The following is a 144,179-nucleotide window of genomic DNA, read 5'->3' on the forward strand; positions in this document are numbered from 1 at the left end:
AAACCCTCTTCCCAACACGTCACTCTCCCTTCATTCTCACAACCTTTGTATATCACAATGCCTCTTGAAAAAAGAAAGACAAAAATAATTAATAAAAATAGAAATAACAATATCTTTTTTGGCAAGTCAGGAAGACAGCCTGGGTGCTGGTCTATCGTTTACATCTGGATCTCTTTGTCCTGTATTCAAACACTGCAGCACAAACAAGCCTGAAAAGACCTCATGGCACTGTCTGAGCAGCTCTTTCTTACAGAAACTAAGGGACAAGAGCGACAGTTCACCCCAAAATGAAGATTCAGCTTTTGTCTCTTTGTTAGCATGTCAGTAGAAACTCCATTGGTATTTGTGGGACCATCAGACACACAATAAGCCTAATCTTAGCTTTATCTCAGCCTTGTATTACAATGCTGAGGGCAGGATAGTAGTGGAATAAATTTGGAGAAACAAGTTGAAAAAAGTTAAAGAAACTGGTTTTGGTTTTTACACTTCCATTTTCAATTAGCTTTAAAGTCCCTTACAACAGTACTTTGGAAACAGCTGAGACTTTTAATTATTTCAGGAAGTTTAAATTTAATTATTTGCGGAGTCCGCCATTCCCGTGCTGGACTCCAATTGCCTACCTATGTTCGAGGGATTCAGAGGAAATGATGCATGCATGTAATGCAGTGCAATTTTACCTCATTCATATCAGCCTGTCTTAACATTGTGTCAGAGCTATATTAGCTTACATTGCTAACCCTTCCTACTGCCACTGCTTCAATGTTCAAACATGCCGAAACATGGGGCAGCTTTTACTGTGAAGCAGCCACAGGAAACACAGTGTGTTTGTCAACAACTTTCAGTGATTAGACAAAGTCTAAATTTTAATTTTGGGGTGAATCATTACTTTGACACTTATTTTACCACAAAATATTTTCTTTGCACTACAAAACTTTTCAGAATTCCTGCTTCTCCATGTGTTGATTATGCAATGTTTCCCTGTTGTGGCTAATGTAAAAATAAAAACACTGGCACCGTAAAACACTCTTGTGCCAAGAAACAATGGATCCCTTTTATAGAGCAGACTGGTACTAAGAGAGACTAGCATGCAGGCTGGTGAGATGTCAGGTTGGGGTGATATTCAGTGTGTTGCAGGGGTCCCATGTTGCATGATTCCCCTGAAGGCATGACAGCGGTGAAAATCCTCTTCCTCTGTGTTAGACGACTGGCGCTGATCTGTCATTCGTGACAGTTGGTCTCAGCTTGACCGTCGCGAACGGATTCCCTCCTCTGCAGGAAGGAAATGGGGAAAAAATCATAATGCTGGTCAAATATCTTTAAATCCATCATCATCTGGTTATCAACCAACCTTTAATTAATCACACAAATCTGTGAGTTTTTGTTAGTTGTGTTAGGTCACTCACCCTAGAAAGGGAGCCTTTGCAGTCCCATTGACTAAAGAAACCTGTTGTCAAAAAACACAGAAGAAAAGACCCTTAAAGATCCAGTGGACGAAGAGAAATAACACACAACATTGAACACACACACCACCACAGTTTACCACAGATCCACACCCTGCCTCCAGCTGTGAAGAAAGTCAGTGTTGCCGGACTGGTTTGATAAGATTTCTCATCAACAGTTACCCCCCACCCCTCCTTCCTAATCAGCACAGTGGAGCTTTGACAAGTAGTCAAGCTACAACCTCAGACCTCACAGAGTTTGGAATCTAAACAATCTAGAAAGGCTGGCGAGAGATACACTCCTCTTTTTCTCTCTTATCGCCTCCACAGAGCCAAGAGAGCATGGGGACGATAAAGCTGAGGAACATAAACACCTGAGCTATGAGCCCTGAGGGCTACTGTAGCACATACTTACTTATAAAGTGCTGTAAAGAAAGTTTATAGGGGCGCTGTAGTAGTTAATAATATATGTCAGAGGGACTCAACCCATGAGTTTGATGTTTAGTTGTTTTCAGTCTTAGAGAAGATAAGAACATGTAGCTAAACTAAGATTTTATCACTGGCTGGCTATTCAATAAAGATGTTCAGTTATGGTATGTTCTTTGTCTTGTCTTATTCTTATTGTACGACAAACAAAGTACATGCATGGAAGAAATTAGTTAACAAATAAAAGTCCCCAGAGCAATGGTGACAAGGTCCACCTTGGTCCCACATTCACAATAACAAACCTAAAGAGCACAGTCAGCCCTCTGAACAAACTGTCAAAGGGAGAACGAGGACTTTGGTGGTATTATTAAAGCTTTTGTACTTGCTGGGCTAAGTTATATAAAAAAGAAAAATTGAAAAGCACTGGGATTCCTCCTGTTGGGAAGGTATATCCCTCACTGTGGTTTATATCATGGTAAAACCCTGAGGCAGCAGATACAAAGGACACAGAGTACAGACAGAGCAGTGAGGAAGGTGATGATGAGGGAGAAAGAAGTGTGCCCGGGCTTGTCTGCTGGCCGGACAGCTAATTCTCAATCAGCTGACACAGTGCAGGCAGGGAATGCGATTGTGTCTCTACCCTCTGTAACTCTCTCCTTCTCCTCCAATCGCTCCAAACCTGGCAAAACCTGGCTGGGAGCATTTTTTCAGATGTCGTTGAGAAACTATTTGAGCCTGTTTTCCTCTTTTCCTCTTCGTCTTGATACAGTACTTACTGAGTTGCAAAATTACAAAGAGGCATAATGCAAACGTAACATCTTTCAGGCTCACACTTCCTTTTGGGAAATGACCGTCTACATTAATACATTTCCTCAAACTGGTTAGAGGAATTGAGGTGTGTTTATGGCTGCGTCTGTTTTAAGGGTGTGGAGGCGATGACTATGCAGCAAAGAGGTGTTGATAAGACGTGATTCGTCACACTAAAAGTTCAACACGTGTGATGGCATTTTGTGGTGTGACCGAGGAGTCTGGGATGACTTAGTTAAGGCAATTAAGATATGATGTCAGGAGCCATAAGATCTTGTCTAGAACGTGTGATGGCCCAATTCATAGACATTCAAATATATATATATATATATATATATATATATATATATATATCATAGGACAGCGTCTCACCTTGTAAAAAAGCTTGAAATAGTTGTTTGTTTAAAATGACAGCATGTCAGTATGTTACTGGACCAACCCCCCAACATTACAGCCATGTTAAGAGAAGTCTGTCTTAGTTCTTCTGTAGTTGGATTCTGTCTGTTTTGATTATCCCTTGTCGTTTTCCCTAAAGCACTTTTCCGCACTCCATTCGGTTAAAAGTTTTTTTGGTAACTTGGGAATTCCACGCCTAGAATTCCTGTAACATTACATGATCAAGCAAAGAGATCAAAGAGGCAAAACATGTAAGGTTACGCTGTTATAGACTTTTGTGCTTTGTTGGTACTCAGCATCATCATCAGAGGATTTAGTACTCTTCAGTGCCTCAGTGAACGGGGATGGCACATTCTTTCCTTCTGTAGAGTATTTCAAATGTAAAATGTTTTTCAAATTGAAAAAAAAAAAAAGATCTTGTACTGAAATACAACAGACGGTCTGTGGTTAGCGCATGCTTGGTCAGGTGCTGGTACTGACCCTGTTTTGCGGCGAGGGCGTTGAGGGGACCATTGGGCTAGAGGGGGCGTCGTCGCTGTAGTCCGGTGGCGGCAGCAACACCGGCTCCTCTTCCTCCTGTTCTGGCAGACTGGCCACACTCAGACTACGCACGGGCGTGCCCAGATTGCTGCTTAGACATATGACATGAAGGCTCAGCCATCGAACATCAGCTGTAAAACAAATCATTGATTCACTTCCCGGCACGCTGTAATGCTCTCTTACCTATTTGATATCAGTGGCTCAGCATAAGGTCTGCAGTAAGATGAAGGAAACCAGCCCCGCCTAATAAGAGAGACAAACACACCACCAGATCAGAAATATCATAAAAACATTTTATGTAAACAGTCACATAACATTTTTATTGTTCATTGCTTATTTGGATTAGTTAGTTATCTTCTATTAGCTACAAACATTTACATTACATAATACTTTCACAAGAAATAATGCCCACTCCTTAAAGGATTGGTTTGACATTTTAGCTTTCTTGCCCAGAGTCAGAAGCACAAAGACTGGAAACAGCTAGTCTGGCTCCGTCCAAAAGTAACAAAACCTTCCTACCAGCACCTCTAAAGCTCACCAATTAACACTTTATATCGTAAAACTGAAGTGTAAAAACGACACGTTGCGAACACTTTCTTTAGTAAGAATTAGGTCAATACAGGTTGCTGAACTCTGTCCTGCACAATTACAGGAGAATGCACCCAGGTAGGTTTGGCAAGTAGGACGTTTTATATTTAGGTAACCCAAATAATAAATCTCTCTGAGAGATGGTCAGTGCTTTTTAGCCTGAGTGGGTTGCACGATATTAATAATAAACAATATGTCTGAAAATCAATTCTGCTAAAATGATGAATGAAATATGTGCAGCTGCTGGACTTCATTCAATAATAAGTCACATAAAAGAGTCAAGCATGAAAACTGACACCATTCTGTGTGCATACAAGAAACTGCAAGGAGATCTGTTTTTTAGGCTTTGTGACTTAGAACAGTTGAGAATTGCTGCTTGAATCAGATGCACATATCAGACACAGAATATATGACAGACAGACGGATTTTGTTCACTAAGACTCAGAAATGGTCTCCAAGTCACGCCTAGAGGAGGAGATGGCTTATCAGACCAATGCACTGGATTTGTTGCTAAGAAACAGAATGTACTGTAATGTGATTTATCCCAACACTTCCTCGTCTTGACAAACCGCCACTGACTGCATTAAAACCACTTCAATCCAAGAGGCCTCTTAATGACACACACACACACACACACACACACACACACACACACAGGGAGCAGATAAGGCTTGCGCTAATTTGTTTCAAAGTGGGAATGAAGAAATATTCGACACGAGCTCTGTATGCACTCCGTGATCCTTTCGCCTGCATTATGAGTCCTAATTGATCTAGTGAGGAGCTGAAGATAACTGTAATTACACAGGCAACTCGGAGGCTACTTTATGGATTTGTGCCGCGGAAGCAACATATACAAACATAATTAGTTGTACATAAACATTTTCCAACCTGATCATTTGGGCAAACACACAAAGCTAACAGGCGCGATGTGTGTTTGTATAGGAGAATATGAAACAGGGAAGAACATTTTTCCCTCTCTGCCGTCTGGAAGTGACACCAGGGAGTCACAGCTGCTGTGCAAAGGTGTGACTTCACCTTCATTGCTTTTAAAGTTGACAAATTAATCTCATTCGCTCATCATCACATGTCAGGGCGAAGAAAAAAAGAATCATTTGTTCATTGCTGAGTGAAATATAAAAGACCAGATGTCTCTTGCTTGTGTGTGTGTGTGTGTGTGTGTGTGTGTGTGTGTGTGTGTGTGTGTGTGTGCACCTGGATTTTTTTGTGTGTGTTGTTGCTGGGCAGGGCAACTGTGATTGAGCTAGAGAGAGAGAGCGAGAACTTTACGACTGTCGTGTTGAACATACCTGACATAGTCTGTGTTTCTAGGCATGATGTATTAGCACAGCAAAATATTCACAAACACAAAGCACAAACTAATACTGCTAAATTGAGTTATGAGAAAAACGTGTGTGTGCGTGTTACTGCAGCTGCCTATTTGTTTGAATGAAAGTGCATTTCCTCTTGTGGGTGTGTCACAGCTTGTATTTAGATTGCATTTAAATCAAATATGTGAGGGAGGGATTTCACAATAAAACGCACACATCCACATTTATTCAGATATGAAAATAGTAAAAAAAAAAAAAAAAACGTACTGCTGTGTCTTCTCCAGCTCTCCGTAGAGCCAGCCGTCCTTCTCTTCGTGGATGAGCAGGGTGATGATGTCGCCGTCGTCGAAGCTGAGGAGTGTGGGGTTGTTGCCCGCCGTGTGGGGAAAGATGGTCCTAACTCGGGGCTTCCTGCCCACGTTGAGACCGGACGACTGGGATGTCGACCGGGACAGACTGCCCTCTCCGAGACTGCCCTGGTCTGGAGTCAGCGGAGGATCACAAGAACAGAGATTAGAGATATGATGATATCAATTATCTGTCAAAACTTAAAATCAAAGCTCAGGGCCACACAGAAGTAACAGTCAACAAACGAGTATATATAATATATATATATATATAACGTGTTAATTAGTGAGCTTTAGAGGTGCTGGCAGGTGGATTATGTTACCTTTGGACAGAGCCATGCTAGCTCTTTCCCTCTGTTTCCAGTCTTTGTGCTAAGCTAAGCTAATGGGCTGCTAACTTCACATTTACTTTACATATATGAGAAGCCATCCGCACCTGAGTTGTGGTCTGAAGAGGAGGTCAGCGGAGATCTGGGCTCTGGGTTGAACATGTTGGCTAGCGGACTGATCTGTGCCTTTAGTGGCGGTGCTGGAGGAGGCACCATTGACTCCACGTTGTTCTGAAGAGAAGAGTTTGATTAGCAGGTCCAATATGTGACAAAATATGAGCTGGCAATAATGAAATTATAACAAGCATTTTGTCTGAATGACCAGGGTAAAGTCCTTTTCACGGCAGGGATTTTTAAACAGTCATTACTGTAATTGAGGCTTATTGTCTCCCTCCTACGCAGCAGTAAACAGCCGTGGCTAAAAAACATTCAGTGGACTTTGAAAGAAACAACGAGAGCATATGCAGGATTTCCCATGGCTGATAGCCAGATAATGATAACCAGCCACTTTACACACAACAGCCTCTATCAGATATCAGCACCTTTGCAAGATAAACTACAAGCAAGAAGACAAGATAAAACACTCCAGGGCCAGTCTTTGCGACATGATTTGCTCTACTTATGTACTATGTGGAAAGCTTTTATCCACAGCTTTTTATCTGAAGCACCTTACAGTGAGATGAGTATCAAAGTTGGTGATGAGAAGGAACACGTAGTAATAGACGAGTGAATAAAGCTCATAATATAATATTCTGAAATGTAGCCTCATCTCACAGAGCACATGTGTCATTTTGTTTATGGTTTAATACAAATCAGCATGAAAACACTCACCCTGTTGTAGCGTTCAACCAGCGGCGACTGTTCTGGAGTGGTGGACAGCTCCTCTATCATGGTCATCACCGTGTCCGGCACCTTGGTGATGTCGCTGCACTTGTCCTGCCAGCTGGGGAGCTTCACGGCCAGCATCTCTTTGGCCTGGAAGAAAGAAAGAGCGGCGGTGTTAAACAGTCCGTGAAGCAGAGGTTCTGACCGGCGCAGGATCGCCTCTCCGCCCACGCTTACTTTCTCATGGAAGCTGCTGGTCTGATAGGAGAACATGCAGTGTTTGTCCGCCAGGAAACAGAAGCGCCTCTTTTCCTCCAGCAAGGCCTCTCGGCAGCCGTCAGCGATGAACTTCTGCATGTCCATCTGGCGCGATGAGATGGTCTCCATGTACTGCAGACAGGGTCATAGGACAGCAAGAGGGTCGTGGTGCGGGATTAATAACTCGTCAGGTTTCAAATGAGCAATAAAAGTGATAGGTTGTATTTTATTATATTGTATGGAGCAGATTTTCCACAACTTCATTCTTTCTTTCTTTCGTATTTTTATCTTCTTTCTATTTCATTTTTTATTTATTTTCTAATTATTATTTTTTCTAATTTTCAAATTTTCTTTATTTCTGTGTGCCGTCACTAACTACGACACAAATTGCTGTTTTCGTGCATTTACTGTAAGACCTTTGGTGAGCCCATGGTACCTTTTCATAAGCCCGATGAAGCTCTTATCGGTGTAAATAAAACATCCATGCTGAGTGTGCAGTCACTGCCACACACACTTGTTGTTAGTTTTCTTTTGACTGTATGTCAGCAGCACAGGCTGCGTCACAGCACCGACCTGAGAGGGAATCTGAGTAAAAGTCACTCGGTGGCCACAACTCAAATGTTTGCGTGCTCAGGCACCTATTCACAAATTGAGGCACTAATGAGCTTTGCAATCAAAGCCTCCGCACTTAGCGTCAAGCTTATTTGGGTCTCCTGCTGTTCACGGATCGATTTTGGCGCAGTGGGGAACCAAATCAGTGTGCTGACGGACACACCCTCCCCACAGAGAGGCTGAGAACGATTCTGCCTGTCAAGCAGAGCAAACAGGCGACTGGACCTCACATGAGGCATATCACACTCTTTAAAATGACTTCTCAACCCACCCCTCCACACACCCACAACCCCTATCTCTCCCTTTCTCACCCAGGTTGTCATGGTGACGGTAAAGCAGCCTGTCTCTGAGGGCTCTGTCGAAGACCCTCCTCTACTGTCTTGTCTCGTTTTCTCTCTCTCTGCGATAGCCTGTCAGACGCTGAATCAAGGCTCTTCATTTCCCATTTTCACAGCAAACAACCGTCCAGACTCTCCGAGAGAGGTGGGAGAGCAGACACACGGGGCCCAGCTCATCATTGGCAGCGCCATGAGAAAGAGGGGCGGTTAGCCTCGTCTCCCTTGTAGTCCACTCATTTTTATCAGATAATGAGAAAGCCACTTCCCGAGAGAGGAGGGGGCCCCAGTCTCAGCTCAGACTCAGAGAGCCAGGCTCAGGCTATTAAGCTCACCCACCCAGATAAGACCAAGTATTGTGCCAGTGTCTTTTAAAAGGTGCCATTCAAGTGCAAGGATAAATAGGGGGATTTACAACTGTAAATCATGACTTTTCAATTAAAGGTTTTGTTTAATGATTCTCTCGAAAAACAAGCCAGACATCCATCATCAAAGTGAGGCCATGAAAACAGTTGATACATTCAAACGAGAGGCAGACAGGAGCTATTACTCAGGCTTTGCAGTCCCTCCTTCATCTCGCCACATTGATTTACAAAGCAAGCAGGCGTTAAGTCTGTCTTGTTGGTGGTGGACAGAAGGACATGAACACTCGACAACGTGCAAGACACTTCAACTAATATACACAGGGTCAACTGAACACCGCACGACGAACCTACGCAAGCGAGGCGATGTCAACACTGACTATTGAAACTTCAAAGCTGCGCCTGTGTGTGTGTGTTCGCTCAGCAGTGACACTTGTTTTAGCTCTGTTTGTCATTTCAATGGGATTTTTTGAGATGCAACAGATTAGGTTTTCTGAGACCACGCTGCTGTTAGTCCACATCTGCTTATAAGACTTTCTGGATGGAGAGCCTTACTTTCCGCTGTTAGTTTAAGATGTTGCTCTTAAGTTTCAATCTCGTCCTCTGTGGGCAGAGAGGTGTACAAGCCTAACACCTAAACTAATTTTGAGCAAGGTCTCAATTTTGGGGAATTCTCTGTCTTGCAGCCCTACCAGCTCTATTTTGGCATTCAATACATGCTCAGTGCACCTTCCATACTGAGTGTCCTTGGACAATAAAGCTATCTAGTTACACTGGAAATCAACTTTTTGGTTTCCAGGAATGAAACCCTGAGGTAACCGTTTGGTAAATATGATGGATCTCAGCATGGTGTGAGACGGTGTGTGTGTGTGCATACATGTGAGCATTCATGCATACGTCTATGCAAATTTGGGTGTGTACGCCTTCAATAAAAACACAATCCTCTGTCTGTAGCTGAACGCAGTGAGCCGAGGCATAATGGTCTCATTCTACTGCATGTAAAAACACTTTGATGGTTATAGTCCCTTGCCCTATCTAAAAAAAAAAGTGCTTTTTTAAGTCATTCGGTGTCATCAATGACCCCACGCCCTAAAGTAATACTAAAGTACAACCGGAAAGCAAAACCTGGAATTTCAGTCCCATGAAGTGTCTTCATCCACAGTGCTCCACACCTCCTCTTTACTCCTTTGCACTGGTATGTGATTATCATGAGAACTATCTCTCCACCCCGTCACATAAATTGTACACTTGTCATACTCTTTTCACGGGCATCAGAGCATAAGCATGCAACAGCACCATGCTTGAAAACGCCATTCAAAGTATTAGTCACAGCAACGTATTGAAGGGAAGGAAAGGTTGGGGTCGGTTTGGTTTTTCGGTCTCACCTCGTTCTCTTTGATCTCATACTTGGATGAGTGCTTTCCCTGGCTCTTCCTCCTGAGCTTCTTCAGGTCTGTCTGAGAGCGCTCCAGGGAGTCCTGTTTCAGCTTGTGCTCCGACTGATAGCGCTTGAAGGTGGCCTACAGGAGATGTTTGATAAGAGAGCAGTTTTCATCAGACAAACGCTCCTCAGATGCACAGAAGTTGAAATAATCTCTCTGAAATAAACCTCTATGCACATAACTTCCTGTAAAAGCCAGTTGTCTAGAGTCTAACTGGCAAATCAGAGTTTTGCATTCATGAAATAGGTTTGTATTAAAACTTTTATAAGCGGGGGGAAGATAGGTTGGTGGATGATGATTATGATTACACTTACATTCATGTATTTAACGTCCATCTCTGTCTTCTTCTCCAGCTCGATAATAACCTCTCTGTGAAACCTCTTGAACTGCAGAAAAAGAAAACACGCCTCAAATGTATTGCAACATGCATCATACTGTTCTAAACACAGCGTACAGTTCAGTCACGTGGCTCAATAGCAACGTTAGGATAAGAGTGGAGTGACCTGATGGAATGTATGATAATGGGTTTCTGAGAGGATGAGATTCCACCCACCAAGGATAGTTTATCAGCCTGGCGAGGTTAAATATTTCCAACTTTCCCCTCTCGTAGAGAAATTACAGTCAGTCCAGGATAGTCACAAGGAAACTCAGAGAGTGCTTGTGCTTATTACTCACTTTTCTCGCATCAGACTGAGCGTTGTGTTTCAGTTGTTGCCATATTTAAACTGGCGACACTTGACTTCAATTTACTTCTCGTCACTTGCAGGTATCTGAAGCATTTTGCCCCAGAGGCCGCGGGGCCAGGAATGACTCAGTGGCTTTTCCACTCTTGCCAAACTTTCTTTCACCTTTTGCTACAACAATTTCAAACTCTCTAAAATGAAAAGAATGAGCTCAAAAGGTTGCAGATGTCACGTGTCCAGAGGACAGCGTAACAAATGGAAAATCTCTGTCTATTATGTGAGTATGAGAGTGTTGGTAACCATGGAGTACTTCTAGGAATGGCAATTTTTCACTCCTAGGGACTCAACAGGTGAGCACAGAATGATTTTAATGACATAATTGCAACACAGAAAAGACTTTGTCTCTTTTCATCCTTCAGATCCATTATGTTCTTCTCTTCTCATTATGTTGCTTTCATTCTTCTGATTCAGGACCAGACAGAATGGAGCAAAGATGAAGGGAACAACTTAACGAGCTGTGGGCTTTACAGAGAGAAGACAGGCGTCCAGTCTTTTGTACTGTCAACAGAACCCATGAAAAGACCAAAACCTACAATGTGTTAGTCTCTCAATACTTTCTGACTTCCCTACCACGTGGCTCTCAGCCCCAAGCCCTTTCATTCCTACTGAAGACATTTTCCCGAAACAGCTGGGCACTGTAGTTTTTTACCAAAGGTTACTCAAACATTTGTAAATTGTGCATTTGTTGGGGACTATTTTCAATATTTGGTACGTTACTGAGTATTTACAGCAGCAGAATGTGTGGGATGTGGGATTGAACTACAATGCTCATGTTCATAGTAATGAAAGCACACGTCACCCAGTACAACAGTGTGGCTCATATATGTGTTTTTGACAACAAAGGAGGATGATGGCTCAAAGGAATAAGATACAGTATATCAGGCTTTGGCGACACAGAATATACTTGTTTGTAGGATCAACTCATTGTTGGTTTTGGTCTTTTTGTGGGATTTGTAGACAGTAAGTAAAATATAGAATATCACCAGGCACTCACGTTCTCTTCCAGTTCATTTTGGACCTTCTTGTGGGCCTCCGCGATCTCCATCAGAACCACACCTGGGAAGACATCAGGAACAACTTTTAGTATTACAAAGAAATCATTACAAAGAAAGAGAAACTCGTTTTGAATGTATGGCCCTGTGGTTTTTGGTCAAGAGGAGGTCAAAGTAATACTTAAATACAATAATTGCTTCCTTGCTGGGAGTTAGAGAGTGATATCACGACAGGAAGTTAGTGCGTCCAGTAACTTATACTTTGGTTTTTCAACGGATTAAACAAACAAGATATAACGTGTTAATTAGTGAGTGTTAGGGGTGCTGAGACAGAGCCAGGCTAGCTGTTTCCCCCTGTTTCCAGTCTTTGTGCTATGCTAAGCTAACTGGCTGCAGGCAGTAGCTTCATATTTACAAACGAAAGAGAACCATCAACAATAAACACTTTCCTAATTTCCTGTATAAACGTGACCTGTTTTCATCGATCCTTGCATATGTCTTCACAGCCCGTATTTTACAGATGACTTATCTCCTTTCAATATTTGAACAGCTGTCAATAAGTAATCTCTACGTAACATTCTGGTATTGTGCGGCCAGATACAGAACAGTCTCCATTCACAGACAGGCTACAGTGTAGATAGAGCAGCATATGACATGAGACAATGGGAGTGAGTCAATACTGTCAACAGAAGTGGACAAACGTAGCTAAGCAGTTTATAGTGCTACCTCTATCACAATGGGGTGAAATCTAGACTCAAGGTTTACTATAGGACATGGTGTACTGGTGAAACCTATAAAAACAGTATGGGACTTCATATATGGACACGTGATGGTGAGGGAAAAGAGCAAAAGTGAACAACCTGCAAGAAGAAAGTAAAGAAAGCACAGGTGTTGGGTTCACTCTGTGATTTTTTAGCTAAAATAGTTGCCCATGTCAGCACCCTCCACCTAAACACATTTGCCCGAACACCTGACATTCCTCCCTGCACGCCTCCACTCAAAGCAAACAAACGTAATGATCCGCTGATACAGAGCTGTACTTCTGTGATCCAGCGGGCAGCGTCCAGCTACAACAACATTGCCCTCTGAAGGTCACCAGAACGTACTGGTAAATGCTGCCTTTGTGCTTCTACGGGGAGGGGTGGCGCCGGGCTCGGTGGGCTGTTTGTACAGCCCCAACAACAGAGCGCGCGGGGTGGAAGGGGGAGGCTGAGAAAGGCCGGGAGGGGGTTCAAAGAGGCCGTTGTACACCTGCAGGGTTTCACCTTTGGGGTTAACAAGGTGTGAAAGTAAATGCTACAGAAAGTGATCACAACTCGGTATATATAGACTGCACGGTGAATCACGAATCTGTCACATGAACCACTGAAGAGGGTGAATTGGAGTTGAGAGGGAGTACAGTGTTGTAAAGGAGTTTGTAGGCTTTCTCTCCATGGGAATAAGGCGTGAGAGCTGAGGTGTAAAAGTAAAAGTAAAAATGGATTCTCTCTAGCTAACGTGTGAATAAAAAAGTACGGAAAAAGAAGTACCTCAGCGTCTAAAGGGCTGAACTGGACTGCTATTCAAGTTCATCACCTTAAAAGAACAACATCACAGTTCTCAGTTTATCTTATCTCCTATCTCTGACCGTTCCTGGAGATTTGTTCTCTTTTGAGGATTTTAAGGGCCAAGATAACCTAATCTCACCTCTAACAATGTCAAATATACGTGTTCACATGGGTTTCTACGCAGGTTGGCGCAGGGTTGATAAACGTTCCCTGTGGAAAACGACACCCTCCGTGATTCACTCATATGGCTTGTGATTCATCGTTATGACCGCTTTGCCTACTCTCTCCTCCACTTCCTCATCCAACGCTCAAATTTACCGTAGTGTATAGTGAGTCAGATACTGTAGCTCGCAACTACATAAAATGAACTTTGACGTTTTAATCCAACACATGTAGTTTGGTAGACTGAGCTTTAAGCCTGGCTGAGGACCAGGGGTTAAAACATTCGTGACCCTGTCGACCATAGGTCACAGTGACGGCTGAAAATTTGTTTTGGTGTTGTATAACTAAGTAAGGGAACATCTGTATCAAATGCCTGTTTTACAAGACTGCTGATAGGACGCAGAGCAACGCCTCTGACATTCTCAACAGGTGATGCCATTTATGAGCTGGGAGTGCCCTATGCGAACACAACCCCTGCCTATTTGGTGTTAAGATAAGGAAGCTGCACGATATGAGATGACGTTGGCAGGGCAAACACTGGCAGCTGACCTGTTGGCACCTTTTCTCTGGCTCACCTTTATTTTACCACCTAATCTAACTGGCAATCCGTCCTCTATTGTGTTTATTCCCGTATCCAAGTGCAAGCAACGCCTGAGTCGGCGCTGAACTCGGCAGTGGTCATTGGTCATCATCTTGCAACAGTGTTTCATCTCTGAGACGCATCACTGGGCTTGTCCACGCAGGCTTACAGTGTGTGTGTGTGTGTGTGTGTTTGTATGTGTGTGTGTGTGTGTGTGTGTGTGTGATAAAATCCGGCCACCTCCTATGTGACTCAGGATCGAATGGCATCTCAATTAGAAACATTCCAGTGTGGGTGGGGAGGGACAGAGTTTGGAGGTTGCCATAGATGAGCCACTCTTATCTACCTCTTATCATGATGATGTCACTGTGATCAGTCCACTGAGGTAGAAACACCTGGAGGAGGTGACTGTGGTTAAACTCCCTCTGTGGGGTAAATTAATATCCTGTCATCTGATGGGGACTTCATTATGACATCATCATAAAAACTTCACAACTCCTTTTTTCTTTCCTTTTCATCATTTTCACCTTGTTGAACCAAACCAACTAAATCTCACAACTCCTAGGACGTAGGACACATTTGCAGAACATATTATATAAAAAAGCGATCAACAACCACTGCATAGATCATGATATGACGGAAAGCTCCACAACAGCTAACAAATTAACCTTGAGGCGAGACTGTTTTGTAAACTGCTGCTTTCAAGCTCAACGTTGAAGCCAACATGGACGAGACAATTTAATGACAACCGGGCAAACTCCTGCTGTTGAAGATCATGTGATATGATCGAAAGCTTAGGAATGGATAATTAATGGACCTTAAGGTGAGTATGTTTTGTCAAAAACAGCTGCATAAACTAAAACATGCAAACTATAGACAAGGCTGCATTGCTTACTTCCTCAAGTTGACATTTGGGAGATACACATCCGTAACAATGTAGAGTGAATACTGCGGCTACAGCTAAATACTTTCATTATCTTTTATTCTGCCAATTATTTTCTCAATGAATCCATTCATCACCTAGTCTATGTAACGTCAATGTGACATCTTCAAATGTCTTTTTCAGTTCAACCAAAAGTCCAATATCATATTTACAATGATAAATGACAAAGAAAAGCAGAAAATCATCATCTTTGAAAAGCTGGAACCAGAGAATATTTGGCATTTTATCACAACTTTTGCTTTAAAAATGACCTAAATGATTATTAATGATCAAACTAGACTATTTTTCTGTCAATCGACTTCAGCTGTGCTGTATACACTCAATTCACACACAAACACTAAAACACTTACAGAGGAGTGTATGTGCTGAGAGCACTTTGAACAGCACTCTGCAGTCATTACTACCCATCAAATTTGCCACCTTGAATACTGATCATCAGTTTATTACACTAATGATGATCTAAAGCGACCTTTTTTGGTTTGTATTAATTCATTATTGTTTAGTGATTTGAGCATCTACTGTCATTCAGCATGTCTACTGTGTTTGCTGCAGATCAATAGCTGTGACCGCCTCCTTAACACAGAGCGATGACCTGCCATCACACACAGCACATAACATCCTTTATTACCAGAACACATAAAACTAACTGCGGCATCAACAATAAATCCCTATTTACGTAATATAACAAACTTAAGGCAAACTTGAAATAAACTTAAAAACTGCACATGTGCTTCGTATGTTCTTTATGTGTAGAGAAAATAAAGAACAAGTTGGTCCAAAGGTTTTATAGACAGTGATTGCCACTAAATACTGGCTGAAATCTATAATAGCTGATAAATGACTTCAGAGCAAGCAAGCAAAGAAGGGGTCACAAAGAATCATGGGATATTTCTGTGGAAGGACTGAAGTGTGACAAGGTTTTAGATGCTCCAACATCACGGTTTATTGAGCAGTAAGTGAGTCTCTGGTCTCTTTAGAGGTCCCTTGGAGGAAACTCCCAGTGTACTGGAGCGCCTTTAGTTTAATGGTGGATGCAGGACGAGGGTGTTTGAGGTCTGGGATCATTAGCAAGCTGTGGAGTGTGACGAGAGGAGTCATAACTGACTGAACAATGAGTGGACTCTTTGAAAACAACCTCCACCCTCCTCTGTTTTGCTTGTTTTCAACAGTCTGTGTAACTGACCCTGATATTTTAGTGGCCCAGATACATTTGTGCCATACGGTCGAGCTAATTGACCATAACGATGGTCCATACTTCTATCATGAGCAGTATAGCTGATACCACTTATCAGGTTTTAAAGAAATAAATAGAGAAAACATGTCACATACATCATCTGGGATTTGTTTTTTTAAATGTACAGAAATGATGCATCTCACTGATTTGAACAAAAGCGCTGTTGAACACAACTGGCCCGGGGGTCCACCATTACAGATCTAGACAAGGAGACGTATTCTAAAGATATAAACTTCATTATTCATGATGGAGACATGCATTATTATTAATGGCGAGCCTATTTTTCTCCATCATGTGAACTAACCACTCTTGCAAAGAAGAAGTCTTCAGAAGCTCTAAAACTAATTCTGCACCAGACATGTTGTTTTGAGGCAGGACAGATGAGTCCGCTCCAGGTGTCCTCAGACACAAAACATAATGCTGGGAGAAAAATGTAGCGAGGTGGACCTGCACTGACTTTTGGGAACAATTTACGGTTCCCTGATGCTTCTGGTGACGTTGTGTCTGCAATGAAAGACAAATTGCCCCTCATGTACTGATGATACAGAGAGTCTTGAGAGAAAAACAGTCCTGTGAAATGGCTCTAAGCCAGATATTTGAAATGTCACAAACTCTTATTAACCATAACATCGCCTCCCTTCAGAAGAAATGGCTCCTCTCAAAAGCCAAAAACCTGTTACAGAAGCTATCGGCAGGAAACACTCAGTGCTCTCGCCGTTCTGAATCCTCATTGTCTGGGGAGAAAAAAAAAACGCTCTGGCTGACATTACCATTTTTCTCATGCTGACTGTACTCCAATATTTCAAAAAACAATTTCAACTGAGGCCTGACAAACAGAGCAGAGAAAAGGTGGAAGGGGTGGGGACCGTGCTATTATAGTCCCTCACTACCTGCCGCTTTTCAGAGTGGAGTGGCAACTCCCTGTGGAGTCCAGTCACACGCTAATGCACAGGAAGTTTCTAATTGTATACCCACTGAAAAGTATGACTTAAATATACACAGTGATCTATGGGACACCAGCCACACTGCCAGGGCACTGTATTATAGCTGACGGACAATATAAAGAAATCTAGAGCTGGGACAAGATGATTGTTTGATGAAACAGAAATTCTGCAAGCAACTACCTGATAAAGTGACAATTTTTCTTATGAAGTATGCTATTGGTTTTTTAAGTCAAGAAAAAGGTGACCAAACAGCAGAGGAACGCTGACACAGGTCACAGGCGTTCACTCATCTGTGCATTCGTTCTCCTTCAGGCAGTTGTGACATTTGACTAAAAGTCTCTCCTTATTACGAGTACACTTTCACCTCCACTATAGCATCAATCTGAAAGAAAAAATGTGGACAAACTGTCGTCCAGGAACAGCGGGGTATGAAGTAAAAGCCTCGGGTAACTTTTTGCAAATACCTGCCAACCACTGTGACGCAAATGCTTTTTACACCAAACCATTCACCGAAGGAGGAAAAAACAACAATCTGTCACTTCAGAGAAAAAGATCTGTACGTGTGTCTGCAGTGGAGAGCTAGTCATCATAACAACACAGCAACGTGTTTGGTCTGTCAATCTCGACAGTGGTGCAGTGTAGAGGAAATTATGCCCAATTCTTTGACTCCTTGACTCTTATGCCGGAATCAGGCATCCTACTGTCAGATATGCAGTGAAGGATTAAAGATTCACTTGAGGCAATAACAAATGAATTATGTAGAAGCATTTGCAAAGAAGGAAGGGAGAGAGCTGTCTGTACGTTGACACGTCCACCGTTGTTTAACTCTGTCTTATGTCTTTTGTTTTGTTATATTGCACTACATTGCCTGGCCTCCACAAACAGACAGTAAAGACTGGCGGTGGGTTTGGTGAGGCAGATGGAGGAACAGGGGATGAGGAGGATCAGTGGTGGGAAGACTGTCTCCTCTGTCTTGTCTGTTTGTTCAGCGTGTTTGCTGCGCTGCTCGCAGCAGTGTGTGAGAGAATTCACACCGTTGTCGTCTATTCCAGGCAGTCAACCAGCGACTGCCGAGTTCAAGACTCCATGTGCCTTTTTACTACAAGCCATTTTAATGTTGGGAAGGATTCTTATGATTGGCGTCCCATTCTCTGACTCCCTTTGTTATTGTTTTAGCAATAAGGTAAGATTGCAACGAGTTCAAGTTGAATGACCAGAGAGGATTCACTTTGGAAATGCAGCAATCAAACGTTAAAGCTGCAAACTTTCCAAATATACAAAAATTTAAATGGCGGAGCCTCTCGCGTGGCATTTGTGAGGTAGTGTCAACACATTGTTTTTGGTATGCAGTGAAAATGTCACAGACCAACCATACAACATGAACATATTATTTAATGAAGCGATGAAGTGTTGGCATTGTTAACTGACAGGCGCGGCCCGACAAACTCGATCAACGTTGCGTAACAGCAGAGATTGTCTCCAGTCAGGGTAAATGTTTCACTGCACTCTTCCAGACAGATACAAATAATATCTTCAATTCAAAATACTTTCCTCCTGCAGAGATACTAGTATCATAATAGCTTTATCACTGTGTATCTATATATGAAAGCCTGCTCGGTTTACGTTTTATTCCGGTACGTTTTAGAAGGACAAGAAAAGGGGAATGGCTGTCCATTTAGTACTATGAAATGTAATTCTTCATGGTTTCATTTTCAGACACTGACGCCGCTGTGATGTTCAGCTATTCTGCCTTGGTGTTTTGCTAGCTTCCTTATTTCTTTATTTGCATTTTCACCAAACATGACAGACACACCTAATCTTGTCTCTTTCACTCCGTGACAGCTCTGTGAAAATCACCTCGCCTGCTGTGACATGTCATCAAATTTTGTTTCAACTGGAAGTATCTGCATTACTTTTTGCCATCTAAAAGAAGAGAACCACAGCTGTTTTTCAAAGACGTGTATGATGATGTACATCAACATAATATTTACTGTAGTCAGAATTTTCCTTTGAAAGACCGTGGGCTAAATGACAGAGCATTATCTTTCCATTTTTTTCTGCCCTACTCTGATTCCCTGCCTTTCACATCAACCTGAGCTTACATGAGGCCAATTTATAAACCCCTGCAGGAGTGACGCAACAGAATACCAAAGAAACAACCTGATGAATCGTAATAGCGTGGAATTAGGACCCCTGGACAAAGTAGGTCAGCTCCAAATTTTAGCAGTAATTGAATAATTGGAGATGAGTCATAGGATGGATGAAAAGCAACTTGTGCAAGCTTGATGGCGACGTCAGAGAAGAGATAGAGGAGAGGAAGCACTTCAATCATAGCGAGAGGTAGACAATAATTAATCTGCTGCTACTGTGCCAAGAGAGTTCAATCGATGTTATTTCCAGATGTTTGCATCATTGACTCGCATTTGGACTGATGGTTGCATTCAGGCAAAATATGTCACCATGTTGAAGTTTCATAGAAACAGCATTTTGATGGTGTCCAGTGTCCGTTATTCAACAGGATGTTTGGGTGAAACAACAATGGTGATGTAAGTCATTTCATGGTGACTTTAAAGAATTAGTTTGACATTTTGGGAAAAACACTTATTTACTTTCTTGCCAAGAGTTAGGTGAGAAGGTCAATACCACTCTCATGTCTGTATGTTACATATAAGGCTACAGCCGAGCATCATATAAGGCTACAGCCTTGCTTAGCTTAGCATAAAGACTGGAAACAGGGGAAAACAGCTAGCCTGACTCTGCCCAATAGTAACAGTCTGCCTACCTCACTAATTAACACATTATATTGCATTTGTTTAATTCGTACAGAACAACACATTGTGGTTTTGCAGGGGATTATTTCTTGGCCTGGAACAGTGACTTTCATCAGTCTTGTCATCACTGCGAGGTTGCCAGGTAACCTTCAGGAAGTCACTGCTCCCGGGCCAAGAAACATGTCGAGCACATAACCCATGTGAAACCACAACATGTTTTTACACTTTGGTTTTTGAGGTATAACATGTTAATTAGCGAGCTTTGGAAGGGGTGGTAGGTGGATTTTGTTACCTAGCAACCTCCGCTGATTTCCACTCTTTGTGCTAAACTAACTAGCTGCTAACTCTAGCTTCATATTTACTGTACAGATATGAGAATGGTATCAATCTTCTCATCTAACTTTCAAAGTGAAAAAGTGTATTTCCCAAAATGTCAGATTACTCCTGTAGATACGGTGAGGAATCTTTATCTTTTTCGAGCTCTATAGCTTCACCACAGAGACACTCGAACATGGATACCAGGCAGAACCCCTTGAGATTTCACTCACTGTAGGCAGATGCAACCTGGACTCGCATGAAACTCACCAAGCTCTCTGGAGACTGGAGACACAATAGCATTCTCTCCGACCTTAGAGACGGCATCAAAATAGGCCTTTCCAGCAAGAGTCATCGCTGCGTGGGGAGACAGACAAACACCATCAAGTTACTGGCTGGGAAAAGAGGACTTGCTGGATCATTTTGCATTCGGGTGAAACTTAATTCAAACCAAACTCTTGGATTAGTGCAGATACTGTTGACACTGACGCCAAATTCAAAGTTCACATTACGAACCACTTTTGTCCTGCGTGGGGGTGAAAGCTGTGTTTACCTGTGACTGATTTCTCATAGCTCTTCCCGAGGTTGACCAGGTTCCTCAGACCTGGGTTGAACTGATCCATCACAATCTGGGACAAAGAGGAGAGATTAAAGGTTGTGGTGAAAAGCAGCAAGCACAGCTGCTCCTTTCCCCAATCTAATTGTACAGTTTCACACAGTTTTGGTAAGTCACTTTCTCTTTCGCTCACTCACAAGCATCTCCAATTACTTCTTCTTCTTTTTGTTTTTTTTTAAAGGGCTTGCGGAGAGTAATAAAACTCATGAGGCTATTTTTGTGGGAGTGGGTGGAGAAGAGAAATACATGAAAACAAGCGCGAGTGTTTGTTGCTTTTTGCTCTATAAATATCACCGTGTGAGAACAATAAAACTTTCAATCTTTAACTTGACCCCTCATGTATGCTTTACAACTCCCTCAAAAGAGCGAAGTCCCACACAATTGCCACACAAGTCGCAGCTATTTGCGGCATGAACCTCATCAGGCTGCCCTCCCACCCCCAGCCCCCCTTCTCTCTCTCTCTCTCTCTCTCTCTCTCTCTCTCTATTGAAATGCCACAACAATCAAGCGCTGTTCACCTCCCTGTCTCTATTCCCCTGGCACGCCCTCAATAGAACAATGAAGGGGCAGGTATGACTTTACATGAAGAAAAGAACAGAGCAGAGGAGAGAGAAAAAGGGAAACAGGTTCCTTGTTTTCATTTCTCTCTCTCCCTCCCAGCTGAAACTGTGGCACACTGTAAACTGCAGGTATGACTCTCTCTCTCTCTCTTTCTCTCACAAATTATATTTAATCGCACTGTAAACAACCTTTTAACCTCCACTCTCTTCTTTTACATTATGAAGACATGAAATACAGCCCCACACACCCATAGACGATCTCGCCTGCTTATCACATGTGAGAGGCATTAGTGTGAACTTGATTAGATTAATCTAGGCTGACTAAACGAGATCAATCCTATGATCAGATGACTATTGATCAAATCACTTCTGGTCCATTGACAATCTACAGCAGGTTGATTGACGGGAGGGCTTTGACTGCACTGTGGTTGGCTGTGATTTATGCATCTTCTAATAATGTAATAGCAGGGTGTGTCCCTCTTTTGACTTTTTCTTTGTGTTGTTGTTGGACTTTACAGGCTGTTGTGGGAGTAGAAACATGCTTTACTTCTCTTGTAAACAGCAACAGAAAGTTTCAGTTGCTCAATCAGGTGTTTTTTCTTACAATGTGAAAGTAAAATAATGGGTCCTTCATACCAAAGGTGGTAAATGGGAAGCAAACTCCCATAAAACGTGACGAAGTCCCAATAAAATAAAGCTCATGCACACTATACCTCTCTCTAACAATTGTATTGTGTTGTTATCTCTGTGTTTTATGGTCAGGGTTAAAATACAAACAAACCTGGTGCACAACCCAACTCTGAAAAGATGAAAAGATGATCCCCCCCCCCCCTTAGACTTGATCAGAAACCAGAAACAATGTCTATCAATTATCCACCAGTAATTTCCTTATTTGCTGTATGACTTCACTCACCTTGTATGTGCTCTCAGTAAGCTTGCTCACATCATCTGGAGCCCGAGACATGATGGCAGGTTTGTTTCTCAAGGCCAAAAATAACAAACAAACAGAGAAATAAAGATGGTGTTTGGTAATCCAGGTGCTCCCTCACTCCCAATAGTAAATCCCAAAGCCGTTCCTGCTCCTCACTCCGTGCATGTGGGCAGGGAGACGCTCGGCAGCCGGCGGCGGACGCACTGACTGACCGGGACACCGGGAGAGACTTCCCCCGTGCGTTCAGGGCTGATGAGGAGGGCGGAGGAGCGCGAGGGAGGGCGCCGTGACGTCACGAGAGGTGTTACACAAATTGAAATTTATCCTGTGGTGTAATACAAAAGTTATGAGACAGTGTGAATCTACACGTCTGTCATGAAAAATAAACTAGAAGGCATGACGCATACTGGCACTGTGTTCTGGCGTTCAGATCAAATGCTGTGATTGGCCTACAGATGGCGCTGTAATACAGACGTTTGTGCGGTAGTGTAGTCCCGGCAGTGGGGGAAGTTATAGCCTACAGATCCTTTATTGAAATTACAATTACAAGTCTTGCGTTTAAAGTAAATATATTTTTATACTACTTGAAAGATGAGATGTTTACTGTAAAACATTACCGTGCATGGCCTGATGGGGGCGATATACCCCTGCAATTTGGAAAGCCATGAGTGCATTATCACCAGCCTGTTTGCTGAGGGTTAGGGTTGCTGAGACATATCACATGTCATGATTGGGGTAAACTGCAAAACTCTTCTCAATGTGAAGTATCATCATTCATAGGCATGTTGTGTACATTTTACAGGCATGGCCAAACAATTATCAACATATTATGTGCCAACATGGCTGGTTAACCCGCTTTGGGGTCCCTAAGGCAACTAATAGTCACTACTAGTTTCAGACAAAGGACCTTTTTTTCCCCAAATTCCGATTCTGATACCTCAACTCAGGGTATATGACAATACAGAGTACCAATCAGATACTAGTGCTCTCTTTTTTTTTTTAAATGTTACATCTGTACACCTCATTGTGTGGAACTGGAAGCACTTTTTATGTAAGGCAGCATGAGGCCAGCCACAAACACGTTGTCAGCAGCCCACTATGACTGAATGATAGCCGCAAACAATGCATTTTATCTTGACAATGAAGAAATTGTACTTATAGTGGATCCGTTAGTATCAGCAGCGATACTGAGCCGGCATATCGGATTGGTGGATATCGGCACAGGACCCTTCCCTAAGGCCTCAAGAATAATTGATTATGCAAGACCCTTGTCATTTCAGTTGATAGTGTCATTTAGTGGCACATATTCACAAACAAATTTGAAGTTTGCATCCATTATATGTATATTTAGAATGCCTCTATGTATCTTGAATATATTTTTCTTTACTGTATATGTAAGCGGGAGACTTTTACAATCAAATCTGAATAAAGGCCTGCAAGAAATGTTAATAATATTTCTATTATGCATATTTATCTGTGCAGCCTGCCAGCGCTGCTTTTGACAGTGACCTTGTATTTCAATCTGGTAACTTCATCTCAACATAATTCAATTGGAAATTTAGGAGTAGTCCAAGTAACCACTCACTTTGAATAACCCGCTTTTTGGGTCATTCTTGAGTTGTTAGCGCCACCATGTGGATATTCCCAGCAGCAAAGTGAGGCTTATCAAATTACCCCCAGTGTCCATTTAAAATTTTTGACTTAGGTATTATTTCTGTCTTCAGAGAAAAACACAGATGCAACTCTAACCACTTCTTAGAAAGATGTCCCACATCCCTGACAGAAATGTGACCGAAGCCGATTGTTGTTTTCCGGAGCCACATGATTGAAACGCATGGAGACAATTTCAAGCCTCGACAGCTCTCATCTGCATGCTCTGAATCTCACAGCCAGTCAGAGGGAGCCACATCACCCCCTTTCCTCCCCATGTCCAATCACTCTGCCTTCAGCATTAACTTTATTTCTACTTGAGGTCCTCCCATCAGCTCCTGTGAGAGGACCAGCAGATATGGACAGGTAAATCTAACATCTATTACATTTAACGCTTTCAAGATTTCTTGATCCCTTTTCAAACTGTGGGATGTGTGCTTACAGACAAAATGTTGTGTGGATCGTGATGCCCCTTCTCCTGGCCGCCTTGGGTGTGGCAGAGACCACAGACCCTTTGACAGATTTGGGTAGGTCATCCAGCATTTCTCATTTATTCTGTTCTCGCGGTCATCATAACTAAGTTTATCTTTTCTTTTAAACAGAAAATATTGCTGGGAAGCTGGTTTTCTATCAGATGGAGGGAAATGCCACCTACGTGAGGGACACAGGAGAACTGGCTTCAGACGTTCCCACTGAGACCATGTTTGAACTCTTCGATCCCCAAAAGAACTTCAGCAAGGCAAAGTTCACCTACACGTGGGACTTAGGGAACGGGTACGAGGACTTTTCCATATTTGAAATATGAATGAAGGTTTGGGACACTTTTCTTTACCTTTCATACTTCTTTTGTTCTCTGGTGCAGAGAGGTGATCCAAGGGACTGAGCCAGTTGTCCGCTATCATTATGCAGAATCAGGGAACTACACACTGCGCCTGAAAGTTGGAGTGAATGTCACCAAATATGCACCTCTACTCACTGACGTCTACTCCATGGATGTCAAAGTGCTCGGTTTGTAGTTTTACATCAACACATGGGCAACTAGCTGTTCTTAGTTGAGTCAAAATATGTTCATTTCAAAGTCTCATATTCAACCATACAACATTATTTCCTTGAAACAAATAGGCCTCCATAATCCTGGAAAATCTCTCAAACGATTACATTTGAATTGTGAAATGATCTCACGTAACTTTCATTAGATGCTCAGCACTGAATGAGCAGTCAAAATGGATTTATCTGAAAGTACATGCTGTATTTTGTGAACTTGTGCCTAAACTAATCCCAGGAAGTGATGAAATGACTAATAACTAATGAAATTAATTTGTAGATGCCATTAAAAACATCGAGCTGAAGGGGCCTTCAGATTATGAGGTGTCTCAGAACTCCAGTCTGGCTTTTCATGTCGATGGAAGGTGAGCTGCATTTTGTTAGAGAGAAGCAAACATTCACGATTAAATTTGACATATTTGATCAATGCAAGTTTGAAAATTATGAACATTTATAATTATCTCCTTTCTTCTGTTTCATGTTTAAGATTTTGATTTGAAATGAAATTTAATATGCTTGACCAAAGCAGGTAAAACATGTGTGTGTGTTTAGTCCTCCCATGTGGGTGTGCTGGCGTTTCCTGCCCAACTGTGTGCCGGACGCGATGGGGGGCTGCACGCTGACCATGCTGTATGAAAACACCCTGCGACTGAACCACACCTTCACCTCTGCCGGCGTCCACTGCTTGGACATCAGCGTCCGCAATGACATCAGCAAGCTGCAGAGCTCCTTCAGCCTCTACGTCAAGGGAAGCAGTGAGTGGCCCCACACAAATACCTGCAGGCTGACAGGCTACTTTCCATAACAAAAAGATGCAAAGAGACAAGGAAGGAGAGACGGAAACTACGGAAGGCGAGAAAAGAAACAGGCAGAGAAGGAGTTGAAAGGCAGAGCATTGCTTGTTGAGTGGTGGCAAGTTTTGATGGTGTATGTTAGTGATTTTCTGTGGGTTTAGGAAAGTCTTTAGATAATGCCAAAAGTGCAATGTCATGAAGTTACACAACAAGGCCGAGCCCCTGTGTTTGTGTTGATTCTTCTTGTTCATTCACTTTATTAGACTGCCTTTATAGAGTTTAAGATGCTTCACCACTCATCCAAGAGGCTTCATCAGGTCTGCTGAGTGGTGGGGAGGCCCGGGTATTTGCTGTGAAGGCCTTACACTGGCAGTACCAAACTCCCTCCCCATAAATAACACAGAGGAGTTCAGGATTCAGCAGCGTTATTCAGTGTTTTGAGGGTCCAAATGTATAAAGAGGATGGATGGTTTGAATGGTGTGTGAAAGAGGCCAAAATGTCAGACTGGAGAAACACTTATTGAACAGGGGAGGTGACCTGTCTGCTGCTCACAACACTACTGTAATACAACCTAAAGGCTCAGCCTGGGGGGGACATCACATTTAAGGCAACTTACCTTTGGTGCCTTCAGAATAGGGATTTACTGCCATTGTCATTCACTGCCGTTATCAGTTTGTTTTACACCTATTTACACTCTTGATCCGTGTCACCGTGCCATGTGACCTTAACACTCCCTCAACGACTCATCGCGTTGTGAACGACCCTGAGAGGATTAAGATTAAGAGGCTTTAAAGTCCTGGGACTCCCCATTGGTCAAGAGGTCTTCAACTCCTCATCTACAGACAGTACTTTCAGTTTTACTGACGAGAGTAAACAGTGTCAGGATACAAGGTTAATGCCTGGTGACAGTGATGACACATACGTCACACCAAAGTCTCATGACGGTCAATATTATAAAAACATGATTAAGAACAAGCTGTCATTGGACTTTACATGGGAAAGGTCTACACATTGGAGGTTGTTCCCAGTGTGGACAACTGTATATCATTTATTTTCACACTTAGTAGCAGCTTATATGGAGGACCTGCAGAACGTTGCAAAGGCTTTTAAAATGACTGAATTAATTGGTGATTCTTCAAAATATTAAAAGACGGATTAGAGGATACAAATGGAAAATTAAATAGGAAAAGTATTGGCTTAATTTAATTCAATTAATTATTTATCTTTGTTTTTTGTTATTTTTTGTTGTTTCCTTTTTGAAAACTATATAGTAAAATTATATATATATATATGTATCAATATGTATATGTAAGTTTGTTTGTTTGTGTTATTTTATTTGTAATGTTATTTGTATTAATCCATCTTGTTATTATCCAATGAACCCAAATTATAATTTTTTTCATATATGTCATATATATATTTATTATTTTTACTTTCCAACTAAATATAAATCCATTAGCAACTTATTTGCAAGGCTCTCTTCGCTCTCCATATATTTCAGCGATCCTTTGATCTCCTAAAAGAGGAGCTGTGTCATGTGATAAAACTTATACCATGCGCCTTTTAGCTGCGTTAGTTCCGTGGACAGTGAAAATGGAGGAATCCAGACATAGAGGGATCGGACTGCTCAGCACCTGACTGCTGTGTTCAATTGATTCCCTGCTGCTGTGATCCAGTGAAAGCTCATAAGAACCAGCTTTTCATGTCAGATTCTTACTAGCTGGTTGGCAGCTGGACTTGGTATTGAAAGCTTTGACCTCTGTTGCTGTGCTATTGACAGTGTGGTTACGTACTTAACAGGAGTCATACATCCATACAGAAAACTAATACACTCATAGGCTTTCACCTCCCATCCAGGGACTGCATCTGTCCTATAGCTTCTATTGTGTGGCTTATAGGTGGAGCAGCAGCTGGATCAGATCAAAGATACTACATGAGACTTTAACATGGTTATTAACGTGATGCACTTTAATTCAGATTCTGCACTTTCATGCCTTACATGTAAGACAAGTTGAGTGTTCTAATACATCCTGATACCAATATGAATAATTTGGGTATTCAAACGTGATTGTCTCCTTAACTCAAAACATTAAATTCACAAAAACAAGTACATCAAATTAAGAAACAAATGGAACTACATCAAAATAAGACGTTAAAATGTTGTTTTGCTTTGATTCCAAAAGGACTGACAAGTAACATGTTGTCTTCTGTGTTAACTGCAGGTAACATCCACTTGTTCTTCATCCTGTCGTGTGCTGCCATTCTCGTAGCAACCTTCTCCTTCATCACGGTCATCGCCTGCCGCCCTCGACATTTCAGCAGATCACAGGTGCAGAACTGAACTTGCTCTTGCAGTCTCACAATGACAACTTATTTGTATAACTTTCTTTTCTTATATATTTGAATATTGAAAGTCTTTATTACCACAGGTTCAAGGGGGTAAGAAGTGGTGAATAATGAAATGTGTTTGTTTTCATTAGCTCTGATGAATAGAATCCAAACCCTCATAAAGTGATTGGACTTGAGTGCATTTTATGACCACAAGGAGGCTGTATGTGCCCAGAAATAAAGCACACCTGAGCAACAAATAGTGTGTGGCACAGAAACTCCCAGAAATGTCAACATAAGTTGTTGTCGGACTGACTGATCATTCTTCATAGTTTGTGGAACTGTGTTTAATCTGGAAGAAACTTTAAAAATATACATACATAAAATATATGTTTTATACCTGACTGACACTTGCATGGACATTTGTGTTTTGTGCAGATTGCTGCTTCCAGTAACGCTGTGTTCCTGAAGAACCAAGACTCTGAAGGTCAAAGCTCGATTCTTTTTAACTTCTCTAATGTGGAGAGAGGAGAGAAAGAGCCGCTCCTGCAGTATGGGAATCAATAGCCTACTCCTCTCAACTGTCTGTGCTCCAGCACACTGTGGCGACATGTACATGGAGGCAGCAGAACATTACAGAAGTAATAACAATTCTCCTCTTGCTTAGATGTATATAGCTAAATCTGTGAATGATCAAGTTGCATAAGCAGTGCCTGTATGTATTTAGGACTATAGTGTAAGCTGTGTTAATTGATGGTTTAGTCATTGTAATGTTTGGTAAACTAGAGGGTCAAAGGCCTTCTGTATTTTCCATAAACTAGGTAATGGGGATCACTTAATGAGTCACAGAGCTGAGGCTGACATTCAAATGAACTCATAATAAATTAATAGCACAAGTGCAGTTAATTTAAGCATGCTGTGAATGAATCAGACTACTCATTTATTTATGCTTTTTTTCCCTTCTTATTGATGCATAAATGTGCGCCTTGCTTTGCTTTGCTCTTTGCTCTACTTTCCAGAAAAAGAATAAAACATGTGTGTCCTTTTTAGAACCTGTTTTCCCGCAGTGCTCAAATAATTTACAAACTGTATAATCAATTTTGAAGTGAGCTCAGTTTTGATCTCTATCAATTGTACATTCTTGAATATACTTGCATGTACTACATACTAATAGTCATAGTATGCACCGTATTAGCAGGTAGAATATAAACATATTTTACCATTTTACACAAACAGACGATACAGATTATACAAAACGTCTGACACAAAGAGAAGGCAAAATGTTTTCCAAAGATTTAATACTTATATTTTTGTTTTCCAAGATTTCTTTGGAGCGGTTTCACCCACAATATAGTGCAAAGTCAGGGGATCACCAAGGTCATTAGGATTCATCCTCTGGACACCATGAATGTCTGAACCAAATTTCAGTAGGTTTTGAAATATTTCAGCCTGGACCAAAGTGGTGCACCAGTATTGCCGCCCCTAGAACCACCCCTTTACCAAAACACGCTTTCTCAAACACTCAGAGATGTACGTCATGATTCGTACTGCACTCTAAATACAAAATGTAATCCTTATTTGGCACAAGGTAGAAGTTGCTGATTAGAGAGAGAAAGGGTTGAATAAAATGTTACTAAAAACGAGGGATTAGTAGACGATTACCTCACACAATACAAAAACCTTGAATCTTTTCCAACTGCGCTGACATCAGTCAGATTATTTTTATGCCGTTTATGGTGTTTAGTGACAGCTTGTACTCTGTTAGAGATGTCACAACATTATTAATTGCGAGTCTCTTGATGAATGCCTGCTGTCTGCGGGCAGATGCAGGTGCTTAGATGAATACCGCATAAGAGGATCGACCTTGACCTAAAACACTGCTGTGGCTGAAGTTTGCAGCTGCTTTTGGAAGAAAAGCATCTCATGAACCTGTCTTTTAACTCAAAATACTAAAATACTAAAACATAACCCCTGTAATTAAAGAAGCATTAGGTCTTTTTTTTCTATTTGGGGGCAGCTGAACAAGCAATTTGGTTCAGACATTCATGATGTCCAGAGGATGAATCCTAAGTTAGCATTCATTTAAAGTCGTGTTTCTGGCCACCTGATGAATGTAAAACCAATATTCATTCTCGTTGTTGCTTTTTTGGTCTCCACCAACTCCTGAGAAAAATAGCCAGAGTTGCTAACTTTGTCTGTCTGCTGTTTGGTGCTGAGCAGGTAGTGGACAGTCAGTTTTTATTTTTCTCTATCTTTCTCAGTCTCTGCTGCCGCAGCAAACAACACCTTGAGAGCGGTGAGAGTGAACCAAAACAGTGAAGTTGTGGTCCAGAAAATCAAAACAATGAGCTGAAGGGTGCTAAAACGCTTCATGGAGCTGAGAGGAACTGTAGAGTTGGGTGGTGATTCTCAGTGGGTTTGTCACTATGAGCGACCCCTTCCACGTAACACACAGTGACTTCTTTATGGACCAAAGTGGTGGACCGATATTGTCACTCCTAGAGCCACAACTTTAAACGCTTTTTATGTGTATGTTTTTTGTGTTTGTGTGCTGTTTTAGGTTCAAGGTAATTTGCTTGCAATGAGAGTTTTCATTAAAGCTCTTTTTTATGTTTCTTGTATCAACTAACCAACCAACTATTTACCAACCAACCTTTTATCCACTTGTCCAGCTTGTAAAATCAGACATAAAACACAAGCTAATAAAGTATGAGCAGACACAGACTAGCCTTGGACATCTTATTTTCCATTTCCATGATCGTTATTGATTGAATGCTGCTCTGAATGGTCGGATGGAGACTTTTATGTTTTTGCTTTTTTTTTGCTTTTTTCTTTCAGCCCAGATAAAAGGTTGTAACATACAGAGCATCCTGTGTCATTTGAAAATGACATGTTGTGAAGAAAGGAACAAAGAAGTGCCTCACACAGACATGAACATTCAGACAAGGCCACCTGAAAAACAGCCTGTATGAGTTATACAAATTAATCAGATGACTTCACAGAAGATCACAGTCTCCAAAGACCCATACAGTATAATGTTTTATTTTTTGATATATCAGGTCAGTGTCACCATTTCTTTAGCTTTTATTATTTAAAATATCAAAGAGGTGCATTTTACAGTCATATATAAAACTGTCTTTGCACATTTGATTTAACTGATTTCTCAGTTTTGCTCATTTTGCATTTCAAAGGGCTGGTGAACCACAGGATTTTATTTGTCTGTGTTCTATAAAGCTTGTACGGCCTATGTGGCCTTCAAAAAACATGTAGTTTCATCCCCGCGTGGAAGGAGCTGCTTTGTCTGAGGGAGTGTGTCTGTGACGTCACCCCCAACCTTTTGACCTCTCTCACCTGTTAAGCGTTGCTAATGCCACCCAGGACACCTGTTGTGTTGTCTTGACCCAAGCCATCTGAGGCTAATGATCCGGCTCAGCCTGTGTAATTAACTGCTCCTGTCACTCCTGTGTCACCTCCCCAGCTTGACAGATACAGCGGCCCTAACAAGAGATAAGGTAATTTTAAATTGCTGTGGATCTGCCACATGTTTAAACAAACACTGCCACAGGTTCGCTAATCTGATGGCCCTGATTTATTACACAGGGCTCTTAAATGCCAAATGTATGTCAAACAGATTATAGGAAATATACTGATGCAGCAGGAAACTTTCAATGTGATGGCTGACAGATAAAACACAGACATTTGTAAATCAATTTTGCAGCATTGCCATTTTCTTTATTTCCCACATTTTCATTCATTGGCAAAGTAAATCATTTTCAACACACAGGAAACATTTAATGGCACTTAAGTCTCCACAAGAAGGCCACAAGACAAGATGGAAAATGCCTGAAACATGTGCTAAAATTACATTTAAACAACTACAATCTGTCTGGATAGAGATGCTAAATAATGGGAAAGTACACATAGAAATAGAAATGTTATACAGGTGTAATATACAACAAGTACATTCAAAATACATTCTTGAGAGTTTTGACAGGTCTGATCTGTTACATTTTCTGCCGAATGCTTGCTCAGACAATCCACTGCAACGATATTACAAATCACTGACGCTATGAATATATTTTCAACACGATTCGCCATTTAAACAGGTTCAGTTCAAATGGAAAAAGGCAAGGAAAAAAGCACTGTGATAGATTCACTAGTATCACTGGTATCAGTCATGCATGCCAAGAATAAAGCTTCATAGCTTCTCCAACAAGGTGAAGTTTTCGCTAACTCAAACGTAAGCCAGAAAACTAAATCAACAGTAGTATTTCTATCAGAGAAATGAGCCGATTGCACACATGATCCAACTACCAGCTAGTACCACATAACAGATAAAGTGCCAAATTGTACTTTTCCAGCTATATTCCCCTTAAAAATGACTGAACTTGTCAGGATCAGAGGTTTGATTGATGCTGACTCTAAGCCCTTTCCCCAGTTAAGGAATAGACATAACAGTAGCCAGACCTTTAATCTTTCCTGCTACTCAATCCCACACAGCACGCAATACCAACTCACATGTCACCGCCGACCTGTCAGCTGGTCCGGACCTCAGTGTGTTTGTGTTAGTGGCAGCACATGCGTGCCGGACCAGAGCGGATTTTAATTAGCTCCAAGCTTTTGAGTGTGGAGGGAAAGGTGTGTGGGAGACAGGGGATGTGTATTATGTCTGAGCACTGATACCTGAGGGGACCTTTTACCCTGGTGGTGGGTGCACTGAAGGACTGAAGTACCTTAATCATGGTAAAGAAAGAAATGTAGGTACGTAGCTCACTGATTGCCACCAGTAGAAGATGGTGTTCAGCCTTCACATAACAATTTGAACTTTGATGTGTGCCAATGCTACTGATCAAAACGTTACAACCGTCATGTGAGTCACAAATCTGAAATGTCTTTCTGTGCAAAGCAGATGAAACAAAATTGTTACATATCAATGTCTAACATTAAGTCCATAAACTGCCGAAATGCTGAATGGATGGAAACAGCAGCTAATCTAAAGAGAGGCATACAGACGAGTTTTAAGCATTGGGCAGTCGCTCCTGACACATCTCCAAGGGCCGCTTGAACGCTCCCCTCCCAAACACTTCAACAGTGCTCGCTAGCCAGGAGATCACATTCCCGGGGATGTAAGAATTGCAGTTAGCCATAGACTGGACCTCGACCGGCTTCAGAACGCGGTCCCAAATGTTCACCTGACTCAGCTCGCCCACGAAAGCCTGTCCGGCATCAAAGCGCCCGCCCACCACATCCTGTAGGGGCCATAAACAGCAGGATGTAAATTTAAACAGCATCAACAACAATATAATTAAAGGTAATTATCTCTCTGAGGTGGGGGGGGGGGGGGGGGGGCAGTCTGTGGGACTATGGATGGACTAGTCATTAAACTTTTTGGGTTTAATGTGTGTTTTATTCCTTGTTCTGTTCAGTGCTACACATGTTGGCGCACCTAAAATGGCGCCACATTTGTGTAAATGTAAATATCTGGGATGCCACTGACTGTGTTTTGATTACGCTTATGGAAGTTAAATGTATTTCATCATTTTTCAAATTATATTAAGAAGACTAAAGAGGCCACTACAGTACACTACAGCACACACTATTAACGCATACGATCAATGTGTAGGATGCAGCATGCAGTGTGTATTATGTACATTTGACTTTCAAGTAAAAATAACATCCTCTGAACAACTTTGTCACCAGTGTAGTTCTTCTACTTAGCAGATGTAATGTCTACCATGTTCACCATTTTAGTTTTTGTGTCATTCTTCACTGTCACTATCCAATAAAGACAAAAAAAAAAAATACATTTAAAACATTAAATTGTATTTGCTGTATGCTGCTTTTCACACTTCGCTGTCAGTATGCTGTTGCTCTAGAGGAAGACCTCAGGTGAGAGGTTTACTGTTAATTGCTTTGCCATGATAACCTGCCACCATCTTATTACTGCTGCTCCAGGCCGCATTTTTCTTGTTTCCATCTGCAGTCTGCAAAGATGCTCCATAAATAACACTGCTTATTAGTACAACTATTTGACATTGCGCTGTTTGTGTTCGTGTGAACATGCTGCACTAGACAGTTGATGATACATAGCTAGTGTTCTTCACTGACTGTTCTGTGTTAAAAAAAAACAAAAAAAAAACAATGTCACTTTATCTGGAAGAGAAGCCATTGGTGATGTGATTCCAGGTAAGTGGCTGCTCTCTTTGGTCACGACAAAGGAGCTACAGTGACGATGACTAAATCTACAGATGCAGACATGCATCGAACACCAAGGAGCTCTGGACTTCCTCACCTGCTCCTGCCCCAGGATGATGACTCCCCCGGGTTTGATGGGGTGCCAGGCCGCCAGGTTGTCGCCAGTTCCCAGCTTCTCTCCATCTTGGAAAGCCTCCCATTGGCCGTCCCGTGTGGTCCAGGAGATGCAGATGTGGTGCCACCTTCCATCACGCACGTCCAAAGGCAACTGGGCGACCTGTGGTTAAAATGCAAGGTACTTAGTTGTGGTTTGCTTACCTGAAAGCACGTGTTTAGTATGGTTGTTGGATGAAAACTGGGCAAGTTATAGCAAGAGACAGTTTATGATGGTGAGGTTGGGGGTAGGGAACATTTTGAGGTTTCCTTTTACGAGGAATGTTTGAAGGTTTAGAAGAAACCAGAAACTTCTTGCCTTGTCATTGATGAGCAGCTCTATTGGGTTATTGCCCCATTCGATCAGCACTATCTCATTCGCTTGCCCCGGTACCCCGTAAGAGAAGGGCGTCCCTATGCCCGGACTGGCGCTGGACTTGATCCACATGCAGAGTGTGAAGGCGTACATCTCTGGCAGGCTCTTGGTAATGCGGCCGTACAGGTAGTTGGTCCGCTGGGGGAGGGACAGCTTGAACTGCTCTGGGGACTTGAAGTCTCCTCCCCCTTTAATGGGACAGGCAGAGAGAGAGAGAGAGAGAGAGAGAGGAGGAGAAGAGTAAGGGGGATGAAAGCGAGGAAACAACAGCATCAGCTCCCTATTTAATATGCAGACATTTGTGACTCAAAACAGCCTCAAAAAAATGTGCATCACTTTCACCCTTATTTCACAGATTCATCAGACCCCCTCAGCTCTTTCATTCCCCTGAGTGCCTTCATCTGCCCCCTCTCCATTAGTGTAGTAGATGGACAGTAGGTTGCATGCTTTATGTACTCTTGTATGGATGTACCTTCTGTGCACCATGTACCACTTTCCTCTCCACACAGTGTTCTTCATTCATCCTCAGACCCCGTTACCTTTCTCCAGCTCGCTGATCCTCTCCACCAGGGCGTTCAGCGTGCTCTCTGTCTTCAGCCTGTAGGCGGCCGTGGCGTTGGACAGCATGCTCTTCTCCTCCTCCAGGTTGCTGACTTTCTTCAGGAGCTGCTTCTCCAGCTCCCCGAGCCGCCGCTGCAGCAGGTTGCGGAGCTCACTGGGGAACGAGGTGCCGGACGCGTTGGCCCGCATCTGCTGTTGCTGAGGAGGGATGGACAGGACGACATGAGCAGGAAGTGCACAGAGATGATCAGAGACAATGAGCCCCCTGAGGGCTGCAAGTGATGCTTTATGTGCTTTACATCACCGCTCTAGAAACTGTCACTCTTCACTATGACTGACTGACAGGCCTGCTAATATTGTTCCAGGGTTGGGGGTAAGTTTGCATTATTGATCTGCTGTTTAAGCTTTTGCTCAGTTCTCTATAGTCTTGTTATTTGATGAGCTTATTTGGACATTTATTGCAAATCGTCATTTTAAGACTGCGAGGAAGACATTGTTAGGAGACAAGTATAACAAACACACGTCACATGAGGCCAAGTACACAATTAATCTCTTTGCCACAGATACCTGTGTTTGATAAGTACTCCAGTGATTCTCAGTGGCGTTAGTCTAGTGCTGAGCAGTGAATCAACGTGTCCTAATCCAGTAAATCCTTACCGAGAATCAAACGGTGCTTTTACGCATGGCTTTGGCACAGGGGGGGTATATGCTTTTACGGAATTGATGCTCACCTCCAAGTTCTCCAACCGGTCCTTGAGCCCCTGCATGGTTTTTCCCAGACTGTCGATGGTGTCATTGGGATCTCTGGGAACATCCCCCATTGTGTTTTGCTTTTCTTTGCCCCAGGAACCCTTGTCGTACTTCTTATCGTCGGTGGCCGAGGCGCAGAGGGACAGCTTGGTGGTTAGCTCGTTGATGGTGCCCAGCTGTTTGGAAATGTTTTCTTTCTGCTGTAAAATTGTCTCTCGCAGCTGCATGACAGTATTGCGGAGCTCCTCCTCCTGGCTGCCGGCGTTCAGCTCGGGTAACAGTGTCACAGGGCAGCTGGCGTCGCCGCTGAGGGGCACTGCCCGGCAGATGTACCGCTTCCCATCGTCCCGCTGGCCGCTCGCTAGTTGCCCACAGCTCAGCGCACAAAAACACAACAATCCGCAGAAGAGAGAAAACATACCGGCGGAGTCTACCGTGAAGGAGAGCCGAGGGGGAAATGAAAAGCCACACACTCTCTAACGAAATCCACTCTCAGGTCTGCGCGTAAAAGTCAACCCCAAACAGGTCGACCCAAAAAAAAAACAGCACGCACAAAGTGAGAGCCAAAGCAGCAAAAGTAAGAAAATAGTGAGAAAATCCGGTCAGGGCTGACTCGTAAGCCCGGTTATGCGGCTTGTGTCAACGGAACTATTCCTGGCACACACCAGAGCGCACCGTGTGGTGCTGATCGGACAGCTCCTGTTAGGAAAGAGGATTACCAAAAAAGGTGTCTGTGGAAGGTCCTGGATTGGTTGTAGTAGGCTGACGTCACAGACCAGCTGGGTCAGACATTTGCTTATTTATTTCTTTGTTTATTTATTTATGTATTTATTTGGAAAGTTAAGGGTTAATTATCTCACAACAATTAAGCTGACACGGACTGGAAAGGTGGGAACAATTTTTGCTGCATCTCAGTGTCATTTCATGTCCCCATTTATTCTCACCGTTTATTCTGATTTCTTTTCTGGTTCCCAAATTAATTTATTCCTTGAAGTCATTTATATTTGAAATTAGAATAGAATTAAAAATAAAAACAAAAACAATCTATACACTAACTTATATATATATATACATATATGTTATACAAGGCAGTGGTATGGTGATGTGCAAACTTCACAACAGAGTTCTCCCCATGTCAGGGATTGCAGTCATGGGTGTACAGCGTGAACAGGAGGCGGCTGAGCACACAGCCCTGGGGGGCTCCAGTGTTGAGCACTAGAGGGGAGGAGGTGTGACCGCCAATCAGAATTGTCTGGGGTCTGTTTGTGAGAAAGTCCAATAAAGAGTGTAGCCTAGTACTCAAGCCTAGAGTGCTAAGTTTGCCAATCAGTGTCATGGGGAGATCGTGTTGAATGCTGAGCTGAAATCAGCCAACAGCATTCTGATGTAGGTATTTTCAAGATGAGGGAGGGCTGAGTGGAGGACAGATAACATCCTCTGCGGATCTGTGGGTTCTGTAATCTGTAATCTGCAATCTGGTCAGGGTCAAGGCTGGCTGGGATGTTGTTTTTGATGCGCTTGAGAACCAGTTTCTCAAAGTACTTCAGAATCAGAATGGAGGCCACAGGGCGGTAGGTCACACCCCACGGTCCCCTACCACACCCTGCAAAATGGTACGTCGTGGGTATGACTAGGCCCCATACACAGTCACCTTTTTCACCTACTTGATACTTGGGAGAAAGCACTACTCTATCAGAGTTACTGTGTTAGAATTCATTTTGAGGCCTCAACAACTGCAACCCAAGTACACAACATGTTGGACAGATGTTACTCTCTGCTCACCCCCTCAGTCACTCCAAACAACCACCATCTCTCTCTGATCTGTCAAGGTTGGACTTCCAAGGTGATCTACAGAAAATTTCCACCTCTACAAAAAGACCACTGTTGGGCAGACAAGAGGCCCTTCAAGGAAACAGAGACGAAAGACTGCATGTTATGTTAGTTTGGACCACAATAAACAATGGATAATGTGAATTTAGTGCCCACTTTCAGCCCCATTACAATACATTATGAGATATTATATATTATATTATATTAGGTTTTGTTAAATGATCTGGTTTCACATTCGTTAGAAAGCAGAACATAATTCATACTCTCAGCAATATACGCCATATAGTGACTGTATTCAGTGTTACCTGTGTGTTGACCATTAAGAAACTGAACAGTGCTCTCTGATTTCATGTTTTGAATACTGACTAAACTGTCCCGGCCTTGAAGGTTTTTAAAATGTAAAACAACAAACAAACAAACATAAAAAGACACTTTGGAAATGAAGAATATGCATAAAAGATCACCTCAGTTCATGTATAATTAGAGTGGGACAGTTTTCATGTCCGGGTGCACCATAAGAGAAGGATTCATGGATTATAAATTCACAATAAATACAGAACACAATCATTCGGTAAGATCAGTGAAGTGACATTTACTCTGATAAAATTCAGAACATTATCAGATGTGCAAGCAATAATCATACTATATATGCTTGTATAAAGTTACACCCAGATACAGAGGTTTTAAAGCCAGAATTACACGTTTTCCCGGTCGTCAAAAACATGATAACTCATTCTAAATGCAGGAGAGTCTCTTCAATAAACCAAGCAGTGAAGAAACAGGATGCGGTGGTAAACAATTAGCAACAGCTGCCTGCCTGGCAGTGAAAGGTCAATAAAGCCTGGTGTGCAGACTGGAAGACATACCACTGTGCTTTGAGCATGGCGTCCAACCATGCTCCAAATCACGCAGTCAATCAGGGACTTCTTTATGACACTAGGGGACGACAGTAGAAGCAGTTTGGTTTTATTCACTGAGTACACGTTGTTCAATTATGGGCTTTTAAACAGCAGGATACTCAGTTGGGATTGTTATTTGCTTTGAATAAATGATCGAATAAAGACATGTCAATAGAAACACTGTTATTCAAGGGATCACATGCAAAGTTGTTACTTTTTATTTTTCTTACAGGTAGTTTCACACTGACTAATGTCAATGCATCACACCAGCAGACTGTCAGGAGGGACTCAGTGAGTAGGTTCTCCTCACTTAGTGTAGATTAAAGGAGCTGTGATTGTCAGCCAATCAGTGTCCTACATTGTGACTATTCTGCCCTTATTCACTCAGCACCCTTTTAACTAAAGTACCTCAAGTACAGTATCTGACTAAATGTACTTATTTACTATCCACCGCTGTTAGTTTTGGTAGATTACAAAGGCAAAATTAAACAAAACAATATGAAACCTTTAAGACTGCGGGTGATTTCACTGATGAATTATAAATTCTATAACTTGGATGTGGATTATACAACAAGACAACTGCTGCACAACTGTACATAAATGTGATTAAATGCATTTTTTTAAAAACACAATACATGAAAAATGTGTGTATATTTTTTAGAACATTACAGTGGAGATTTTGGGTGAGTAGAGGTAGAAGAAAGAAAGAAAGAAAGAAAGAAAGAAAGAAAGAAAGGAAGAAACTGAGAGAATCAGGATATGGCAGCATTGATTGACCATCAACACCTTCAGCTTACACTGGGTTTTGGTAGCTTTTCTGTGCAAATCAATTACCATCATCGGTGACAGGCTCTGCCTCCCTCGGTTAAACGCGGGATATTTTACTCTGGCTTCACACCTATTTTCTGGTTAACAGGTGACAAGACTAAAGGTACCTGTCAGTCCAACGTAAACTCCAGCTGATTAAAAACAGCTCCTGGAAATGAAGAAATCAACTTTGAGTACAGCAGGGACAACACTCATTACGTAATTAAGCTCGCCAACAGCAACCATATTCACAAAGCCAGGTTCTGCCAGGTTCACAGAGAACATGCGCTCTCATTTGGCAGACCTCAGGAGTGCATGTAGGTGAAAAAGAGCTAATGTGCATGGGAGCTCTAGATGCATGAATAGATGTTCAGGGCATTGTTGATGATTCAGACTCAGTCTCAAGGAAAGTGCACTTCTTTCTATATGAGAAAAATTGCAGGGGTGATCCGGCTTCATCATAAGGGCATCAGCAGCTGCAGCAGTGCGCTGAGAAAACACAAATCTAATGGACAGATGAGTGGTTTTGGAAAGACAGGGAACCAGTGTGTCATCCACTCTCCCCTCTCAGGATAAAGCCCCTGTCAGAAAAAAACCCCTCCACTAATGAAAAGAACAGGACAGCGCAATAAGCCCGAGACAAACATCTTTTAGCAGATCATTATTACTTAGGGAACAGAGAGACAGAAAGAGAATGAGAATGTCACATTATATGTCAAATTACCTCTCACATTATATACGACATTCACTGAAAGGGAATATCTCATTCTGCAGTCTTTTGCCAGTGGGTTCACTACACGGAAGGAGGAGGCAGCGAAGGAGAGAATTATGAATTAAAACCCATTAGCGCAGCAAGTGGGCAGGAGACAGGCTTGATAGATTAGCCAAGATAAATAATGAGCATCTTTCAAACCAGACTTCATTATTTCCAAAGCTATTAAAACAAGCATTATATAATCTCAAGCCTTGTTGCCATATATATATACACTTTCATTTGAGGACCACCGGAGTGTGCATGACAGCAACTTAATATGGTGACAATGAAACTGGGGACCAATCTTTCAAATCATCATGAAATGTAATATACTCTGATTTTAGAGGACGAGTGATTTGCCCTGTATGACAGGCCAACTCAGTGCAAGAAAGAAGAGACAACAACAGGCTGGAGGATCAATGAAAACCAGAACAGCCATTGAAAGATCTGCCTTTTGTTGGCACCCATCCTCTTAAATATTTAAACATTATCAAAAAAAGAACAAACACAAAATACAAATCAATAAAACACAGTGTAATATTGACGATATGACTAATATTTGACCACTGCAAAAAAAAAGACGCTCTCCAAGCTGGTTTTCTTAATCATCTGATAAACTTGTTGTTTCTTGAGCCATATCCCCACAAAAATGAAATGCAGTCTCTGCTGTTTTATTTATTCATACACAGTTGGCATTATGCTTGTTTTGCTTTGAGCTCTGAGAATGTCAGAAGGTGGAGAGTGGACAGACCCACTGCCTCCGTCACTGGGCTGCCATCTTGTGGTAAAAAACAAACCATGCTAACTAAAGCAAGTGTAGGAAGAAATTAATCAAAACAAAGAATAAATTAAGTTCATTCTGTTCCAGTGTTATTCCATCTCGTGGTCCAGCTCTCATTATTCTTCATTCTTCATGATGTTAATTCTCCTCCAGCAAGACTTGCATTGTATTTTTTAGCCCCTTAATTCATTAGGAAGACCCCATTAAACCAGTTGACCTCTGACCTTCTGTAAAATAACTACACAGCACCAGGACCTAAATGAATTTAACAACATGTATAATTACAGACAAAAACACTCTGCAGACATATTGGCTTACTAAAAAGTGTGAAACCCATGACCCATTATTAATGACTTTATTAACATTGCAACTGCAGAATTAATGACTCTTTTAAAAGATTATACCCAGTACGAACTATTAATGAGGACCAGAAACAACAGTAAAGGGGATTTTCCACAACCTGGCATCCCAAAAGTTGTTAATTTATAACTGATCTAAAAACCATAAGCCAAATGTTTTATTAACTATTAATAAAGCCATTACTTAGAATTTATACTCTTAAACCAAAATGATAATAATACAACTGCAAGCCAGTGTATAGGCCTGTGTGGTAATGTTGCCGCTGCTACTGCTGGTTAAGTTTATAATTCAACAAATGTATTTACAGTCTACATATATATATTATGTATATTTACAGTCTTGAAATGCTTTACATGCTCTAATGCACTTAGAAAAGATGCAGGCCACCTCTCCCAGAGGGTACTACCAATGGAGGCATACTACCGCCACCGCCAGCGACCATGCGCAGTTATCCGCAAATTTATTTCCTCTGCTAATAATCATTGAAGCCAGAAGACCATCGAAAACGATGGTCTTATATCCCTTGGTTTTCACAGTGTATCGTTCCGATGGTACTAGAATAAAACGTTTTGACCAATAAAACCTCTTTTCACAGAACTGAACATTGATTGTATCTGATTGTAGCTTCTCTGCATATACCTATGTCACTCGAACATTTTAACACTGAATTTATAGATAAATAGGGAAAATACGATACGCTATACGCGGAGGGATATTACACATCTTTGCTGGTCTCAAGCACTGAGCAGCCGCGCGAGCAGAGCGACAGTTTCCTGTCCGTGCTGGGTAAGTGAAAACGGTTCCCTTTTTCTTATAAACTTGGCTAAATATTAGGTGTTTTTCACTGCGTCCTGTATATGAGTAGCTTTTGAACCGATTTTTGTCTGAGAAAAGGTGCTTTCTCCCTGTGGGGTGGGTTTATTTTCTCTTTAACAGAGTTCAACGTTAGGGGATGGGCGAGCGCTTTCTTTCTTTGGGGAAGCTAGCTTATTAGCGAACGGTTGCTAACGTATTCTGCAAATGTAAAATTATATATGCCTTTGTGACTATATTGAGCGAATGCATAAGCGTGTATGGATCCTAAAAATAAAATACTTTCAACTTTGACTCTGAAAAACAGTTTTTAATTCACAAACACTATCGGAGTGTACAAAAATTATGCTAGCTGATGCTTATAATGATGTCATCACTGTGCGCCCGTTAGGAGGCATGTTTGTGTCTTTTACCGGCTTGTTTGTAAAACGCTGTGAATTTCCCGTAACAACGCAGGGTTTTGCCTAAATGTACAGCAAATATAACGTTAGTTTAATCACTCGGATGAACGTTTATAGATCTCGTGTTTCCTCTCATTTCTGCAGTGTACATGAGTTCACACTGAGATCTGTGTAGACTGCTGTCTGCCCCCTTTCCCCCCAGCAGCCCAGTCTGTCCCAGCTGCCACCATGGCCTTTGTGCCCGCGCCCAGCCCCACTGTGGTCGACCAGACTACACTTATGAAGAAGTACCTGCAGTTTGTGGCAGCACTCACAGACACTAACACACGTAAGTTCACAGACCTCAAAGTGTATTCAGTAGTCAGTGATCTAGGCAGAGTTAGAGCCATCCTTATGTCAGATGTCTGAAAAATGGCAGATGACAGCCCCTAAGTGATCCGCTTTACTTGCAGTGATTTTGAGCCAGAGGTTTTCCATTTCATCATGTTATTTTTGCATCCTTTATGCTAACGTTTGGGCTGGTGTCCTTCTTTAGAGTATGAGCAGGTGATCAGATACATTATGGGTTAGTGTAAATGCAACTTTAGGTGTCAGTTATTTTAAATCAAGTGTTTAAATATTTGGCAATAATTAATAGTAGTAAAAATATGTTTCTATAATAAGAGTTGGTGTAAGAATTTATGTAAAATTCCCATAAAAATAGGTTCTTGTAATATTTCTCATACATATGAATTCATTGCATGCACCTTGTCATTGCAGTGAACTTTCTGCAACCCAGAAAGTTCACTGCCACTTTAGTGTCAGCAAAATAATTAATGGTTTAGATGAGGCACTTGTGCTTAGCATGGGCAATGTGATGAGAGCGATATGCTTTAGTCCAGTCAAAGGTACGTGTGTCTGGGAGAGTGCTTGTCTGTGTGAGCGTGTTGAAGTGTGAGTGTGTTTCTTGATGTACCTTTTGATCAAGCTGGACGTTGAAAGTAAAACTGATAAGATCTGAGAGTCCCTGCTGAGCACATGGAGATGGCCATGAGGAGTGGAACTGTATCATTAGCAAGTCTGATTAATGGCGGCATTCTGTCCTTCAACTTCCAGCTGATGAAACTAAGCTGAAGATGATGCAGGAGGTCAGCGAGAACTTTGAGGTAAGTTTGATGAATGCTCTCAGTGTGGGATGGAGAGGATTCATTTTCTTTGTCTCTGCTGATGGATTATGATGGATTTTAAGAAATTTTATAGATTACACAAAAGTATAATGTAATTTGCCAAGGATTTTTAATTTGAAACTGATCCCAGGAAAAATACAGTAAGTTTTTGATGCAGTGAACAAAGCCTGCAGCAATAAAGACGAAACTTTGATTTGCACAGCACTGAAACATGACTACAGGATATACTACAGTTTTACAGAGATACTACATGACATAAAATGTCTTTGGCTTGTCAATTGCAGAATGTGACATCTTCGCCTCAGTACTCTACCTTCTTGGAACACATCATCCCTCGCTTCCTCACGTTTCTTCAGGATGGAGAGGTGCAATTCCTTCAAGAAAAACCCACACAGGTATGTGGCTAAAGACAAGGGCTTGGGCTTCGTCCTGCACTCACCAATTTTATTCTATTCATCAATGTTCAACGACTGTACAGACTAGTGTACAGACTCTAGTGTAGCAGAAATACTGATTTGGTTGCTGACACTAGTCTCCACAGGACTAACTAGCTGACCTGCTTGCTATGATTATAATCCCACACACCCACTTTTCTAAAGTAAGGAGGTAATTCTCCAAAGTGATTTTGGTAAATAAGTCACTAAACTTGGCTTTAACATATTAACCATTCTTTCAGCAATTGAGGAAGCTGGTGCTGGAAATCATCCACCGCATTCCAACAAATGAACACCTTCGTCCACACACCAAGAACGTCCTGTCTGTGATGTTCCGCTTCCTGGAGGTATGAGTCCTATTCTCTTACAACAGAACATTTTACATTTCATTATGTTGCATCTTCCAGTTACTTTAAAACTGTATTGGGAGTATTTTACTGATATTAGTTGATTTTGCCTTATTTTCTGAGAGCTAAGAAGTTTTCAAAGCTTAGTAAATGCACATAAAGTGCAAATATTCGTTATATATGCAGTTCCATACTTTCCATACATATAGGAGCTATTGTGTAGTCATGTCACCTTCATGTTTTTTTCACAGATTGAAAGTGAGGAAAATGTGCTGATATGTCTTCGCATCATTATTGAGCTGCACAAACAGTTCCGGCCTCCAATCTCCCAGGAGGTGAGATGCCTTATTGCTTGTAAATGTTTCTTAGTTTGTAAAAGTTCTTCTTTCCCGTTAAAGTATGTATATGTTTTTTTTTGGCTTGCCAGAGGTGTGATAATCATTAAACCATCACAACTAATGACTAATACCTCATAGAACCAAATGGAACCAAGACATTAAAGAATAATTAGTTTCCTCTCATTCTTTATGAAAAAGAAAAGGAACATTTCAACCAATTATTGAAGTCTTTGATTAACACGTTTCCCATGATCCTCTCTTCTCAGATTCATCACTTTCTGGACTTCGTGAAGCAGATATACAAAGACCTTCCGAAAGTTGTCGTAAGTACAACCCCTGCAGCAGGTGGCTGTGCTTTCAGTGAAGAAGTGTTTGGTTCTGATTTTACTGGAAGTACAGAATAACGTGCCATTGCCATCTCCTCTCTGCCATTCTTCCTTCTCACTTGTGCCTGTGTTTCCTCTAAACACTGTCTCTTTCTGCTCCCACCAGGCCCGGTACTTTGAGAACCCGCAGGTGATAGCAGAGAACACGGTTCCCTCTCCAGAAATGGTAGGGATGATCACATCGGTGTTGGTTAAGACTGCACCTGAGAGGGAAGACAGCGAAACGCGAACAGTAAGTTAACCAACAGTTTGTAAGCGTTTTATATCTCCACTGTTAGTTCTCCATACTGCATACTTTTACAGTACTGTCTCTAACCACCGGATGGTAGTAGTGCACTGCGTTGGCACACGAGACTGCCTTCTTATTTATCCTCAAATAGAAAATACATAAAAAGTACATTATGTTCTCTTTCAGCATGTATTTAAAGTATATTTAAGTAAAAGTTGTATAACACGTGCACTCTGTCAGTTAAACATGATGCTGCACTGAATTTGTCTCATTGAGGAACTCAGTCCTTTAATGACTGCCCGTTTCTTGAATCTTACAGAAGGAACAATGTACAGTATCTGCCAAGGTTTCAATCCAGTCTACCTTTTGTTTACTGAGGAAGTGGTCTATCTTCTGAATCACTTTATTTGATATGGTTTCAGTTGTACATGGGTGTGTCCAGCATTTTCGTCATTCAGTAATTTCAGTCGTCCTCAATGTGTTTCTGTCTTTTTTTTTTTTTTTCTGCCTCTAGCACACCATCATCCCACGGGGGTCTTTGTCTCTCAAGGTGCTGGCAGAGCTGCCTATCATAGTGGTGCTGATGTATCAGGTTAGTGACACACTCCCGGACTTCTCTAAATATACCCGTCACACGGTCCCCTTTTAGTGATGACAGGAAAAAGGAATAAGTGAAATGAGTTATTGCAAAATGTGTAATCTGCTTTTTGCTTTACAAAATTGCAATTTAAATGCAAAGGAAACATAATGACAAAATTACAGTTTGGGGTAAAATATACTTACTTTTTAGGGGTAGAAATTAAGTTGCCATTCATTTCAAAGATTTTGACACCGCTAACTGAATTTACTCATCTGCATTTTTAGATAATTGGAGTCATGGACGTTTTAGCATATTTCCCCCCAAAAATACATATGAAAATGTGGAGTTTTGGAATGAATCACTCCTTCTGTAGTAATGTGTTTTTATTAAAATGAGGTTAGTTCTTCATTAACTGAGATTGTGTTTCCTCTGTCCCCTCAGCTGTATAAGCTGAACATTCACAATGTGGTGTCAGAGTTTGTGCCTCTCATCATGAACACCATCATGCTGCAGGTGTCTCCGCAGGCCAGGTGAGATGTGTGTGTGTGTGTGTGTGTGTGTGTGTGTGTGTGTGTGTGTGTGTGTGTGTGTGTGTGTGTCACTCATGTATGCAGGCTGTGCAAGCGTGTCTCAGATGGGAGTTTGAGTGTGCCTTTTGTCATGTTTACTTCAGAGCCTTTAAAATGAGTTTGGGCACGTTTAAGAGAATTGATTTTTTCATTTTTTATTATTTCTCCCCCTCTTGCAGTAATTTTGTTGATGGTGTTTCTTGGCACTTTGCCTGCCATAGCCAAAGTTAAAATCCATTTGAGGAAGTTAAAATTGTAGAAATTGGCTTAGCAGGAGGTGAAACCTCTCAGGGTAGGAAGAGAGTTGTGTTAAGCATTCCGAACAGGAAGGAAATGGAGCAGAGTTAATTTAGAGAAAAATACCTTAGCACTGTCTGGCAGGTATAGAGAAAGTTTCCTGACATGCAGCAACAGCTGTGATGCAAACAAAGCAGTCACCCATGTAGAATTGAGTCCCATATGTAGACCCACAATTTCAACCTCTATAATTGCCACCTACTGCAGGTATACAACATCATTAATGTGTCCGATAAACGGCTTTTGTATGTAAATCGTGCGGCTTCCTTTGCAGGCAACACAAGCTTTATAACAAGGAGTTGTATGCAGACTTCATCGCTGCGCAGATCAAGACTCTGTCATTTCTGGCCTACATCATCCGAATCTATCAGGTACACTTGTTTGATGGCTGTGTGTTGCATCAGTCTCCACTATCAGTGAAGAGGTCCAATGAGACATCTTGCCTTAAAGGAAAATAGTTGTCATTTATAGTTGAAGCCATTTCACTTCCATCATCGTAAATATTTTTTTCGGCAGTACTTGTACTTGTGCAATGTGTAATATACATGCTGTACTAATTTTGAAATGCTTTTTTTTTTGTTGTTTTTGAAATGCATTCTGTTGTCAGACCTGGCATAACATGAACTACTAGCTAAGATCCCTACAATATAGAGATGTTGATGTAGTAAATCAAGCAGGTGTGTTTTGAAGGATTGTTTTCTGAATATCATTTCTTCTTGTGGGCGTCAGGTGATTGGCAGGAAGCAGAGCGTAACATAATGGGCTCACTGATATGAAGACACAGAAGCCGGGGAGAATAAAGATAGAACACACACTTTGAAAAATTAAATTACGACTTAACATTTGCTTTAGTCTTTTCACACTGAGCAAGAATGAATGGCACAAATAGCTTCCTCTGGAGCTGTCTCCTGCTACACTGACTGTGTGCAGACATTATCAGAAACAGTGTAAAAGACAATAAAAACTCAAGACAATTGGTACAAACATCAAAATACACTGATAATACCGTAAAAAGGACTTCTAACCCACCGACATGATTTATTGTACTGTTGTGTGTGCTGTTACAGACACCCTGACTGTCCAAATTCAATCAAAAGATATTAAATTGCCTCTGTACACATAAAAAATGAATTGTGCTTTTAATCATGTGTGTGTGTGTGTGTGTCTGCTCTATCAGGACCTGGTAGGGAAGTACTCTCAGCAGATGGTAAAGGGCATGCTGCAGCTGCTATCCAACTGCCCCTCTGAGACTGCTCACCTCCGCAAGGAACTGCTCATTGCAGCCAAGCACATCCTCACAACTGACCTACGTAGCCGTAAGTACACACACACACAAATGCATCTAAACCAGTGTAAATGGGAAAGTGAGAAGGCTTTTTTTTTTTTTTTTTTTTTTTTACAATGCAGATACATTTCAACACTCTTTTTCCTCTTCAGTGAAAGTTGAAGAAACGTTAAGGCTAATTGCAGTTTAATGTGTTCTTCCTGGTCAAAACATTAGCAGTCTAGACTCTTTCCAAGTCACACTTCATTTTTCACGTTTCACACTTCTGAAATAACAGTTTTATTAGCTGTCAAACCGTGGCTGTAGAACCTCAGTCTGATTTGGTCACTGAGCGCTGAAAAGTGAGGCTGAATGAAATGGAATAAAAGCTCAACCGTCCGTCAGTGAAATCTTGAGACAACGGTACACATTTTGGATGATTTTCCTACATTATACTTCTGTGAGTTACTTCTTCTGTGGCTCAAACCATTTTCAGTGATTCGTCTCTTTTTCTGCAAGAGATTTGACATCATGGAGTTGCAGAAAACTGAGGAAATAATTGTGACAGTTCTCTTCTCGACAAAGCAGGGAGAGGGGCAGTGATACAGTTATTAAAACATTTCTATTATTTTATGTATGTTTATTATTCTCTTTTCTTGTAAAAAAAAAAATGTTATTTAACACCATATATCGCATGGGGCACACCTAATATCTTTGAATCAGGCCATGAAAATGTATCTCGTGTTTCAGAGTTTATACCTTGCATGGACAAACTTTTCGATGAATCCATCCTGATCGGCTCTGGTTACACCGCTCGAGAGACTCTTAGGTGAGTTTTGTGTGCGTTCACGATCATTTGATCTCCTTGATGTCAGTACCCTCTCTCTCTCCCCCTCCCTGCCTTTCGTGGTTGATTGCTCAGCCAGGTGCATGTTAAGTGTCCTCGCATATTAATCAGGCAGTTCTCAGTGCTGCCGAAATTCTCAGTGAAGCTGACTCCAACACTGCAGCGCAGATCGCACTGTCAAGTTGTCATGTACGGCCGCTTCTGTAGAGGGCAGGCTGCTCGCATATCATCCCTTAGGTCGATTTCTAAACCTCATTGACCCTCTTCAGATGCCGAACCAGCTCACCTCATCAACAGAATAGCTGTCATTTCACATTAGTACTACATGGGAAACAAGGCAGTTGGCTGAGACCTGGCAGGACTATCAGTGTCACTCATTATCTCACCTCCTCTCTCTCTTTCTCTCTCACATCTTCCTCACAAGCTACTTTCCATATCTGTCAAGCTTTTCCTGACTTCTGTTTTCCTGATTACTTAGTAAATGTCAGTTTACTGGAGCACAGCCTTTTTCACTACTATGTCATAAAATATGATAATAATTCTGCTCCAGATGTCATAGTTACATGTGTCTCTTTCTCTCCAGACCCTTGGCCTACAGCACACTAGCAGACCTGGTGCACCACGTTCGCCAGAACTTGCCCCTGACAGATTTATCCCTAGCCGTGCAGCTATTTGCCAAGAACATTGATGACGAGTCACTTCCCAGTAACATCCAGACCATGTCCTGCAAGCTGCTGCTCAACCTGGTGGACTGCATCCGCTCAAAGTCAGAGCAGGAGAACGGCAATGGACGGGACATCCTGATGAGGATGCTGGAGGTAGGCAGCGCAGAGCCTGGATCAATAGAAAAGACACTGATGTATATTTCAAACACATTGATAAAGAAACAAATTTCCCCTCTTTCTCCTATAACTCAGGTGTTTGTGCTCAAGTTTCACACCATTGCACGCTACCAGCTTGTCTCCATCTTCAAGAAGTGCAAGCCCCAGTCAGAGATGGGTGTGGTTGATCCTGGGGCGTTGCCCGGGGTACCAGCCACACCCACTCCATCCACCACCCCTGCCATTCAACCTCCCGCTCCTCCCACGCCAGTTACACCGGCGCCTCCACCCCCAGCAACGCCCTTTGACCGACCTGGAGAGAAGGAAGACAAGCAGACGTTTCAGGTGTCGGACTGCCGCAGCTTAGTCAAGACTCTGGTGTGCGGAGTGAAGACAATTACTTGGGGCATCACTTCTTGCAAGGCCCCAGGAGGTGAGAGGACACAGATCCATCCTCAACAACCATGATGGCTTTAGGCACTTTATTTGAAAAGCATCTAGCTAAGTGTGCAGCATATAAACGCATATTTATCAATGATTGTGTTTTTGGGGACTTTTCCAGAGGCTCAATTCATTCCTAACAAGCAGCTTCAGCCAAAGGAGACACAAATCTACATTAAGCTGGTAAAATACGCCATGCAGGCCTTGGACATCTACCAGGTACAGCCAAAGATCTTATCTATACCATCAGTATTTTTATTTGTGCAATGGTGATTAAAGTAAAAATGTAAAGGTCTGTGGAGGTGCAAGTGCATATAAAATGCCAAACAACTAAGTAAACAGCTCATGTTTCTCCTGACCAGGTACAGGTTGCCAATAACCAGCAGACGTACATCAGGGTGGCCAACTGTCAGACTGTACGCATGAAGGAGGAGAAAGAGGTTCTCGAGCACTTTGCTGGGGTCTTCACCATGATGAACCCCCTCACATTCAAGGAGATCTTTCAAACAACTGTGCCATACATGGTGGAGAGGATCTCCAAGAACTATGCACTGCAGGTACATGCTGTCCCACATATAAACAAGAAATGCTGTAAGTTTTGTATTAAGGGAGATATATTCTTCTCACAATTATAGTAATTGCATAACAATTCAGTCTGAATGAATTCTTGTTTTCTGTTGTTTCTCAGATTGTGGCAAATTCTTTCCTGGCCAACCTGTCAACGTCTGCTCTATTTGCCACCATCCTGGTGGAGTATCTTCTTGAGAGACTGCCAGAGATGGGCTCCAATGTTGAGCTCTCAAACCTTTACCTCAAGCTCTTCAAACTAGTCTTTGGCTCAGTGTCACTGTTTGCTGCTGAGAATGAGCAGATGCTCAAGGTAAGCAGGTTTTTTGTGAGGTTAGTTTTTCTTTATCTTTGTCACTCTTTACTAATATGACTGTTTCCTCAGCCACACCTCCACAAGATAGTGAACAGCTCCATGGAGCTGGCCCAATCAGCTAAGGAACCCTACAACTACTTCCTGCTTCTCCGGGCTCTCTTCCGCTCCATTGGTGGAGGCAGCCATGACCTGCTGTACCAGGAGTTCCTGCCCCTTCTACCCAACCTGCTGCAAGGTAGCCTCACACACCGTTACTCTGAATTCAAGACAAGTGTGAAAAAGTATACCCCTCTGTAACACTTCTCTTTCTCCCCTCTCCATGCTGTCAGGTCTGAACATGCTGCAGAGTGGCCTTCACAAGCAGCACATGAAGGATCTATTCGTGGAGTTGTGTTTGACGGTGCCCGTGCGTTTGAGCTCCCTGCTGCCCTACTTACCCATGCTAATGGATCCACTGGTGTCTGCCCTCAATGGCTCTCAGACTCTGGTCAGCCAGGGCCTTCGCACCCTGGAGCTGTGCGTGGACAACCTACAGCCTGACTTCCTCTATGACCACATTCAGCCTGTCAGGGCGGAGCTCATGCAGGTGGGCAGGGAGTTGCATTTTTTACTGAGCTGCCTGGCAGGACACGTTTAGATTCAAAAAGCAACTTGTTCATATCCATTCATTAGATCATTCTCTCAATATCACTTAGCATATCTGCCCTCTAGTGGTCAACAGTGGACACGACAATATCTGCAGACAACACACTGAACCAGGATCACTCGCACACCTCTTCACCACAATACTACTGTTGTTTTTTTATACAACTAGCTCAGCATTGTTACAAACTGTATACCTTTCCCTAACCAAATAGACAGTTGTGATTATAATTAAATGCAACCTACTGTAGCTAGTAACCTACAGCGACTCATTAGCTCTCCCAGCATCTTGTTTATGTTTAATGTAGTGTAGCAGTAATGATTGTAATCTGTCATCACAGTTTTGACAGTGATCAGCTGTTTTAAGTGATTCAGTTTATTTCCCTGCTTGTCTTATTTCCTATCAAAACTGAAGCTTATAATTGCTCCCCTCCTTTTCCTGTGCTGCAGGCCTTGTGGCGTACCCTCCGTAACCCAGCTGAGAGCATCTCTCACGTAGCATACCGGGTGTTGGGAAAGTTCGGTGGCAGCAACAGGAAGATGCTGAAGGAGTCTCAGAGGCTGCATTATGTGGTGACTGAGGTCCAGGGACCCAGCATCAAGGCTGAATTCACTGACTGCAGGACGTACATACAGCTACCCATGGAGAAGGTGAGACCACACAGTTTGTTACATTTCCTGAAACCAGTCTGAAGACCCTTTCTCTCCCTTTTTACCTTTTTGTATCTCAGTTTCAGAAAGAAATAATTAAACGTAAAAGAGCTTGATATTCCTCGTTATTGTTCCCCACTGAGAGCAATATATCCTTGTCAGGGTTTGTGTGTGTGTGTGTGTGAGAGAGAAAGAGAGTGAGGGATGAGATGTGTGTGTCCTCCAGGTAATTAAATTCATCTCCTGTTTCTCCTCCTCATCCCCAGTCAGTAATCATCAATCTAGTGTGGGCCACCATGACGGCATTATTTACTCTCACTAATGGCTGCTCCTTCTTTCTGGCTATCCATCTGTGTGTTTGCCATCATCATGGGCGCAGGCAGCACGCACAGACTCACACACTCTCGCATGCTGCACACCCACATGCACAGGCTGAAGGCATGAATCTCTAGCAGGCTCATGGTACAGCCATACGGTTAGTTGGCATATTGACGGAGAGACTGTTTAAAGTGCTGCAAGGTAGACAGAGAGTTCAAATAACAGTGATCTGAATAACTTGAATCTCTTCAAGGTAGTACAACATGTAAAAACACTCATTTAAGCCGCACATCTCTGGATTTCTTCTGCTTCATTTACTTTTCAAGTTCTTATCCAATTCCATCTCATCTCTTAAATCTAATTTTTTCAATTAGAAAGCTGTGTTTTCTCAGAAGTTTGCATCTTCCTTTTCCCTTAAATTTCATAAATACTAGTAATGGAGTACTTGTCAGTACTTGATATCCTAATACACAGACAGATCTACAATTCAATTCTGCTGTGCCCTCATCTCTCCTCTCATCCTCCCTCTGTTCTTGCATCCTTTTCATCTTCTCCCCTCTGTTCTGAGTGGCATTAATTAGTTCATTTTCTCCCTTTTTAAGTGCGTGGCTGCTGTGGCTTGTCAGCTCATAATGTAGATATCATAATGACCTTTGCTTGGCCAGATGGCGCCCTGTGTTACTTCCTGCAAATTAATCACATATATAGTCATATATCACAATTTAATGATTTAGGAATATTGGTATTTTGCAACATAGGAACTTGTCATTTCACAATACAAAATGGTGAAGATTTTGAAGTAAGATTTGTCTGGTGTATTCCTTCCTAGGCGATAGAGACAGCTCTAGACTGTCTGAAGAGTGCCAACACGGAGCCCTACTACAGACGACAGGCCTGGGAGGTCATTAAGTGTTTCCTGGTGGCCATGACCAGTCTGGATGACAACAAGCACGCTCTCTACCAGCTTCTGTCTCATCCCAAGTAAGTAAACATTCTGGGTTTGATTTGGACTGTGGCATACGCCTTGATATTGTGGCCTTTTTTTCTTTTTACAATTAATTGAGGAGAAAAAAAGGTTGATGTCCTCACCATCTGCACTAATTTCTCTCTCTCCACTCTGTTTCTGTTGTTGTGTCACATGACGATGGTGCAACTGAACAACACACCTGTTAAATGATTGGCTGTTTGCATATCACTCATAGCAGCAGGATATAATAATCTGTTTTTGAGCCAGGGCGTATTTGTTATATGCTTTCATAGCAGTATGCAGTTAATGCACTTAAGTGAAACTATCGACAACTAGCTGTTGGTGAAGTGTCTGTTGGCGGTACATATCTCTATCGTTTTAACGCCCAGGCCCAGTATGTATATGTTTCGTGTTGCTGTGTTAAGTTAGTTAAGTCGACACAAATGGCAGGGGTTTTACAATGACATATCCCACGCTTGATGTTGAGTCCATACACAGCCAGGTCTCCAATCAATCATCCCCCTCTTTAACTTTTACTTGACTCAACATGACCTTGACCTCTGCCCATGCCCACTGCTTACCCCCCCCCCCCCCCCCCATTCTTGTCTGATCTCTCACAAGCCCACCCAATCACACCAGCTCGTCCCACCTCCCCATTACCTCCACCCCTGTCCCGCCACCTGCTGACATGCCCTGCTTTCTCAAGTCTCGTCTTCACCCCTCTCCCCGCCACACACTGCCTCATCAATTCCATCTCAAGAGCGGGAGTTGCTAATTACACACTCACAGGCCCCCCACCCCTCTGGCAGACTTCACTGCGAGGCGGAGACACATACATGAACAGACAAACAAGAAGGGGGGTTGGACATCGGGTGGGTTAGTCACATTACCATCATTGATCCCCGGGCAGGGGCTAATTGACTTTCCCCTGTCTGTTTACGCTGCACCATGCCCCTTACACTCTCCTGTCATTACGCACTAACACACACATGCACACGAGTACGTCTGTGTGCACATTTCTGCCGGGATAATGAAGTGTGTCAGTTATGATCTGGGGCCCTGCACCTGCCGCCGCCTCTTGTCAGATGTCTCGATTTGCAGTGTCCTCTCTCTCTTGAAAGATTTAGTCTCCTTTTCTCTCTCTCTCTCTCTCTCTCTCTCTACCTCCCCCTCACTTCATCTTCACACCATCTCTCTTTGCCTCAGTATTTGGTCACTGTATATCCTTCCAGTTTTAAAAGGGAAAAAAGATACATGGAGCGGAACGGAGCAGTGTTGGAGTGGCAGGCCGCCGAATAAGTGAAGGGCAATTGATCTGACATTCTGTCAACCACGCCACCCTCCACTTTTTCCATCCGCCATGTTCCTTGCTCGCCTCTGTCCTTTCCTCTCAGCCCCCCCCCCCCCCCCTCCACCCCCCTTCCCCTTCTCTCTCCTCCTCCAAAGAGTAGTCTTTTAAATGGCAATAATGAAATGAAGCGATCCATCAGGTCTGCCCCTGGCGTGTGGCATTATAAAACACAAGCTCAAGCATGGAGAAAACAGCTGCTCAATCACACCACAGCCCAGTTGCCGTTAGCAGCTGTAAATAACAAAAATACCAACAGGGGACAAAGAGGGAGGCAGAGGAATAGAAAGGCAGGAGCGAAGAGGAGAGAGAGAATTTAAGGACAAAGAGAATCAGAGTTACAGGTTTGGGGACTGCAGAGAGGCAGCGGACGTGGATCTTTATTTTGAAACATTGGACGAAAAGGCTGAACACAAACCATTAAATGATTTTTGGGCTTTCAGCTTAAAGAAAGTTTCTGTGCCACTGCCACGTGTTGTTATATTGTCCTTGTTGATATGTAATCCTCTAACTCATTGTGTGGATGTTCTCCCCCATTAGCTTTGCTGAGAAGTGGATCCCCAATGTCATCATCTCTCACCGCTACAAAGCACAAGACACGCCTGCCCGCAGAACTTTTGAACAGGCCCTGACTGGGGCATTCATGTCTGCTGTGATAAAGGACCTGAGGCCCAGCGCGCTGCCCTTCGTAGCCAGCCTGATTCGCCATTACACCATGGTCGCTGTGGCTCAGCAGTGTGGTGAGGGACTGCTGGTGCTCTTCGTACTCTCTACATCTAATATTAGCTTTCTGTTTTGCCCTGGCATTGGCATTTATTCCCATCTGCACAAGAAAATCAGTCACTTTCCAATTTTGTCCTTTCTCTGGTGTTATTAGAATTCTGGCTTTTTCATTTGACACAACATAAAAAAGTAATAGATATTTAAAAGTTACATGTACTGTAGTTGTAACATTTAATCTATATAAAAATTCATACATACATATACGTATAATTACATACATATAATCATAATTCCTGTTGTCCTCTCCCTTTTTCCCAGGTCCGTTCCTGCTGCCGTGCTACCAGCTGGGCAGCCAGCCAAGCACAGCCATGTTCCACAGTGAGGAGAACGGCTCAAAGGGCATGGATCCGCTGGTTCTGATTGATGCCATAGCTATCTGCATGGCCTACGAGGAGAAAGAGCTGTGTAAGATTGGAGAAGTTGCCCTGGCTGTTATCTTCGACGTGGCCAGCATCATCCTTGGCTCCAAGGAGAGGGTAAGTCACTGGGAGGAGGGTTCAGTTGTTTGTGAATGCAATAAAGACATTGACACTTTTGCTCATCGTGCCAATTGTTTTGTTTCTGTGGTATAGTTTTTAAATGGGAATCAGTTAATCATCCTGGCCTCTTGTCTACACCTTCAGGCATGCCAGCTGCCCTTATTCTCCTACATTGTGGAGCGTCTGTGCGCCTGCTGCTATGAGCAGGCCTGGTATGCCAAGCTTGGCGGTGTGGTGTCCATCAAGTTCCTGATGGAAAGACTGCCTCTGATCTGGGTCCTACAGAACCAGCTCACCTTTCTCAAGGCCCTGCTTTTTGTCATGATGGACCTCACAGGAGAGGTGAGAGGAGATGACTGAATATCTATCAAATCTAATATTTAGCAAATCATTTCAGGAGGAGTAGATTTACCTTCTTTCGACTTGTTGTCAGCTTTTGTCCTCACATGATGTTTCACAAAGACTTGCAGCAGGTGCAATGTAACAACTTTGCTCTCGGTCACACCACTGTTCTCTCACTGCAGTGGCCTTGTACTTACTACCCTATTGATTTTCACAATAAGGTGTCAAATGGAGCAGTAGCCATGGCGAAGACCACCCTGGAGCAGTTGCTTGTGCGCTGTGCCACTCCACTGAAAGATGAAGAAAAGACGGAGGAGCTGCTGGCTGCACAGGACAAGTCTTTCCACATGGTCACGCATGACCTGGTCCGAGAGGTCACCTCCCCAAACTCAACCGTCAGAAAGCAGGCCATGCACTCCCTGCAGGTGCTCGCCCAGGTCACCGGCAAGAGTGTTACCGTCATCATGGAGCCACACAAAGAGGTGAAACCAAGGACCATGAAGTTTTTGACCATTCTGGGCTGACACCACCTGAGAGTCTCTCAATTTTGAAACAGAACTTGAGAGTGAAATACAAAATGTCCTTTAATCCACAATTATTGATTGTTTTTCTCTTCAGGTGTTGCAAGATATGGTTCCCCCCAAGAAACACCTGCTCCGCCACCAGCCTGCCAACGCCCAGATCGGCCTTATGGAGGGCAACACCTTCTGCACCACCCTGCAGCCCCGCCTCTTCACAATGGATCTCAATGTCATGGAGCACAAGGTCTTCTACACAGAGGTATGCAAGATGCAGAAGTCACTGACATTAATCAGTTGTTTTATTAGTTTTGATCATATTCTTTTTGTTGTTCTTGTTTTTATTTATACAAACACATTCAAGCACATTGTAAACTCTTTTTTTCCATATTAAAACATATATTTAAATGACATTTTGCACAATGTTATGGTGCAAAAGCATCTCAAGCACTCAGGATCTTGCATATTTTTCACAAAAGAGGAGAACGGAGAACATTTTACAGACGGTGGACTCTTGCAAACATAAATATGTTAAATCACCACTTTAGCACGCTGATCATTGACCTCTGACCTTTTTGTGTGTGTATTTTCTCCCCTTCTCTTTGTAGCTGTTGAATCTGTGTGAGGCAGAGGATGCTGCTCTGATGAAGCTGCCCTGTTACAAGAGCCTCCCCTCCCTGGTTCCCCTTCGCATCGCTGCTCTCAGTGAGTCTCTGCTGAATCTGTTACTCGTCTTTTGTGTTCATTGCAAGTTGTTCTAGATGAAGCTAAATACCTGAAATTTGCAAACTATTCACAATTCATTATAATTTGATGGTCTAACTATTGTTGTCATGTGAGCAGAGATTGTTTTGATAATTAACGTTGACCATATTTTGTGCCTTTATCTTTTTACCACTATGAATTGGAAATAATCTGACTTGTTATGTTTGCCTTATTGTATTGATTTGATCATCTCTTGTCTGTTTCTTGTCAGAAAGGAAGACTTTAATGTCACTGATGTTCTTTCTTTCCTGTTTAGATGCCCTGGCAGCCTGTAATTACTTGCCACAGTCCAGAGAGAAGATCATTGCTGCCCTGTTTAAAGCCCTCAACTCCACCAACAATGAACTGCAGGAAGCGGGCGAGGCATGTATGAGGAAGGTCAGTGCCCCCTCAAACCCATCATCTTTACCAAGTATAACCAGTCCATTTCTGTTTGTAGAATAGCTACTTTTAAAAAGTGAATGATTTCTCATATTTCATCACTTATTAGACTTAGCATATACAATGTCATGATGCCCAACTGGCTTTTTATGGTCTACTTTTACGATTACTTACAACGCTCAGACCTGTGTTATATCACTCACTTCAGCTGCAACTCCTTTTGAGCAAAAACACTGCCTGAGACCCACAGACATGACCTTTCTAAATCTGGATTAAAGACTGTGCCCTTAAGATATGAAGCGGTCTACCCAAGATCAAACTGTTGAATTTGGTGACAGCCCTTAAATCTTTTCTAAAATCACATTTTCTGCACTTTTTGAAATGGCCTTCTACTGTGTTACCCATATGCTTTTCCCTCTTGATTTATCTATTTGTATCATTTGCTCTTATGTTACGTTATACTGTGCTTGTTTTGTATTTTTTGTTTTCTATGTATAATTTATTATCTTGTTTTCCGTTGTTCTTCCTGCTTCATTAGTCTTTTATCTGTATCACTCATATCATTTGCCATCTTAAAAGTCCTTTCTTAATCCTCCCCTCATACCATTTCCCCACCCAGTTATCTTCATATGGACCTCCCTCTGCTTTATCACACTGTCCCTGAACCAGTCCTGCCTCTATTCATCAAAGTATCCATACCATCTTAGCCTCTATCAATCTAGCCTGAGCTCTTTGTCCCCTTTCCCTTCCATTTCTGTGTCCTTCATTTTCTTTCTTTACCACCGTCACTCCTTTTCACTATCCTGGGATTTTTTTTTTGCCTAGCCGTTCTCTGCTCTCTCCATTCTTTCATCTCTGCCCTGCTAGCACTAATGAGCGTTGCCATGGCCCGATCGATACAGGATGGAGTGTTTGTTCTCAGCACTGAGAGGAAAATGAATGTGGCTGCCATGCATCATTCCCTCCCCTCTGTGTGAGGGTGTGGGTGTGCGTCATCAGTGTTTTCGTGTTGGCATGTGTGCTTGTTTATGGCTGGTCATGCCCTCATTTGAGTGGCCTTAGTTCCTTAATGGAGATGCAAGGGGTAGTGAGCAGAACACGGGGCTAGAAAGACTGACAAGGCCAGGTCTAATGTAGGGAAAAATGATTTGGTTAACGCATTGGAGGAAAAAGATCTGGCCGCAGACCTGAATAATACTTTAAAGCTCTAACAGATTTGTTTATATAACATAGGAAATTCTGCAGAGGCATATATTTACAAAGTACAGTGCAGATCTTTCAGCGCAACCTTGTTTCTTTTACAATACTCATTTTACAGCTGTTTGCCTGTACTGTGTTTTAGTTCCTGGAAGGTGCAACCATTGAGGTGGACCAGATCCACACTCACATGCGCCCCCTACTGATGATGCTGGGTGACTACCGCAGCCTGACGCTCAACGTGGTGAACCGCCTAACCTCTGTCACGCGTCTTTTCCCCAACTCCTTCAACGACAAGTTCTGTGATCAGATGATGGTGAGAAGCTTCAACCTCTGTCCTCCTCCTCATCCTCCTCAGACGACACCTTCTATTCAAAACACCTGACAGCACAGAATGTAGTTCATCATGGCATCAACATGGCAGACATGGCAACCAAACCTTGCAACTGTGGTAGTGTATAGATTCTTTTAGAGTATCTAAATAGGATTATTTAAAAATTATTTTAATGTTCAATTCCTAGTTTCTATTAAAATTTATAGTATTATTTAAAAAATGTATTAATATTGTTTAAAACCGCAATAAGCAGTAGTAAATGTAATGTAACCTACAAGAGTGTGGCTCAAAACTTGGTTAGTACAAGGTGTCGGGTCATGGTGCAGCAGTGATTATTGTCGGCACACGTGTCTGCGGTATAATAGTTTCATGATTTAACAAAGCTTTGCAGCAGATGTTTTGTTTATTAGGTGAAACTGTGTTATTTATTACTTGAATCTCTTAAGTAAATATTCTGTCCTTATTGGTGCCATGTTCTGCTATTGAGCTAGATACACACACACACACACACACACACACACGTACATGTACTTCACCAACACACAGTCTCAATGTTGTCTCTCTGTCTTTCTTAGCAACACCTGAGGAAGTGGATGGAGGTGGTTGTAATAACACACAAGGGAGGCCAGCGCAGTGATGGCAGTGTAAGTATATACAGTTCAGACAGACCAGAGACAGACACACACACACACACACAGAAACAAACAGTCATAGCCCATAGGAGCAGGTCAATACAGCTGTCTACTGCCACCATGTTTTGTTCAGTTGATCTGTCCTGCCTAAACCAAACAGCCCTCACTGTAGGGGCAGAGAAATTGCCCCTTATACACACAAAGCCATAGTCACATGTAGTCAACACCTCCTCAGTGTGGCCTCCTCCCTGATGAGTTGTGAGTGGCCATATTACAATCAATGATTAATTAGGCGCCAGGCAGGCGGTGGTGGGCCCAGCGCTGCGTCTCCTCATTATCTCCCCGACAGATAACCTTGTAAAAGCAGAGAAAAGGTGAGAGAGAAGGAGGGGGAAAAACAGCTGCCTCTCCCTCATAGAAATAATGCCCTTTTTTCCCCTCGCTTCTCTTTATGCGAGTTCTTCCTACCGCATTTCAAAATGGTGTGCTTAATTAGATGCAAATTGGCCCGTTGTCTTTCCCTCCCTCTAACCCGTGGTCTTTGTGCATGTTGACAGCAAGGCTGGCAGTGACAACAAAGCCAGGGTCAGGGGGTCAATTAGCTAAGCCTGATAAAGACAATAAAAGGAGAAAGAGTAGATTGAGCAGGCCTGAGGAGGATAGTCTGAGGCCATGTAGGCATGAAAGAGGGGTTTTGACAGAGAGGAGGAGAATATGGAGTGGTGTAACGAGGTGTGAGGAGGAGTAAAGAACTTGTATGAAAGAAAAAGACTATTTTACTTTACAAAAACAAAATGTCAGTACTCATGGCCTGATATCTGTCAGAATAGTGTTTTTCCTCCAAATACTACGGATTCTGTGTTGCTCCTCTAACACTCCAGTATGGCCCCTGCCTTGTTATTCACCCAGTGCTGAGAAAAGTTGTTCCCGAGGTCCCTCGCAAAGGTTGCTGCTGTCTCCCCGTTCATTTCATTATCACCCTGTCTTATCTGCTCACCTTCCATATGGAACAAAGACAGACAACACACACAGCCACACAAAAATGCACACATACTGCTCTGCTGACTCTGATCATTGTCTCCCGTTCCGGTACAGCCTGCGTTGGAGGGCGTTGAGGTGAGATGTGACCTGGTGTTGCGCCCTCTGTTGGTGACTCTCTGTCAGTGATTTTAACTTAGTTGAACCAGTGTCGTGGTAGTGGTGCTGGTGGAGTTGCCCTGTATTTCTGTGTCCTTGTGTCTGTTGTCGTCTTTAGAAATGTTACTGTCATCTCAGCCTCGCTCTAACCTCACATTTTGACTGTTTTAGAAATGTCTGATTCTCCCCCTTTCCCTTTGACTTTTGCACTTCTAAGATATCAATATTACAAGGTTTATTATGAAACATTTTTTTTGTTTCTACCCTGTGCGAATGTAATCCAAGAACTCCTGTGGGAAATTAACTACCCAATGAGCACAGATTGCATTTTCAGTCGTCTGACTAAGATTCATCCTCGTGTTTCCACAGTGGCTGTCCATCAAGACTGTCTGTTAGAAACTATGTCCGTGTCTAATTCCATCATCTCTCCAAGACGTTTCATCCACTCCCCTCTTTTCTCCGCTCTTTTTCTCCGACTCTTTCTCCAGGAGATGAAGATCTGCTCTGCCATCATTAACCTTTTCCACCTGATCCCAGCTGCTCCTCAGACTCTGGTCAAACCTCTGCTGGAGGTGGTCATGAAGACAGAGAGGGCCATGCTCATAGAGGTAGGACACCAACTCCACTCTTTAGAGTTGTAGGGATTGTCCGGTCCTACTTAACAAGTAGTGTAAAAATACATCGTAGATATGCAGTGAACGAAGGCTGCTGGAGGAGATTCTAGAGCACTTCTCAAACAGCAGTTCAAGCAGTGCATGATAGATTTGCAGTAAATACTTGAAAACTCTGATAATCTCATGATATAATTTTTTCCACCCTGGGATAAGCTCCCTAATCCTATTTGATCTATATCTGATGTATAGTGTTACATTAAACTCTGCTATTAAGCATAGATCTTCACAAGAAAGTAATAGAATCTAAATCTGCATTTTTCTTTCTGCTCCCATTTTTCTCTGTTTCTCTTTTCCTCCCTCTCACTCTTCCCTCCTGTGCCAGGCCGGCAGTCCATTCAGGGAGCCTTTGATCAAGTTCCTGACACGTCACCCATCTCAGACAGTGGAGCTGTTCATGATGGAGGCTACGCTGAACGACCCCCAGTGGAGCCGCATGTTCATGGTCAGCCACCGGCAGCTCTAAGTAGCAGTCCCTTCAGTCTTTTCATTGACACATTTGCCATTTAAACTGCATTTTGCCTCCTCAGTAATGGGCTATAATCAGGGATATATTGTGTGTTTTGGCTCAGTGGTCCTGTTGACACCAAATTTAGATGGATCACTCCCAGGAAAAATGTTTAATTTTCAGAGTCATTTTTTAAATGTGCGTATGTGTTCATATACAGAGTTTTCTGAAACACAAAGATGCCAAGCCACTAAGAGACGTGCTGGCCTCTAATCCCAACCGCTTCGTCCCCCTGCTGGTTCCCGCTGGCACTGCAGCAACAGTTCGACCTGGATCTCCCTCCACCACCACAGCCAGATTGGACCTACAGTTTCAGGCTATCAAGGTATACATATTTTCATTACAAGTGTATCTATTTATGCATCCAGCAGACACACGCTAACCATGCTAATCTGAATACTACATAACAATCGGTAATTCCATCATATGACCTCTAACCTTTCTTCATCATCCCCTTTCCCCAGATTATCAGCATCATAGTGAAGAATGATGAGGGTTGGCTGGCGGGGCAGCACTCCCTGGTTAGCCAGCTAAGGCGAGTCTGGGTCAGTGAAGCCTTCCAGGAGAGACATCGCAAAGACAACATGGCTGCCACCAACTGGAAGGAGCCCAAGCTGCTGGCCTTCTGCCTGCTTAGTTACTGCAAGTACGTAGATTTATTCCAGTTGTAAATGGGATGAAAATTGTCTAAATGTTGTACAAAGTTGTTGCATAACCTGGAAATGGACAAACAATATGCCGTCTCTCAACAGCTACTGCGAATGAGCCTTTGGGCCAAGCGTTACTCTGAAATTAACAATTCAACCAACAGAGTGATGACTTAAGTGATTCTTTGAGTACCATATTCGAGTTATTAGCTTATGTTAGCTTAATTCTTTTTAAAAGTTAGTGCAGTCTCTAACTTTCACTAACTCAGTGGCATTCCTATAATAAATGACCTTCTCATTCCTCCTCTCTGTCTGAGCACAGAGAAAGTGCTAAAACACTTGGTGCACCAGGCACTTAGCAGATGTTTATTTCAGACCCTGCAATTAACCCCCAACCACTCCAGCCAGGAATTTTAAAGTGTTCAGTTGACCTTCTTTTGATAAACACATTTTCTATGAGTGTATAACTGGCTAATTACCCGAGTCACACTGGTATCTAATATTATTTGAACGTTCTGTTGTACAATATCACTGTTTCTGACATTAGCCGTATCTGTATATGTGCAGTGAACTTATTGACCCCCTGTCTCCTCAACAGGCGTAACTACTCAGAGATCGAGCTGCTGTTCCAGCTGCTGCGGGCCTTTACAGGTCGCTTCTTATGCAACATGACCTTCCTGAAGGAGTATATGGAGGAGGAGATTCCCAGGAACTACTCCATTGCGCAGAAACGGGCCCTCTTCTTCCGCTTCGTTGAGTTCAATGACCCACACTTCAACGATGAGCTTAAAGCTAAGGTACGTACACAGGCAATCAGAGCAGGAAAGTCAATTTACGTCTTCATGCTACAGGGACCTAAAACTCCCAATGACTTTTACAATTTTACAAACCATCTTTTGGAATTGACATTCAAGTGATGGTCGGAGGTATGATACACAGTCTTACTAACCACATGGGGGAAAAAATGTAACCTACTTGTGGACAACACCAAAACCTGCCCACCATTCATGAGTCCACCAGTTGAAATAAGGAGAGAATGAGATTCAATTTGTTTTTGTGTAAAATGTCTAAATTTGGAAATGGAGTTGTTACAACATGTCATAATTGTTTATTTTCAGTGAAAGACAAATGATTCAAGGCAGGGATTAAGGACTCTGCAGCTTTGCTGTTATGTTTCTCTTTTCTTCTGGCACAGCAGTTATTACTCATTGTTGGTCTTATAAAACCTGCTAAAGAAAAAAAATATTTAAATTAATATGCTAATTTAAAACCAGAGGGCCCACGTAGGCCTTAATTGAAAGGGAAAAAAAGAAATATATGTTTTGGACTTTTTGCATTTTGCTGAAAAATAGATTAAAATCTTGGCTTGCCCATGAGTTTGCAAAAATATTGAGAATTATTTTTTTGGCCACATTACCCAGTCCCAGACTGAATGATGCATTATTAATCATGTTGCAAAATGCCTTGAGCAGCTCCTCAGCTTACTTACTTTGCTTCCTCAGTGTGGGACCTGATCTATGTGACTTTTATGGTTGGTGTGTTTTGTACCAGAAGTTCTTTGATGGAGTCAGGAAGGTCATTTTGTCTGGTTTGAGACCCTCAGAGGCTCACAGATGAGTGCGTCTGTCCTCTCTACCTGACCTGCTGCTGCAAGCATTACAATCATTTGGGCTGCTTTTTAATTAAGCTCACTCTCCCGCATGCATGCCCTCACTCATACACACACATATATTTTGCACAGCTGTAACACGCACACAACCTGGCACAGAGGAGCAACAGCACTGCTGTTAAGTAGAAACGGGTCAGTGGGGAAGGCCTGCCCTGGCGCACTATATAGCCAGTTGGCTGTGTGGCATGGACACACAACTGTACACACACAGACACACACTAGAAGCTAGCAAGTATGCCAAGGCCTCCAAATCCAAGGACACACTCTTGTGTTTATGATGCTGCTCACCCCTCCTTGCCCTTTTTGCTCATGTTCAGTGGCATATGGACTGAGAAAAAAAAGACAGAATAAAAGCAGGGGGAAGAGTTCAGCCAACTCACTGTGTCTTTTCAGGGCGAAATGCTATGTTTGAATTTTTAGCAGAGCAGAGTTTAGTTGTTCAACACCCCCACCCCTTCATCAGAATATTGCTCATATTGTTGTTTTTCCCTTAATTGTCAACCTCTGGTGAGCAGCAGATGCTAGCTGTGTGTGTGAGGCGGAGAGACAGACAGACAGAGAGAGGACGTGTTTGTGTTGATTGGTGTATGAGTCGTGAGCAAGAGAATGAGTGTGGGTGTTACCTCCATTGACATTTGAATAATTGCCTTTAGCATTTTCCTGGAAGCATAATATCACAGAAGTGTGTGTGCGCATGTTCTCAGTATGCCTGGGAGTTAGATAGTGGCTGAGCTTCTTTTTGTAGCATCACAAGGGTCTGGGAGAATATTTCATTTTGAGCGAGACAGAGAGAGGAGTGAGACAGTGTGAGACAGCAGCAATGAATCATCTATGATGGCACAGACTGACCTCATGCTGCTTCTTTTGTTTTATCCAAACCGTTGTCAGAAAACCGCTTTTGTGCTGCTTTTTTTGCTCAAAAGCGTTTCAAGACAGACAAGCAAACAAACAAGTGTATGAAATGTATGAAGCACAGCGCGTCTGTTTCGTATTCTGCTACTTTTTATTTTTATTTTTTTGTTCCCGGCATGTCATACAGTGTAGCAGCATTTTCTACAACACCAGAATGTGTCTACATGCCGCGCTAGTATCATCTCCTCCGTGGAGATGGAAATCAAACTGCAGTGTTAAGTTGAAACAACAAAAACATATTTTTTGTTAGTACCTCTACCTGTTATATCCCTCTCTATGCCTTCTGTCATGTGTATGTGAACAAGTGGATTAAGATTATAGGAGAGATCCAAATTTACAAGCGAACACATTTCCCTGCAAGAAAGCAACAGCTGTGTGTTTTAGCTGTGGGTGGAGAGGCAAAAATATATCAGTTTTTCACTCACAGTTAATTGAAACTGTTGATTTTAATTTCATGTTTACAAGTGATACAATATACATGAAACATATATTATATGCCAGATTAACAGGTGTTAATCTATTTAAACGCTCTACTTATTATTAAAACAATAAATTCATTAACTGTATTATCAACACAGATTCATTGATTGAATAAAATAAGTATTAAAGCAGAGTTCTTAAAATCATTGGCTTACCTTGATTATGTGAGGTTTGAGGTTTGCCTTCACCTAACCATGTGTAAAACTGATCCACTGATTTATCATTCAAGGCTTCCTGTGGCTACTTCACAATAAAAGCCATGTATTATTTGCTCATTACTGTTGTGTATGGGGGTATAGTATCTGGGCCTCCCTTGACACTATCTCCCTCCTATTGTATTTGGAGCAACACACGCACTTATTTGTTTAAGGGTATGGAAATGGGATTTAAGATGATTAAGACACCTGCAGAACGAGGTCTAGACTACTCGCCCAAAGGTACTGTGTATGCACACATGCACACACAGCATGCAGGAGCACAACATCGAATGGCATTACAGAAATTTGCTGTGATCTTACAGTGATTGATGTCAGAGAAGCTTAGTATTAATAGGGACAGATGAGACTAAAGAACAGACTGATGCTCCATGCATTTTCTTGGTGTCTTTATTTGGGCTGCGTGTGTTTCTGCATGCTGGTGTGAGTCTATCAGCCGTACATTGTGCAGAGCGTGTGTGAATAATGTGCTAATGGAGGAGCTCGAACATATGCTGCCGCAGCTCGTTCTCCACTGAGCGATGCCCTGTCCTCCCCAGTGATGGATTGAATAGGGTGGTTCATTAACAGATAGCAGCTTCTTTAATAAATGCAGTCGTTAGCTATATTGTGGTTGGGTTATTCTGCATTTTACCAGCTAATCAAGCCTTTGTCTTAATTCGCAGATCCCTGGTAACAATCCCTGCAGGTTTCTGGGTGTTAGGAAATTGCATTTTAAGCTTTTCCTCAGTGATAGTTTAGACTTTTTTTTTTTTGCTTTCAACGCTTATGGATTAATTATTGTTTTTACATTGTGTTGGACATTTAACATTGCTGTGCTTCAAGTCTCTTGATGTTCTAAGTTTTTGTTCTCTCCATTGAAAGTTTTTTTCCCCTGTTTGTTATTATCAATCTGAAAAGGACCTGTGTCCCTCTGATTTTAGAGTAGATTACTTTTTCGTCACTTAATTATGTGCCATGGAGAGCTGAGAGTGTGCAGATTTTTCTTTCATGCAGTTTTTGAAAGGCCACACCAGGTGATTTCACTGATTAATTTCTCCTTTCTTGAAGGGTTATCATCCTTTGTAGTCTTTGAAAACCTGAGTGAAGGTTGCATATTCCCCTAAGTAAGTTGAAAAAGTAAAATTATTTCAGCGTGGGTTTTTCCTGTTTTGTAGGTGCTGCAGCACATCCTGAATCCAGCCTTCCTGTACAGCTTTGAGAAGGGGGAAGGCGAGCAGCTGCTTGGACCGCCCAACCCTGAAGGCGACAATCCTGAAAGCATTACCAGTGTCTTCATCACTAAGGTACACAGGCACACATACGCTTGCAAGTATTATTTATCCTGCTCTCATCGTCTGTCTTCACATTTAGCCTGCTCTCTTCTCCCCCCTTCTTCCTTTTTGCTCATTACTCAACAGCTTTGTCTCTCCATCGGTCTCTCTGATTTCATTACCTGCTGCATTTCCTCTCATAATGTCTTATCAGTCCAGTACATCTCCATACTCTCAGTCATCATCAACTACATCCCACTTAATCTGATTCTTCTTCTCTCATGGCCTCCACACATTACTCGATCGCTTAATTGCTGTCATTCCATCTCTCCCTTCTTCCTTTTCATCTCGTCCATCTGTCTTTGTTTTTCTCTCTTCCTCCCACCATCCCACGGTTCCCTCTTTCCATCACGTTTCATTCATCAGGCCAGACTATAATTCCTGGTGTAAATGTCACGGTGTGACCATGCTAAAGGTCAGCATGTTTGTTTGTGCTGTGGCAGATCCCATCACTGACTAACACCAGTCCTAATGGCTGCTAATGGCTTCTCTACGGTCTGGTTAAAACTCATTTCCTCACTCACCTCCTTCCCTCTCTCCAGCGAATTCAGATGGTGATGGGTATTTTGAAGAAGGAGCTGTCTTTTTGTAAAAGGTTTTCAAAAAGTGGTGCAATGTCAAATGTAAACATTAGTCAGAACTGAAGTATACTTAGGCAATTCAGGCAAACAGTATATCCAATAGACTGCATTTTTCTTTTTTTCTTTATGCACAAAAGATGCATTAAGTAATCTTAAGACTTCTCTCTGTCGGCACCTGGTAAGAATTACAGCCGCACCAACAGGTCTCACACATTTTAGTTCTATACACAACATTTTTTTTATTTGTTTTATGCACAAAACATGGAACTACTGAGAAATATAATAGTTTATTCATGCTATTGATCAACTCCCCTTTAACTCCACATCTTTCCCATCCCTCTCCAAGGTTTTGGACCCAGAGAAGCAGGCTGACCTGCTGGACTCTCTGCGAATCTGCCTGCTGCAGTTCTCCACCCTGCTGGTGGAGCACGCACCCCACCACATCCATGACAACAACAAGTCACGCAACAGCAAACTGCGGCGCCTCATGACCTTCGCCTGGCCATGCCTGCTGCCCAAAGCCTGTGTGGACCCTGCCTGTAAATACAGTGGGCACTTACTTCTGGCCCACATCATTGCAAAGTTCGCCATTCACAAGAAAATTGTCCTGCAGGTGAGGAGGAATTTTTGTGTAGCAGATGTGTGTGTGTGAGAGAAAGAAAGACAGTGAGTATGTGCTTACCTAAGAGCGTATTTGTATTCCATCTCATATTCTACATCCAATGTAATATGAATGTATTGGAAGAGAAATGCACTGGCCATTAAAAAGAAATAAGAATTAGTACACGTCAATGGTACAGGAAAAGGTTTATTAAAGTGTATTTCCTTTCCTTTCAGGTCTTCCACAGCCTGCTGAAGGCCCACACCATGGAGGCCCGGGCCATCGTAAGGCAGGCCATGGCCATCCTGACCCCAGCTGTGCCTGCCCGCATGGAAGACGGCCACCAGATGTTGACCCACTGGACTCGCAAAATCATTGTGGAGGAGGGACACACAGTACCGCAGCTGGTCCACATCCTGCATCTCATTGTGCAGCACTTCAGGGTGAGCCAATATAAAAGAACACACACACACACACAGAAATTAAGTGTTGCTCAATCGTGCACTTCCTTCTGTCAGCCACTGTTGAATTTATTGACTAATTTATTGACTCCCAGCGTATTCCACCGGACTGGGTGGGGCAGACAGAACAGTAAAAAGAAATCAGATTTCTGTCCCTGTAATGTACAATAATCACAAGGGACTTGTCTGAACAGTTTGTGGTCATTTACGTTCTGTGGTGTTCTATCGAATATCAGCATCTTATGCCTTTCACATGGAACGAGAGGGCAACTGGCACTCTCATGAACATCCACAGCAATTTGTTCCTGTGCCAGCTCCCTGCTCAGTGTGGCTTCAGCAACTGCAGGGAGCTGCATGGAGGGAAAACAGTTGAGAAGCTATTTTTACTGATTATCTGAGTGCCCTGAATTAGTCCTGATGGGAATGGAGCATCATCATTAAAAGTTGGATTATCTTGTATGTCCCAATTAATAGTTTTTATGATATTAGTTAGTTAGCAAAATTTTAGTTTTATATTGACAGTTGCCATGACAATGTTGTTGTGCCCTGTTTCTTCCTAGTCAAAAGCTGGGTTATTCATCACTGGACAGAGCTACTGGTAACCAGAGCCTGCCTGTAATCACCTTAACGCAGATACATTCCCAGACACACCCTTATTTGTGATGATCAGCAGAGTCAAAGAGTGCCTCGTTTGTTCACAAGTCAACACCAGCGAAGAATCATTGGCCTTTATGTTCGCATTCCTCCTTAAACTTCAGAGACGCTTTCTGCCCTCTCGCTCCTTCAGCTGATGTTCACCGCCTCGTCGGTCAGAAAGCGACAGTCTCTTAGCAGAAGACTGACATTTTCCTCAGCTCTCCTCTCTATCTCACTGACAGGCTGCTCTCACTGGGCCACATGACTAATCTAATGTAATCACATCAGCATAATTACACTGGGGAGAAGATAATGACAGACAGATGAGAGACTTTGTGCGTGTGTGTGTTTGATAAAGAAATGGAGAGATTGCGTGCGTGTTTGTCTGTGTGCACACGTGATGGACAGGGCTTAGCCGCTCTGTCATTAAGGGGCTGTGAAGCCCTGCTCTATCGACTATAATTACCCTCAAAGTGAGAAGCTTTAATATTCTTTGACACTGGCAACAGCCCTCAGATAGACATCTCATCTCTAGCCCTTTTGTCTGCGCGTGTCTGCGTGTTTGAGAGTCCCAGTTCAGTTTGCGATGAAGCTAAGTGACTCTTGAGTGTGACGCTTGAGAGTGTGAATTCTCTGGGCTAAGTGTGTGTCATCATGTCCTTGAGACTAAGCGGGAATACGACTTCAGAGTTTGCCTCTTCTGACTCTGTCTCAAAGTGATTGAGCACCCTGTTTTAACTTTTCGTGTATTATCACCCCCAAAATCTCGAGCAAAGTATCGGCAGTGTAGAAGAAATGACATTACATGTAGTTGCCTTTGATTCACTTTTTATTTTTGTCAGCATTCATGATAATGATGCTCAGCGGGCGCGCTGACTGCAGCAAGATGGGCCTGACACAAGGCAGGGTTGTAGTCAGTTCACGGGGCTCTCAGTTGTCCGGAACATTGGTTTTTAGCAGCGTCTTCATGGGAAACCTTAAGTTTGGTTCTGGGGGAAGAACTGCACAATAATATGGATGCAGTGGCTTTTTGAGATACATAGACTGGCAACAGGTTGTTTTGGATGTTTGGTAAGGCAATGGAAGACCGTCTCATTTATATGTGATTATACTGGATGCTCTGAGAACAAGGTTGCCAAACCAGTCATAAACTTAAATATCAAAATCTTTGTGTCTAACTGAAATTCATGGAGCAGAGTGTCTATGTGTTTAGGTTCACCATCTGGTAGGCATGCAGGCAGGAAGGAGTGTTTTACTGTGAGGAATGTTGTTTGATGAACCCACAAAGTGGGGTTGTTTCCTCTCATGCAAAACAGGATTGTTTGTAAGGTTATAATCCTGCAAAATGTATCACTATTTTCCCACTCTTGGATTCTGCATCGGGTGATTGCAAAGAGTAGAGGCTCAAGTTGGGAGATAATAAATAAAAGTAAAGAATGCAAAAAAAACAGGCCCCAAGCTACGATTGCATTTTATGTTGAAGTTTGGGTTCTTTACAAACTGCTGTCATCTGCTCATCATTGCTCATGTGTACTTCTGAGTTTCTTTTAAACTCTTCCATTAGCATCAGTGACCGTCTGCCACTGATGAAAATGCAGCAAAGTCCTACCTGACACTTTGTGAACTAGCTATACAATATGCAGAATTGCTACTTAATTTTGTATTATTCTATTATGTTAACATATTATTACTTAAATGTTTACTTACTGCGGTCTCTTTCCAGGTGTACTACCCTGTACGCCACCACCTGGTGCAGCACATGATCAGTGCAATGCAGCGTTTGGGCTTCACCCCCAGTGTGACCATAGAGCAAAGGAAACTGGCTGTGGACCTGGCCGAGGTGGTCATCAAATGGGAGTTGCAGAGGATCAAAGACCAGCAGGTATGTTCATCGATTGTCATACACACACACACACACACACACACACACACACACACACACACACACACACACACACACACACACACACACACACACACAATTGCAACAAAAACAGTGCCCATGTAAGACACCCTGTTGACATAACTGTGCCACCAAATTATGTACTTCTCTTCGCACAGTGTTTTAAACATTGCTAATGGAGCTCTGCCCACTGGAGATGCTTATTATTTCACAAGAAAGAGCCATTTATCATAGAGATGAAAAAATATTCTTAGTCCTATTCCATAAATATCATCATGACTCATAATCCTGTAGGAGCTGATCAGAAACCTTGACAAGATTTACACGTTTCATTCTGTAAAGTATAATTATATCAACTCATGGACTCATCTCCCCCCCCATCCTGCCTGTCCCTCTCTTCGATGTGGCAGCCGGAGTCCGAGGCTGAAGTAGGGGCTGGCGGTGAAGGGACTAGTGCTGCTGCTGTGAAAAGGGGACTGTCTCTGGAGGCTGCTGCTGCTGCTGCTGCTGCCGCTGGACAAGACGTCAAGAGGTTCCGCACGGCAACCGGAGCCGCCTCCACGGTGAGCTCAATCCACCGTCACTCAGTGGCCAGTAGAATGTATGGCTGTGAGTGACAGGACCATGTGCCCAGGGATTGGATATACAGTACTTCATTATCTGTGATGTCTGTTACACCCTCCAAAATGAACATTTGCATCCTCTTACCTTCAAAGTTCTTGCTGGCTCCCTGTGTCCCACGCTTCTCTGAATGATTGCAGTTTGAAAGCTACTTTGATCAAACAGGCTTTTTTTTTTTTTTTTACATCCGTCTGAGACAAAACTTGCCAACAGGAGATTTCGGCACGATTGTTGTTGCCTTAATCTATTTTTCAGTATTGCAGCCTCTCATCTGTTTCATCTGGAATCCCACTGTGATCTGTTGCTTTTGCAATCTCAAAACTGGAAGCGAAAAATCTAAGTTGTTAAATTACACTATGGCCAATCTCAATAACACACATACATACAAAAACTAATCTGTCAAAATATGGTCTTTTTTTTCCCCCATACGTCAAAGTACATAAGATGAATCACTACAGTATACATGATCTCAACGTCTATAGAATTAGTACTCCCATACAGAAACTGACATATTAACCAACATACAGCATGCATACAGTATCCTGCAGAGCAACTCAAATCGCAGATTTTAAGATGGATTGTTTTTTTGTTTTGCGTTAAAAAATCACTTGTATTAAGCACTAGCACACGTCTCAGTAAGTGCAGTCTTAATGACGGTGTAATTCCCAGCTTCTTGTACTTGCTGTCAGGAGAAAAATGCAACAGCAGGGCTTGTTTCTGCTTGAGCCGAGGAAATGTTAATTGCTCAGAAAGTTACCAGGATGATTATCGGAAAATCATAGTTGTAGCCTACTTTTTATTATAAGCAATGCAGGCAAAAACCTGACTTTGATATTCCCTCATAACTAAGGACTCTATGCAGCGTTTGCACTGCTGTCACAGAGTTTATCGATGAAATCTGTTTAGTTTCGTAGCTGCTGAACATTTAAAATCGTCTTTGTTTATAGAATCTTTCTTTTATCTCTATTAAAACAAAAACGATCTGACATTAATAATGGTTGTTTGTTTGTTTTTAGGTGTTTGGCCGTAGCCAGTCCATGCCAGGTACAGAGACCATGCTCACCAAGCCTGTCGAGAAACAACATACGGACACAGTGGTCAACTTCCTCATCAGGATTGCATGCCAGGTAACACCCCCACCGTAGCCGCCACACACACACACACACACACACACACACACACACACACACCAGGTACTGTTCTGCCATCCATAGCGCCTGCCAGGTAGGACAGAACTATCCTAACCTCTCAGTGGTGAAGGTAGGACACACCTGGTGGCTGTCCTAAACGCAACTCCACACACACACACACAGCTGTACCTCGGTCTAGTGGCAGTGATGACCTTGGTTACAAGCCTGAAATAGACTGTTGAGATTTCACTCACCTTGACTTTTCCTACTTTCTTTTTTGGGCCAAGCTCCATTCTCACTGTTCATCCAACCATCTCTGTTGGATATAACCTTCTGTATAACAGCTAGGGATCACTCACTGCTCACAGAACAGACTAAAGAAACAATCTTCTCATTGTATTCCACTCGATAGTTCTGAATTGATCCCTGTAGAAAAATTGTATCTTTTCACTGGTCCCAGGGATTACCATCCACCAAATATCACCACACATAGAGCTGATAGGGATTCATTGTTTTGCTCAAGGATGTTTCTGCAGGGCGGATGCTTGTCAACACAAGTGCACAAGCTGCACGAATGAAATTACAGCATGTGGTGACAGTCCTTGTCTCTTCCTGCCGTGTGTGTGATGTCACACCTCGTCAGGACACCGTTGTGATATTGAAGATGAAGACCCATAGTCATTGATAATGATAATGATACCAACCTTCCTCCTTCCTCCCTCTCTAGGTGAACGACAGCACCAATGTGGCTGGGTCTCCGGGGGAACTGCTGTCCCGTCGCTGTGTAAGCCTGATGAAGTCTGCCCTCAGGCCTGACATGTGGCCTCGCGCCGAGCTCAAGCTACAGTGGTTTGACAAGCTGCTCATGACAGTGGTAAGATGGCACATGCCTCTACAATGACTCAGTCAGTCATTATGAACCGTGTTAGGCTGCCTTTATGTTTCATATAGCCACATTCATACTTGTGTTGGATTTCTCAGAGATCACTGTGTCCCGACCTGTAATCGCTTTTCCTTGGATTTTCCATTGCTGAATATTAACTTTCTGAAAGTGTCTGGCTTATCTTTTCTACTTTTTGATGGGGACTATTGCTGTTCCTCTGAGTCTTCTGAGCCTGAGTTACAGATTATTTGAAGTTGCTAGTGTAAGTGTATGTCATCAGCAGTGTTTTAGGCAAACAAGTTTGAATACAATTCAAAATATTCAGGCTTGTTGTTACAGCTCCAAGCAATAAGCAACAAACAGTAAAGGATAAGGGATGCGTTTCTGCCGTTTGCCTTCCTAGAGACTGCAGAAGTTTCCCTGTCCCTGCTTAAGCTCTGTCTTAGTGTTTGCTCTAACGTCTCCCAGTCCTTTGTCTGTTATCAGTAATACTTGAAGTGAGGCGCCAACCACCATAATGGCAAAATAATGACAGTGGTGAGATAACAGGAGTCTATCCGGGTTGGCCTGTGCCTTCCCGTTCAACCCCCCCACCCCTCTTCATCCTATACTCCTCATCCTTGCCTTCTGTATCGCCCCGCTGTGCCTCTCAGCGTCTATCCTCGCCTTTCCCTCTGTCTCTTGCCACCACTTCCTCCTCTCATCTCTTCTTCTCTTTTCAGCCTCTTATCACAGCCTCTCTTCTTTCTCTGTCTTTTTATCTGTTGCTCCTCTCCTTCTCCACTCATCTCTCTGGTCTGATTCAGCGCCACTGTTCAGACAAGGTTATCGCCATGCGCAGGCAATTGTCACGTACTTCCCTTGTTCCCTTTTGGGGATCACTGCATCGGCCACTCCTTTCTCTGTGCCTACACACACACGCACACACGCACACACGCACACACGCACACACACACACACACACACACACACACACCCCAAAACCCAATCAGCCCCTGCAGATCCCATGGGGATGGTCTGACAAACAAGGCTTTCTGTAGGTCTTATGCAGATGCACATACACGGGCCCTTTCCCCTTGGGAGCATGCTCTACCTGCCTAGCTGTCTTACTCTCACTAATGAACAATGCTCTAAATCCGATTACCTTTTATCATCTCATTGTACTGGCATGGCAGTGATTAAGAGTCAGGAGGAGTGGCGTGAGAGGGTAAACGAGGAGAGGCAGGATACACAAACACAAAACAGGCACACAATCACGCACATACATGCATATGCCCTATCTGCATGACTCCAGAGACACGGTCCCATTCTGTTAATACAGTGCCAAATCAATACTACCCTAATATCTACCAGGAGCCTTATCACAAGAGTCACCTTGTTCATTAGCCAAGATTAGTGCCATGGATTTGTCCCAGATTATCCTCTTGGCTCTGCCATCGTTGTAAACCTTGATTGCAATTTAGACAATATTACGACCCGATGTAGGCCATTGATATTTCGTTTAGCAGCGATCACATTCCCTTGGTTCTTTTGTGTGAGAAATACCTCTGTGTGTAGAATATTGATTTCTGAGTTGTATGGAATTTGTATGGAATAAAAACTTGAATAATTACAGTGTTTCCCACAGTTTGAGAATTTACTTGTGGTGGTGGGTGGTTCAGTAATATACTACCCATAGTCCAACTACCCTCATAAGTTAAAATAAGATGTGTAACGTTAATATTAACACATCAAATACAACAAGGCATTCTTTTTTAGGCATCCAAAACTAGAGGTGTAATGGTACACTAAATTCACGGTTCGGTCTGTTCCTCGGTTTTGGGGTCACGGTTTGTTATATTTTCAGTACAGCATGGGGAAAAAATGCCATGTCATTTATTTAAAAAAATGTAAACATTCAACAGTGGCTCATTGGCCATAATTCTTACTGTAACAGTTAATGCACTCAAATAGTGACATATTGTCGCTTAAGAAAATAATAATAACACAAATGTCAGTAATGCTCCATCCAAGATTCTGACCTGTTGATAACTGCTGAACAACTGCAGCTTGTGCTGGTTTATACAGGGCAGGAACAGCGGACTGAAGACTGAACATGGACACTGAAGGCACATTGTAGCGGGGCTCAAGCACTTTGACCAGATGCTCAAATTTTGTGTTCTCTACGACCGAGTACGGTCACATGTCTGCCGTCGTAAATGTCATGTTTTGTTTCCACAGACAGGCCCGACTTCAGTTGAGTGATGTAGGCATACAGTTTGACAGTAATTGTTGCCCATTTTTGCCGAAACTAGCTGTGAAACGGTTGCTACAGCTGCCAAAATGTCCCGGGTTAAACTTGCGCTGTAGTGTTTCGCAGGACTGAAGTCCCTGTGTGCCCTCTGTGTGCATTATGAAATGACAATTGTGCGTCTTGATCGAAAAAAAAAAAAAAATGGTATTCAGATTTTATCTACCTGAGAGGGTCTTAATCTACCTGGGCGGGCCGAGGAATGAATTTACAATATGGTTTTTCTCGCTTTGTTTTAGGGTTGTATACTTGCGTCTAAAAAGCTAAGCCTGGATATTTTCCTTGATATGGGGATCATATTTAATTAAGAAGCATAATAGGTGATAAATATTTCTGTCTTTTGTAGCAAAAACCTAAAGTGACACTTATACACGACTATTTGATTCATGTACACACGTCTGTTACCCCACTGACCTCTTTCACTGTTATCCCCCCCCAGGAGCAGCCAGCACAGGCTAACATCTCGAACATCTGCACCGGACTGGAGATTCTCTGCTTCCTTCTGACAGTGCTGCAGTCGCCGGCTATCCTGGCCCATTTTAAACCCCTCCAGCGGGGCATCGCTGCGTGCATGACCTGCGGCAACACCAAAGTCCTGCGGGCTGTCCACTCCCTCCTTTCTCGCCTCATGAGCATCTTCCCCACTGAACCGAGTAAGTTGCCACTGCTTAATGCCTAATTTCTAACTGGAACTTAGTCAGGCAAACTATACTCACAAACTAAGGAAAGCACTATGTCTGAGTTGTCTGAGATGACTGCTAACTCTCTTCAGTGTTAATTGAAGACGTGCCGAAATATTTCGACCATTGCTCTGTTGATTGATGCTTAAATTCTTAAGTTTGCTTTTGCCATGTGCTAAAAGCAAGGGATTCATTTAGATTCTCAGCTTTTCTTTGTTTGAAGTAAACACTGCTTTCTCCCTCTAGGCACATCAACAGTGGCATCTAAGTATGAGGAATTGGAGTGTTTGTATGCTGCCGTGGGTAAAGTCATCTATGAGGGACTTACCAACTATGAAAAAGCCACAAGCAACACTAACCCCACACAGCTCTTTGGTAAGATCTTCACCTCTCCAGCTCTGCCTTTCTACCTCCTCATGCTCAGTTACTCTCAGTTTGTTGCTTATAAACCCTATAATTTCTTTTATATATTTTTCACACTCCCACTCTTTTACCTACAAAAGTCAAGCTACCTCAGTCACTTTTAGCAATTAAGTCAGTGAGTGGGTCGTTAAAATGCAAGCCGGTGGGCCCCGCCGCTCGGGCTAACATCTGGTCTGTTTAAACCAAGGCCACAGTCCAGCGGTTTGGGAAAGGTGGTCTCGGGAAGGATTGCTGCTTTCGGCCACCCTCCCTGTACGAACATTACTGTTATCCTCCTAGATGCTGGAGAGTATTTATGGAAAAAGCTTACATTAAACCTTATTCCAAGGAGACGGTTACTTCTGTTTTTTCTTTCTTTTATTTGAAACATACAGTAGCTTTCCAAATAAAGGGCCCTCAAGGTGACAAATGGCTATTGGAGAGCAGTCTAAAGGTAACGCTATTTGATACGATTTCCCAAAATGGCAGTTGTGGTCAATAAAAAGCTTTTGGTATCCTGCTGTCGCAGAGAGGTAGCGCTGATAGGATTGGAGGGGAGGTGGGGTGTGACATTTTAACATTTGTCTTCCCTCCAGGGAGCAGCAACAGAGAGGGACATTACTCACACCTATCCCTGCCTCTGTGACACTCTGCAGCTTTTGTTACAGTCCCTCAAATAAAAATATAAAAAGTCTTTGTCATGCTGTGTGAATGAACACAAGCTGACTGCAGGTCAGGTGTGTGTGTGAGGTTGGGTTTCTTGTCATATTATTGTATTTCCCATTTTTGTCCCTCCTTTCATCCTTGTCCCTTCCTGTTCACTTGTCTTCCAGGAACACTGATGATCCTGAAGTCAGCCTGCAGTTACAATGCCAGCTACATCGACCGCCTCATCTCGGTGTTCATGCGCTCGCTACAGAAGATGGTGCGGGAACACCTGAGCCCCCAGCAGGCAAACCCAGGGGTCACTGAAACCAGCACAGGTACATGCATGGACGTGAATTCCCCACTATCCCCACGTCTCCCAGTGTCTCTCCCTGTTCAATTATTTAACCCAGTCCTTGAGTTCACAGCACCCGAGTTACCATTAGAGCTCAGAGATCCACCAGACATCACCTGCCATTTCAGTTGATCTTATTCTGCCGGGCTGCATTTAAACCTGGCTAGTGGCTAGTGTGCGTACCTACCAGCCCCGATCCAACAAGGGGTTGACTGTGTGTGAGGTCACTTGTACACAACACACGCACATTCACGTGATGACTGTTACAGCTCAGGTATCCCATATATCTCAGCAGTACCCGGCTCCATACAAAGACCGTATCAAAAGTTCTTCATCAATGGCTGCAGCTTTGTTCTCAATAGCAGTCCTGGTCAGGGGAGATCCACTCTACAGATAGTCTGGTTTCACAGGGAATGTTCTTCAGCTCTAGTTCCCCCTCTGTATTGTCTGCACTGATTCTCTGGATAAAGCAAACAGATGGTCACCTTGTGCTGTGGGTTGTAGGTTTAAAAAGGTAGACCCTGTTTGACCTGTAACCTCTTGACAACTTGCCTTGTGTGTCAGTCAGCACGGGTAAAGAAAAGACTTTCACAAGTTTAAGTGTTTTAGTGCTTTAGGTTGTTTAGCTTTCTTCTGACTACAAATTTCTTCAAGGTTCCCTGTTCACTTTCTTCTGTGAGCTTGGCCTTCCCAGGTTTACAGAAGTCAGGCAGTACGTAATTCCTGTTGCTACTTCTCAGATGGGAGGTAATGGCTGTGAGATCCTATCAGTGGTTTAAATGGGCCCCTAATGACTACTGTATATCGGGAAACACAGACATTTACCCTCCACTAGGAGCAGATATAGTCACTAAGACCAAAGGCTATCTGAGTAGCGAGGCCTTTTGCCTCTAAAGATTGTTCATGTTGCGCTAATCTAATAAACTGAAGTAGTTTCATTCTGATCGTTTTGGAACTGGCTACGATCACTATTAAAAACAAAAATAGAAGTGCACGACTCACATGGCAAATGCTGAATTGGGGATGTGAGCATAAATGTGCTCAAGGCCAGCTTGACTCCTGAGAAAACAAGACACAAGCTGAGACTTCATTTTCCATTACAGCTTTTGGATTTTAGAAAAAAAAAGACATTTTCTATATGGTGGTTGCTTACGTAGTTGATATTGAAGACAAGTTTTGAAGCTTATTTATACAAGAATTTATCCACAAACGTCAACAAAAAATTGCTAATGTTGTGACTGTGTCTTGGTAGCTAGTTTGTCTCTGTCCTGCTTCTGACTTTTGACCTCTCTGTTCTCATAGTGACCAGTGAGCTGGTAATGCTGAGTCTTGACCTGGTGAAGACTCGACTGTCTGTCATGAGCATGGAAATGAGGAAGAACTTCATCCAGGTCATCCTCACTTCACTGATTGAGAAGTCACCCGACCCCAAAATCCTCCGTGCTGTTGTCAAAATTGTTGAAGAGTGGGTGAAAAACAACTCTCCCATGGCTGCCAATCAGGTAAGAAGAATATTGAGTTATACAAATATAACGTGTTCAAACAGGTAGAAATGGGTGATTCAGCAGATCAAGGCATTATATCTTTGATAATAGCAAGTGTGAATTAGAGAACTGAGTCAGCAAAGTACATTTTAAAAGGTGTGAAACCTTTGGACAAACAACAAGCAGAGCACATTTTCTAAACCCAGTGAGGTTAACATTAGCATAATACCCACAGAGGTGTCTTTGGTCTTTATTTTCTTTAAAGCTGTGGAAGGAGAGCAAGCACTAAAGGGCTCAGGTGGACGGAGAGATGCAGTCACAAGAAAAGAACTGAATAGATTATCTGTGTTTTTTTTCATTTACCTTTATATACCTTTTTCCTCTATCTCTCCTTTCTACCTGGCATCCCTCTTTTCCTCCTCCTTCCAGATGCCCAACCTACGCGAGAAGTCCATCTTGCTGGTGAAGATGATGACCTACATAGAGAAGCGCTTTCCCGATGAACTTGAGTTAAACGCCCAGTTCTTGGACCTCGTTAATTACGTCTACAGGTAATTACCGCCATTCATCACATGGCCAAATGGCCGTGCCACTGACGCCACGCCGCCCTTGCATCCATCTTAACAGAGGGGATGAAGGTCGGGAGTTTGAGGCGAGGAAAGACACGGGAGATTGGGTCAAGGAGCAACAGAAAATGGAGATGAGGAGGAGGGTGGGTTTGAAGTATGAGCAGTGTACCATTCATCTTTTTTTTTGGAAAAGATGGAAGTAAGGATAGGGAAAGATAGATCATGAGAGATGGAAATTGTTAGATCAGTTGGTGGTACATGGAAGCAGAGGAATTAATTAATAGAAATTGAAGTTGTAAATGGAAATAGGTGTAGAAAAGCTGTAGGGGTCAGAAAGACCGCATGTAGTGATAGAGATAGATAATGTGCCAGGGTCTTTCACAGGGCTACAGTAGTGTCAGGACTCATGACAGGACACACAGCAGGTGGGGCCAGAGGGGAGAGACTGTCTCATCGCCTGCTATTCATCAAACCACGGCTCTCTTTGTCTTTCTGTCTTACACACACATACACGTTTAATCAGCCAAATGCACCCTGCATCCCTCCGCCCCATCTGCTCTTCATGTCAAGAGATTTAAAACGAGCAGTAAAGCCATGATGGACAGCAAGTAATGATAATGGAATGATGAAGCAGCTGTGCTAGTACAATGTGTGATTAAGAGAATGGCGCAAACAGGGGCAATGTGCAGCTGTGGTAGCTTTGCCTTTGTTGTCGCTTTCATTCCACCTTCCCCTCTCTCCTTCTGTTTTGTGAATCGTACCCATGAGGCCCATTCAGCGCAGCAGGATGATGTTGAAATGATGACATTTGTTAAGTGTTTAATGCTTGACCATTAGTGCTTTACTATCACTGGAGTCTCCACATCAAAGACAGTTCATTTCACCCAATATTCAGCGTTAACTGCCATCTCCTCGCACTTCAGTGATCGTCAGTATGAACTGACACGGCTGTGTAAATAACCTCGCGTTTGCTATGAGATTATGTTTTGTGCTTATAATAAGTTTGGATTCTTACCTGCCTGCCGTATTTGTAAACAACCACTTAATCTCAAACAAGATTGATTAAATTGTATACTGCTAATTAGCAGTATGTGTAATTATCTGCTGTGTCTACAGTTACACAGAAATACCACAAAGAATTGAGCTGTACATGTAAATTACTTTCTTGTATTCTTTGGATTATTTTGACAGTCACTTAAGTAATCGGATAATTCCTTCAGACAGTTTAAAAATGTGACTGTAAAGAGACAAACTATGCATGACCGTGCTCTTTAAAATGAAAATAAATTGTTTCCTTGTACAAAAACACATACTAATGATATTTAGCAATATCATTTATTTACAAATGCTGCCATGCAACAGAAGTTACAAATGCAACAGAAGAAAAAGTAAAAGTCATAAAAACATAAAGAAGCCTTGTTAAATTGCTGCAGCACATCTGAGTGTTGTTTCAGTGGCATATGCCAGTGAGTAATGCCACACATCACTGCTGTTCTCTTGACATGCCACACAGGCCTTAGTGTCACACTGATTATTGTCAGTGCAGTTGCAGCTGTATAAACGTTGCATAACAAAACGAACCATAGAGTTGAATCAGGACATCTCTGATATGCTCTCTACAAAAATTGAATATGGTAAGCTTTTTATTTCAGGTACAGGTGCTCCCATTTTTCTGTTATTTTAATGTGTATTGTTTTGTCAGATATGTGACTTGTTTTTCACAGTTGTCTTACTGTAATTTTGGCTCCTGCATCACTGCCTTGACTACTTTCAGTTGCAGCAGATGTTCCAAGTGAATTAAATGTTTTATCATCAACAAAATACCTTCATGAATCATGAAAGAAAAATGGGTAAGAGCCAGCATGCAAGCGCTGTCAAATAAATGTTTTGTTTGTCACATTATTCAGGGACGAGAGCCTCTCAGGAAGTGACATAACGTCCAAGTTGGAGCCGGCCTTCCTCTCAGGTCTTCGCTGCACTCAGCCGCTGATCAGAGCCAAGTTCTTTGAGGTGTTTGACGCCTCCATGAAGCGTCGTGTCTATGAGAGGCTGCTCTACATCTGCTGCTCTCAGAACTGGGAGGCCATGGGCAGCCACTTCTGGATCAAACAGTGCATAGAGGTAAACAGAGTGCAGCCTCTGGTCTCAGTAGACCTTTTAAGCTTTTTATCCAGCATTAAAAATAATGTATTGGTAAAACAAGTCTTTCTCTTGTTAACCTCCATTTTCTAGCGAGCCTCTTGTCATGCCATTTACTGTCACTGATCTTATGTTTTGTGTTTTGCACATCTTTGTTTTGGTGTGTATGTGCTTATTAGCTGCTGCTGGCAGTGTGCGAACGAAACACCATCATCGGCACCAGCTGCCAGGGATCCATGCTGCCGTCTATCACTAACGTCATCAACCTGGCTGACAGCCATGACCGCGCCGCCTTCGCCATGGCAACGCATGTCAAGCAGGAACCCCGTGAGAGAGAGAACAGTGAGACCAAGGAGGAGGTGGGACACACAAACAGACAAAAACACACACACCACAATGCATCGAGAAACATGCTCTCTCACATAATTTAGCACATTATTCCGTTAGGAATGTGGCCTGAGAAAAGATTACAACGTTGCTTTTTCACTTAAAGTTAGTCTCTGTTCTCATCTGTCACCCATTACCTAGAAAGCTGTTGATGGTTAATGTCATAAAATGCCCTTTCAAAATGGCATTGTATCCAACATGAAGAGTAAATTGTCAAAGCTCTCCCAGAAGACAATTGTTCTCTTCTCTTCTGTTGTGATCTCTGGCAGGATGTGGAGATAGACATCGAGTTAGCACCAGGTGACCAGACGGCCATCCCCAAGAGTAAGGAGCAGGCTGAGAGAGATGCAGGCAACCAGCTGCACATGCTTACAAACCGCCATGACAAGTTTCTTGACTCACTACGGGAGGTCAAGGTAAGGTTGACGATCTTGACAAAGCTAAGGGGAATGATATATCTAACCATTATGATGATGAATTTTCAAGATTAACCTAATTACCCAGGGGCTACTACTGGTAATATTAGAGAATGCAGTGTTTGAGATATTGAACTTCATCCTATTTTTGCAGAATATAGGACATTTGCATAAGTTTTTCATGATCCAGAGCCCTGGTGAATTTTATTCTAGCTATAAAATCAGGAACTGATTTTGACATCAGTCGAATACAACCCACCCAGTAGGATAGTAAATCAGCAGGGCTTGTCCTGAGTCCTGAAGACATGGATTAAGAACCACTGCCTTGCTGAGTCAGCAGCTGTCTTTTTTTCTCTGCTCTGTGTCAGACGGGGGCACTTCTGAACGCTCTGGTCCAGCTTTGTCACATCTCCACACCGCTGGCTGAGAGGACCTGGGTTCAGCTCTTCCCTCGCCTCTGGAAGATCCTCTCTGACAGGCAGCAGCATGTGAGTATAACTTACTGGCCTCTATCTTGTGACACCCAGAGCGGAGGAGCACAGAGCTAGTGTATTGTAATATACAACAAGGGAAAGAAATGCATGCCTCTTTTTCAATTTTAGCATCAGCAACAACAGAATGTCCATCCAGCGTTGTGGGGAAATATGTGATGTAATATTGCACAAAGTATTTACCTTTGCATGACACAGCTTGCGTACTGTATGGCTCAACCCACCCTACTACTACTTAAAATCCATTTGTTGGAAAATCCAAAATGACAGTTCAGTCTCTTTCAGAATATAAATCCTAAACACATACACAGACTTATCTCTACCCTCCATCCCCAGTATTTTTGACTTAAACATTATCTACACCCAACCACTCCCTATATGCCTTTCTGTGTTTTGTCAATGACTTTAGCAAGCTGACAGTAACTCTGACCTTGGCCATCCCATTTCTGTCGTACAACGTGCAATTCTACTTAATGAGGACAGATTCATTTATGCTAAATATGGAAACGAGAAAGCCGAGGGAGGGAAGCTGTAATGAGTTTAACGAACCGGATGCATATAAAGTATTTTGAGACTTGTTGAAAGGCCTTGATTTGAAGTGATTGAGCTCTTTAAACATCTGAAAGATGCAGTCAATAGAAAGATGGCTTCAAATTCTTCCTGTGACAGGCATGAAGTCACAAATATGTCACACGTGTTTATTCTGATGCCTGCCATCTCTGCATTTCATGCCAACGTTACACCATCAATTTATGGTGAAAATAGAGTGATTACTGCTGCTCAGGCTTTATATCTCTGGGCTGATTGTTACATGGGAACGATAGAAAAGCACATTCTTCTTAGGAAGGAATTTACTTCTGTTCACATATTGGCCTTCTCCAGCCTAATTAAAGTGACCATCAAGGCATTAATTATTCCATGCTGTCAACGGGCAGTGAAAATTATATTCATTACCAATACATCATTTATTTCTGAGTGTGTGTCAGTCATGATTATCAGAGCAGTAACTCGGCAGTCACGCTCAAAGTCTATTCTGTGAGCGTTCTGAGAGGCTCTGATTGCATACAGTGGCCCTGTGCAGTTCAAACAGGCAAATAACGCTTTTTTGAATTACTTTAAATAAAAGTACAAGTTCCAAGTGTATTCAAAATCACGTCGCTCATTTCTGTAGGAAATGAATGGACCGTCCTTCTGAAGAAGGCTGTCATTCGTAACCTTCCCAGTCATCTTACCTGTCTTACCCCTCTTTTCCTGTTTCTTAACTCTGTTTCTCTTTTACTGGAAAAAGGCATCGTGTTGCATCACCTACATGCAACAGAATGCCTTTATCAATATGCTATATCAGTGCACTGCTGCTTAAGTGAAACCGGGTAGTTGACAAGCTCTCTCCCCCTCTCTCTTTCTTTCTCTCTCTCTCTCTCTCTCTCTCTCTCTATAGGCTTTGTCAGGAGAAATGAGTCCTTTCCTGTGCAGTGGCAGCCACCAGGCCCAGAGGGACTGCCAGCCCAGTGCCCTAAACTGCTTTGTGGAGGCCATGTCCCAGTGTGTGCCTCCTATTCCCATCCGTCCTTGTGTGCTGAAGTACTTGGGGAAGACACACAACCTCTGGCTACGCTCCACTCTAATGCTGGAGCAGCAGGCCTTTGAAAAGGGCCTCAGCCTTCACAGCAAACCCAAGCAGAGCACAGAGTTCTACGAGCAGGAGAGCATCACACCGCCTCAACAGGTAATGTATTTTCGTTTAAGCTTGGAGTTGACAATATTTGGTCTTTTTTTTTATTTTTGACAATTGACAATCTTCATACAATGTTGTGTTTCCTCCAGGACTTGTTTGTCAGGAAAGGAAAGAATCAAAAACACAATAGATCATCATCTTTTATGATTAGCTCGTTTTAACTGTTACTTTTGTCCTAATTTGTCCTTCTCTTCCACCGTGGAGGATCTAGAGATTTATTTGTTATGTGCGTTTTGCAGACTTAATGTTTAAGTTAGCAAATCTGCCTTTTATCCTGTTTGAACTAGACTCATTAGCAAAGCTGCTCTCATTCAATTCACAGTTTGATCACTGCAAATTTTCCAATTTGTTCCGCTGCCGTCCACATTTTATTCTACTTTACTATAGGAGATTCTGGACTCCCTAGCAGAGCTCTACTCTCTGCTCCAAGAGGAGGACATGTGGGCCGGCCTGTGGCAGAAGAGATGCAAGTTTCCTGAGACTGCCACTGCCATTGCCTACGAGCAGCATGGCTTCTTCGAACAGGTGAGAGAAAGCTTGAAAGGAAACCACTGGCCACTTTACTTGGTATATACTGGGCTGACCAAATAAATCCTTGCCTTCATGAAGATGTTATTTATTTATTTATTTATTTATTTATCCTCATTTATATCAATAAGAATAGACAAAATGTAGTACCTACCTAGTACCTAGTAGCAGGCTAGTCACATCATTTTATTAGCCTCAAAAAGCTTGTCCTAAAAATTTCACGTGTCTGTTCAGGCTCAAGAAAGCTACGAGAAAGCAATGGAGAAGGCTCGGAAAGAGCATGAGAGGAGCAACGTCTCCCCAGCCATCTTTCCAGAGTACCAGCTCTGGGAGGACCACTGGATACGGTAAGATGCTTTTATCCCAGAGGGAAGTCTGTCTTGCACATCAAGAGAGCCAGCAGAGCAAAAAACCATAGTGGATTTTTACTTTAATACTGTCCTATATGTACTGTGCACCATTGATTGTACAAACCAGATAACATTTATTCCATTCATCGCACAAATTATAGAGCAGTGCATCCAGAAATGCCAATATTTGAAGAATATGAATATGAACACTGAATGTCTGTACGTGTATGTTTCCTCCATACATCTGTCGATGTCACCTTTTTCTTTGCAGGCCTAAATGTAATTTTTGTTCATATGTGGATGTGGCATAGGTGCTGTTACTGGGAAAATCAGTAATAAATTTCCATCAAGTCTGTTTTCTTTCTCCAAGATGACTACCGTGCCTCCCTGCTGAACTAAATGACTCTCTTTTGTATGTCTGCCAGTTGAAATACCATTAGTTGTTTTACATAGCGTCCAATATTAAGTGTATTTTACCTCCAATATTTGGTGTATTTTAAAATGCAGATCATTCATAAAATTAAACAGGGACACACAACTATATGGGTGAGACTAAGAAACCTGAAGGGGCCTATGCAAATGTGGAAAACCCAGAAGGTATTTTAAAAAGCCAACATGACAAACAGTGCATTTTTAGCCAGGCAGACCTCCCGCAGTGACAGCTCCAAATGACACACTGTGAATTGGGCTAATAAAAAGGAGACATGTTATCACTAAAATGTTAATTAGCACAGCTGTAGCACATTTAAAAGCATGAACTGTTTAAAGTTGCCTGAACTTTTCATCTCCCTTGTCTTCGTGTCCAGCTGTTCTAAGGAATTGAACCAGTGGGAGCCGTTGACAGAATACGGCCAATCTAAAGGCCACTCGAACCCCTATCTCATGCTCGAGTGTGCTTGGAGGGTTTCCAATTGGGCTGCCATGAAGGAGGCTCTGGTACAGGTGAGGAGTGCACAGTCACCATGTGAAAATGTGTCCACACACATAAACACACATCCACACAAAGGTGCGCTCTCACTGTCTCCCAAAGGTTGCGATAACCCCGAACAGTTTGACAGAAAATAGAAACTATAACCACCAAGTTCTCACAAACACAATCAAAGACGCAGTAGAGCCTCTAAGCTTGAACCCATTGAACCAGAGGCTCTACTTTTTTTCATTTTACTCCTAGTTTCCGGTACAGTGCACTATATTAAGCCCAAGCCTCGTGTCAGTGTGAAGTATAGTAACTTGATATTGGGACCCCTCCGCAACCCCACACAAACCTACGGGGAGAATGAGAGAGCTGGCCGTAAAGCTGTGGAAATGCTGCTCAGCTGTTTGGCCTGTTAATTTATTGGCCTCATGTTTCCTAAAACAAAAGTGTAGACGGGTGGCGAGCGCGTGATAGTACCTGACATATAACAAATACTCCTGCTTTGCTCTTTCAAGGAGACTTGGAACCAATCCATTGAGCCGCTCTGTCCTAAGGTGACACCTAATTAAATTGTCTGGATGGCAGCACCAAGTCGCTGTATCCCTTCCTCTGTGTTTCATTCCTTCCTTCCTCCGTGTACCCATTTCTCTTTCTTTTGTCTCTTACTTCTCCAACTTCTCTTCTTTACTTGGTTTTCTTTTTATTACTATACTCTCTACTTCCACTTCCTCCTCTTCCATCTCTTCATCCCTCGCTCTGCAGCTCTGGTTTTAGCAGCTAATATTTACGACAGCTGCGTGCGTGAATAATTACCCCGGCATCTGCTGCAGGGTGATTTGTTTTATGGTGGAGGAGAGGAGCGAGGCTTTCAGTCGCCTGCCTGCCCACCGCTCACCACCTCAGAGGCGAAGTCCAAATGTCCCCGCTTTCAATTAAAGCTGGCTCTTGATAAGGGCGGCCCTGTCTCCAGGATATTCATCAAGTGTCACCCCTGATAAGTGCGCTCTGACCGATCACTGTAATTTTCTCCAACATCGGAAGAGTTTACACAAATACACACCTAGGCTTTCTCATTCTCTTGCTCTTTTCGGCCTTCTCTCATTCTGTCTTTCTCACTCACTTCAAGACACACAACAGCAAACCACAGGTTTGACGTAGCAGGCCCCCCTGGGCTGTTGTTTGCTTAGTGTGAATGCACTCAGAGTTTTAATCAATAGCAGGGCCTTTTCCTCGCCTCCGCCTTCGTGTCAGACTCGTCAGGTTGATTAGTCATTAGTACAAAAGTCCTGCTGAAACCATTCAGAAAATGAATTGGAAACAGTATTGTTGTGTATTTATCCAAGTTCTAAATTATGCAAGGAAAGTGTCGTAGGTCCCTTCCCCTCGGATGTTTACATTTAATTAAACTGCCACGCTCGCAACGCTGTGAAGAGTGCGCTATTCTGCATCATGGGGACAAACACACAGAGAAAAACAGCATGCTACATGCACCAACTGTGGATCTGTTTCTACAGAATATGTCACCAATTCCAAATTTATTTAAGTGTTCTGGCTTAGCTGAAACTAACAGCTACCACCTGTCGGCAAGTCAGTCAGCTGTTTCCAAAAGAAAAATGCAAGACTCTGCAAAGTGTTATTTTTCCTGAAGAAATCTACATGTTCTGGAAGTCGAATTCTAACATCAGTCAATCTTAACATGTAGACAGGTACACTGTAGGGAAACTTATTATTACCTTAAACAAGCTATTTTTTTGAGGAGACCGGCAGCCGTCTCAATATTTTATCTCAGCATTTCATCCTGTGTGCTACCAGTATGGATCTTGCAGGAACTCCCCTTTCCAACAGCAGCAGTGAATCATGTTGATATGTGGCAGTACTTTTGAGAACGACAGATAGTGATGATACAGGTACACCAATTAATTTGATAGTGGTGTATTGATCGTTAAAAATATTAATCATGCCTAGTGATTGTTCTTTAACAAACAAATATTAATTATATGTTAATTCCATTATTAAGAATCATTGATAACTCAATTTTGCAGCCGCAGTCTTTTGCTACTATGAATTAGTGTTTCAAAATGGAAATTGACTTTCTGTGTGAATTTCCAGGTGGAGCTGAGCTGTCCCAAGGAGATGGCATGGAAGGTGAACATGCACCGTGGCTACCTGGCCATCTGCCACCCAGAGGAGCAGCAGCTCAACTTCATAGAGCGGCTGGTGGAGATGGCCTCCAGCCTGGCCATCCGCGAGTGGAGGAGGCTGCCACACATTGTTTCCCACGTGCACACGCCGCTGCTGCAGGTCAGTATACAAAATGCATGGAGAGTTTGTTTCTTTTTTCTGTTGAAAGGCTCCATTTAGGCTGACACAGCGGTCAGGAAACCAGGAAGAGTGGTGATGGGAAGTCGGTCTATTGTGATAAGCACTTGAAGAGGTGCATGTCGAGAGATCATCAGTAGCCCTGAGACGTTGTGTTGTTGAGTGACGCTGATAACGGCCTCTATCTCCCTCTCTCACTCCATTTTGTAAAATTGAGATGGATGATTAAAAAAAAAAAAACCTTTAAGCCTCTTTGATTCAACCATGAGAGATTACAATAGACAGGGACAAAGATGAAAAAGGAGAGAAGAGGGGAGACTAAGGCGATGGAAATTGAAAAAGGTAGAGCGCGAACAGAATGGGAGGACAGGGGGAGAAAGAGAGAGAGAAGAGGAGAGTTAGTTTAGAATGGCTGTAATTACTTCCCTGCCATCAGATACCATTTGATTAAATACCTGCAGCAGAATTACATTTACATGATGAATGGGACGGACTGAATGAAGGTTAGAAATGGGCCATCAGCTGATATTAACAGATAATTGTGAAAAATATTGTATTGCCTAATTTATTTTGTTTTGGGAGATTTGATTTCGGAGCGGGGGGGTTAAGTCTTCAGCACAGCTCTGATTCACCACATTTATCTTTCCAAAATGGGTATTTGAATTGGGTGACTACGTTCTTTGTTACTGTGTGTGTGTGTGTGTGTGTGTGTGTGTGTGTGTGTGTGTGTGTGTGTGTGTGTGTGTGTGTGTGTGTTTTTTGGTGTGCGTGTGCTCGCATATGTGCAGTCCAATTATTTACCCTAGCCAAGGGAAAACAAGCCATTTATTCCTCTACCCAGCCAAGCGGCCTGTTGTAAATCTCCATTCCAAACTCTATATCTCATATTCACGACTCCGTGCGCTTCGGAGAATGAGAAGCCCCAGACTTTGCAAATACCAATACTATCTCAAATACCATTTGAATCAAGTTATCATCAAATCCCAGCTCTTAGCAGTGACTGACGATCAATGGATTATCACCCACACTATCGACTATGAGGCTCGGCATTAATATTGATTGATGAGTAGTTATAATGGAATGATTGATTATATGTTCACAAAGCGGCTTTGGGCCAATCGATGAGGCTTTTTTTTTTTTTTTTTTTTTCACGGAATGAGATAGAAGCCCGAGCTTTTCATTTTCACTTTTTCCCATCTCCTTGTCCTTTTTTCTGTGCCATATCGGAGCAGATTAGCTATTGAAGTAATGTAGGAGGACACAATGATTTTTGTGGCGTTAAATAATTATTGCTGGGCTGCATTTCTAATGCAAAAATGCACTAATTATTCAATCAAATTGGCCTGAAAATAGGATGTTTCCAAAGTTAACAACGATATGTGTTAATGTTTTGCTACAAGAGGTTTGAGAAGGCGTTCCTTTTTCTCAGGGTTGTTAGAGATCTTCAGGTCTAGCTGTCCTCAGAGGGAAATGTGTTTGGTCACTTTGATCCATCTCGTTTGTGGAGGCTTTCAGCCCCCGGGATTGCTCAGTGTGAGTGTTAAGCCTGTGACCTGGAGGAGGACAGCCCCAGCATTGTATTTTGTCGTCACATCTGTCAATACCCTAACAGTAACGGCCCTCTTTTTCTTATTTCATTCTCTGCCTTTTACTTATCTTTTATGTTTTTTACTTTTGACGCTTTTACCTTTTAGAGTCTCACACACAGTCATTTTTTCCATTAACGCAGCAGCCTCACACCTCACAGCCTCTTTCTTGGCATCACCTTTCCTCTATCTCATGATCCTTGTTCTCCACATCTCCCACGTCATCTTTCCACCTCTTAACTAAAACCTGATCTCCAAACACTCCATATCTGCTTTCTAACCATGTTATCACCATATCTTCTTACTCTTTTTCTGATCCTCCTCCATTACCTTTCTTTTTATTGAATTCATTTAGATATTTTAGGGATATTCTGCTTCATTATGCGGTACACACACTGAAGACAACAAGAAATGATGGGAGAGAGTTGAGGCAGAAATGCACAAGATATTCTTGATGTCTCACTGCACTAAAACACTTAGTGTGCATGCCAAAACACCCTAAAGCAAGCAAAGGTTAAAAGTGGGTTTGGTTCCGGAGCATCGACAGAACACGAAAACTTCTTAAACTTTAAAAAAAAGTGACAGTCTTTAATTGACGGCAGATGGACACCATGTGTGCAATGCAGTGCAAACAAAGCGGCAAACTTGGCTGGTAGCATACACTTGTTGAGATGTGTAGACAGAATATTAACTAGATTAAGTGCAGCTGGTATACTGTCTGGACCAAATCTTCGAAGCAGACTGTAGAGTAGGCCTGGAAACACAAAATGTTAACTGTAAACAAAAAAATCATGTGGCTGCGGCTTCAGATCTGCCACCTTGCATGCACCATAAAAGTTTAAAGTTAGAGTCAAGTGAGTGTGGTCAAGATGCTCATGATACTGTATGGAAGATACAAAAAGGTAGAGAGCAGATTTTTATTTATCTCTCTCTCTCTCTCCCCAGGCGGCACAGCAGATCATTGAGCTGCAAGAAGCGGCCCAAATTAATTCAGGGCTCCAGCCAGCTAACCTGGGCCGCAACACCAGCCTCCACGACATGAAGACTGTGGTGAAAACCTGGAGGAACCGACTGCCCATTGTTTCTGATGACCTGTCCCACTGGAGCAGCATCTTCATGTGGCGCCAGCACCACTACCAAGGTACGACACACACTCTGACACACCAGGTACTGCCCGTCAAGTCTAACACCAGTGATTAAAACATGTATTTATGTTCACACGCATGGCTTTTTAAACATTGTACGTATATTACTGGGTGCCACACACATGCAAACACACTCTCAGATTTCTGCTTAGGTTTCTGCTAGTTCCAGGAAGGGGTCTTCTTTAAAAGGCCACGATGTGCAGGACCCCCTCGGGGTCTCTGTACATTTCCAAATGTCAGCTCGGTAAAGCACTCTCTCTCTCACTGCAGGACATAACACGCACACACACTGACACACACATATTTACCTTGCTCAGTGCTCGGCTCTCTCCCGCAGTGACTTTGAAACCATTCAGAGAGGCAGCCACTGCAAAATGTGATGTCTCAAGCAACTTGAGCTCCAACTCGCACTGTGAGGCGTTGAAATAATGATAGCACTCGTTCTGCAGCACCATGCCAATAAAATCCACTTCATTTATACGTGACAGCCTTCAAACTTATGTTAAAGTGAAATGGAATTTTCTTGATGAAATTCATCGCCATGGCCCATTTACTGTTCAATACGTTTACCGTCCCCGATGCCCTCCTCTGCATTATGACAGCTGAGCTTTCAGAGTGCTAGAAGATCATTTTGCTCTAAGCGCTCCTCTTTTTGCTTACTTCTTCAAATATGACACTTGCATAAAGAGAAAAGCCATGTTCATCACTGTTTTGTCTCTGTCCACAGCCATAGTGACGGCGTATGAGACGAACACACAGCATGATCCGAACAACAACAATGCCATGTTGGGAGTTCATGCCTCTGCTTCTGCTATCATTCAGTATGGCAAGATAGGACGCAAACAGGTACTGGTTTAGGCTTATGAGCCCATTTTAGTCAGATAAATTCAAAATACGTGTGAATCAATAAACAACTAAAATAGTTTTAAGCCTCATCACACTGTTGTTTCCCCAGGGTTTGGTGAATGTGGCTCTGGACATCCTGAGTCGTATCCATACCATCCCTACAGTTCCCATTGTGGACTGCTTCCAGAAGATCAGACAGCAGGTCAAATGTTATTTGCAGCTGGCTGGCGTCATGGGCAAGAATGAGTGCATGCAGGTAAGATGGGATGTGATCTTCTCTCTTTTACTATATTTTAAATTAGAGAATCACTAATACCTATTTATTTATTTGGCCTATGCACTCAATATGGATGCATATGTAAGCATTAACGTACTGTAATTCTGCCCTTATTTCTACGATGTTTTATGGACGAAAACATTTTTTCTCCAGAAAATGAAAAGCAGTGAAAGTAAGTGTGGTAATGACATAAACAATAGTTGCACTTAATTCATATAATCTTAATACATTTGAGCCCTAGGATTGTTGGGTAGAAGTCTGCGCATAATTATTAATATATTGCAAATGTCAGTGTGTCAACGTGTGTGTTTGTCATGTTCAAAATCACTCTTGGTTTTATTAGCAATTTTTATTTCAGCTTGTGAGAATTGTATCACTCTGTGGTACAATTCTGTGGAAAAATCATTTAGTTTGTACAATCTAATTATGTGTGATCAAAACTTGATGAATATATCGGACCCATGCAACACCTGCACCGTAATGCAGCACAGCTGCAAGAGATTTGGACCCTGGTAATGCTCCAATTTGAAATAAGCCAGCCTCCACTGAAGAACAACACATTTGATTCATTTAGTGTGATTTAAGTACTTGGGTTGATTTCTGTTAGTCAGAGCTGGAGGCGTAGTTAATGGTACTTTGAGTTGGAAAAGGTAGTAAGAGCAAGAAGTGTTTGGGGTGGCTCTAGGTGACAAGTTATAGCAGGAAGACTTATAAGAGAGTGTAACTCAGGGGCTTGCTCTTAAGCCCATGGAGTACTCTGATTAATAGAAGCAGTTCAGCACACCACAAGTCATTAAAAGTGCCAGTAGACACTCTTCTCTCTCTCTCTTTCTTTCTCTCTTCTATCTCATCTCCTCTGGTTCTCTCTGTCTCTCTCTCCCGCTACACATCGTTTGTCACAGCAGTACATGGGGGACACCTAATCAGAGGCTCACCATAATGGAAGTTTAGTTCCCTTAACACCTCTTTTCTTACTTCTTAATGAACACCGAGCAGTTTGTTTGTTTTTCACCTGTGATTATGGCCCCGTCTAAAACAAAACGTTGGGGTGTCTTCTTCGCGATTCCTCTCCCTAGCGTCCGTGAAAGTTTCTCCACTGAAGTTTAGTTTGAAGTTAAACCCGTGTTGTTCACCCACCCTGTCTGTTAGGGTTTGGAGGTGATAGAGTCGACCAACCTGAAGTACTTCACCAAGGAGATGACGGCTGAGTTCTACGCTCTCAAGGGCATGTTCCTGGCTCAAATCAACAAGTATGTCCATCAATGCTCCAGCTATGTGGTCTTTGACTACCTTTCGAACATTGCCACTTTGGAGCCAACTTCAGATTTATCTTGTTTCCCCTTTTTGTTGTTTAAAAGCTAAATGTATTTGTCTGTCTGTCACTGTCTTCCCTTTGTTTATTATATTGTCCTCAGACTGTGTAAGCGGTCCCTTAACTCTGCGTGGGTGTTTTTATCCTGTCAGGACATGGCAGTCATATTTAATCTGCACTTCTCGCCTCAAGCTGACGCACCTCTGAGATTGTGTTACTAGGTTACCCCCATGACGTGGTTTAAATGTTAATGAACATCTGTGTCATCAGTTTGCCACAGTGTCAGTAATGTGTTTTTGGCTGTAGGGATTGCCTGTGGAGCATGCGGCTGCTCTCTCCATGCTTTGCTGGATGCCCACAGCCACACTCTTTAACACCCCTTCAGCGCCCCCTTTTCGCCCGTCATCTTTGACGTGACACGGCATCCTGAGGGGTGAAAGACAAATTGAGGAAGGCTTATTAAATGTATATGCAGCTCAATAATTAACTCGAGGCAATTTGCAGGAATCTCTGGGATCAGCAGAACTTGCCTCCACCTCAGCAGGGTTTATTGCAATCATTAAGTTTCCCCTACACCGGGGGAGAATCAACAGCAGAGTGGGGGTTAGGGGTTGAGAGAGTCCTTGAGTGTGTGTGTGTGTGTGCATGTGCAACCACATGTGCTAAGGATTTTGGGATCATTCAATTAAACGGGTGTCAGAGATTTGACAGTCTGTTGGGTGCCTGCGCTCCTGTTGAGCCAGGTAGCAGAAACTGTTAATGTACTTTAACACTGGCAAAGTGACTGAGGCAACCCCATTAAGTATTACTGGAGGGTCTTCGGCTCTGACTCCCATAGCAATCAAGCTCCCATTTCTTAATCACATGCCAAAATGCCTTTTATAATAACACATTTTAATTGATTGGCTTGGGAGACATTTCACTGTAAGTAAGTGGGAGAGTCGTTTTGGAAGCACTCCTAAAATGGAGGTCCATTTACCAACCGTGGCTCAGCGCGGCTTTTTCATTGACAGGCCTGTCTCCTTGTTTTGACTGCAGGGTAGTGCGTCTCGGGTTGCCTCTTGCATCTTATTTATTAATCAGAGGCTGAAAGGTGTGTAAAAAATTATTCCGACTGCGTGCCAACGAGTGGTTGGAAGCCGCTTGGCGTGGTGAAAACAGCTGATGATTCAGAATATATTTTCCCTGTCAGCATAAATGGTGCAGTCAAAATTTGGGGGCCCTGCCAGATTTCACCTGTCTATATCCTTTGCCTGCTATTTAACAGTTTCTAAATCGAAATACTCAAAGTGTGACTGCTAGATTGCAGTACCGGGATAAAAAAAGTCAGAAGGATTCTCAAGTTTATCAGCCTGCAGATTTCTCTAAGCTGTAGCAGTGCTCTTCACGGTCAATGTATACAGATAAATATAGCCATTACGCTGAGGTTTTTACCTTGCTGCCGCCCTGTCATTTCTGATAAAATACGAAGCTGTTAAGCTCATATGTCACCGAGTATTAAATGGATTGATCTGCACAGTGTGATAGGGTTGGGTTCATATTACAATATAGCAAAACCCCCGAACCCTTGGTGACATTAATTCATGCTGGGTTAAATGCTTACTCTGTAATGCGGAGGGGAAAGGCCCTGAAGATTACAGCAAATGAAATATGGTGCTTATTGATGTGTAGTACATAATTCAGAATATGATCATCATAATCTGTCTCTTGCACACTCCATCTTACTCCTTTTCTTTCGCTCCTTCAACCCGCTCTCCGCGCAAGTATTGCATCCATCTCTTTCAACCCTCCCCTCTCTTCAGTGTCCCTCCCTATGTTGTATCTCTTTTTTTCCTGCTGACTTCCCTTTCACTGAATCCTACTTCCTCTCCTTCCCCTCCAGCTACCTCCCTTTGCTCACATGCCCTTGACACTCTGTGTGACCCTCAGTCCGTCCCTCACTCTCTAACTCACTCTTCCCTCCCTTCTTGTTCCAGGTCAGAGGAGGCCAATAAGGCCTTTTCAGCAGCGGTGCAGATGCACGACGTCCTGGTGAAGGCCTGGGCCATGTGGGGTGACTACCTGGAGAACATCTTCGTCAAGGACCGCCAGCTCCACTTGGGAGTCTCCGCCATTACCTGCTACCTCCACGCATGCCGCCACCAAAACGAGAGCAAGTCTCGCAAATACCTAGCAAAGGTGATAAGGGAACTGGGAAGGAAGCCGTTTGTGTGATTATCCATGTTCAAGTGTGGTAGACAACATGTGAAGAAGTTTGCTTATCTTGTCTTCAGTTGTTGAGGATTTATGAGTTGAATTCATCTTTTTTTGTTTGCTCTGAAACAAGCATGTCAGCAACCACATCTGAACCTAACCCCTGTTTCTATAAAACCTGTAGCATCAATCAGGCCTTCTTTCAGATAGGGTCACCTTTTAATACACTAGTTTCCTGACCCCATCCGGCCCATACATTATTGGTGCTGATGAGAAGAAAGGCATGCTTTTCTTCCCCCTTCAGACTCCACAGCACCAAGCAGAGTAGTAATTTGATCGATTTATAGTCCAACAGTAGACAGTGTGGACGGGATCCCACGGCAGATTGATGGTGGAGTGAAGGCCATCCTCTGGCACGGGGGGGTTAACAGACTAATGGCCTCCCCTGATACTCCAATCTCATGACCCTCCACATGGACTGTACTGTCTTAACAGTCAGACCAATGCTGCCACACTTACCAATTGAGTAAGCCTTGTGTGGGAGGTAAAGAGATGGCCTCCTTGCTAACAAGCACCCCACCTTCTTACACAGACACACACCAACTTCATTCAATACAGCCCCTCCAGAGGTGAGCACAGAAAGACCTCTATATGTTCTTCTAATGGGTAAACCACTGAGACCTGCTGTGCTCTGCCATACTGTACTCAGGTCAGGTGGTTAGCACAAAATGTAAGAAAGTCCTTATGGCAGAATTAAGTAAATTCTTAGTCATTTTTAGCTTAATTAAAAACAAACTTTTACAAACTGGATCTATTTTCCGCTCTATTATTTATAAACTAGCTGGAGGAGGCTGAGAGATTGTAAAAACCTGACTTAACTGCCACCGGAGAGTCCGATTAGAGAGACTTGTCTCAATAGCAAAAGACCAGCTACCTCTGTGTGTCAGGCTGGATAAATAATAGATATGGTCCTGCCACGTCCAGTGTTAGCATCAGGCATTGCTGTCATTATCTGTTCTAATAGTGGCTGCTACCAGCTTCACATTCCAATTAGATGTTTTTTTCTGGTGACCCCCCTGGTATTGTGCTGCCAAGCTGGGTTGGCAGCGCTTAGTCCTGATGGGTGAAGTGAGATGACCAGTCATTATCAGTAATTATACACAATCTGTGTACCCAGGTTGGCTCGCTGAAGAGAGCCTTGGGGGGGGGGGGGGGGTTGAGTGGGGTTAATGTCTTCATCATAATGTAGATGCACACACGAGCATGCCAGGGGAGGAGAGATCACCTCCACATTGGCTCAGCTTTGATCAAAGTAAGGATTGCCAAGATGTACTCGTCCATTGCTCTGCAAACCTCCCCCTGCTGTGAAAAGAGCCGGGGAAGCAGTAACGGTCTGATTAATGATAGAGACCTTACCTCTTGCTACTTGGTATCTTATGGTAGTTACTTTATTTTAAAATTTATGGAATATTTGAATGTGACTTGGCAGAATAACCAGCGTTGTATGTAATGTGTTTTTTGTTTGTTTCTTCCTCTTATCTGTCTCTCCTCCTGTCTTCACCTTCCTCCTCCTCCCCCAATCTCACATTGTTTGTGTTCTGTTTTCATCTGTAGGTGTTGTGGCTACTCAGCTTCGATGACAAGAACACCCTGGCAGATGCCGTGGACAAGTACTGCATTGGAGTCCCGCCTATTCAGTGGTTGGCATGGATACCGCAGCTTCTGACCTGCCTGGTTGGTTCAGAAGGCAAACCTCTGCTCAACCTAATCAGCCAGGTGAGAGGCCTTTATAAAGCTCCCTATCCCATAGCCAGATCAAGATCCCCATTGAACTTAAGCCAAAATCCTCTTGGTCTACTCTTGTCAATGAAAACAGCTTAGAATATAGAATATGTTATAAAATCTCCTCTCTCCTCCCCTTGTTGCTTTTTCATTCTGCCTTCTGCAGTTTCATGTCTGAATGTCTGCTCCATCCATCAATCTTTCATTTTTTTTTTTTTTCTCTTGGCTTCTTTCATCCATTTGGGGCAACACATCTGGCTGGTGTGTTAGCATTAGTGCTTATGCACGTCTTTCTAATCAAGATAAATTAACTGCATTCACGCCAAAGTGGCCCCTCTCCTGCTTTCTATTTACGAAATTAAGCATTCAGATTCTTTCACTGTCCCTTTTACAGCAATTTATTGGCTTTCACCAGTCCCTGGTGAATTGGTTTTTAAATTATTTGTTCAAGAAATGATTATAAAGTTAATATCGTACGCATCCGCACTGCAGGAACAGAGCTAGTAATTAAACCGAGGACTAATTTGCTTTGCTTAATGGAGTATTATTTCCGCGCAATTTGAAGAGGGTGATCTTCAAAGAGAAGCCTGCTATAACAAACAGCCGTCCTCTCAGCAGAGCAGGAATATTGTATAGAGGATATGAGGGAAAGTGTGGAGGAGGATAAAGGGGGGGAAGAGACAGGGTTTTAACATGCAACTGGGTAGTGTAAGCGATAGATGTAGTATCATGGAAAGACAGACAAAGTGTGTGACGGAGTGATGATTACTTTGGGAATCCTCTTTACTTTTCAGCGTGCAGATAAAGAGGAAACACCCCACTGATGGTTGGTTGTTAATCTCATTAACAAGCTGACTTAATGCAAGTTAGCTGTTAAATAAATGAACACAGCAGTAGAAACTTACTGAACAGTTTGCATTTATGTTTATATCCTGGAATTTTTATGTAACATGCTAATTTCTCAGCTGTTTTGTCTGTCTAGAGGACACTTGAGCAGGACTCGTGGTTGTTACAAGGTTCAAAGCTGTGACCTCTTGGGTACAGTTGCGTCACTTAAACCAGCACCTGCCTTTTGCATGTATATGAATGGATGTCATTGGGCGACTGTAGAGATTTTCCACCTATGGAGATCCAGCGCTCCCTTTGGTCTGCCTGGTCACACTGTACTGACTGAAGGATAAAAGGTTGACACCCTTTTCTTCATCCCCTTTCTTATGTAAAGAGAAAACCACATTTTAATGCACGGCAGGCTTTGTCTCTGCCGCTCGCCTGAATTATTTAGAGTTTCTCTGCGGCGGCGGGATGTTTAAAAAACGCATGTTGAAATATTGATGAAGGTGAGGAGAAGAGCGCCTGGGGGCAGGCGGGAAGATGAATCAGAAGTTAACAGAGAATCTCACCACCTCTCCCCACACGCGCCCCCCCCCCCCCCCTCGCTGCCTCCTCCTTGTCTACCATTCGCCCTCTTCCTCTCAGCCCACCTCAGCTTCGCCCAAATATGACATGTCTTATCTTCCCATTAGCCGGCTGATCTCTGGTTCCTCCTCTTCCTCTCTGCCTTCCTTCCTCTTTCATCTTTAATGCTGCTGTTAGTTGCCACTTAGAACTCCCTCTTCCTGTTCTCTAGACTCTAGTCCCTCACTTCTCATCTCAATAGTGTGTTTTTCACTTTAAATCTGTCTTTCTTCTCTCTGTTTTTGAGCAATGTGAAAAGGAGAATCATAAAAATTACATATTTACTGTATATGCGGTATATTAATTTGAGAAATGTGAGAGATTAAGAGAAGGTAGTGTGTGGACATTTGCAGAATACCTAATATGTATAGGGTGTGCAAATGTGCCCACATTCAATTTAATACATCTGCAGGGGTGTGTACACAGTTTCCATATACTGTACATATTCGCTTGGCTTAACAGCCATGGGTAGTTTATACATTTCTGCAAATTTGCAGTAGGAGGAGGTGACAATAACTTATTTTTAGTTTCTCATGACTGAGGCTGTGGCTTTTTGTACAGATGGCTGTACTTCAGCCATAAAAGAGCAGTTAAAAGAGTTAGGTCGTTGCTGAAGGTGCTCCATAGCTAAATTACCTCACCATTGAGGAGGTGGAAAGTGTTTTCTTAGATGTAGTTCAATTTAATAGTGGTTTTCATTCTTCTCTTCTGAATCGTCTCCAGGCTGTCCAGGTTTAGACCTACAACAGCAGCAGCCCCTTTCACCACTTAGTTAATCCTATCCGTCTCCCCTGCCTTGGTGCTGCCTTTACAGCAATCCACCGCTGGCTGAGTGACCGTGTAGAGCTATGAGTTACACGGATTGTGGGAGCTGAGGCTCTTGAAGAATTTGAGACCTGCAGAGATCTGGTACAGCTCTTTTAGTAGTCCAGTCTAAGGAGAACTGCACTATATGTTCTAGTTAACCGTGGGCCGACCCATTCTCACCATGGGCAGCTTTAAACTTGAGCTAGTTTTTGTGTAATCTTGATTTGTGCAGTTTGAGAATCCCTCTGGAGACCTGCGCTAGATGTCAGAGAAATTTGGATAGAGTCAGAGAAAGCTTAGAGGGTCCAAAATCCATTTAGCCTTAGGCTAAAGTGTGAAAAAAGCTTCTCCTCTTTCTATCTCTGTATCCCCCTCCACCACCTCCATCCTTCCTCGACCCACATTTACTCATACTGAGCTCAGTTTTGTTGTTGAGATGTGGAGGTATCCCTTTCTGCCCTGCAGGCGTATAGAAAGTCTATAAGGGATCAAGTAGCTATGTAATTGCAACCCATGAAATGGTACTCCGAAGACTGAGAGAACCTTGTGGTTTGGTCTTCCACCAATATCCAGTGGGCCTAAAGCCAGGCTCGCAGATCTCTCCCACCTAGAATTTCAAGGAAAAATCTCTTTTTGTTTTTTGTTTTTCAGCCTGGTTATTGTTCTTGTACTTTTAGTCATAATTTCTATCAGTCTTAATAACTACACCTACACCTATTTGGAGACGAGACTAAAAGTAAGTATATCTGAAATATATATATATATGTGTATATGTATGAGTAAATCTCAGATTATATGTAACTTTCCTTTAAGACCACCATCATTGGAAATGTTCAAAAAACGAAAGCTGTGGGCAGAGCTTGTTTTACTGCTGCTTATAGTTTAAAAAACGACAGATCTCTATTCTCGCCTCTGTAGAGTTTTATGGAGCTTTGTCACAGCTCATGTCCTACCTTTAGACACTCGCTTTGTGCAAGCACAGTGATAGCCAAAATGTCACATGCAAAAATGTATCAGTGTCGAGTTGAGTTTAACTCGCTCGCTTACAATTTCTCTGTGCGATGTGTGGTCGCCCTCTTATGTATTAGAATGTCATTTGGTGACAAGTGTGGAATTGGTATTATAGCTGCATAAAGGCGCCACTTGAGAATTTGTTCAGAGCTTTTACTGCATGTTCAAGACTTTATATCAGGTGTGTATTTAGACAAACGCTTTCCATGTTGCCATCTCTACCAGTTTGCTGCTAAGGTAGCTTGCTAACTTTTTTTGAAACATCAATTTTCTGTTTTTTTTCGTTTAGTCGCAGACATTTTCAGTCAGTACAGACTTTTGATTTCAGAATTATTTTCCAGCTTGGATGCTGAACTATAGGCTATGTAGCAAAATAATCAGTGAACTGTGACCTTAGTCAGATTATATAAATTATACACCAAAGCTAGACACTGAATTCACCTGCTGCATTACTTATCAAAGGAATCTGACTCCGCCAAGTTTTGAGGTGAATTTGCTATGTGTTCAAAACTTGAAGTCTCTTATGTCCTGACTTCAACCATTAAGCCTTGCAATGTTGTCAGTGACTTTTCTTGAATGTCTTGAGGGCAATTTCATCATCAGTCACATTCAGTTTTGTAATTCAGCCATGACGTGTTTTTAACTTCCCTAACTCCCCTGACTCAAAGCTTCAAACACTCCCTCTGTTACAGCAGAGGTCTCCGGCTGTATCAGTATGATCTTTCTCTCTTTTTTTTCTCTCTCTGACACAAACAGTATCTCTCTGTCCCACTCTCTCTCCATCTCCTCCCTCTCCACCACTGTCTGCCTCCTCTCTCTCTCTCTCTCTCTCTCTCTCTCTCTCTCTCTCTCTCTCTCTCTCTCTCTCTCTCTCTCTCTCCTTTGCGGTCCTGAGGGGGAGTCTTTGAAATGTAATCTGTGACCCTCTTTTATCTGCTAGGTGGGACGAGTGTACCCCCAGGCTGTCTACTTCCCTATCCGCACCCTTTACCTGACACTCAAGATCGAGCAGAGGGAGCGCTACAAAAGTGGTAAGTAAACACGGCTGGCTGTAGTGTGTTGCCACATTACCACACTGAACATTAAAAGCTCTTTAGTTAGTTATTAAAATGTGAAGGTACGTGTGGATGAAGAACATATAACTTCCCTCAGTGTAACTCTGGACTGCACATCTCTTTATCTGTTCTTCTAAATGGTTTGTACTTCAAGAAAGTCTCATATTTGCTTCTGCTTATTTTTTTTCCTTCCTATTTGCTTTTCCAATCCTGATTACCGTCTACTGTTTTTTTACCCTTCTGTCGCATCCCCCTCTCCTCCTCTTACCCACTCCTGTTCCCCAGATGCATCTGGACAACAGCAGCCCAGTTCAGTGGGGGCCCAGCCTCACACGGGGGCCTCCGACCCAGGGCCTATCCGGGCCACCGCCCCGATGTGGCGCTGCAGTCGGATCATGCACATGCAGCGGGAGCTACACCCTACCCTGCTCTCCTCCCTGGAGGGCATCGTGGACCAGATGGTGTGGTTCAGGGAGAACTGGCATGAAGAGGTGAGGAGAACAAAGGTGTTGGTTTCGTGTGTGTCTGACTTTGTCGCTACGTGTGTGTTTTTAAGTGGATCAGATGGCGAGAAAAATAATACAGCTGGTTGTGACTTTCATGCATCTGTTTATATGTGTGAAAGCAAGTCGGAGTGCACATCTCATGTATGTGTGTGTCACGCCACCTGGTCAACCAGATGACCACAATTTGGCAGTTCCTGTCTCTCTGGTGGGCAGACACATCTGTTTAGTCTAAGGTGCTATCCCGACTTGTCTGTGAATAGGTCGTCACTTTCTCCCTTTTCCCTGACTGATCTAGTGTTGCTATAAACCCAGTAATTGCAGATTATATTCAAGACAGAATTGCCAGTAGACTCATGCATTTCAGATAGTGGATTCCTCCCTTAATTTCATTACTTTTTGGCTGGTATTTTCTCAAATCCTTTTTGTTGAAGCACATGTCGACTTAAATCACCCATTCAGCTAACAGTGCCTTTTCCCTCAGCTAATTGTGTGGGCGTCAGTGCAGGAGGTGGGCCTGACACAATCGTCCAAACTGAGCTTGGTGCTGCTGCAAATTGTTTTAGCCGTGCCAGGCAGCATACTACGCAAGGTAGCTGGTCTGTGGGTGGAGGGGAAGACTGGGAGAAAGAGGCAGCAGCAGGAGAGAGGACTGAGACAGGTGATGGATGGGTGCAGTGAGCGTGTAGGATGGGGCAAGGGATTTAGAGCCGGAAGTTTGTTGGTGTGTGTGTGTCTGTGTGATTATCTGTGATGGTTTGGGGCACTCTGCAGCAGCTGCAGGCTCTATGCTTCGTTCCACGGGGCAATCAGGGGCAGAGGCACGCTGTGCCATCATCACCCTCCCTCTCTCCCTTGCTTTGGTTGCTGTATGGCATCACATCGCTGCACCTTGTTCTTTAAGAAACATGCACGTGTGTGTGTCTATGATCATCGAGGACTGTGGGTTATAAAAGTATAGTATAAAGTATAGCGATCAGACTCAACAGATGCTTTAAAATGAAAGGATTTGGATTGTAGACAAATGTTGGGACATCTCTAATTTATATTACTGTAACTTTTCCCTCTCTCTGCAGGTCTTGAGGCAGCTCCAGCAGGGCCTGGCTAAATGCTACTCGGTGGCATTTGAGAAGAGTGGTGCAGTATCTGACGCCAAGATCACACCGCATACACTGAACTTTGTCAAGAAGCTGGTTAGCACCTTTGGTGTTGGCTTGGAGAACGTCTCCAATGTTTCCACCATGTTCTCCAGCGCTGCCTCTGAGTCACTAGCCCGTCGGGCCCAGGCCACAGCCCAGGACCCCGTTTTTCAGAAGATGAAGGGACAGTTCACAACAGGTTGGTTGGCTTTTAAAATATACTCACGACTGGCTGTATTGACATAGAACAGACAGAAAGAAAAACAAGTGTTGAAGAGCTCTTACGTTTTGAGGTTGTTCTGATGTTTACTTTTTGAACTTCACTTTAGTTTCATGGCTGTCAGCCATGTTTACTTTTAGCATCGCTGGTTTACCTCTTTGCAACTTCATCATAACACTTGGAAATTTGAAGAGACATAAAATGTGAAGCGTATGTTTTCAGGCAACCTTTTTGACTATTTGACAAGGTGCGACAATTGGCCAGGTAGCGAAACCAGCAACACCTCCCAGCTCTTGCTAAAGACATCAGCCACCTTTCATGCCTACACTAGTTTAAATGATGAGACAGCTGCCCAACTGGCCTCTGTAGCCATATATTGAACCAGTCACATTATATCTGCGCAGACACTTGGGCTGCTCATATCAGCGCTGTCAGGACAGACTGCACTGTCGCTTGGAGCAGCTGGAGCATTGGTGTTCTGCAGTGTAATTAAGGTTTCCAACCAGATTATCTGTTTATCTGTGTGTGTTTCTGTCTTTATTACACTGTGTGTGTGTGTGCTCACGTCTACATTGGTTTTTGATTATACACAAGTCAACTGCATTTCTAATCTAAGCTGGAGCAGCACTGCACTGCTGATCTGCACAAACACAAAACCTGTCCAGGTTTGATTGAATACAGCAGCAGTCTGAGTGCTCTTGTCTCAGCTGAAGACAGCTGAACTCTGTAGTAAAAGTACAGTCTTTAGTCTTAGTAGGGTTTAAAAGTCTGTAAAACATAATTTGTTGCTCTACATCTCTCTACTGTTACTGTAATGAAATTATTTTATTTCTTGGCAGCTTTTTATATCAGGGTGAAATGGATTCTCAATGCAGGTTTTATAGACTTATAGTCCACCAGAGGCTGAGTAAAATGATTTCTACCATATTGGCTCTTGGCAACTTTGGCCATTTTATATTGAAATGTAAATGTAGTGTAACCCCACTTAGACTAAGTACCCTCAGCCACCAGTCAAGTGCTGTTTTATTGTTGCTGGAGCTGGAAGTATTATCCTCTTTGTCAGGGAACAAAGGGTTTACAGGTTGCTCGCTTTACCAAAAGTCAATATAGCTCACAAAATATTGGAACAGGTAGGTGAATTCGAGAGTATACTGCTACTGAAGCTACTGTGGCATAGAGATGAAACACTTAATTCCCTTTTCCCTGTTATATATTGGTTCAAAACACAAGCAGTGTAGCTATTGTGTTCTCATTACAGAGAAAAGTAGAAGAGAGTAGAATTGGCAATTAATTACTAAAATAAACAACCCTTAAATCACCAAGTACACCGAATTTGTCCATTAGAGGTTTTTAATGTTCGGACATTCACTGGATTGGACTTCACTGTTTTACTTGATGCTAGACTTCCAATGTGAGACAACATTTTACACACTAATGTCAAATATCACGCCATCAATGAGGTGACCCATTGACAGAGTGAATTACAGACGGTATATAGCTTCAAATTAACTACCTTTTTTGATACTGAATCCTCAGAAAATTCCTAATGGCACATTTTCTACTTTACCAATCTAGTCTCTGAGGTGTTGTACACTGATGTGACATCAAAGATTAGGAGTTGGAAGACACGCTGCAATGAGCGACAGTTCTCTGATCCATCCCCAGTTTTGGATTAACACATTTCAAAGCAAAAAAACTCTGTGATATTCATGTGTATGCTTGTAAGGCAATGATGAAGCTTCCAGTCATTTTGGCCTGCATGTTCAGTTTCATGTGCAAGCTGTGGAATCCAACAGGACAGGTGCAGTTCTAGTTTAGCCAAGGCCCCCTCTGAGACATTTTTCTCCAAACAATCATTCCCCTGTTTTTGGAAGCCACGTGTCTGTTTTCCTACATTGCATAAGGGAGTTGAACCACAGTTCACTGGACCCGGTTTAAACAAGGACCGTCGGCAGCTCCCCCCCGCTCTCAGTGTTCAACTAAACCTCTTTGCTGACTCCTTTTCACGCCTATGGACTGACTACACATACATGTTCGCTGAATTACACTCACAGTAAACCGCCCGGTCCCTCTTTTATTGCATTTCCACACAGCGGCTCCTCCCTCTCCTTCCACCTCCCCCTCTGTGCTCTTCAGTCTCTCCTGTGCTTTTCCCCTCCACTGGTCCTGAGAGTGGCCAATAGAGCTAATGTGTTTGGCCCTGGGATAGAGGAGGACAAGGACAGCGAGTGAATGAAAAGCAGCTAGGGAAAAAAAAAAAGATCACCTGACTCAGAGAGGAAGAAAGCCTTAACAAGGTTAGGCCAGAGCTGACGAGCGCAGAAAATTACAGAAAGGAGCATAAGAGATGGAAGAGAGGAGATTAAAAATAGAAAACAATAGGAATAAGAGTCTGAGAGGAAACAGGTGTGATGGCATTAGCAAGCAAAAGCATTGGAAACGGCACATGGGCTGACTGAATAAACAACACAAACAAGAGAGCGAGACTCGGAGTGAGCGCCGTGCTGATGAATCTTTCCAGATGTTGCAGTGCCAGCTGTGCTCACGCAGCCAGGCGTCACTGGGGCTTCTGCCTCGCAGGGTGCCTGCCGACCATTGCTACCCAGCTGTCCCCACGGCGACGTGGGAGGAGGGCCGACAGAGACTGAAACCACACAAGCCTTCCAGAGCGGAACAAACAGGGTTTACAGAGCTGCTGAGCAGCCAAGCTCCCATTCCCCGCACCACGTTAGGGGGCTCACTCGCTTTCACAGCGTTTGTGGGCCGGAAAATATGGGTTTATGTGTGCACATATAACATTTGGCAGCAGGGAGGCATTCAAATCCAATTACGGCGAATGCTATTTGCATGAGTTACTGTTTTAGCAGTGGATCTGTTCCAGAGACTTTTGTCAGAAGAGCTTTTTCTGAAAAAAATGCGCAAGTTTCCTGGCTTTTAATTCGGTGCCTATTGAATAGTCATTTGTCATGCTAAAATGACGTTCAGCATAGTTAAATGTAACGCAGTATAATTCTGTATAGCAATTTGGCATAGCACCTATGTACCCTCAGTTAGCTGTCAGTCATAAGCTTTAAATGTGAAGTTTTATTGCCAGAAACACCTCTAACCTCATACAGTACATGCTGACACGCTCAAACTTCAGCTCCCCAATCAGACATAATAAAGTTGAGTTGACTGCATCCCACCACACACATTCATACAGTCCCACACCGAGTCGTGATGGTTCAATACACAGAGGTGGCCCACCTCCTGAGTCTGGATCCATAATTTGGTGCAGCAGTGCAGATCCTCTGTTGTGGTCTGTCAGGCAGGCCAGGTAGGGCAGAGTACCAGCCCTGGTTTCTACGCACAGGTCAGAGAGCAGCCTGGCTACTTTCCACACCACACTCTTTCTCTCAGCGTCCTATTCCGTCAGTTAGCTGACAGAGCAGGGGTCAAAGATGAGTTCAGGGGGACTGAAAATAACTCTTTTCTGGTCTTGCTGGCTGTGTTGAACTCACCACAGAGCACCTCTGCAGTTTCTCCCAGAAACTGTCCGTAGTTTTAATGTTGTCACACATTTAAGGATCAAGGTTCAAACTAAATAGATGTGCTTTAGCAATGCTAATTATAATTAGACCGTAACAGTGTTTATATTCTGGTTAAAAATAGTACTGTAATGTTAATGTCACAACACTTGGTCCTTTTTTACAAAGTTTGCATGAATAGCAGATGTCCCAAGGCCAATAGATAAATTGGAAAATGTGTCAATGTACTGAAATTGAAGTCGACACAGTCCGTCTGTCATGTGCAAAATCTGCAGCACTTTTCACTGTCTGGCCTGAGGGAGGGAGGGTGGGTGGTTGGGTGGGTGCTGCATCATTTGTTCACACATTAATGTGTCATTCACAATGCACCACTGATCTGATTTTAACAAAAGGTGTGGAAGTGTCGCCGCTGACCTCTGCAGCGACGCATTAAAATCTATAGAATGTTAACTTGAATTAGATCTCAGAACAAGGTGATATATATTGACACTGATATACAGGAATGGTCTACTTTAAATATTCAGGTAATTTTCTTTTGAGTTGTAATAACATAATGCCTGCGTCTCCAGATTTAAACAGGTCAAATGTTTTATATCTAACAAAGATGGAATTATATTACTATACTGCTTCATGGCTGGAGTGGAGCATGTGTCGCCTTTTCTATTTGTACGCATTATACTCGTTTATGGTGCTGAATTGTAGTCGGGTTGCAATTCCTCAGGACTGTTTCAATTTTACCTCAGCTATCGAGGCAGGTGAATTGCAGGCAGACGGATAGCGAAAATAGGGCCACTCCGAAAAAGAACATTGGCTGTTTTAAAGGGCTTATTTAAAGTATTAGGAGGTCTCACTCTGGGAGAGATTGAACAGGTTTGAAATGGCAAGGCCTTGCAGTTTCATGGATTCATTATAACAGGCGGCACAACAGGGTGTACTGAAATAGGAGAGGTAGGGGTGTGTGTGTGCGTGCGTGTGTGTGATGTTACATGTTGTCCTGGGGGCTTTACTCTAAAATGGAAAACCTGCCTGGCTCACTTCCCCTCCTTCCATTGTTATTGCTGCAGCAATATGTTATGTGCAATATGAGTTGTGACTTGAAACAGGAATTTAATACTTTAAGACTCTCATTTTTATAGCTCTAATTTAATCAGCTACCAGCCTCCACCGGGGAGTTTTAAGTCGATAGAGCAAACAGTTCTCCTTGTGCTGCCAGCCTGCCATGAATAACTTATCCATGAAGTTCCCTCAAGCAAGGCACCACACGGCTGGAGTGGAGTGGGCAACAGTGCAACACAATATTTAGAGTGAACATTTCCCAGATGTGAGTTTGTGTAACCACTGCCCTCCCCTAAGCCATCACTGTGAAAAACAAGGTGTTCTTAGTCCACGTTACTGGGTAAATAACGGTAAAGTAAACACCCAGATCTCCTTTAATTAATCTTAATCTTAACAGTTTGTGGTTTCAAACAGGCCGCCCAACGTTTGCATTGAAACGCCATCTGACTAATAAGCTTTCAAACATTATTCTCTTTGATTCTATTTATTTCCGTTCTATTTCCTGTAGTCATATTTGACTGCACTTTGAGCACCGTCCCCTGTGCGTTTGCTGCTTGCGTGTGTTTTAACCCCTTATAGTATTTTATTTGGCAAGGTTACTTAAACACACACGTGTAGTTATAGCGCAGGTGTGGGAGCATATAGCTGCAGGAGAGGTTAAAGGTCACACACACACACACACACACCTGGGAGATGCCCACTATGTTACAGTGTTGTGCTGTTGGCGGCTGAGAGCAGCTCTACTGGAACAGTTGGGGGGGGTGGGGGGTTGGGGGCGGGGGTGTTAGTGTCTTGCTGAAGGGCATTTTGAGGCTAGCTGATTAGGAAGGGGAAAGTAACGCATTGACTCAGCCAGCCTGAGGATTTTATCTGGCCACTTTCGAATCCTTGGCAGCCTGCATCTGCTTTTGTATGTTTTCTTCTTTCTTTAAGTTTTTGATATCACTTTCTGTTTCAGTCATTGATACTAAATCATTAAGTCCACCAGGCCCCCTGTTATGTACAAGACATTTGACAGGAAGGATGGGGTAAAGGCCAGTGCTATAAGGCAATTCTTCTTATTTACATTAACATTACATTTTCTCTTCTCCCCTACCAGACTTTGACTTCAGCGTGCCAGGCTCCATGAAGCTTCACAATTTGATCTCCAAGCTGAAGAAGTGGATCAAGATCCTGGAGGCCAAGACCAAGCAGCTGCCCAAGTTCTTCCTCATTGAGGAGAAGTGTCGCTTCCTCAGCAACTTCTCTGCGCAGACAGCCGAGGTGGAGATCCCCGGGGAATTCCTCATGCCCAAGCCGACGCACTATTACATCAAGATCGCAAGGTAAAGGGCTCTTCTGCACAGGGACACCTGGGCCTAGTAGACAGGATGGTATATGACGCCAGTCATGAGCCAAATGCTGGGAAATTTTGACCAACTCTGCTCTACCAGCCACTTTCACTATTCTTACTATTTAGAGGTCCTTTCTATTCTAAAAATACTTAATGTAAGAGATTTACCTGCTTCTGATGCCTCGAGATAAAATAGAAAACAGCAAATACACATGGAAACACACAGGAGAGCTGTACCCACATATCATTCCTCCCACGTCGTTTATCACTTCAGTTGTGTCTCTCTGCGCCTCTCTCCAGGTTCATGCCCAGAGTGGAAATTGTTCAGAAACACAACACAGCAGCACGTCGTCTCTATATCCGCGGCCACAATGGCAAGATCTACCCTTACCTGGTGATGAACGACGCTTGCCTGACCGAGTCGCGCCGAGAGGAGAGGGTCCTGCAGCTCCTCCGCCTCCTCAACCCCTGTCTGGAGAAGAGGAAGGAGACCACCAAGCGACACCTCTTCTTCACTGGTAGGAGCAGGGATGAGAGAGATGCGTGCCTGTGTGCATGAGGTTCAAAAAGATGTAGGGACGTGGGACAGCATTTCACTAGGCTTATGTTGTTTATTTACATTTTATTCATCTTTTCCTTATGAGTCATTATTACCTCTATCACCACGTCTCTTTTGTTCATCACAGATGTGATCAGAACTTTCTGTCTTTGGAGATCAGAAACACATCATCATCTCTAGTGCTACTATACACAATGCAATTGGCAGTGACCCTCTCCTTTCATTTGTCTTCTCTTTTCTGTCTCTGCTTCACACACACACACACACACACACACACACACACAATTTCAATTCGCTTTCAAGCACTATTTCCTCTCCTGTCATCCCCTCGTGGTTTGCCTCCACCCAGATGTTTGCCCACTCTCAATTTATGCACTTGATTGGTTTGTTTAAGGGGAAATATGGACGGGGAATTCAACAGTCCCTTCCAACCCATTTCCTCCCAACTGGAATGGCTGGTATAGATGTGATTTGGGGTGCCAGTGTATGTAAATGTTTAGACTGCTTTCGCTGGGCGACCCATGCACAGCCTTTTACCTTCTTTGACCCGGCTTGTTGTTTAGAGATGGCAGCCGTCTGTGCAGCTGTTTCCCAACTCTGGAGTATTTTAGTTGTACGTTTAGATCTGTGGTGAAACAGGGACTGTTTGCTAGCAAGTGAAACCAAATGTTTACAGTTTGTGTGTCACTGACTTGGTTGTTTTCCCCTCTCTTTACCTCCTTCCCCCCTACCTCTCTCTCTTCTTCTTTTTTCTCCTCTCCCCTCCCCACCTCTTCCCCACCTGTATCCTGTCTTCTTCCTCGCCTTCCCTCCCTCCATCTCTCCAGTGCCCCGAGTGGTGGCAGTGTCGCCTCAGATGCGGCTGGTAGAGGACAACCCTTCATCTCTGTCACTGGTGGAAATCTACAAACAGCGCTGCGCCAAGAAGGGCATCGAGCATGACAACCCCATCTCCAGATATTACGATCGCCTGGCCACTGTGCAGGCCAGAGGCACACAGGCCAGCCACCAGGTATGGAGACGATCACATACACAGATCTACATACTTACACACATGACATAGACAGCGCATAATACAGCTGTGACCTCCTTTAATGCCCTGCATTGATATGCGTCCTGTGTGATTGAATTGTAATTTAACAGTAGCTCTGTGCTGCCATGTCATGGTCACCTAGCAATTATTTGAGCATTTTGTTGCCGTCCTGTGTAAACCATGTATCTCCAAAACGTCTGTTTTTCATGAGCTATTAAAAATAACCTTTTTTCAGATAATCCAATTTGTTTTATAAGGTTTATTTAGTGTAAGATATAGGAGGGTTTTCTCAAACTGTAAAGGAACACATAACATTTGAAATGTTAAAAATTACCAAATTTGGAGATACATGGTTTCCACTGGACAGGGACGATTTGCTCTCATGAGGGACTTTGTCTTTGGTGGTCAGTCAAACTTAGTTTGAAAGCTACTATATCAGCCAGTCAACAGATTATAGATGTGTTCCTTATGTCCTTACAACACATGGATCCTTCCTGCACCTGATTGGCTGAATTCACCACTGCCTGTGTTGTCATTCAGTTTTGCTAAAACTAGAACTACCCATTAATAAGAAAAACATCAGACCACTCGACTAGGCCTGTTGCTTATAGCATTTTGTTCTGTGAAACTCTTTTTGGTGCAGAAAATGTATCTCTGCCTCATGTGATGGATTTCTGTTGTTATGACATAATGAGTCTTTGCACTCTGATTCTTAGATAAAAAAGCCTGACATTTATCGTTGATATTTCAGATAGATGGAAAATAATCTGCTCTCAGGTCATCTATTTTTGGCCCCTGGAATAAGAAAATCCACCATGAACTGTGGTGAACTGTGTGTTGAGTTAAAAAGGGCGGAGCGCTGAACATGAGTGTGAATGTGAGGCCCAATATTAGCTGGACCACCACCGCCTACCTAACCTCTGCTCCTCCCATCTGCTGCCAGGTTCTGCGGGACATCCTGAAGGAGGTGCAGGGGAACATGGTGCCTCGCAGCATGCTGAAGGAGTGGGCTCTGCACACCTTCCCCAACGCCACAGATTACTGGACCTTCCGGAAGATGTTCACCATCCAGCTGGCCCTCATAGGCCTGGCCGAGTTCATGCTCCACCTCAACAGGCTCAACCCCGAGATGCTGCAGATAGCACAGGTAGGAGACGCATGCAAAGATACACAAGCAGAAACATGTTGGACTTCCTGACAAGGGCGAGTGGGATCCATTTGACGGGGGCTAATTCAATAGATGTACACTCTCATAGACGCATTAAGAGATCACCATTACCCTCTCCATATCTGGCCGTATGAGTTACCATTCTCCCCCATGACTTTCACGCTAGGCCTATCAGTCAGCAAGAGGCTGTCAATGCGAAGGATGTTTTGACAGAACGTTATATTCAGTCCCTCTGCTCTACAGCTATCAAAGACGTTTCAATTTGAAGAGGCCGTGTTTGTGTGTGCGTGCGTCTGCCTCTCAGTGCGCACGCATCCGTCTGGCTCTCGGCGTCCGCAGACAGCTTTCTCAAAGTCATTATTAAAGATGATTGTGTCAGTCGGCCACCCCTCCCCTCTGATCCTAATCGGCCTTTGCTGACAGGCGTTCCTCCGGGCAGCTAAGCACTGGTATTAAGCCCCCTCTCTGCCTGTTCCACTCGGCAGATCCCATTAGACACAGGAGGATTACGGTACGGAGAGTGTACGCACACACACAAACAGAGAGAGAGAGAGAGAGTGTGCGCAAGGACAGGACATCACAGCCGTTACATTGTGCCCCACCCTGCCTAAATGGAGACCTTAACTTCCATCAAGTTGCCTTTTATAGAGCTCAGTGATGCTTTGAGGCATCAACAAAAAGAGGCCCTGCTTTGTGGCATTCATCAGGCCGTAATTCAGTTACAGACTTGATTCTTTCAACACCTGTCTTCATAAAGCGTCACGTCATCTCCTGAGAATCTGTTGGATTTCCTCTCCTTCTATGTACCGTTGACAGTTGTTATAATTACCCGGTATCTGTCATTTCTCACAGTCGAGTTCACAGCCCCAAGTCAGTGCATGTGACACATTAGTGTTGCGTCATCCCATTCACACCAGCCCCAAAAAATGAAGCCATCGCTGGCCGCCAGTGTGGTGATTTAGCATTCTGAGCGTTGCCTCCACAGCCAACCGTCTGTGGGCTTATCTGAGCCTCCTGGGGGTAGCTGGTGTCTCAGCCCGCTGCCTTGAGGCCCTCCGCTGGGGCCTGGAGGAGCAAATGACAGTAGGGGAGAGAGAGAGAGAGAGAGTCGGGAGGGAGGGAGGGAGGGAGGGAATTAAGGAGAAGGAGGGAGGGGAGGAAAGAGGCGAGACTGAGGAGGAGAAGGGAGCAGGAGCTGGAATGAAATGTTCTGCTATAAAGCTGTCAGAGCCACTCACCTTTTCATATAAGGGAGCTTATCTTCTCCAGAATGGCTGCTCGTGTAGCGGTCCTCTCGCACATAAATGCAGGCTTATGGATGAAAACCTGGCTGTATATATTTAAGTCAGCGGGGAGCGACGGGGGAGAGGGGAGTGGGAGTGAGTCGAGGATTATAGATGTTCTGCTGCTGATAGTTTGACGTGTTACAGTGTCTGGGGCACGCAGATCAATAACTGCAGCCATTTCTTTGGTGTGAGCTTGTTTTGTAACTCCTCACTCTGAAGTATTTTCTTGCAGGGCTTATGTGGTCAAAGGACTGTGGAGACCACTGCGGAAAGGAATATTCATAGATCATTTTTCTTTATTTGCTAGTGGTTATGAGCAGGTACTTCTGATCAATGCGTTATTCAAAATGTCCTCCCTCTTACACTCTTATACATGGGGCCTGCCTCACATATACACACTTGTTTGTAAGACCGCTGACATGTACTTTAAACTTGACACTGTTCTCTGTTTTTAGGACACAGGAAAGCTGAACGTCTCCTACTTCCGCTTCGACATCAACGACGCCACAGGCGACCTGGACGCTAATCGCCCCGTTCCGTTCCGCCTGACGCCAAACATCTCCGAGTTCCTGACCACCATCGGCGTCTCCGGCCCGCTCACTGCCTCCATGATTGCAGTGGCGCGATGCTTCGCACAGCCAAACTTCAAGGTACCTTGTCTGCTCTATAAATAACTTTATTCATGATTTAGTTTTACAAGTGAATATAGGTATTGAATATAGTATATGATGTGAGATATAGGATTTTATAGTTTCAAATTTAGCTCGTCACATTTATATAATTTTAGCTTTAAACAGGCATGTAGACATAAAGTTGCAGTTTCTGTAATAAGGCTGCTTTGAAGCGGCTTTAATCACTTTTTTGTGAAAACGTTCGCCCAGCTCTGCAGTTCCCCTCACTACAAAGATAACAACTAGCTGGTGAACACAGTGGAGCATTTAGCGGCTAAAGAGCCAGCTAGTTCTCTCAGGAGTCGGTTGAGACCAAAACAGAGCTAAAAGGAGGGTGAATATTGCACCTGCGTTCATCAGGTGGCCAGTGAATTCTAACGTTCCTCTTTATCTGCTGGATATGTTTGCCTTCTCTGCTGTAGGTGATAATATGGCAGTGTTGTGTTTACCGCTTGTGTCCGCTGTCCCCAAGAGGCCAAAGGAAAAAACATTCTGTAAAATGAGCTAGCTGTCCCACTGTGACAGTGCATTTGAATGTTAAAATAAGTACACTCAACTTGACTCACGTGACATGAGCCTTAGAAGGGTTTTTAGGAGGAATGTGTTTAAGATGTGAGGTTCAAGTCTGCTGGCAGCGTCAGAGAGGATGTATTTCATGCTGTTATCAAGATGCAGTGGTTTGTTGTCAAATTTAAGCTCCTGCTGAATTCTCCAGATATTGTTTAGTGCTCAAACTTCGATAAACCCCGACGAGGAAGTTCACTAAAGCCACAGCCAAACAAAAACAATGCAATGAAAGCACGAGCAGTCAGAGGGTTGTATAATGTATCTGCAGCAGGGCAGTAATGACAGGCGTGTGGTGTCTATGTATAGGCCTTCCTCGTACTTTAAGTGTGACTGATGTGGAGGGAGCAGGAGTGCTTAAGATGCAAATAAACAAAACACTCCACTATGTGAACTAGTTAAGGCCAGAGGCCAACGCTTCTTGTGGTCACAGAAAATGGACGTTTCCAGGGAAAACAACAAAACCCAACAAGCACTTAACAATCATCCACTCAAATATATTGAAGTCTGGAACCATTGAAACACTTTAGGTTAGGGTAGGGAACAGTGTGTGCCCAGTTAGGTGATGATTGCTAGTGTTGTGGCTCCGTCATGGTTTTGATGGTTATGTATTTCAGGTCTGTGTCACCATAATGAGCTGCTAACAGCACAGAGAGATCTCCCTGAGCGTGATTGACACGCCCTTAATTGGACTTAACAGCTTTGTTTTATGTGTATGTTTGAGATTGGCTTCATATAAACTGAGGTTTTATCATGTTTTATTGCTCTCATTCCCATGATGGACACTTTCAACACACGGCTTAGGAAAGTCGTGTGTGTGTGTGTGTGTGTGTGTGTGTGTGTGTGTGTGTGTGTATATATATATATATACTGTAAACAGCATTCCTTTGACACATAATTGAGAACTTCAGATAGATGCCATGGTTATCGAATTAGCAAAGAATCTCTCAGACTGTGTTACCAGCTATATGGTCTTGTTATACTTAAGTGCTATGAAAAGGTTTATACGCCACTTGAGTTTTTGCATAATTCTTTGCAACACAAAGTCTGGGAAACGTGAAAAGCGTGAAAATTTGGCCAAAAACAATGCAAACAAATGGTCCACTTTCATGCTGTTTCTGGCACTTTCAACCACATCGTTCCTTCATCTGTGGATGGCGTTTGCCATGTGACCTAAGTATGAAACTGGTAACATGGAGGGAAATCATAATCCCTGTCTCTGTTCAAAGATGGCCTTTGATGCCAAAGATCATCTTCACCTTTAGAGGAAGACGGTAAGATGTGGTTGAAAGCTCTGAAAAAAGCAATAAATGGACCTTGAGTTAAGACTTTTTTTGGTCAATCAACTGTTTCCGAGGTCAAAAATAAACTTTCCCATTCGGTATCGAAATTATTTTTGTATTTTCTTGTTGTCAAAACTGATATTTTATTTCCGTTGTCTCTGATAGGTTGACGGTATCCTGAAGGCGGTCCTTCGAGATGAGATCATTGCGTGGCACAAGAAGACCCAAGAGGACACGTCCATGCCTCTGTCCCCGGCCGGCCAACCAGAGAACATGGACTCCCAGCAGTTGGTCTCATTGGTCCAGAAGGCCGTCACGGCCATCATGACCCGCCTCCATAACCTGGCTCAGTTCGAGGGAGGAGAGAGTAAGGTCAACACCCTCGTGGCTGCAGCAAACAGCCTGGACAACCTGTGCCGCATGGACCCTGCCTGGCACCCCTGGCTCTGAGACACCAGACAGGAAAAGACTATGTGACTCTATGGAGGACAGTGAGGCGAGATGCAGGGCAAGAAAAGGTGTTTTTGTTTACTTTTATTACGTATCTGACAAACACGGACAAGGGTTGTTAAATGTATGTTGCTCTTCACTGTAACAGAAGCCTGACGGACTCTTTTTTTTTTTTTTTTTTTTTTCCTCTTCTCTTGATCAAAGTACACTGAGATAGTTTGCTAAGTGGAATCAAGTTGAAACAAAGGCTTGCCAGTATTCTTAATAGTTATATCTGGACTGACAGAATCTTTTTATGAAAACAAAATTTCTCCTTCAACTCATATTTATTTTTATAACTAAATGACAGGGACTCTGTGTGATGCCAGTTGCCCTGTCTTCAATACGACACGGAGACAGGACAAATACATGTGTAGGTGTTTCACTCAAGCTTATGGGAGTTTTTTTATTTAAGAGACGGGGAAATCTTCTGTTGGTTGCTTTGGCTGTGTCTCTGTTGTATTACTCCTGTATCAAGAGCTTACAATTTTTCCACTTTTATCATTTTTCCCCCAAAAATATCCATTTGTCCTCTCAAATTTGTATTTAAACCGAAAAATGTGTAGCTTCTTTTCTATCCCTGCCGAATGAGGAATTTTGTGTTCCTGTGAATAACAGGTGATGCTCTTTCTTTTTTTTTGTTACCCACTGCCTGAACTGTATTAACATGTCTGACTATTCCATTTTACTTTACATTTGTTTTGTCTTTTCATCAGGCCTCTTGTAATGAAATAAAGTAAAACTACTGGTCGAGTTGACGGTGAAATAAGCTAAAACAGCTGTAATGCAAATATGTCATTCCCAAGCTGGCTGTGTATGCATATGCCTCCCCTTTTTGTAAAGGTACAAAGCCTTTTCCAACAGATGTATTATCTCTTGCCTTGTAAATAAGCATTTTGTTTTAATAAAATGCTCTTTTTTTTAAAATACAGATGCTGTGTTGGCTCTTTTACGGTAACCTCTTTTTTTAACGCTGTATATTAGGACAATTTCACCCAGTGAATCTCAAAAAGTTAGTTATTACCATAAAGCAAAACTAGTTAGTTTAGTAGTTGTTGTTTTTTTTACTATTTGTAAAATAGCAATAATAACCAGTAATCCCCATCTGCGCCTCACATCTACTGCATCACTGTCACAGCCCATAATCACCCTGAAGGACGCACTCTTGGATATTATTGCGGCAATAACTCGTGCTGTGAAATGACTCCAGACAAACCATTCTCAGACGCTAAAAAGTCTATTGCCATCACCCTTGCGGTTCACAGTTAGTAGACATTTATGGAGAGGCATTTCAGCGCAGCAGTGTTGAATCAAAGTGCCGCTCTGTTTCGTGGAGGTACAATAACCTTGTGGTCATTCCCTCCCCCTGGTTAGGAAGTCCTGTGGAGGTGTATCGAGGCGTTTCTCTCCTCCCCTGGCGCTTGATTAATGCGTGCCAGTAGATCTCCGAGTGGGCTGGCCTCGCTTGACTTATACACACTGTCAGCCACCCCGCCTGCACTCATAAACAAAGGTTATATCTCTGTTCGCCTCTATACGATTCACATACGCAGCCTCTGCCTCGCAACATGTTTACACACTGCCTCTAACATTTCTCTTCCTCTCTGATCCACTCAAGAAAGGAAGCGCTGTTTTGTGTGTACGTCTCAGCAGCTGGTAGTTTCCAACATGAACCCCCTGGTTTTATGAATTTCCCTCTACGTTTTTCATATTTGCCCTCCTGCTAAGCATCTACATTTGCTACGTTTAGGTTTTCAAGAAGCTGCAGTTTTTTTATTAACTGTGTACGTGCAGGAAAACACCTGGCAGAGTCACACTGGTACCAACAGGAGCCGGGTGACCTGGAACCAATGCCTCTACAGAAACAAGAAAGGGCAGGTGTGTTAAGTCTGAGGCCAAAGCATGATGGCGGGATTTAGTTTCTCAGAGACGGACATACATCCACTGCGTTTTGTTCCGAGTCCTTTTGAGTGATTGTGCTTGAAGTTGTGGGTGTCCTCTGTTGGGACAGACATCCATTTCACGCCCCAGGTATCTGTTCCGATTTGAGAGAGATAGGTGAAATATGAAATCCACAACAGCAGAACACACACACCCCCCACACACACACACACACACACACCTTTTCTTGGCGTCCTGTGACTGCAGACAGATATCACAGGAGCAGAGGTGCCGGCTGCTGCGACCCCACCTCCATCTCCTCCTCTTCTGTCCTTTTCTCTGTGCCTGATATGAGTGAAGTGGAGGCGAAGGCTTCGCCACCCCCCCAACCCCCACATCTTCCTCCCCCTCCGGTGGTGTGAAAGGAGTGGAGGTGATTGATGTGCTCCGGTGGGAGTGGAGGTGTAGAGCCTGGATCATCATCAGCCCTGGCACAGAGCAGAGATCTCGGGGGACACACCAAAGCAGGAATAGATCCTGGCAGGGCTAGATGATGAAATCTTCCCCCTCCAATGATCCCCATCCCCGCGGAGGATGGCTGAGGGGGGGGGAAGAGGAGGAGGAAGGGCTTAAGGGAGGAGGGAGACTTTTTCAGAACGTCTGGTTTATGTGGCAACTAAGCTGTCATCTCTCTCAAGAGACGCATTTGGATACAGTGTAATGAAAACTTACAGTAGACATGAGAGTACACAGATCAGTGAGTCTGCTGAATCACAGAGACATGGATGAAGTTGTAAAGACAACAGAGATGAAAAAGTACTTCACCAGCCCCTAATCCACTTCTTCCCTCTCTTCACAATTTATCATTCAAGACCAGGAAGTCAGTTTTTTTTCTGTTTTCACAGCCAGCATCCAATTATATATCACATTGTATCTGGCGTTGAAGCGCAGTAGGGGGAGGCGCTCCTTTGTATCTTCATGTAAACAAACAGTATTAATCAAATAACGATTGTGTGCGGATCTCTAGTCTGGGAAGCAGCACATCTCATATCTAGCAGCTGAGGATTTGTTTTGTTGCTCAGTGAAGGGGCCCCATTAGGATTTCTAATGGCATTTCCACTCAGAGGAGTTGAGCTCATTAGTTTGGTGTCTAAAATCTGCCATTATGATTTTAATTGCCCAAGCTGTACACAGCAGTATGGGAAGCAATCAAAGTCACTTTTTTTTTTGCTTGGTGAGAGTGATGCAGCCGCACATCAACCGCTCCCATGCTGATTAAAATATGTACTGATACACTTTGTATAGAAGGACAGCGCAGGGGTTTAGAGTGAAAAGGGCTTAAGTGACAATTTCAAAACTTTATATTATATAAATATATTCAGCTCAAATCATAATGGAACCCTTCCTTTCTTTACTGAGCAAATTGATTTAAGTAGTATGAAATCAATAGAGCTTGTGATTGCACATAATGTGTTTCCTGTATATTTTCAGATATCAAACAAGGCATCTGCCATGAGCAAGATGTAACTTCGAGGGTTGTAATGCTCCATTTGCACCACAGGAGACTTTCCATTCAAAGATACTATTCAAACCTTAAAGGAATAGTTCCACAATTCTGGAAATACACTCAATTGCTTTTTAGCGGAAAGTTAGTTGATGAGATTGATACCACTGTCAGTAAATACAAAGCTACAGCTAGCAGCTGGTTAGCTTAGCTTAGCATAAAGACTGGAAATGCGGAAAACAGTGTACATAAAAACAAAACTACGACTCCCAAATTGGCAAGACGCATCCAATCTGCGAGCTTATAATGCAGTAATGTGGGTGAAAGCTAAAGATTACAGTGCTGAGGGTCATGGGTATTATGTTTTGGGCCGTCTGGCGTCCGCCATGCCAAAATGACGAATGCCAAAGTTTGACTATAACATAAACCTATATGATCGTTACATTATTCAGGAGACTCTATGTGAAGTAACATTGAGTATATCGTTAAAAGAAATCATTTTTAATGGGAGTACTGAATGGGGAAAAACACCTCCAGAAACAGCAGCTCCTCCCTCTTCGCAACTCCATTGGGATACCTTTGATGATGTCATCACATGGCTAAACTGAAGTGAGGATGTAATAACAACAACAACATCATTCTTCTTCATTGTTGTTTATTGCCAGTTGGCAACATCAGCTGTGCTGGAGTGTGGAGCAGTAGAGCGTGATTCATTATGGAGCACTCTTGACACTGAATACCCTGCTGAAGTGGTATTAGTGTAAGTGTGCATGAAGTGTTGGTTGAGGGTATTTCACGTTGGCATTTTTAAACATGGGACACATACTCAGCGTACAAGCCAAGCTTTTGCCCTTAAAATGAACAAAAGCATGTATTTGTTGTAGTTGCTCACATTACTGTACAGGCCTCAAAAATGTTTCCAACACAATCTACTGTATCACTTTGTTTAGTTAAGATTAGACGTATGGCTCTCCTACAGTGTAACATATGGTTAAGTAGGTTGCAGGTGGACAGAGAGAAGGTAAGAGTCTAAGTTTGGAACAGAACAACATTAAAGTGAGCTAATGGCACTGACTAGGTCAGAAATATATGAAATATGAATGACCTGAATTCTGTTTTAGTACTGCCTGACTTGTAGCAGTATGAAAAATGAGTGTTGCTAAGTTTTTCACTTCGTTCCTTCAGTGTACTTTATGTAACATCATCCACTGGTTCTTTTCCATTCTTCATTTTCTCTTAACCAGGGCCTGAGCCTATTTCCTGCTTAAATCAAACACTGTTCTAATCACACGAGTGGCTGGCTGAGTGGTGTTCACATGATTCCTGATGTCAAGCCGCATTTAGCACATCACAGTTCTTCAGAAATCAATTCTTGTGCGGTAGGGCTCAGTGTGAACCTCTCTGCTCCTGCTGCACACATTGATTCAGTGCTACGTATCTGGAAATGTGCTGGCTGCTGTTGTCAATGTTTCTGTGTGACGAGAACAAGGAGGCTCTCCAAGCAGCAAGTTAGTTTCCAATGATGGATTTTGGATTTGAATGGACAAGGAAGTCTGTCAGAAGGGTAACTAATGGTGGTTCAGACTGAAATTACTCCTGGCATCAGTATGAGGTGGTGTGGCTTCAATGTGCACACAATCACAGGTTACAATAGTTACAGATGGTGTGATAATGCGAACATCATTAGCAGATATAACATTTATCATGTTCACTGTCTTAGTTAAGGGTAAGATTTGCTAATTAGCACTAAACACAAGGCTGAGGCTGATGGGAATGTTAGTAGTTTTGCAGGTATTTGGTCATAAACCAAGGTACTGGACAAATACAAATGTTGACCTGGTGACGGCTCTGGATGTGAAGTTAAGGGATCACACAAAGTGATTCATCCTGAGGGGACCATAAATGTTGTTACCAAATGTCATGGCAATGCATCCAATAGTCGACGAGGTGTTTCACTTTAAACCACAAATGTAAACCTCACGGTGGTGCTAGAGGAAAAGTCAGGGGATCGCCAAAGTCATTAGGATTCATCCTCTGGTGACCATGAATATTTCTACCCAATTTCATGGAAAAGCATCAAATAGTTGTTGAGATATTTTTGTGGTGGGAAGACATTGCCATCCGTACAGTCACACAAAAATTCATGTACTGAAAATACATAAATGAGAATAAACACGATGGCTTCCAGGTAATAACGATTAATGAAAGCATGAACTCCTCCAACTCTCCTTTGACTACATGGTGCAGCACAGTGAAGGGTACGTTACGTAAAAAGTCTGACTGAGGCGTGTTTTTGTTTAGTGTGTGTTTAGCTCTGAATTTAATCATTTGTAGTTTTACCTCCATTCAGGAATCAATTTGTAAAGTGAAAATGCAGTCTGTCTCCAGGAGACAGGTTCACATCTGACTCATGACCACATTCACATTATACTTTTCCTACTAGCTTTTTAAAGCAAAGAGCGGTGCTCTAACAAAATTTAAACTTCACTCAGTTGGTACTTCATAGGTTCTCCAGCTTCAACTTAAAAAAAGAAGTTATCTTTCCCAGGTGAGATGAGATAAATGTCATAGCTTTTTGAGTTAAGAGGAAAAAGTAATACAGAGACCATATAATATACGCTAGCAGGAATAAGTCAGCGAACCAGGTTCATTTGAAGAAAATTCCAGCCCCTGATACTCTTACTGTTATGATCAATCCATTCCAGGAGTTATTTTGTGATGAAGTGTTGTAATATACTTTTTGGTGCACCAATTCTCCCCCAGCCTGCCTTATCTGCTTCTACTGAAGTTTAGAGATTTCCCACCTTTCCCAGAATCACTTTCAACAACAACCCCGCCATATGTGAACTTGTTGCATTGAGCTATGTTTAACATGTGTGGCTAGAGACGGCAAAAACAGTAGTGATGGTGATCGTTGGTAAGAGCAAAAGAGCGTGTTTTTCAGTCAAGTAAAAGTAGCTAACGCTGCGTTATGTTTGTCCATAACAAGTTGCTGCTTTCACCTGGCGTCCCTGGTCTAAATCATTCCTTATTAGACGTGTCAAATGAAAAGCAGCAGGACTCGAGTCGGAAAGTTCTGATCTGGTCGATTGAGAACACTGTTGGTGGGGAAATTGGCAGCTCTGTTTCTTGGGTAATGGATTTCTCCTTGTATGATTGCTGAACGTTGCCAAGAAGAAAACAAGCTACATGATTATGAGGATCTGACGCCAAAAGTTGATATTAATATAATAATATAATCACTCAGGTTTAGCCACACGAGCAGCAGCGTCAGTCAGTCCACCACTTTGGTCCAGACTGAAATATCTCAACAACTACTCGATGGACAGTCGATGGATGAATTATTAACAATTATTGTCCCCAGAAGAAGAATCCTAATGACGTTGGTGATCCCCGGAGTTTTCATCCAGTGTCACCAAGGCTGACATTTGTGGTTGACATTTAAGTGACATGTTGCAACAACTATGGGGGGGATTGCCATGAAATTGGGTGCACATATTTATGTCCCCCAGACGATGAATTTGAGGTAACGTTGGTGATTCCTTCACTTTTCATCTAGCGCCACCATCAGTCAATATTTCCAGTTGTCCAGTACATTGGTTTATGACAAAATACCTGCAAAACCTCAGCTATACTTTGTGTTTAGTGCTAATTAGCAAATTAATTAAAAAAGCTTAATTAAGATGGTGGACAACGTATAATGTTTGTATGTGCTAAACATCAGCATGTTTGTAATGTCATTGTGAACACTTTAGCATGCTAGTGTGGCTGTAGAATAAACACGTCAACTGTGGAATAAGAAGAATAGACCACCAAACAACAGAAATGCTAAGTTACATCGCCTAAACCAGGTGAGTGTTTTTCTTTCAGCGTGGCTGGTGGGGTTCTCACTTCGCCTGCAGCTCCTATGGCTGCTTCATCTCTAATAAGGCCTTTAATTGTCTGCCATCATGGCCTTTTTTCATGGCCATGACCAGCAGCAACAGAGCCGTCTCCCACCAGCGCTCCCCTCCATCCCAAGCCAATTAATGATTCTCCTCCTAGGATGTCCTGATCAGACCCGGCAGAGAGCTGCTCAGCCGGGTTGACAACTGTTCCCCCTCCACCCTCCCTGCACTCCACCCATCCATCCCAGCATCCTCAGCACTCTCGCTCTCCTCTGCGCCCAACCGCGTGATTTAATTTGTTTGGTAATATCAGGATTGGCATGTTCAGCCCAGCTTCACTCCAAAGTGAAATTGAACAAGGGCATTGGAGCCTCACCATGTAAAACCGCCTCACCTTGACAGCTGCTTGAGTGGGTAGCGGATTGCAGTAGAATGTGGAGGAGGAGGGAGGAGGGGGATAAAGGATGTACCTAAGAGGAGGGCAGACTCCAATTCACTTCTCTCTTTTCCACAAGGGAGTTTTGTGTCAGGATGGGAGCCAGCTATGGAGACGGAAGCTGTTTAAAGTGGAGACAAAGCACCAGGTGCTACTGGGGACGATCTGCTCCACAAAAAAGTGCTCGTCCAATCTGTCCAATAAGCTTCCAAGGAGACTCTGGCAAGACAGCTCATCCTGTAGTGTATGATGGATCTCGCTGTAATATGTCACATTTATTTTGTCAACTCAGATCTTCAAACTCTGTGTTTGATTGTAGAGATCAATGCCTAGAGAGCTGCTTATTTTTTATGTCCAAATTTTCCCAGTCCTCTCTCTGGTCCTCTCTTTGTAGTACTCTGCAAGCATGACATGCAAGTATTTTGTAGCCTCATTCCCTGTGAACAAGGAATGTCCATTATGAGCATTTTAAGGACAAATAATACAATTGATCTCATTAATACATTACATCCACTTGTTACACTTCTCAGTAGCGTTTCATAAGTCATAACACTAGCACGTTCATACGGAAAATGTATGAAAGTGATCCACTACTCGGGCATACATCTCACACGGCTAACTTACACAGCTAGCGGCATTTAGCTCCTGAGAGAGGGCACACCTGAGCCACTGAACACACGCTACTGGATTCATGGCAAGGGGAATCATATACCACACAATATACTCTTACATTTGGATTAAACGAACAAGATATAACATGTAAATTAGTCAGAGTGAGAGAGCTGCAGAGACCTTCAGAGAAAGCCAAGCTAGCTATTTCCCCCTACTTCAAGTCCTTCATGCTAAGCTAAGCTAAACCAGCTCCAGCAACAAACTAGCAACTTGCTGAACATAGATTATGTGACTTCTTTTCAAAACACTTATTTATAGCATATTTACATTGGAGTTTGGTAGCACTAAAGTTATTGTAAATCAGGTATTTGCCTCAGTCTTCACAATTGAAGACTAAAAGTTCCTGAGGTTCAACCATAATCATACAAGGAGGAATCTGGGACGGATACGCTAACCAGCTAAATCAACATTTGCTGATGGTAACTCATTCTGGGAACTATTGAAAGTCACCAAATGAAAAAGTAGGTTGAGGGAAAGTGGTGAAAAAGTCCTTCTGTGAACTTCACAGTTCAGTTAATAATTAATTAATGTTTTATTTGTTTTTGTGCTTGACTGGCAGTTTAATTTTGGCCATTCTCAGCACATTCTCTCTGATACTGTGAGTGATACCCACCACGTTGACGAAACATTGCTATCCTCACATAGCAATGCTCCTGAAAAAGGTTTAATAAAAGAGTGCAAAGGCTCGAGAGGAGAAGCTGTGTTCATGTCTGGAGTGACAGCCTAACAACCCGGCAGACAGACAAGACAACTGGTGAACCTTATTACATGTATATATGGAAAGTCCAGGTCCGTGCCTCGGCTTCTCCACTGTAACTCAAACTGTAAAAGCTCCTGGACCAGAAACATGCTGAGGCAGCAAGGAGAGATGGTAATCAGATTAGTTTTCTCAAACCTTTCATGCAAGGAAGACGCCATCATTTGTGACTATGTCACTCTGTCAAGGCCTCTGTTGATCCTGATAAGTTGTGGCAACTTGATGGACAATGATGAAGAGCGGGAAAAATGTGAGTCCCTGAATGTTTAGCTGACTCTGCTGCTTCAGAACATCAAATCAGCCGGAGAAAGAATCGAAGGTAATTGGTTTCAATAAAATTGTGCTGCAATTGATCATTCTGTAGTTTTGGAAAAGTTGAGGCTTTGGCTCACATATATACACACATGTACACTTTCACACACACACACACACACACGCGTATCCTCTGCTCACACCCGTCACGTCAAACGAAGTGAGATGGCCTAGATAGGTAGACGGGGAGACAAGCACTGTGTTAGAGGGAGCTGAAAGGAGAAGGGATCTGAGGCCAGATTCATTTCCACCTCCAGTGGAGGGAAACCACCTATTTAGCCTGTCTGTGAGAGGCCAGGCCACAGGGACGATAACAGATCACAGCCCATCAGCCGCCAGAGCTCAGATCTAACTGATGGCCTTGAGAGGAGAGCTCATGACTGCATTTCACGAACTTACGAGTTCAATTTCCATGTCATTAAGCTCGTCTGCGTTAGTGCATTTCAGTTTCCATAAATCCACAGCAATGCGTAACAAATAACGTTTGTCATGATTCCAACAGCGTCAGTTGTTTTTAGGTACAATATGTACAAAACTTTATGTTTTTTGTCTGTCAAAACACATACATTGTCTGTCATATTAGCAGCATATAACCTCGTTGCACCTTACGGTACACAGGGGAATATTTTGATGTGTTGCTCGTACAGACTGAATGATCTCCCTCTCTTGTTTAGTGAGTGAAAGAATGGAGGAGGAGCCCCAATCTCCTGTCTTCCCACCTCATTACCCACACCTGGATAGGACTGCGTGGGATCCTAATTTAAGTCACTCGTTAGCGATGTCCTAATGTGTTCTGACAGCAACAAGAGAGGGGGATGGAGGGAAGGTGAAAGAGAAAGATCGAAGGAGAAGGAGGGTGAGGGAGGGAGGGAGGGAGAAGGAGGCACAGAAATGCCTTGACAGACAACTGCGGGACAGAAAACCGGGAGGAGGGGGAGCGACTGTGCGTTACAAGAACTATTCTTATTTCTTGCTTTGATTTCCATAAAATGAGCATCATCCTAAATCATCCGAGCCCTCCGCTGTTGGCCTCGTATGCATAAACCATTAGATTCCTTTGCTAATGCACATAAACTAATGAACACAATATCGTTTTCCACTACTGTACGCCGCAGCACAACAGGAAATCAAATAAAGCCCTGTTTACCAAATAAATTCTTCTGTGTCTGTTAGGTTTGTCTCTGGTTGATTGTATGTTTTGCAGCAGACGCAGCTGCACGGCGGCTGCAAACAACACAACACATCAGCATGCTGGGTAATGGATCGGAAGGAATTATCAAGGGAGTTGGGGTAAATTTGACTTGTGAGAGTGAAGCGTGGTGAATTTACACCCCCAAATGGGTTTGGAACAAGGGCGGAAAGATTTTCAGTGAAAGCAAATCCCTTTGTCTGCCTGAGATGTGGAGGGATATATCCTCCATTACCTTACGATTGCAAGAAATGACGCTCACTTCCAGCGCAAATCTCATTTCCATATCAGGCCAGTTATATCCCATATTTAGTAACTGAAAGTCAATGAAAGTCTCTTCCACAAGACTGCTGGTTAAAGAGGATCGTGTGATTCATTTGAGTGGACAAAAGGGGTTTGTATGTCTTTTCCAAGTGGGGCAGAGAGACATTTATTAACAGAAGCTCAAATTTGACATTTATTATTTGTCACTAGAGAGTATTTCTTTCTGTTGTTCACTTGATTGTAGCAGAAAAGGAGGAGAAACCAAAGAAATGCCACAAAAAAAAAGATCTCAGGATGTAGCAAATGTCTTAGGTCAACTGAGTCCTCAGGATGCCCATTATTTCTACATATGACCATCCATAATTTCCATTTCCTGTGATGTTAAAAGTCTGAAGTTTCTGAGTGAGAGCAGGCGCAGCCACGAATCCCTCTAAAACTTGAGACAACAAACTGAATAAGAGAAGAGGCTGGAGAGGCAGGGGATCAGTGGGTTCATCGTGATAAATATGAGAAAATGTTCCAAACCCACTCATTAGTCCTGACCTGGTGTATAATTCTGCCTCGGCAGCCTGTCGAAGCAGCGTGGTGAGAGGCAGAGACGTGAGAGGAAAAAGCAGCAGAGAAAGAGAACAGCTGGTGACAATGCGCCTCACGTTGCAGATGAAGAGAGACCTTCTGACTTTAGACTGAAAGATCAGTGTGAGAAGAAGAGCAGGGGAATAATAAGAAAGTGTCAGTTTGAGTCAGAGTTAATGGACCTGCCGTACATATCACCGAGACACTGACGCTTGTTATTATTGATAGCAAAAACTAAAATCATGAGGCAACTGAAGCGGAAAGTAGTGGATCACTTTCACACAGTTTTCTCTACAAATGAGTGCAACAGGAGACTGAAGCAACAGAAAACGACTAGCCTATATTTGGTTAAGAGTGAGAGAGGATATACTTCTTTCAGAGGTAAAAGAAAAGCTACATTGCAGTGGAGTGATGAATCAGAGATCACAGATTAATCCAACAGTAGAACTGAGTGAAATAGTTCCAGGGCCAAAGCCAGGATGTCAGAAATAAATCTGCCAGTGCAATGCCACTCCTGTAAGCAATTTTTGGCAAAGACACCAAAAAAAATTGAGAATATTTTTAACATTTTACTTTCTCTGTTATATTTTATGTATATTCTTTCTCCATAGCTGCATGATGGTCTAAATATACTAAATCCAAAACAGATATTTAGTCTAAAATAAATATCAGAGGCATCCTCAAAAACATGTGTAATATGTGGGTAATCTTAGGATGTAAACTCCTTAGATAAGGAAACCCCCAAATAAAAAAAAAGTGTTACCAAGGACACGACCTCAGTATCCTCAATGGCAGCTACGGCCCTGAATCGTTCTGGCTCCTGTATTTGCACATTCTAAAAGGCCATTTGACAAATGAAAAAAGAAGAGGACTCAGAGGCGGAATACAGTAACATTTACACGGGCAACTTGAAATGAGATTACTGACCTGATGAACCAAGTACAAACCTCTCTGGTGCAGCTAAATAAAGAAATCAAGTGCAAGGTCTGACCCTCATCTGTCACTGAATGCAAATCCATCAGGTGGAACAGGCAGCTGGTTTCAGCCTCACCTGCTCCTTTCAAATCCTTTCATATAATAACACCAGAAGCAGATCACGTGTCGCGTCTTGCTTGCAATGTTTAGTTTCAAGACAGTTTAAAACTTTAAAATGATTATATGTTCTGCAATATATTTTTAGTGCTGATATTTTTGTGGCTTGATGGTTGCAGAACATAAATAAGGGCTCTTTCCGAGCACAGCCTGCATGCTTTTCAGCAGGTGAGATAAATATGAATATGCAGTATAAATAACTGCACAATTAATATTTAATCTTGTCCTTACTGTACCCTCCCATGCTGGTAATGCAGCCTCACCATTTACAAATATAACAGATCTCTAGTCACACAAGGCTGAATAATTCTCTTTTTCTGATTGGAAATAATATTGGGAGGCCTGGAGCACAAAGATATGAGTTTTAATTTGGTTTGCTGATGCATTCTGAGGGATAAACAAATAGATAGCGGCGTGATCTTAGACAGGCAGAGATGGATTTCCTGGTTACTTTTTCACGGTTGACTGTGTAGCATGCTAGTGACACACTGGTAATGAGATTTATAAGCTGAAATGACATTCAAATATGGGTACATATCAAGACGGGTAAGGGAAGCTAACGTGAAGGGAATAAAAATAGTAGTTACAGTTCTGTATGTTTAAGTTTAGCTACTTGCACAAAATGAAAAGGGTCTATAATTGACCAGCAGCTAAACACGTCCCACTAGCGCTACGTTTGCGTTTTACTATGATAAATCTGCCAAATTACCAGCATATGTCTTGTGCAATGATGTAAACCTTAGCAACAGTAACTAAGGCATAACGAACAGTCAATTCAGTGCTTCCTCAAAATCAGCTCTGTGCTGAGTTCACGACACTTTGATATTATTATTATTAATTATCAGCCTCTGGTTCTGCACTTGTCCAATGATCAGAAACACCTTTCAGGCATATCCACAGTCAATGACATGAGCCATATTCTGCTTTGTCCTTGCTCAGCGCACCTGAGCGTGTTTCCAGCTAGTTGACCTCTGCCACTGCTTAGAAGGCACTTTCCAGCTATTAGACTAATTTGTTCTGGGCTCCTGCAGTCCTGCAAGAGGAGCAGTGAAAAGGTTTTCCGAGTACAGCGTACCTTCACAGTAGGGCTGTAATTAGCACAGATTGAAGCGCTGTGCCTTGCGTACCCCTGTGCAGCATGATAGATGCCTCGAATGATAAACACAGTGTGCGAACATGTGAGACTGCATTTACAGTTACATTTCAAAAATCAGAATGAAATATGTGTTGATGTGTTGATGTTTTATGGAAGCATATTACAGTGCGAGTAGATCACTTAACCTTTCCATTTAACCTCTTAATGTGGTTTTTTAGTCAGTCCAACTGAGGTGCAATTTAAAAGGGGTCACCCCTTGACCTTCTGCTCCTGTAATAGTGTCAGTATCTCAATAAGAGCAACTCTGGCTGGAAGATTAAATGGGTTTAAATGTGTGTGCAGCTCGTGTTTGCGAATGTGTACCTTCCAGCAGGACGGGTCAATGTCAGCGGATCACTGGGAATAGCCTTCTTATCTACCTGCCGCTGCTGTTCCACTTGACACAAGGGACGGTTGTCAAATGAATCAAAGTTTAAGGGCCTCCGCCACAACAAGTAACCCCATTACCTTTGTGCGAGGATTGAGAGATGACTCCCATGGACTCTTCCCTATTAATAATTAAAAACACTGATGCTGTTGTCACTTTTCATAAATCAAATTTAACAGTATGGCGATGGTGTGCACGCGTCAGTGTGCACGCTCATGTTTGTGTGTGTGTGTGTGTGTGCGCGCACAGGAAATGACTTACAACATGACCTTAGCTGTTTGATGATGTATTGCCGTGTTGTTTGACATCCGTAACAGAGTTATTTCGATGAGCTGCTGACAATTGGACAACTGGTTTCTTCCACTGGGTGTGAAAAACTAAAACTTACACTCAATAAATATGCGCCAGCAAAAAAATGAATCAATGTCCAAAACTTAATTTGTTTAATCGGTTTTTATGCTAATGTTGCGTAGCGACAAGAAGTGAGAGGTTTGTTTACCTGCAAAATGAAAACTAATAGAATAAAAAAAACAAAAGAAGGTATTTATAGAAACCAATTTGCAGGCCACTCCACAAACAATTCAGTAAATGAATTTCTGCCTGTGAGTATGTGTGTTTGTGTATGTGTGTGTGTGTGTGTGTGTGAGTCTCTAAAAGAACCGTACAAAACCTTCCTCAAGGCACTTGGCATTATCGCGAAGGACAGAGAGGTAATGTACTGTCACACTGACACCTGTGTGTCTTTGAGGCTCCATGCATGTGTGTGACTGTGTGTGCCAGCCATTTGTGTCCATACTTTCGTGTGTGTGAGCGTGTGTGAGTGTGCAATCACGTCCGGCCTCCGTGCAGGAGCCCATGGGACCTCAGTGATAAATTGTTGACAACCTGCAGTAATTACTGATCTGTGCTCTGATAGCTTCAGCCACCAAGTCCGAGGAGGAGAGATGAAACAGCAGATAGTTTTCAATCTACCAGTTCGTCATATATAATAAAGAGATTGTCCGATTCGATCGTCACAGAAATCTGCTCAAACGAATTAATATTGGACTCCGGAGCTTGTTTCCGGAGAGCATTTGTCGTTGGAGGAAAAAAAAAATGGAACACTTTCCTTGGCTGTGACTTTTAACTTTTAGCCTTTCCAGTTTCTCTCCTCCTGCGAGTCACACTCCTTTGACAGAGCTATAATGGCGTCGAGATGAAAATAGATGAAAATAATGAATTCACTGTGCACATTCTCACACAAGGCTCTGCAGATGATGACATTTAGATAGTATTTGTGTTTCTCTGTGGGTGACCCGTGTCAAAGAGCAAATCTTCTCTTTTCATCTCACTGAATCTCTAATTACAGTGCAGTGAATCATGTTATTTCCTGCTATTGATATCTTCTCACTGACTCATTCGCGATCCCATTCACTTGCAGAAGGAGTAGAAAATCAAGTAAATTGTGTATAGCTGATGTTAAGGATGTGACGCCTTTCTGGGAGCATCTGTTTGTATTATCAGACCTCATGTTTTCAAGCTTCTTTTTTTTTTAACCATGGCTATTTTGGCAGGGTGTGTTGCCAGATCATGCTACAAAGCTAGAAAGCTAGCATAATGGGAAATTATTTCCCTCAAAGGCAAAGAAAACATGATGTATGATGTAATATAGACATGAATGGGTTAATTGGGATAATTTCTAACTGTGCATTCACACGTCTTCTCTAATGTGTTGCTATAATGCATCTTATCGGGAGGTGTGAGAGGCTGTGATTGTATGTGGCAAAGCTTTGAACATGTCATGTATTTACTGCTGCTTTTGTATTTCATTTTATAACTTTATTCTAATGTGTTAACGTCAATCATTCCCCAAGCATCATTTTAACTACACTATTTGGGTATCGTTCCAGATTGTAGTGAAGTGGAAAGTTTTAAATGGCTTTAATCAACCTCTCATCCATCTTGCAGGCTTTCTGGTGGAAATGTACCTGACGAATGAGGAGAATGAGCCCAATATTCACCCTCCCTTTAGCTCTGTTTTGGTCTCCACCAGCTCCTGAGGGAATTATCCGGCTCTTTAGCTGCTAAATGCTCCACTATGTTCACTAGCTAGTTGCTAATTTTGGATGTCTGCTGTTAGGTGCTGGGCAGGTAGCATACATTCGGTTTATCAAAGCTTTATTGCTAAAAACAACTTACTGTAGCTGGAAATGACACAGATGAGAACGGCGAGACTGAAGTTGCTAAACCAAAACAATAAGCTGAAAGACGCCAAAAAACTGGAACGTTGGCTGATAATTCTTTGTTTGTCACTACGAGCGACACTTTGCACGTCATTCTGTCATTTGACCCATTGTTAATATACAAATATTAAACACTTTTATGTTTCATTGTATGCACTAGTATGAGCATCTATCATTGCCCAAAGTCTCCCACAGCTGGACACAAGATTCCCACTGTAGCTTTGAATTGTGACTATTTTCTTTAAACTTCTGTTTTACTGCATTTCATTTGCTTTAATACTTTATTACTTGCAGCCACATTGACACCCAATATGTATCAGGCAATTAATTAAGGTGCACTCACATTGCTGAAGGGAACAGAAGTGGTGATGCATCAGCGTGACACAGCGACATGTTTGATGCAAACATTTAAAGATAGTGAACAGAGCTATGATATAAGATAAGGATGCTTCAAAAAAAAAAAGAAGCCTGTTTTTATCAAATACTGCATCTGCCTTTTCCAAATGAAGTGTCTTTTAGCCAACCATTCATGCCTTCATCAAAACAATTTATCACTTCAGTTATACTTTCATCAACTCCAGTTTTACCATTTCATTTTCTTGAGTTGCTCGCGTCATCTCAGCCGACTATTTTTGGCCAACAAGTCTGTTCTCTGTCATCGTGTTGGCTGAGTCTCCCTGCTCACTGAGCTCTGTAGGAAATGAATGGACCTCCAGTGACTTGCTGATCACGTTGCTCGCAGTGAGAACATATGGTAACATCTTAGAGAAGTGAGAGAAAACATAACCGGATTCGCAAAGGTCACTGTGTTTCTGCATTTGTTTTGTAATTGCACAGATATCACAATGATGCATTAACTGTTAAAGTCATTTTTCGACGCAATTACAGTTACAGATCATCTATGTAGTTGTTCAGACTGTGTGTGTGTGTGTGTGTGTGTGTGTGTGTGCCTGTTATGTTCCTGTGTAAATTTTGTGTCAATTCTTTGGCAGAATCAGTTGCTGGCTGAGTCTCAAATCCCTCTCCACCAAATCGATGGCTTTTAATGTAACAATTAGCATCCGGTCATGTAATTGATTAGCTGGTTATCACACTACTGCCGCCTGCTAAAGAGCTGTGATTTGAAAAGTGAGCATTTCAAGCAGTTTGCTTGTTTTTGGATTGCTGGGTTGCTTATCGAGATGAGGGGCAAGATAACCTCACTGCCCACGAGCCCTGAAGACCCCAAAACAAACAAAAATAAAGCGAAACATGGTCGGTTTTGCCAAGCAAAACAACACCCACAGTTTTCACTGTGTGTGTGCCAACTACATGTAGGTCACAGTTTGTAGCCTAACCTCTTTCACCTGGCAGAACTCTGTTTCCTAAGGCAATGAAAGGTTAATGTTGTCTCTGGCCTCCACTTGACACTATGAACATTTCTTTACACTCCATCCACTTCCTGCCCTGCTGCTCCACTGCCAAACTGTTTGCAAACTTGATGCAGGATAGATGTGGATCCTAACAGACCTCTCAAAACGTCCTCTCAGGTGAATATCACATCCGAGAGTGCCAAGTCGATAAATAAGCCCTTGTGGAGAACGCTCCTCTGAAGTTGCGGGGGAACACAAACTTCTCCAGAGAGCGGGGATGGAGGATATCTTTGTTGTCTGAGATGTGTGTTTTAATGTGACAACATCAGTTTTGTACAGAGCTGTTTGTTCCCTGCACAGATGCGACTGGCGCTGCACAAACACTTTAGTGCCGTTTGAATGTGACGAGTCTCAAGGTTTTCTATTCCTCAGTCAGCATCTGCAGTATTAGCCAAACAAACATCCAGGATCTTTATCCTCTGTCCTTCTGTTGTTGTTTGGCTGTGTATGTGGGCTGTTGCCTATTGTATCAATGAATCATAGAGGACACAAAAACATGACACAACACAATAGTTGAACTGAATATCTTTACGTTTTGGACTTTTCTTTGAACAGAACAAGACATTTGAAGATGTCACCTTGGGAACATCTGGGAAGTTGTGATTGACATTTCATAGACGATATGATCATTCATAGATTCATTCATGTGTCATCTCTTCCCCTTCTCATCAGCATCGTAAAGTGAGAACCACAAGTGGAAATATCAAATTTGATTGATACTTTTGATTTTGTGGAGTCATAATCAGTGGGAACAAATGAACATATGCCCACAGGTTAAACATGTTTTTTTTTTTAAATCAATGTGTTTTATTTAGCTCCTGCAGCAAATTTCCCTCACATGCTGTAATTAGCTGCATCTGCTTGATTGCATTGGTTTATTGATTTTTTTCTTTTTCTTCGTTTAGTGTTTGGGGGAAAAAAAGTGGAATGAATTAATAAGTATGATAAACTCAGGGGATGAGTCGAACCCTAATCTATCATCAATATGCAGGCTGGAGGGATTATTGGTGATTATTAGGCACATGAAGGAGGAGCTAGATGTGTGAACACTTTAATACTCTGCTGCCACCACTGTAGGCGTTTACTTTTTCAGTGATGGCCACTACCAGGCTCCGTTCTCAGGTGACAGACCGAGCGTAGGATTTTGAATGCTTATAGTGTACCCTCTATCTTTCTGATGCTACGGCAGCTGTGAACTGAGCCGTGATACAGCCCCTAATTAGACGCGATGGTTTAATCAGCCTAACAAGGCACAGTCAGTCAGCCAGTCACTCCGACAGGCTCCTAATGAACCAACAAGTGTTGGAAACCTCATACTGTGTGCGCACTCTCTCTCAGTCGTGTGAGTGGATGGAGAAGTCTTGAGTTGCCTTTCTTTTGACAATGCTGATAAAAAAAAAAAAAATCTGATTCTTGGTCAGCAAGCGTCCTGAGGATTATACAGACCAGTGGGAGATGAGGAATAACGCCGACACCTACATGATACAATATAGCAACTGCAGATGTCATAGAGAATGTCCTTCGCTTTAAGGAGGGCTATTTAAATAAATCCCATTATCAATGTGCTGAGGCAGTTTTTTTTTTTTTACATCACAGAGAAAGAGACGTAGAGAAAAAGTAAAAAAAAACGAGTGAATGACAAAGGAGGAGTCGGACAGACAAGGAGAGCGCGTGAGATGTAAAATGGTGTCTGACAGAGATGAGAAACAAAGAGGGAGCGGCGGAGGGGTGAGGAGATATGATAATAGATTCACCACAGAGCCAAACCAATTTCCATTCTTAACCTCATCCAGACCAGCTGATGATTAAGAACACAGCCGGGGTCACCTTGCTCCAGCTCTCCTCTTCCTCCATCCCAAATTAGAGACACTTATGGATTCATGACATGCATACAGTGGATAGAGTCGCTCTGAATGATGTGCCAATACATAAACCAGGACTCTCTGAGTTCATAAGTGGGACTTACCCAGATAGCATATGTATGAGAGGAGAGGGTGTAAAGGAGGCAGAATGATTGAGCTTGATCTATTTCTGTCCCGTGTGTGGAAGGTCAGAGGTCAGAGATCCAGAGTTATAGTCTGGAGACTTAAATTGTGTTCAGGAGGTGTTGAAGTTCACCTGCATGTGACCTCAGAGCTCAAGGTTATTATTGCACTTGTTGTGCTGACCTGAAAGAGACACTCCAATCTTTAAGTACTGCACTTCCAAAAAGTAGAGGGGAAAAGTAGATATGAAGCTATGCCACTTAGCTTAGCTTAGCCCAAAGACTAAAAACAGGGAAGGAGCTGTCCAAAGGTTACAAAATCCACCTACCACCAGGCTGGCTCCCCCCGTTTCAAGTCTTTGTGCTGAGCTAAACAAGCTAGCTTCCTATCTACTGTAAAGACATGAGAGTCGTATCAATCTTCTCATCTAACTCTCGGCAAGCAAGCAAATAAGCATATTTCCCTAAATGTCGGACTATTCCTTTAAAATGATTGGTCAAAACTGAAGCAAGATATCCTGACTTTTAGCCCATAGTTTGAGTAACCCCGCCCCAAAACCCTGGATCCAGTCTCAGGTCTTTATTGAACTGATCTTTATGTGTAAAATTGGTGCAGTGCCCCTTTAACAGTTCACATTTGAGTTTAAGGTTGAGTTTCTGAAGGTGGAGCTCTTTTCTTTGTCTTTTCGGTCATGCTGGCTATCACTCCTGCAAACTCTCCAGTTCTCCCTTTAATTACTCCAAAGCACTTCTGCTGCTCTGAAAACTTCACACGCACCGAAAGACTTGAAACTCCCCGAGCAGCTATATATCTTGCATCACAGGACCTTGTTGGAACAATGTAGTGGCAGGAGTTTTGTTTTTCATTCAACATTCAAAGCTAATCTGGTATTTAGTGAAATCTCACACTGCACTGATCTGAGGAAGGCCCGTGTTGCTACAACCAACAGATCCGTCCCTTCTTTCATCCGTCCCCCCACTGACATCCTTTTTGTCTGTGGGCTCAGTTATCCCATTTGAGTGTAGCCTAGTGTAATTGACTCCAAGTGCAAAGTAGAGCTGAAATTGTTCACAGTAGCACCACAATTGCCAGTATTACAGCAGGGAAGCGTTTTTGGTTTTTTTTCTTATTGAATCATTGCGGCCATTTTCATTACAGCAGGTTTGACTCCCTGATGTGAGCTCTGTCTGACTGAGGAATATTTTATTCCCAGCTGGTTTATAACATTACACCTTATAACCATGCAAACTATATCCCTCTGTGCTGTAGGATTCTCATATGAGTCCGATATTCAGCTTTCGTGACAGCAACAATAACTACATTATCATTGTAAAGCCTTTAGGGATTGTTGGTCTTATATTTAATATCATAATTAGCTAAAAACATTCAAATAATCCCCCAAATGGTGAAAAAAGCATGTACAGGAAAAGAGACCAGTCCAGAGGAAAAAAACATTTAACAGCATAATCAGTGGGGCCTACTAGCAGCTCTCTAATTGCTGCCTGTTCTTACTGACCTTGTTATCACACACATACACTCACTCACACAGAGGTAAACTCCCGGGCCACACACTGATGCATTTTGGCGATATTTCCATGTGACTTAATGTGTTTCCCATTATATTGCGGTGAAAAGGGACCACGATCTAATGAGTTTGGACAGCAAAAAAAACCCCAACTCTATCAGTTAAGGCCCGGCCTCTGGACAGAAATTACACCTGAGAGAGACTGAAGTGGTATTTCAAATAAATGACTGTAATCTATTGGACTATGTTCCTGATTACGAGTTTGATGACTGTAACACAGGCAACCATGTATCCTGGAGTCCCATGCACACACACACACACACCACCTCTCGATCTTATTTTTGCTCCACCTGAAGGGCACACAGTACATGATTTCCATTAGAAAACACCACGTTACATCCTTCCTCCAGCAGCCTATTTCCTTGCGGTGGCTGTGCCCGCCAACGGGTTGATAGGTTCAGTGGTAACCCTGTGGTAAATTGGCTGCTCTGCAGTGGTTAAGGGAGTAATCTGAGTGGCTGATTGCGGCCCACGCACCTGTCCTGATCCTCGGGGTCGCACCATCAAACGGGCTGGTCACGCTGCTGCTGGCCAGGCCAGCAGATGGCTAATTGAACGGGCCGGTGCTTTCAGAAGGGAGATAGACGAGATGAAAAAAGCCGAATGAGGGAGTGACAAAGGTCGGAGGTATAAGGTCAGCAGCAGATTCAGAGATATTGTAAATATGGCACCAAACTGACAGCTGAGACATCAGTTATTGTCCAAATGCTGCATCGTGCATCATGTCATTAATCTGTGTCTTAAATGCCTTTTGGTATCAGTTTAACACTTTTTTCAATGAGAAAGACAGAGAGGAAAATGGAAGGAATATTAGAGCAGGGAGGGAGAGAAAATGTAAAAAGTACAAATGCAAAAAGTTGAAGATGTGGGAAAGAGTGTGCAGACAAACCTCATGGAGACATGTGACCAACTTTTGGTGATCTACTGGTTACATTGCACTCATCAAGTTAAATAGTTAATTGCTGAGATCTGGGAACGTTAGCTTAGCGTGAAGACTGGAAACAACAGCTAGCCTGGCTCTGTCCAAACTTAACTAAATCCACCTACCAGCACCTCTAAAGCTCACTAATTAACACGTTATATCTCATTTGTTACAAAAACCATGTTATGGTGTTACGGGGTGGCTGTGTATGTTACAGTCATGTGGTTCTGGTTTGTGAGTATTCTCTCCCAGAAACACAACAATGATGGGAAAGTAAAGGTTGAGAGAGGGGCTGACAGAGAGGAGAGAGAAACAGTAAAATAGAGAATACTTTTAAATGTTATGTTCAGAAGAAATGAGGCAGGCTGTAGGGTCATTCAGTCAACATGACCTATATAAACCTTTTGCAACACGCCAGCAAAAGCACTGTTTGAGTAACCACTGCTTTCCTTTTGCCCAACTTGACCCCTGGACTGTGGGTCTGAATATTTATAGAGGCAACATGCAGAGGAAGAAGCTCTGCTGCACATTATCCCAGTGAGAGACATGTCTGCCATTCCCTCTCGCTGCAATAAATGCTTTACAAAGCATTTTTCGACCTAATAAAAAATAATGATAATAATAATGCGCCACATGCAATTTTTTTCCCCGGCAAGATATCCATTTCACCGCTAGCTGTGGCCAGTTCCCCTGGCTCTGATTATCACAGTGGCACTGAGCTTTTCACCTTGAATGTCCAGTCACTTCTGCAGCAAACTTGAAGTGGTTAATGTCTTTGGTTTGAAGGACAAAAAGTTTGAAAGGAATAAATCACATTGCATATGAGGTGTTTTTGGAGACACTGTCAGATGCTAATTTTACTTTGCCTTGTCCTGTTTAATTTTTAACGTTTGATGGGTTTGATGGCAGGTTGTGATAATCATTTGCCAAAATAAAACCGTTGTCAATAATAGATGTTCCTTTCCTCTCCATTTTCCTGTCACTTGATGTGATTCGCTTTCTAGCTCACACAGGCAGACAGCTATCGACACAGGTAGGCGGGAAGAGAGACAGGTGTTTCCAAATGTTCAGGCATTTGGGGAGTCAAGCAGACAAGCTGTCAGACAGACAGGTAGTCACGCAGTTCAGCCTTCAGGCAGAAATTCAACTGGTCAGGTTTTCAGACACAAAGGCAGACATTTTTACGGAAATTCGATGTTGATGCAGTCAGACAGGCAGTTAGACTCAATCAGGTGTTCAGACAGGTGGTGCAGACGGTGCAGATATATATGCCAGTCAGAGAGACAGACAGGCAGTTAGGTAGGTAGGCTGCTGTGTCGGGAATACAAATAACATTCAGTCAGTGCCGTTACAGCCCTACAAACACAGACAGCATGGCAGATTAGCCACTCTCCACTAACCAGAAGCTCTGGACGAGCCAACGGAGCCACAAAGAATGAATGGATCATTTAACAATAGCTCCCTCTTCCTGAAATGGGGGGCGGGGGGGGGACAAAACAACCAATATGGCTGCCAGACAACTGTGAACAGTGGAGGATTGAGCATGGCGAGGTTTGTCTTGGTCAGGGACACAGGGTCTAGTGATGAAATTGATGCTAGTGTCCAGTAAACTTCACAGTGACGTTGCTTGGGGAATGAAGAGCTGTGAGGTATATTTTGTACTTTACGTGATCACAATGCAAAGTGAGGGCCAAGTGTTTGGTTAAATTGACTGGAATGGTGCAGTTTCAGCCTCATTAGCCAATCGCTGCCCATTAATTCTATTAGAATCTGTGTTGTGATGCAGAGTTTTGGGTGTGGACATTATCCATGACCTTCTCTTCAACAACATTAGTGATCATCAAGCATTCTTATAATAGATCACCTTTGTTACTTTAGTGCAGGAGGCGGAGAAGGAAATTGTGACAGCGTAGTAAGAGCAAAACAACAGTTATTGTACTCAAATTATATATTAGAGAGATTGATATCTCTTGTCTCCTAGCAGAAAGTTTAAACTTCTGCTAAATGTAACATAAATGTTTGATAAGTAGAAATGCATCCCTAAATATTTGCTCCAGTAATTACCAGCCAACTGTTGAGTGGCTAACTTTATTAGCAAACTGACTGACTAATATATCACTAATATATGTCAAAATTGGTAATATTATGGTTTGACACGTTTGACACATCTGATCTGACGCTTGAATGATGTAAACTGAGAATAATTATATTCAAAACATAATTATATTTCACAAAAATAACACAAATACCTCAAATTGCAAATCACTATGTCTAGTGTTGGCTTCGTTAGCATAACACAGCTCATTCTTCGCAGCATAAATACTGCCAACTCTAAAACGCACATATTTCTTCATGCATGTATATAATGCGCAGGTATACATGTCATACCTACGTTTAGGATTGACTGTTAAGTTTATTGTGTCGTTTGGATGTTGTTAAACTGTTGTTTTTGGCAGTTACTGTATGTTACAGCTTGTGCTGCTGCAGTACCGATTAGCTTCATGCTAGCTTAGACGCACACAGGTGTTGCTAATAACATTAACAACGTCTATTCAAACGTCCCAGTGAGCAACGACTGTGTGACAAACAGATACAGCCGTAATGAATTTGATTATTTACACCTGTTTTTCCTCCTGTAACATGTCTCCTGTGATGAAGTCCCATTATCAGACTCGGTCGGTACAATAGTACAATAGTATATGCAACGCAAGTCGTCTTCCATGTTCTACTTTATTCTGTTCTTTGGACTGTAAATCTG

The 144,179-nt window shown here is 42.8% G+C and overlaps 4 protein-coding genes across 6 annotated transcripts; 2 read left to right on the forward strand and 2 right to left on the reverse strand.

Moving 5' to 3' along the window:
• Positions 1-984: 984 nt before the first annotated feature.
• Positions 985-22,441, reverse strand: baiap2l1a (BAR/IMD domain containing adaptor protein 2 like 1a). The gene is made up of 14 exons (XM_070927187.1): positions 22,355-22,441; positions 20,819-20,894; positions 20,536-20,622; positions 11,772-11,833; positions 10,349-10,420; positions 9,978-10,112; positions 7,263-7,415; positions 7,032-7,175; positions 6,308-6,431; positions 5,792-6,005; positions 3,792-3,851; positions 3,549-3,696; positions 1,404-1,444; positions 985-1,269 (listed from the first exon to the last, which is right to left on the reverse strand). The coding sequence occupies exons 1-14, from the start codon at positions 22,403-22,405 to the stop codon at positions 1,197-1,199; spliced, it is 1,440 nt and encodes a 479-aa protein (XP_070783288.1). The 5' UTR covers positions 22,406-22,441; the 3' UTR covers positions 985-1,196.
• A 2,047-nt stretch (positions 22,442-24,488) lies between these two features.
• tmem130 (transmembrane protein 130) lies at positions 24,489-28,756 on the forward strand. Its single transcript, XM_070927495.1, has 7 exons — positions 24,489-24,549; positions 24,625-24,796; positions 24,885-25,030; positions 25,347-25,431; positions 25,619-25,821; positions 28,084-28,190; positions 28,628-28,756. Exons 1-7 carry the CDS (start codon positions 24,489-24,491, stop codon positions 28,754-28,756), a joined length of 903 nt encoding a protein of 300 aa, XP_070783596.1.
• A 4,451-nt stretch (positions 28,757-33,207) lies between these two features.
• nptx2b (neuronal pentraxin IIb) lies at positions 33,208-36,643 on the reverse strand. The gene is made up of 5 exons (XM_070927307.1): positions 36,206-36,643; positions 35,453-35,672; positions 34,857-35,101; positions 34,482-34,661; positions 33,208-33,438 (listed from the first exon to the last, which is right to left on the reverse strand). The coding sequence occupies exons 1-5, from the start codon at positions 36,641-36,643 to the stop codon at positions 33,208-33,210; spliced, it is 1,314 nt and encodes a 437-aa protein (XP_070783408.1).
• Positions 36,644-43,097: 6,454 nt separating this feature from the next.
• trrap (transformation/transcription domain-associated protein) lies at positions 43,098-119,305 on the forward strand. 3 transcript variants are annotated; one of them, XM_070926532.1, is made up of 72 exons: positions 43,098-43,197; positions 43,965-44,014; positions 44,320-44,430; positions 44,712-44,816; positions 45,068-45,151; positions 45,421-45,477; positions 45,647-45,772; positions 46,284-46,361; positions 46,791-46,879; positions 47,490-47,586; positions 48,393-48,531; positions 49,230-49,308; positions 49,910-50,144; positions 50,244-50,580; positions 50,710-50,807; positions 50,957-51,145; positions 51,277-51,468; positions 51,541-51,706; positions 51,801-52,057; positions 52,564-52,764; positions 53,912-54,063; positions 55,938-56,137; positions 56,439-56,656; positions 56,804-57,001; positions 57,223-57,483; positions 57,620-57,781; positions 58,128-58,224; positions 58,541-58,662; positions 60,008-60,178; positions 60,772-60,840; positions 61,924-61,944; positions 62,454-62,573; positions 62,962-63,081; positions 63,305-63,469; positions 63,609-63,790; positions 64,390-64,588; positions 68,225-68,353; positions 69,308-69,574; positions 69,799-70,005; positions 72,383-72,541; positions 72,973-73,125; positions 74,200-74,310; positions 75,041-75,187; positions 77,926-78,139; positions 78,413-78,541; positions 79,402-79,551; positions 80,871-81,070; positions 81,482-81,603; positions 83,529-83,742; positions 83,940-84,119; positions 84,417-84,563; positions 84,932-85,051; positions 86,493-86,780; positions 87,177-87,314; positions 87,552-87,664; positions 88,474-88,609; positions 90,693-90,884; positions 93,434-93,629; positions 94,361-94,479; positions 94,589-94,735; positions 95,906-96,006; positions 98,045-98,246; positions 99,876-100,037; positions 104,257-104,347; positions 104,657-104,862; positions 105,951-106,212; positions 111,916-112,141; positions 112,450-112,667; positions 113,536-113,720; positions 114,685-114,888; positions 116,651-116,845; positions 118,879-119,305. In XM_070926532.1, the coding sequence occupies exons 1-72, from the start codon at positions 43,098-43,100 to the stop codon at positions 119,161-119,163; spliced, it is 11,562 nt and encodes a 3,853-aa protein (XP_070782633.1). In that variant the 3' UTR covers positions 119,164-119,305. The 3 variants fall into 3 exon arrangements, with proteins under 3 accessions (XP_070782633.1, XP_070782632.1, XP_070782634.1); XM_070926531.1 differs by lacking the exon at positions 61,924-61,944 and having other exon boundaries at positions 50,951-51,145; XM_070926533.1 differs by lacking the exon at positions 61,924-61,944 and having other exon boundaries at positions 50,951-51,145; positions 104,257-104,344; positions 104,687-104,862.
• Positions 119,306-144,179: the final 24,874 nt, after the last annotated feature.

Source organism: Enoplosus armatus, chromosome 20 (assembly GCF_043641665.1).
Source record: "Enoplosus armatus isolate fEnoArm2 chromosome 20, fEnoArm2.hap1, whole genome shotgun sequence".
NCBI lineage: Eukaryota > Metazoa > Chordata > Actinopteri > Centrarchiformes > Enoplosidae > Enoplosus > Enoplosus armatus.

Coding starts and splice junctions, on each gene's coding strand:
- baiap2l1a (XM_070927187.1), bottom strand. CDS start 22,405: ATGTCTCGGGCTCCAGATGATGTGAGCAAGCTTACTGAGAGCACATAC. Junction 20,623..20,818: donor CTATGAGAAATCAGTCACAG/GTAAACACAGCT, acceptor CTCCCCACGCAG/CGATGACTCTTGCTGGAAAG. Junction 11,834..20,535: donor TCCAGTCTCCAGAGAGCTTG/GTGAGTTTCATG, acceptor ATGTCTTCCCAG/GTGTGGTTCTGATGGAGATC.
- tmem130 (XM_070927495.1), top strand. CDS start 24,489: ATGCCCCTTCTCCTGGCCGCCTTGGGTGTGGCAGAGACCACAGACCCT. Junction 24,797..24,884: donor ACGTGGGACTTAGGGAACGG/GTACGAGGACTT, acceptor TCTCTGGTGCAG/AGAGGTGATCCAAGGGACTG. Junction 28,191..28,627: donor GACATTTCAGCAGATCACAG/GTGCAGAACTGA, acceptor TGTTTTGTGCAG/ATTGCTGCTTCCAGTAACGC.
- nptx2b (XM_070927307.1), bottom strand. CDS start 36,643: ATGTTTTCTCTCTTCTGCGGATTGTTGTGTTTTTGTGCGCTGAGCTGT. Junction 35,102..35,452: donor GATCAGCGAGCTGGAGAAAG/GTAACGGGGTCT, acceptor GTCCCATTAAAG/GGGGAGGAGACTTCAAGTCC. Junction 33,439..34,481: donor TCATCCTGGGGCAGGAGCAG/GTGAGGAAGTCC, acceptor TGGCCCCTACAG/GATGTGGTGGGCGGGCGCTT.
- trrap (XM_070926532.1), top strand. CDS start 43,098: ATGGCCTTTGTGCCCGCGCCCAGCCCCACTGTGGTCGACCAGACTACA. Junction 79,552..80,870: donor GGTCACTGAAACCAGCACAG/GTACATGCATGG, acceptor CTGTTCTCATAG/TGACCAGTGAGCTGGTAATG. Junction 106,213..111,915: donor GAAGGGACAGTTCACAACAG/GTTGGTTGGCTT, acceptor CTCCCCTACCAG/ACTTTGACTTCAGCGTGCCA.